The sequence below is a fragment of the Chanodichthys erythropterus genome, chromosome 10, assembly GCF_024489055.1.
Source record: "Chanodichthys erythropterus isolate Z2021 chromosome 10, ASM2448905v1, whole genome shotgun sequence".
NCBI lineage: Eukaryota > Metazoa > Chordata > Actinopteri > Cypriniformes > Xenocyprididae > Chanodichthys > Chanodichthys erythropterus.
The window spans coordinates 35,845,924-35,989,241 of NC_090230.1; the positions used below are offsets into that span (position 1 = coordinate 35,845,924).

At 36.9% G+C, this 143,318-nt stretch overlaps 10 protein-coding genes across 14 annotated transcripts in view; 6 read left to right on the plus strand and 4 right to left on the minus strand.

Annotated features, from left to right (window-relative positions):
• The first annotated feature begins 13,733 nt into the window (after positions 1-13,733).
• tcf7l1a (transcription factor 7 like 1a) lies at positions 13,734-43,503 on the plus strand. The gene is made up of 12 exons (XM_067399074.1): positions 13,734-14,409; positions 14,534-14,606; positions 14,700-14,827; positions 32,638-32,721; positions 38,439-38,574; positions 38,902-39,004; positions 39,176-39,259; positions 40,483-40,626; positions 40,717-40,876; positions 41,299-41,406; positions 41,538-41,589; positions 42,332-43,503. The coding sequence occupies exons 1-12, from the start codon at positions 14,224-14,226 to the stop codon at positions 42,796-42,798; spliced, it is 1,725 nt and encodes a 574-aa protein (XP_067255175.1). The 5' UTR covers positions 13,734-14,223; the 3' UTR covers positions 42,799-43,503.
• Positions 43,504-50,395: 6,892 nt separating this feature from the next.
• casp17 (caspase 17, apoptosis-related cysteine peptidase) lies at positions 50,396-53,016 on the minus strand. The gene is made up of 4 exons (XM_067399075.1): positions 52,738-53,016; positions 52,228-52,391; positions 51,469-51,601; positions 50,396-51,369 (listed from the first exon to the last, which is right to left on the minus strand). The coding sequence occupies exons 1-4, from the start codon at positions 52,955-52,957 to the stop codon at positions 51,053-51,055; spliced, it is 834 nt and encodes a 277-aa protein (XP_067255176.1). The 5' UTR covers positions 52,958-53,016; the 3' UTR covers positions 50,396-51,052.
• Positions 53,017-55,560: 2,544 nt separating this feature from the next.
• LOC137029464 (caspase-7-like) lies at positions 55,561-58,374 on the minus strand. Its single transcript, XM_067399076.1, has 4 exons — positions 58,077-58,374; positions 57,358-57,521; positions 56,796-56,928; positions 55,561-56,696 (listed from the first exon to the last, which is right to left on the minus strand). Exons 1-4 carry the CDS (start codon positions 58,294-58,296, stop codon positions 56,383-56,385), a joined length of 831 nt encoding a protein of 276 aa, XP_067255177.1. The 5' UTR covers positions 58,297-58,374; the 3' UTR covers positions 55,561-56,382.
• A 2,749-nt stretch (positions 58,375-61,123) lies between these two features.
• LOC137029466 (caspase-7-like) lies at positions 61,124-62,904 on the minus strand. Its single transcript, XM_067399077.1, has 4 exons — positions 62,620-62,904; positions 62,109-62,272; positions 61,855-61,987; positions 61,124-61,755 (listed from the first exon to the last, which is right to left on the minus strand). Exons 1-4 carry the CDS (start codon positions 62,837-62,839, stop codon positions 61,436-61,438), a joined length of 837 nt encoding a protein of 278 aa, XP_067255178.1. The 5' UTR covers positions 62,840-62,904; the 3' UTR covers positions 61,124-61,435.
• Positions 62,905-68,208: 5,304 nt separating this feature from the next.
• Positions 68,209-77,308, plus strand: dusp11 (dual specificity phosphatase 11 (RNA/RNP complex 1-interacting)). Its single transcript, XM_067399078.1, has 11 exons — positions 68,209-68,274; positions 68,604-68,671; positions 68,755-68,830; positions 68,909-69,040; positions 69,234-69,357; positions 69,761-69,821; positions 69,943-69,989; positions 70,062-70,137; positions 71,394-71,555; positions 74,984-75,136; positions 75,595-77,308. Exons 2-11 carry the CDS (start codon positions 68,607-68,609, stop codon positions 75,857-75,859), a joined length of 1,161 nt encoding a protein of 386 aa, XP_067255179.1. The 5' UTR covers positions 68,209-68,274; positions 68,604-68,606; the 3' UTR covers positions 75,860-77,308.
• A 371-nt stretch (positions 77,309-77,679) lies between these two features.
• stambpa (STAM binding protein a) lies at positions 77,680-83,846 on the plus strand. The gene is made up of 10 exons (XM_067399079.1): positions 77,680-77,815; positions 78,348-78,562; positions 79,656-79,731; positions 79,830-79,925; positions 80,020-80,383; positions 80,496-80,620; positions 81,780-81,917; positions 82,008-82,120; positions 82,202-82,301; positions 83,375-83,846. The coding sequence occupies exons 2-10, from the start codon at positions 78,360-78,362 to the stop codon at positions 83,429-83,431; spliced, it is 1,272 nt and encodes a 423-aa protein (XP_067255180.1). The 5' UTR covers positions 77,680-77,815; positions 78,348-78,359; the 3' UTR covers positions 83,432-83,846.
• A 3,960-nt stretch (positions 83,847-87,806) lies between these two features.
• ess2 (ess-2 splicing factor homolog) lies at positions 87,807-95,354 on the plus strand. The gene is made up of 10 exons (XM_067399081.1): positions 87,807-88,205; positions 88,523-88,691; positions 88,820-88,909; positions 90,924-91,093; positions 91,175-91,292; positions 91,573-91,703; positions 91,815-91,917; positions 93,503-93,612; positions 93,765-93,880; positions 94,700-95,354. The coding sequence occupies exons 1-10, from the start codon at positions 88,080-88,082 to the stop codon at positions 94,980-94,982; spliced, it is 1,416 nt and encodes a 471-aa protein (XP_067255182.1). The 5' UTR covers positions 87,807-88,079; the 3' UTR covers positions 94,983-95,354.
• A 1,284-nt stretch (positions 95,355-96,638) lies between these two features.
• Positions 96,639-114,625, plus strand: dgcr2 (DiGeorge syndrome critical region gene 2). Of its 2 annotated transcripts, XM_067397547.1 has the most exons (11): positions 96,639-96,973; positions 101,064-101,096; positions 101,347-101,469; positions 105,200-105,286; positions 106,150-106,360; positions 106,452-106,528; positions 108,577-108,759; positions 108,892-109,095; positions 109,563-109,715; positions 109,794-110,030; positions 112,760-114,625. In XM_067397547.1, exons 1-11 carry the CDS (start codon positions 96,898-96,900, stop codon positions 112,996-112,998), a joined length of 1,623 nt encoding a protein of 540 aa, XP_067253648.1. In that variant the 5' UTR covers positions 96,639-96,897; the 3' UTR covers positions 112,999-114,625. The 2 variants fall into 2 exon arrangements, with proteins under 2 accessions (XP_067253648.1, XP_067253649.1); XM_067397548.1 differs by lacking the exon at positions 101,347-101,469.
• A 4,904-nt stretch (positions 114,626-119,529) lies between these two features.
• Positions 119,530-124,741, plus strand: car15 (carbonic anhydrase 15). The gene is made up of 8 exons (XM_067399082.1): positions 119,530-119,587; positions 119,752-119,778; positions 119,885-120,061; positions 121,473-121,618; positions 121,705-121,797; positions 122,985-123,051; positions 123,134-123,294; positions 123,714-124,741. Exons 1-8 carry the CDS (start codon positions 119,530-119,532, stop codon positions 123,933-123,935), a joined length of 951 nt encoding a protein of 316 aa, XP_067255183.1. The 3' UTR covers positions 123,936-124,741.
• Positions 124,742-126,234: 1,493 nt separating this feature from the next.
• Positions 126,235-143,318, minus strand: part of setd1ba (SET domain containing 1B, histone lysine methyltransferase a) — a 25,723-nt gene continuing 8,639 nt past the window's right edge. For 2 of the 4 annotated variants that reach the window (XM_067397551.1, XM_067397549.1), the window contains 14 exons: positions 143,171-143,292; positions 140,199-141,245; positions 133,909-134,652; positions 133,018-133,197; positions 132,810-132,903; positions 132,524-132,726; positions 132,259-132,340; positions 131,777-132,160; positions 130,296-131,675; positions 129,431-129,606; positions 129,203-129,328; positions 129,002-129,121; positions 128,784-128,921; positions 126,235-128,693 (listed from right to left, as the gene is read on the minus strand). In XM_067397551.1, coding sequence (XP_067253652.1) covers positions 128,520-128,693; positions 128,784-128,921; positions 129,002-129,121; positions 129,203-129,328; positions 129,431-129,606; positions 130,296-131,675; positions 131,777-132,160; positions 132,259-132,340; positions 132,524-132,726; positions 132,810-132,903; positions 133,018-133,197; positions 133,909-134,652; positions 140,199-141,245; positions 143,171-143,292 — 4,970 coding nt within the window. In that variant the 3' untranslated portion in view covers positions 126,235-128,519. The remainder of the gene's footprint in view (positions 128,694-128,783; positions 128,922-129,001; positions 129,122-129,202; positions 129,329-129,430; positions 129,607-130,295; positions 131,676-131,776; positions 132,161-132,258; positions 132,341-132,523; positions 132,727-132,809; positions 132,904-133,017; positions 133,198-133,908; positions 134,653-140,198; positions 141,246-143,170; positions 143,293-143,318) is intronic. The other 2 variants (XM_067397552.1, XM_067397550.1) reach the window with 2 other exon arrangements.

Here is a 143,318-nt window from a genome sequence, read left to right on the forward strand (position 1 = left end):
TTATTTTTTTATTATTGCTTGGCCCTAATCCTCTTCCGTAGACTTCCGAATGAATGATTCTAATAAATCTGTTTTTTGTTTTTTTGTTTTTTTGTTTTTTTTTACTGAATCAAAAAACATACAATGCAACCAGTGTAGTCCAATTCCCGAATGACTCTAATGAATCGGTTATTTTTACTGAATCAAAAACATACAGCAAAACCAGTGTAGTTCAATTCCCAATTGAATTAAACCTTTTAGTGAATTAAGCACACACTAACTAATCAGTTTATTTACTGACTGATTATTTATACATATTTATATAATTAAATATAGAAATAGAAATTCTACCCTGGAGAAACAGAGAAAAATGTTCCTTTCAAACAATCAGCTGTCTTTTTGTTTCAACCAGAGAAGAACATTTCAAATTTATGTAGCATTTTTATATGTGTAATGTTTTACCAGCTAAAAATAAAACGGAGCGATGGAGTCTGAAGTCATGTTGTGCTGACTGTTTCTTCTCCGTCTCATTAGAGTTTTTACTAGTGCCTGTGCAGAAAGCTGAAATAATGTTCATGTCTGCTCCGTGCCCAGAAACGTGCTGCGGTGGTGTGCGCAGGAGGGGCCTTTTCATGGATGTTTAATGCAGATTGTTGCAATTTTATTTTTGTGCTCTTTATGAACTAGCACATGAAAATAATACCAGAATAGCCAAAATAACCTGGATTATTAGATTTCATTTTAATGCAATCTAATCTTTTTTTTTTTCTTAATTATGTAAAAAAAGATCTCATTAATTGTTCACAGTTATGCTAAACAGACCACCATCGTTTGAAAGCAGCCATATCAGCTGATCATGGTAATGGAAGTTAAAGGCAAACACATCTGTTGAATCAGGGCACCTACAGCGCTTCCCTCTTTGCTGGAAAATGTTTCTGTCTACGGCCCAGATGAGGAAAGTCTCCAAGCCACAACATGACATCCATCTCAGGATATTTAATGAGGATGTCTACCACTGGAGACGCTGGATTCATGTGAGGCCCACATCAGTGAGGACAAAGGGTGAATTCTTCCCCGGCCGCGCACGGCTAGAGGAAGTAGTGCAGATGCCAGTGGAGATAACTGAGTGTGGGTTCGAGTTTCCACCAGCTGGTCATGCATACTTCTACTGTGCACAGATCTGTGTGTAATTGAGAGTGGAGTGTGTGAACCAAAGGTATTACGCAATTGTATTTAATGGCTACAATGTCATTTAGAGAGAGAAATGCTTTAAAATTAAAAAGACAATGGTGGAAGAGAGTATTGTGTGTGTGTGTGTGTGTGTGTGTACAGTAGGAAAACGGACACCTTCACCCTTTATTCAAATATTATTAAGCATATTGTGCAGTTGTGCTTAAAGTCAATGGTTTTATTTGTAATAACGCAATGACATGACAAATTGTGTGGACATGATTTTTGGCAAGGCTCTCATACAAAGTCAGATATTTTTTATATATTTTTACAAGTGGGTGCAGGACACTATGTGACATATTATACCCAAAAATTCTTCATACAGTGGACTACCAGTAAAATTGATAAAAATATGGAAGCAAAAACTTTGACACTTTGACCTGACCACGTTTTGCTTAAGTGTTATCTGACATAATTAAGATGAATTATTTCGGACACACTTTAACTCTGAGATCTTTTATTACCATTTTTTAAAATTATAGTGAATAAACTGTATTAATGAATGAAATGTTCAAGGTGTCTAAATAGATTTTGGTTTGACTGTGTATAATAAATGTATATACTTATATATAATACACATATACATTCTATACTTTTTACATAAATAAATAAATAAATTTATTAAAATACATACATTTAAATTATATTTAAAATATTTCAATATATAATTTAATAGGAGCATATGAGGGGGTAATGTTATTCTAGTTCCTCTGAAAAGGTTTTAATCTACTTTTAGCAATCAGTTTGGACTTTACCCACCTCTGTACAAGCAGATTAAAGTGAAGCCATTGCAGTGCACTTTAACTGCTGACTAACATACCTAGCATACTTAAATAGTTTAAGCAACATGACAGTACTTTGGCCAACTAGCTTCACCATAAAAACCATACTGGTTGAACACTGTAAATTTTGGTTATATGCTGATTCACCTCCTGTAGACCAGGCATGGAAATGTTTCTTTTTTGTTTTGTTTTTTGGTGAATATCTATAAAGTCAGTAACAGTGACTGCCACCACGGGCAGTTAAAAAGGAACCACAAGGTACATGAGATTAGTAAAGAGCACTGAAGTGTAAAACAATCTGATATCATGCCTAATTGTTTTAATAAGGCTTAGAATTCCTTAAACATTTTAATCCAATTCAAAGTAGACCACATGAGAACGGGACCACTGTAAAATACATCTGTGTCTTTGAACTTTAATCCACAGATTCAGAAAATGTCTGTTCATTCTGAGGTTTTTCTTTTTTAGCATGATTTCCTGTAAAGCGTGTCCTATAGGTCAGAAGTGAGTGTGAAATTCGACAATCATTCCTGACCTTGTTTACTTCCTTAATGCACATTCCTGGTCTTATTGTGAATGATTCATCCGTGCACAATCTTTGTAACCTTTAATCGAAACGTTTTATCGCGTTCTTGCTCTGCAATGACTTCACTTTAACCACATGGACTATTAGATAATGTTAAAAGATTAGTTCACTTTAAAATGAAAATTACCCCAAGATTTACTCAACCTCAATCCATCCTAGGTGTATATGACTTTCTTCTTTCTGATGAACACAGTCAGAGTTTTATTAAAGGTGCCCTAGATTCAAAAATTGAATTTACCTCGGCATAGTCAAATAACAAGAGTTCAGTACATGGAAATGACATACAGTGAGTCTCAAACTCCATTGTTTCCTCCTTCTTATATAAATCTCATTTGTTTAAAAGACCTCCGAAGAACAGGCGAATCTCAACATAACACTGACTGTTATGTAACAGTCGGGATCGTTAATATGTACACCCCCAATATTTGCATATGCCAGCCCATGTTCAAGGCATTAGACAAGGGCAGCCAGTAGTAATGTCTGGATCTGTGCACAGCTGAATCATCAGACTAGGTAAGCAAGCAAGAACAACAGTGAAAAATGGCAGATGGAGCAATAATAACTGACATGATCCATGATTACATGATATTTTTAGTGATGTTTGTAAATTGTCTTTCTAAATGTTTCGTTAGCATGTTGCTAATGTGCTGTTAAATGTGGTTAAAGTTACCATCGTTTCTTACTGTATTCACGGATACAAGAGTCGTCGTTATTTTCATTTTTAAACACTTGCAGTCTGTATAATGCATAAACACAACTTCATTCTTTATAAATCTCTCCAACAGTGTAGCATTAGCCGTTAGCCACGGAGCACAATCAAACTCATTCAGAATCAAATGTAAATCCAAATAAACACTGTACTTACGCGATTAGACATGCTGCATGACGAACACTTTGTAAAGATCCATTTTGAGGGTTATATTAGCTGTTTGAACTTTTTTTATGTTGTTTAAGGCAATTGCGAGCTCTTGGGGCGTGGAGCACGAGAATTAAAGGGCCACACATTTCTAATTATGCCCCAAAATAGGCAGTTAAAAAAATGAATTTAAAAAAATCTATGGGGTATTTTGAGCTGAAACTTCACAGACACATTCAGGGGACACCTTAGACTTATATTATATCATCTTTTAAAAAAAAGTTCTAGGGCACCTTTAAGAATAAAGCTTGAAGCTGAAGAAAGTGCGTCCATCCATCATAAACATACTCCACACGGCTCCAGGGGGTTAATAAAGGCCTTCTGAAGTGAAGCAATGCGTTTGTGTAAGAAAAATATCCCTATTTAAAATGTTATAAAGTAAAATATCTAGCTTCTGCCAAACCGCCTTCATATTCAACTTACAATATGTGCGAGAGAGCCGCTCTGTTTACATTGAAGCTTCTGTTGGTTAATGAAGATTTTTTATGGACAAACTCGCGGCAGTTGACCCATCGCAAAGACCTGCCCCCCTTAGTTACTGTTGCTATGTCCGACATTCCCTGGCGCTGTCACACCACACAGAGTGAAAAATACATTGCGGAGCAAAGAGGACACTGACAACACGTCGACAGACAAGACAGAGCAGGTTACTTATGATATTAAACAAAGTTTCAGCTTTCAAACTGTGTCATTTTTTAAGAAATTCAAACAATTGTGGCTCTTTAATGGCTCTTTAATTACGCCTCAGCTCAAGCGGCTCGTGAACCGATCATCTCTTCCTACTAGTTCATTTATAGTATCAAATAAACATGAATGAACACGAGAAGGAATATTGTTTCAAACGCGGAAAGATGTAAGTACACACCATTTTTCAAGTTCAAGTTCACTGAGGTTAATCTTCTAACTCCTGACTGCTTTGTCAGACAAAATGGCGGATTTGGTGTTATGACTGGTTTGATCGCTTGTCAATCAAACTCCCGGCAAAGGGTCAATTGGACTCTTATCATGTCAAAACAAAAGTGATAAGACTTCATCTCTGATATTGCTCTATCCCTATCATCATGGTTACTGGTAAGAGAATACAGGCTTGACTCTTGTTGTACATTCATACAGATAGTACTCGAGATGCTACTGTAAGCTGCTGTGTGAATGGAACATTTCAAACTCCAACCGTAAGTAAATGCGATTGTCAGTCCAAAATATTGACAGTGTGAACGTAGCCTCATTTTTCCAATTAATATATCTGCTAAAAGGAGAATAAACAATGAATAAGAACACTGAAAAATAATAAAGAGAAAAACTCAATAAGTCATTTTTTTTAGTTTAACTATAATTATTTGTTGTTTTCTAATATGTAATAGACCCTACCCACTTTGTATGATCAATCGATTTGCAGTGGTTAAAATAAAGTTTTATTTCCTACATTTTTCCTTATTAAATATCCTGTTTTATTTTGAAATTGTCCCATTATGCGAACAAGTCCTATTGATTTTAACTCATCTACAATTTATTCGTTGACAATAGGAAAACACCACATCCATATTTTTGCAAGTGATTTACTGCCTCTAAACATCTCAAAATAGTGTTACCTGATTATGCAAACACCCACATCTTCCTTATGAAGTGGGAAAGTGTCCTAATTGTAAAATATTATACTGCAGTATCCACAGATGGTATGAATATTATTCCCTTTTGCATCCTAGCTGTTTTTTTTGTGTGTATTTTTTTATTATTTTATTTTTTTTTTACAGCTTTAACTTTTTATATCCTGTCCAGGTGAAACTGCACTCCATTATTTATGGCTCGTATAAAAATGTGCCTGTTCCCACGTGCTGTTGAAAGTTTTATTGTGTTAATTATACACTGGCCCGAGTCTGGAGGCCTGCTTAGAAAGTGAAGGTAATTATGTCAAAAGGGAGGTTCAACACGTGTGCAAACGCTTTAGAGCATATGCCCAGAGCATTTGCATCTTTTTTCCGCTGTCTTACAGTTGCATGGATTGTGCATGATGAAACATGTCTTGAGTGACGAACAGTTCTCATTGGCGGTATTGATGGCTGGTTAATGGGTACACAATGTCTCTATTTGAACTATCAGGTCTGTACTTTCAATAGAAGGAATCAATGGCCATTAACAGTAGAAAAGCTAAGTAGAATACAAAACAGCAATGTACAACAAAAGTGTGGCTTTACTGTGATCTACAGACACTGATTCACATTAATCAAACAATGAATCTGAGAGTTTTTCAGACTTACCTGATACAAAACCATTAAAAGTGGCTTATAAATAAAGATTAGAATTTCTGATTGCAGGAATGTCACACTAGGATAAATTTTTGCCTTCTATATCTTAATCTTGATTAATAGATTATGTTTTAAAGGGTCACATTTCAAGGTTTAATGCACCTAAAAAAATAAAAGCATTTTTACATTTTCTTTAGAACATTTTTTTTTTAAATCGTTGTCATGGTGTTTAAATATTTTAAATATAATTTAAATTTAAATTTATTTTTTAAAATCAGTATTTATAATATTATTTATTAATTTTGATAACATTTTTATATTTCAATATATATTTTAATAAATTAATTTATAATTTTTATATTATTACATATAGTATATACATAAGTATATAAATGTGTAAACTGAATTATATATTTAAATATAATGAATACATTTTTAAATGTATTATTTATAATGTTTATTATGTTTAATATGTTTATTACATATATAATAAAATATTAAAAATAATATGTATGTATGTGTAAAAACATATGTAAATATGTTTTGGTCAATATAAACCTATAATTAAATTTACACATTTATATATATATATATATATATATATATATATATATATATATATATATATATATATATATATATATATATATATATATATATATATATATATATGTATAATGTGTGTACATTTAATTATAGGTTTTAAAATGTATAATTTATAATATTATTTATTTTTTAAGATTTGTATTATGTTGTTGACTATTATGTGGATATATAATATGCTAAATATTTATGCTAAGTATTTTTAGAACTATGTTTTTGACAATATATATTTAAATATATAAATGAATAAATATAAGTAAAACTTATTTAAAATATTTATGTCCATATATTTTAATGTTGATATTGGCAATGTATTTTTGTGTCATTTTTATATATATGAAAATATTTTTTTTTTTTTTGCGTGATTTTTTAGTACTTGGAATTAGAGGTTTGTTCAAATCACTAACCCGTAGTATGAGCAATAGCATTGTCTTAGCATAATTATTCAACTGTATATCATGTGACAGTTGATAATGTATTGTTTGAGAATGACTTTCTCAGGACGGGTCACTGAAGATGAAAGCAGAAGAAGCCAGTGGTGAACCCAGGATTGACCTCTCAAATTTGCAGAATGAGGGAAAGCTTTGTTTCAGATTGTCTTAAAATAGGAACTAGTTCCTCATTTTTCTCTTGGATTATTCAAAATATAACAGTCAACATTTTGCTGGTGGGAAACAAATTTTGTCAGCCCTACAAAACCGAAAATCACCTCATGTCTTTGGTTGATTTAAAACAGTGCTGATTTGGCTCATCACTTCTCATTTTGCTTTGATTACACAACAAAAGGAAAGAAATACGTATTCAGGCAGAAGGTGTTAAAACATGAAAGCACCCGAATTTTGTGGCACAAAAAAGTAGGATAGGATGAGAAAGAGAAGAAATGGCAGGTAATGCAATATTCATGCGCACGAGGCAGATTTCCCTTTAGTTCTCATGATTAGAGGAGGGGAATCTTGGCCCAGCCCGTCGTCTTATAGTTCTCGGGGAAGAGGATGGATGCATTAATGGCAAATTGTTATTTTTTTTTTGTACTTTCAGAGAGGAGAGAAGATGTGGCTTAATCAAGGAGATGCACTTCTCCTTTCCCTGCTCTTTGATGTTGTGAAAAGATGTCCACGGTTAACCCTGAGTGTGCAGCCGCTGCGTACTTCTCTTTCAACCCTGAGATGATGAAAGTGATAGCTCCGTGGAGCCGTTGTATCAGGGGGTGTCCAGGTTCTCTTGAAAAAGAGATGTGACCCTGATTGAAATGAGGAACATATTTGATCTTGAAATGAAGTGCTTCTTTGCTTTGCACTAATGCACTCATCTTTGATCATCAAAAGTAATTGATATTACCACATTGCCTTTAAAGCTTATTGAACGACAACCAAGCATATTATCCGGAGAATATTGGTGTCATTGGCGGAAGGATGCTCACTTTGTAGGCCATTTCCAGATGAGATCAGCACCAGTATATGAAATAGACCAAATTGTGATGACAAATGCAATGTAATAAACAAAATAAAGTTTATTGGAGTATGTTTTAAAAGAAAATACTTTTTACTTCATGTTTAATTCAATGTGTTATTTGCCATTTCTTTGTAATTATTTGCCATTTCTCAGTGAAAATGGTTTCAAAGTAAATCCTACACCTATTTTTCCTATTTTTTCCCATGTGTGTGTATAAAATAATGGTAACACTACAAACTATTTGTTAACATTAGTTAACATAAACTAAGATTGAACAATACTTGCAGCATTTATTAATCTTAATGTTTATTTCTACATTTACTAATTTTAATTTTTAAAATCAAAATTTGTATCTGTTAATGTTAATGCAGATGAACAAACAATGAGCAGCTGTATTTTTATTAACCAAATAAAACTATACAGACTACAACATTGACTACAACATTGTGTCCTTGTGAAAACGACTAAAAACGCTGTATTATGCTTTCAGGCCAGTAGATGGCGATGTCACTTTGTAATGAAACACTACACGCTTATAGATGAACACGTAATACACATGAGCATGATGTCACCGTTTTCACAAATTCATGTTTTTGTAGTTTACACAATAACGATAGACGATAACAGGATTATTTTCAAAAACTTGAAAAAGTTTTGAAATTTTTTTGAAAAGTTTGCCTTTTCACACCGCCAAAACGCTGTTGTCGTGTAAATGAATGGCAAAACGCATAAAAAGTTTTCTGTTTTAGTTGAAAACGGTGTTGTGTAAATGGCCCATAACAGAGGTTAATAAATACTGTAAGAATATGGGGCCGCTTATATGACACCATTTTCAACTAAAAATGGAAAACTTTTTATGCATTTTGACCATTCGTTTACACGACAACACGTTTTGTGGGTCTTAATAGAGGTTTCAAAGAGCAAGTTTTTAAAAAAACGTCTCTAAACTACAAAAACATGAATTCGTGACATCATGTGCATGCATATTACGTGTTCAGCCTACAGGCGCATAGTGTTTCTTTACAAAGTGACATCGCCACCTACTGGCCTGGCATGAATAATAAAGCATTTTTAGTCATTTTCGCGGATCCGTGTGAACATGGATCGTTTTGACAACGTCGTTGTCTGTACGTGAAAAATTCAAAAGATAAACTTTTCCATTTTCGGTACATTGTTGTCATGTAAATATAGTAGTTCATGTTAAAGGTGCAGTGTGTAAATTTTAGCGGCATCTAGCAGTGAGGTTGCGAATTGTAATATAGAGAAGCTACGGTGGCCAACACAGGACAAATATGTCATCTAAGACAACAGAGAGTAGCTAGTCAAGCAAACGCGCTCTGAAGAGCAGTTTGTCCATTTAGGGCTACTGTAGAAACATGCCGGCGCAAAATGGTGACTTAACATGTAAGGGGACCTGCGGTGTATGCAGATAGAAATGGCTCATTCTAAGGTAATAAAAACATAACGGTTCATTATGTAAGGTCTTTATACACCACTGAAAACAGTATATTATGTTGCATTTTCTATCAATAGATCCTCCTTTGCATTGCACCTTTAACTAATGTTAACAATTGAGACCTTATTGTAAAGTGTTACCAAAATGAATTTATTTTATTTATTTTTTTTAGGTTGCTTGAGGTTATTCAGGAGCTGGTATATTAAATTCTGGAGTTCTGCCAGTCATTCAACTGTTTAACACGCACCTGTTCGCTGTGCTCGTTTTGATTAACCCCTGTCTGTTTTTTTTATTTGCTTTCAAATCTATTCAAATTTTTTGGTTGGATGCAGAGATCGGGCTGAAGATGTGTTATTTATCCTTGGTCAACAGAGAGGAAATCTGAGCGTGAAATTCCCATGTCGCTGCTAACCACAAAGTCAACATGTCAATAATTCATTGCTCATATGATTTAATATATCAGCATTTGAATTATTTATTCTCTTGGTTTCTCTCTCTCTCTCTACCTGACGATCTAGATCTGACTCTCCCAGTACTTTCATATTCATTTCAATCGGACTGCCGCTGAATGATTTATGGGTGGCTGACTTGGCCATGCACTACATGTAAAAGGCCATCCGTGTTGATGGAAAAAACAAACATGGACACAGTCCGGAGTATTTGAGCTGCTCTCACCGGCGGCCCCTGAAGAGGAGCTCTAGAGCCGATGAATACTCTGGACACGCAGGAGGATATAAAAAACCACAAGAGAGTGAAAATTTCATACAAGGCTAAACAGAGTTAAATCAGAGACAAACATGGAAAGATTGTGGATTGCATGCTTGCATGTTCAGATAAAGCAAGATTTAGCTCACAATATTGTCGCAAGCCACCTGTGGGAGACAAAACCCATGGAAGGTGATCTCAAATGGACCGACCAAAGGGGGGTCGATGTGTTCAGCTCTGACCTGAACATTATAAGAGAAAGACTGAGACCTTGCCCCCTCAAAACCGGAATAAAAGAGAAAGTTAAATAAGGACAGAATATGAACTCCTGTAAACCAACTCCTTTAAGTTTGACAGCCACTGAAGCATGTGCCGCTAAACAAAGTGGCTCGACCAGTTGCAAATCAGATCAAGCATTGCAAAACTGTATGTTTCTATATAAAGTTTTGTTGTGTATTTTAATCAACCACCTCCTCCCCTATTTATCTGCCAACATGGAAAATGTCCCGTATTGTAGCCTATACCCGCACAAAACAAGACGTGGGCTGAAGTGGCCTTTGAGTCCCTGCAACATCTGAACAGACTTCATCTTAGATCATCTCAAGATTAGAAATGTAATAAAATAATATACATTTCAACAGATGAAATATGATAATGATTAAGGTGTCTATCAATTGATACATGAGAGATCAGATTGATTTGTGTGTATACTCTAAAAAATGCTGGGTTAAACAACCCAAGTTGTTTTTAACCCAACATTTTTAGTGTATATAGTTGAAAAAAGTACATTTGTTTTATATATTATGTCATATTACTATTAGACATAGACACGGATGGATGGATGGATGGATGGATGGATGGATGGATGGATGGATGGATGGATGGATGACTTAAAAAATGGGGTAAAAAAGGACAAACCCAGCAATTGGGTTAAATCTTTGCCCAACATGCTGGGTAGTTTTTAACTCAACTATTAAAATGTACTATAAGGCTGGATTAAAATGAACCCAAAAATCAGACACATAATTACTAGAGGCAACAATAATAATCAAAAGGTGAACATTTATTAATAAGCAATTTAATAAATGTTTATTGTTTAATTATTATTCATTAAACTTATTAGTAAATGTTAATTTCCAACATGTTTTGGGTTCATTTCAAGCAATACAGTAATTGAATTTAAACAATAGTTGAGTTAAATATAACTACCCAGCAGTTTGGGCAAACATTTAACCCAACCACTGGGTTAAAACAAAAGAGTGATAGATAGATAGATAGATAGATAGATAGATAGATAGATAGATAGATAGATAGATAGATAGAGTTTGATTGATAGATAGAGTTTGATTGATAGATTAGAAAGAGAAATAGATAGATAGATAGATAGATAGATAGATAGATAGATAGATAGATAGATAGATAGATAGATAGATAGATAGATAGATAGATAGAGTTTGATTGATAGATAGAGTTTGATTGATAGATAGATTAGAAAGAGAAATAGATAGATAGATAGATAGATAGATAGATAGATGATAGATAGATAGATAGATAGATAGATAGATAGATAGATAGATAGAGTTTGATTGATAGATAGAGTTTGATTGATAGATAGATTAGAAAGAGAAATAGATAGATAGATAGATAGATAGATAGATAGATAGATAGATAGATAGATAGATAGATAGATAGATAGATAGATAGATAGATAGATAGATAGATAGATAGATAGAGTTTGATTGATAGATAGATAGATAGATAGATAGAGTTTGATAGATAGATAGAGTTTGATTGATAGATAGATAGATAGATAGATAGATAGATAGATAGATAGATAGATAGATAGATAATTATTGATAGATAGATAGATAGATAGATAGATAGATAGATAGATAGATAGATAGATAGATAGATAGATAGATAGATAGATAGATAGATAGAGTTTGACTGATAGATAGATAGATAGATAGATAGATAGATAGATAGATAGATAGATAGATAGATAGATAGATAGATAGATAGATAGATAGATAGATAGATAGAGTTTGATTGATAGATAGATTAGAAAGAGAAATAGATAGATAGATAGATAGATAGATAGATAGATAGATAGATAGATAGATAGATAGATAGATAGATAGATAGATAGATAGATAGATAGATAGAGTTTGATTGATAGATAGATAGATAGATAGATAGATAGATAGATAGATAGATAGATAGATAGATAGATAGATAGATAGATAGATAGAGTTTGATTGATAGATAGATAGATAGAGTTTGATTGATAGATAGATTAGAAAGAGAAATAGATAGATAGATAGATAGATAGATAGATAGATAGATAGATAGATAGATAGATAGATAGATAGATAGAGTTTGATTGATAGATAGATAGAGAGTTTGATAGATAGATAGATAGATAGATAGATAGATAGATAGATAGATAGATAGATAGATAGATAGATAGATAGATAGATAGATAGATAGATAGATAGATAGATAGATAGATAGATAGAGTTTGATTGATAGATAGATAGATAGATAGAGTTTGATTGATAGATAGATTAGAAAGAGAAATAGATAGATAGATAGATAGATAGATAGATAGATAGATAGATAGATAGATAGATAGATAGATAGATAGATAGATAGATAGATAGATAGATAGATAGATAGATAGATAGAGTTTGATTGATAGATAGATAGATAGATAGATAGATAGATAGATAGATAGATAGATAGATAGATAGATAGATAGATAGATAGATAGATAGATAGAGTTTGATTGATAGATAGATTATAAATAGATAGATAGATAGATAGATAGATAGATATATATATATATATATAGATAGATAGATAGATAGATAGATAGATAGATAGATAGATAGATAGATAGATAGATAGATAGAGTTTGATTGATAGATAGATTAGAAAGAGAAATAGATAGATAGATAGATAGATAGATAGATAGATAGATAGATAGAGTTTGATTGATAGATAGATAGATAGATAGATAGATAGATAGATAGATAGATAGATAGATAGATAGATAGATAGATAGATAGAGTTTGATTGATAGATAGATAGATAGATAGATAGATAGATAGAGTTTGATTGATAGATAGATAGATAGAGTTTGATTGATAGATAGATTAGAAAGAGAAATAGATAGATAGATAGATAGATAGATAGATAGATAGATAGATAGATAGATAGATAGATAGATAGATAGATAGAGTTTGATTGATATATAGATTAGAAAGAGAAATAGATAGATAGATAGATAGATAGATAGATAGATAGATAGATAGATAGATAGATAGATAGATAGATAGATAGATAGATAGATAGATAGAGTTTGATTGATAGATAGATAGATAGATAGATAGATAGATAGATAGATAGATAGAGTTTGATTGATAGATAGATTAGAAAGAGAAATAGATAGATAGATAGATAGATAGATAGATAGATAGATAGATAGATAGATAGATAGATAGATAGATAGATAGATAGATAGATAGATAGATAGATAGATAGAATTATTATTAGTAGTAGTATATAGTAGGAGGCTAGTGTGTAGTTGCTGCTGTTGTTGTTGTAATGAATCTTATTTGTTTCAATCCAGTAGGTCTTTCTTCCAGAAGTGTCGACTGTCTCTTTAAGAGGGTTTGTCTTGTGAACAGAGTGTCGGTTTACATCTCAGACTCCTCCTCCTCCGCTCTGATGAGGGTGTTTCTTCCTTCTACCCCAGTCCACTTCTATCATCCAGGGATACAAATGTTTCTTGATCCACATTCGAGTCTGTCATCGGAGCTGAATTATAAATATTAAACATACAGTCGGGAAGTTCGTGCGCCTTCAATCAAACCATGGGATTGACACACTGACACGGAAAGATTTGGAAGAGAAACTCTGAAGGAACTGGACTGGCTGAAACTTTGTTTCCACACCTTTGTCTCGCGAAACTTTTTTCGTGCATGACTTTTCGTCCTGTGCAGGAGTATCCGAAGATTCCAGACACGCGAATGGATATTAAATGATGGACTGTTTTCGGGGGTTATTTCAGTGTGGTTTAGTAGGAAGCAAACCCCAATCCCTAACCCTCAGGCTTCTGATCTGATCATGGGAAAACTGGGAATGTCTTGTTTTTTCTAGCCTCGGCACATTCGCGCTTCTAAGATTTGGGGTTAGTTCGGATTACAGGTCCTGCTAAGAGAAGAAAGTTTCGTTTTAACCAGACTTTTGGGTTTTTTAGTGCCAACATGCCTCAATTAAACGGAGGAGGAGGTGATGACCTGGGAGCAAACGATGAACTTATTTCCTTCAAAGATGAGGGCGAACAAGAGGAGAAAATATCAGAGAATGTGTCGTCGGAGAGAGATCTGGACGAGGTGAAATCTTCTCTAGTGAACGAGTCCGAGAACAACAGCAGCTCATCAGACTCCGAAGTAAGCAAAACACTTCTGTAGCTACTAGAATTTCAGTGCACTCTGCATCTAATGCATGCGTTTAAGTGTTAATTATTAGTAGTGCTAAAACTAATAAACCGATGCTTTATTTCCCAAATGCAAGCAAACAGACAGGCGTCCTCGACCCAGACCAGACCTAGAAAGTTATGAGAAACAGAGAGAACACTTTGCGGAAGGTAAAAACAGCTCGAGACGTATTCCTTGTGTTTTGTGTGAGTGATTTATGCACGGTAATAACCATTTAAATTCGTTCGCTGTCGCCCCTAAAGCTTTGAGACGACAACAAGATGGAGGATTTTTCAAGGGACCCCCATATGCTGGTTATCCATTTCTTATGATCCCAGATATTACGAATCCATACCTCTCCAACGGATCGCTATCTCCCAGCACACGAACGGTACGTGCCATTCCACTTTAAACGCAACTATCACCTTCATGACGTCACTCTGCACTATGTATTTTTTTTTCAGTTGCAAAACGCGCGTTCTAAAGTCGCCTTTAAGTGCGCCATATTCGCTTCAAGCAGTTCCTTTGTTTTTTGCTTTTTAGAATCCCTTTTAAGACTCCCCAACTAGTAAATACCCAAGCAAGCTTCGCGTTTCAAAAGTTTACCATAGTTTCCCCTCTGTTACCACTTGTTGAGTCTGGAGCATGCATGAATTAGGAGGCCATTCTGCTGCATTGCACAATAAGTCATTTACTTGGGCTCACCCGAGCACAAAAGAAGCCTTTATTTGCCGCCTCCAATGGCACGAAGATGGACTTTTCGCAGTGAGATGTCTGCACAATTAATTTTGTATTATCATAACAGGCGACAAACTGGAGGCAAGCCTAGGCAGATAGGATTCATCCAGCTTTTGGTGTCAGGAATGTGTCTTAACTCCCTTTGTTGTTGTGCGATAGGATGTTGCCGGGTTTGAGAGTTCGATTTACAACTGTGAGCATGGATATGGAAAGAGGGAAGATTTTCATTGCATGCTATTATGGCTTATGTCATAAAGACCTTTGAGTTCATTTGAGCCATATCAAGATTTTTTTTAGATAGCCGGCATAGGAGTACTTCCCCATCAGTGAAACTGTCTTTCAATTAGAGAGCAGTTAGGCGACTATTGTTATCATTAGTTACCGCTTGACGGCCCTGTCGGAGGTCTCTACTGGATGCCCATTATCTTAATGACATCTTCACCTAGGGGGGCGGTTTGGCTACCTGAGCAAGCAAGCCCCCACAGAGGCGTTTGAATCGCAGGCAAATTGCTGCATATGTTTGCCTTCCTCCATTTAGCTCCATTGAAGGATATCTGGAGTGGTTTTTTTGCGCAGCGTTTGCCTGTTGCTCACTAAAGCAGCCCATGTCAATGTATAAGTGATGAGGCATGCGAACGTAGGCTAACATGCCATTGTGGAAAAATTTCAGCGAGCCTGTGGCGATAAACATTCGTTCATTGTGTTCATTGTGCTGCTAACTCGTGAGAATGCTTGAATCTGTTGGTCATGCACTTGGATATTAGATGTGGCATTAGGTTTGCTTGTTTGCAGCACAATGGTTTTTTCAACTCGTCAAATAGCATTATAGCCAAAGAATGGCTGCTGTCGCACGAGAGGTTTGACTAAGGCAAACGGGTTACCTTTAACAGCTGTAACAAAGAGCGACTGTGATTCTAGTAGATAAGATGGATAATAACATCTGACTTCTGGCCTGCTCGTGTGTGTTTATGCGTGTGTGAGACCGAAGGCAACAGATTCAACCATGTCTTCCTCGGTGTACAATAGCAAGGTTGTGTATAGTTTTGGAGTACAAAAGTTAGTGAAGCGCCACTCTGTCTATGAGGGGGAAAAAAAACATGTAATGTTACTGAACCGAAGCTGAAAATTGTTTACAGTAACTGTTGGCACTGGATTTCGAACGTAAACACAACCTGCTATGCGTAGATTTTTCGAGGGAACTTTATTTTCTCTCAGCGTTTTTGTTTTAGTTTGTACGATGGAAAAACACTAAAAGGGTTTCTTGTAGAGGAGCTAGCTTCTCTCTTCTAGTTATAAAGGGCCTTTTATATAATTTTTCTTAACCGAGTTAGTAGGCTTTAACAAGGTTTACTTTGACCCCAGGTTGAAGTTGCTTAAGGTTTTATCTTCCACAATGTCCTCGTTTCATAAATGCTAATTCAGCACTTTTGTAGTTTTCAAAATCCTCATCAGTGTAACAGTATTGCTCTTTGTTTGCTAATTATCACTTCCTTATTAAATAATGTTTCTTAATTGATTTAATTATATTCTAGTGAGTGTAAACGGCAGGGTAAAAGTCCAGTGCTTTTGTGAGCAGATTAGTCAGTAAAGTGTTGTTAGCGCTGTGAAGCTAATCTTGTTTGATTCTGTTGTGACTGTAGTGTTTTGTTTGTTAATTTGGTGTGCTAAAGTTTGTTAGATACTAACATATTTTATGCTAGCTTAAATAAATACTCCTAGTGTAGCATGGGACAGTAGCTGACTTTGCAAAAACTAGCTTGACAAGGTTTCTTTACACCAAGAATGATAATAACTATCTTAGCATCCACACCAAGGCATGATAACATTCTGTTTGTTATAAAGCCCTGGGTATACTTTGTTTTTTGAGTGCACAGCCTTGCAAAACTTGACTCGTATGCATACACAGGCGTTCGACGCATGCGCAGTTTTGAGCAATTTCCCGCCACAAGTTACAACCCATCTAAATATATTCTTCCATGCTAGAGTTGTACAAATGAGGGTACTTTCTAACCTCTTTGCACAATCTGTCATCTGTGTAGGCCTCCGTTGTCGCTGTAGCTTGCATACTTTCTGGTCTGTTCTGTTTTAGGGCTGCACAACGATTAATCGCGATTAATCGTTTGCCAAATAAAAGTCTGTGTTTACGTAATAAATGTGTGTGTTCTGGGTATAATAATTATGTATATATAAATACACACACACATACATGTATAAATTTAAGAAATATATGCATGTATAAATAAATATATATTTAAATATATTTTATATTATATATATAAATATAAACTTTTTCTTAAATATACATATGTATGTGTGTGTATTTATATATACATAATTATTATACACAGAACACACACATTTATTACGTAAACAGACTTTTATTTTGCAAACGATTAACCGCTGTGCAGCCCTATTCTGTTTATGCAGGTTTTCTTCGACTACCTTGTGAATCGACGTGCCCAGGGCACTGTTGCCACCTTGTGGACAAACAAATTACTGCCCAAAAAATTAAAATGCGCATGTGTGACCAAATTCGGTGGTGTGCGTACTCTTCTGGTGAAATTTGCGTCGCGCGGACTGTACGCTGACCCTTGCGTATATGTAAAAAGTGAAGTAAACTTTGGGCTTAAGTGCACACTGCAGTTTTGTCGGACGGATTCTGATTGCCTCTCATTGTTTTATTGTTCATCATCTGGAAAAAAATAATTTCAGCAATATTGTTCTTCTGTACTGATATAGTTGTGGTGTGGACTCTGCTATTCTCAAAGAATTAGAATGATTATTAAAACTTCACAGTTGACAACAACAACAGAGAAAAGGGTGAACAAATGAACAATTTTAAAGCAAAAGCATTGTTTTGGAAGAACTTCCCACTTGTGTATCCACTTCTGTAGAGGGTTGAGCCACGCTAACCCACAATATTAATTAAACTAAAGTGCACTTATTTCACAAAGCAGTACTAGCGAGTAAGTGACAAGCCCTTGATCGCATAACTGCGCTGTCAGAGCACGTCAGAGCCCTTTTTGACTGGCATCCATCTTTCTTAAACTCTCTCCTCTACAATGGTATTTTAAGACCTAGAAGACAATATAAAGTAAACAGAGGAATTGTCCTGCGTACATGAGGGCCTCATTTTACATAAACAAACAGTGCTCAGGAGAGCGGCCCTGTCAACAGCCCAAGTCTTTTCCACACACTCAGCACTCAGAGACGGGGTGGGGGAAGATGGCGAGAGAGAAACCAGGCACCCCCCTCCAGCCCGTCCCACCTCCTCGTCTTCAGCTACAGAGGGGACATTGTCCAGGCCTTTAAGTTAAGACAGCATTCCTGTAGAGCAAGACGGTTCAGGAAACCTGAAAACCGGTGTACGAATGTTTGCACAAATGACCGAATAAACACAGATTTACAATTTTATCCCAAGTTAATGTGTTATAGGGTAGGATGTTTTTTTTTTTTCTCCTGTAAGGATAAACTAAACAAATCCAAATTAATTTAGAAATATTTCTGCCTCTCTTTTGCTGTTTAGAAGAAGTGTGCACTATGAATGCTGTGTCTTGTTAGGAGGCTCAGGAATTACACGAGACATAAACCAATTCTCCTTTTCCCCCTTTTTAACGTTACTGCTTTTTCAAGAGGCGACCATTTAAAAACGTTCCTGCCGTTGGACGCGTTCCACCGAAGACCCTCTCTGGTAACTTGATTATTGACTGGGATTAAAACCAGAAAGTTCCTTAAAGAAAGAAATTTCAAGCCAAACATTATTTTCCTCCTCTGGTTTTCCACACAAGCTTGGCGTCGCTCTAGACGTCGGATTTTTTTTTTTTTTTTTAAGAACGATGCAAAGTAAATATCTAATTTACAAACGTTCCCCCTGAAAGGAGAGTGGTTTATGAATCTGTTTGTGAGGGCAAACCACAGGGGCTGAAGAAATGCTACAGGAAGTAGATAAAGGAATGCAGGGAGCTGTTCCCAAGGCCGGAGTCGTAACGCAGATCTCTTTCCTGTTGATCATATCACGTCCTGCACCGGCCAAAAGGAATCATTCTGAAATTTGCTGCATTTTTGTGATCGCTTTATCTCTTTGGCCAATTATCTTCGTATGGCTCTGTGTTTATAATATACTGCGTAGATAGTGCCGTCGTTACACTGTGGTTTTAATCTGTTTATGTTTTTGTTGTAATGAAGCAGAACTGTAGCTCCATCTAATGCATCTGCGATTTATTATTTTTATTATTTTAACCAAAAAATTGCCTGTTACTAATATACAGTCCTGGAAAAAGCACATTTTATGAATAAATGATATAATTTTATAAGATATTATTAACACAAATATATTTAGTTGTTGCATAATTTAAACTGTTTACACTAATGTTTCGCTATTTCTTTTTATGCAGAGAAAACTATATGTAAGCTATTTGTAACACTGTGGCGGTATCAAAACATTGACTATTTGTTAAACATTTCTACCTGCCCGGCATAGCAACATTGTTTCAGCCAATGGCGTGAGTTTGGGGCAGGGCTATTTGTTTGTATGACCAATGGCGGCCTGGAGTAGTGAGAAATTACACACTTCACCTTTAAGAAACGGATTTTTTATTTTTATTTGTCTCAAAAAAGGAAGTATTATTGTAAAACTCAGAATAGTAGGCTTTATTTATTCATTCATACCTTGAAAGACCTTAATTTGATAAATAAATAAGCCTATTATTCAGATTTTTGGCATTATGCTGCTGTCTTTTTTACATATACAATTTGTTTGTAACTTTCACCTGGATTTTCAGGTGTGTGTTTACTTTTCGTCAATGTAAAGAAAAGCCATTACATTAATTTGTCCTTGTGGGACTTTAACTTTTCTGGAAACTGTGGGCCGTGAATCAAAATGATTACCAGTGTCCGGGAATCTAAAATGAATGCACTTTTATGGACGTGCTCTATTTGGAGCAATATAACAGCATTTTTTTTTTTTCTCAAGGCAGAGTGTATTGGAGCCTCGCTGGAGTTTCTGTGTTGGTTTAGTGAGTGTGTGTGAGCTGCTGACGTCATTCTCCATTGATAAGATTGTGCTGGCAGTGGTCAGCACTCATCAAAACCCACTTCATGTTCAGTTGCATGTCCTGCAGTGAATTTGGCCCCCCCACCTCCCTTTCAGTTGCAAAAAACAGCGAGCTCTCACTCAGAGCTGCGTACTGACTTCATGCATCACTCCATGCTAATAAAACTTGATTGTGCCGGGGATAAAGTTTAAGGGAGTGGGGGGCTTCAGGCTTCATCAGTCTGGTATTTTTAACAGCTGTTTTCAGTTATTACCTCGCAGTCAGAGCTTCCTGGGGCCTCGGGAGGGGGAGGGAGCGGGGTGCAGGGGGGTAGTTAGGGGTAAAGCATTATGGGGGAAAAAAACGAAGCAAGCTGTGGGTGCCAGGTGGGTGAGAAAGTGGGCATGCAGCCAGGAAGCTTGTATGTGTAAGTGTGTGTGCGTCCTGTTGGCTTGGTTGGAGCACGTGAACGCTGCGATAACTTATCTCATCACAGCCCTCTACAGTCTCACATGGCCTTGTTGTGCCCGCTGCTTCATGCCAGGCTGAAAAGGCCTAGGGGAGATCTGATATCAACAGCATCAGGATTTTCTTGTAGGGTGAGGTGTACTTTAAGATAATTCCTTGAGTGATCAGTTGCTTGTGATATGGTTACTGTGCACAGCACTTTTAATTACTGCTGTCTTTTTCCCCCTAATGTTACATTTAGTACAAAGAATCCATGTCGTCTGACATACAAAACCTGATAAAATAAACTGATTGGCTGATGAGTTTTTAAGGGCCAATTCCATCATTGTCATGTTTTTTCGAAATTCAGCTTGCGTATATCACATCATTATCTCATTTAGAATATGTTTCGAGCCTCATTCTATGCAATATTTATAATGCATAAAATTCCAGGGATACACAATATAATTTTGGTATTATATTGTCTATTATATTGTCTATCCAAAATATATTTAAATATATATCAGACATTTTATTAGACATATTTCATAGAACATATAATAAGACATATTGCATGGATATATATATATATAATTATTATTATTATTATTATTATTATTTTTGTTTTATTTATCAGCTGATAGTGGCTTTTATTTATCAGCTGATAGATATCGACCATTTATACTATTTGTACATTTCGATGACCATTACATCATCTAATGCTCACTTAAAATTTAATAATGGTTTTAAATGTAATCTTAAACAAATCTCAAAATTAATTTCCATTTTTAATACTGTACATAATAATATTGTGATTTTGTAAACTCAATTTAAATATTGATTTTAGTTTATTTAGTAACACCAGAACACTTTATTATGTTAAGATGTCTTATATAGTTTTGTAAATTGTATATCTTATATTATTATTATTATTATTACCTTATTGCTGACATGGCGTAAAAAGCCAATAAATAAACAAACATTTAATTTAATTTTAGACAAAATAGAATACGATTTTAATATCAGCCATGTATTGTTTATAGGCCATAATGTGTAAATAATTATTGTGTTATTAACGTTGGGCAATCAGTTCATCGCTATTATTATTCTTAGACAATTCTTGTTGGTAGTTAGACTTGATGCGAAATTGCTTAAATTTTAGGGATTTACTAGTATCGACTCCCTCTAAAAATGGTTTTAACCTCAGTATCTTCAAAACAACAATTAAGCTCACAAATAATTGTCTAAACATTGAAGGGCGTTGCTAGCATTAGTAATGAGTGTACGTATTATTGTAATGGTGTCAGCCGTAAGCTTCGCCCATATTGAGCGCCTTTCCTTGTCTTAAGGAGTCATCGGTGGAGAAGCTCTTTGTGGGCATGGGCTTGGGGGTGGGCAGGCAGCCCCGATTCTCGTGTGAAATGAGGGATGTTCTATAGTGACTCTTGGCCGAGGAGGCAGGGAGTGTATGGGAGCTTTTATGAATAGGGGCCTTTCAGTCGTTCAGTATGGCTCTGAAAGGCTGAACAAAAGCCTAGAGGGTGGCGACTGAGAGCTACACGGTAGATCCACAAAACACTTCACTTTGCAGCGGCGTAGTCGTAATCCCTAAGACATCAGCCATTCCAAATGCACGCATTCAAGAAATGTCACGTAAACAAAGTGGATGGCTGACAAATCTTCGAGAAGTTTAACGCCATAATTGGCGTTCAATTGACTAGGCTTATGGTTGTCAAAATGCTGGATTTGTTGTTGGTCTGGGAGTCTTATTCAAACACAACAGTTGCTGATGTTTTGTGGGAAGTCGTTTCCCTGTACACTACGTTGAATTGGGTCATTTTTCCATGCGTTTGACAGTGAGATACATCTCCATATTGTTTCAGTTAGGGGTGAGAGGTCAAAGTTCACAGCCTGTTGACGTGACTCACAGTTGAGTGGGCACCAAAGTTCCCAGATTCCATCAGGGGGGTCGTCGATGCGCTCCAGGGCTGGCAGCTTTCTCCCGCCTCCTTCCCTTCTAAACTCTCCATTTGGATTTGCTCGGAGCTGTCAGACAACATGTAGCGTAAAAAACAGCGGAGGCCTCACACACACCCTGCCGCTCACTTCCTCGCAAAAACGATGGTCCGTGGCGTGATGATTAATTAGAAAAGAAGAACAAAACAAAACCTTGCTTCAGTTCTTTTGGCTCCAGACATTCATTGGCCCTCCACAGTCTGGGTCATTCAGATTGGTGGAGTGGAAGTGACATAACCGCTGGCACAAAAGAGCAGCCATGTGATTGGAGGAGAATGCGCATTGTGCACCGTTGGGGGGTCCGCCACAGACGCGGCGCATCTACAGCTCTCACCCCGACCACAAGGTTGAGAGCGGCTCCATTGTCACATGACATGTTCACACCGGACCACAAGCTTTTGTGTGTGTGCGTGTTTTTTTGTTCGTACGTGAGAGTGTATGTCTTATCCAGCTGGGCCTTGTCGGTCAGGGCACGGCCCGCCCCTCCCCGCGCACAGCTGCAGTTTGGACCCAGAGGCGCAGTTGAGAGCTTGTGAAAACCCCTTGAGCCTTCCTCATTTCTCCAGATGAGTACCTCATTGTAATCGACTGAACAGGAGTGCAATGATTTTTCTTTTAAGTTCTGGACTTTTTACTCTTATAAACTTGTCTAACATCCTTTACCACTGTTGATGTTGTAGTCAACCAAAACTTGTGCACCATTTTAGGTTTCTTATAGACTTGCCAAAATGCTCACCTTTCCAAACATTCCTTGACTTTGCTGACATCTTTGTCAACCAAAAAAGGTTTCCGACATTGTTTCCCAACCCTTAACTTTTCCAATAGATACATCCCCTAACTTTAAATTCTATGGTCAAATAAAATTTTGAGTTTCTTATAGACTTGTCGAAAGAAGTAGCTATCTTTCCAACGGTCACGTCCTCCACCTTTGTTGACATTGAAATCAACCAATACTCCATTTATAAACTTCTTTGTTATAAACTTGTTTATGCAGTTTGAGTTGGGTAAAATGTTGGAAAAGTTAGAGGATGTATCTGTTAGAACTTTTCCAGCAGTTATGTTTTCTAAATTTGTTGACTATGTTGTCAACCAAAACTCATTAGGAGACGTAACCGTTGGAGCGTTAATCACTTTTGACAAGTTTATAAGAAACCCGAAATGGAGAATGAGTTTTTGTTGACTACAATGTCACCAGAGTTAGGGGATGTAACCGCTCGAAAGTTTATAGGATGAAACTGTGGAAAATGTTTCCAACAACTTTTTCCAACCCTTCACTTTTCCAACAGTTACGTCTCCTAGCTTTGTTGATGCTGCAATCAACCAAAATTTTTTACAACCTGTTAGGTTTCTTATTGATTTGTTGAAAGTGGTAACTTTTCTATCAGTTATGTCCTCTACGTTGAGTAATGTGAGATTAGTGATGTGGCGGTTGGAATGGTTACCAAGATTATCAAGTTTATAAGAAACGGACAGGGCACTAGACCAGAGGGGGGGCCCATGTGGCCACCCGAAGGAATGTGAAATTAACCGAGGGGAACACCCTAGGAACGTGATTTCAACCGAGGCAGGCCTTGCCCATTCTGTGCCCAGGGCACAGCCTTGTCATTAGCAATCCCTGGAAACAGAAGTATGGAGAATGAGTTTTGTTTATGTAAAATGTTGGAGAAGCTGGCGAACGTAACTCTGTTGACATTGTCGACATTGACACCAACTCTTCCTCCATTTGGTGACATTCACTTGCAGTTTGACGTTCATGATCAACATTCATGTTTTTAATTGTGCGACCCAGGCGCCAGTCAGCATGTTGTTTAGGTTTTATACCGTTTGCCTGCGATTGTAAACAATTCCTAGCATCGCATCTCGCTCTCTCTGAAACACTCCCACAGTTTGTCATGGCCAATGTCGTTGGTGCGCTCTTCTAGCCGCCCGGCTCCTAGACCCAACCTCGTGAAAAACCACACAAACACGCTGTGTGTACTTTAGAGCCAGTTACAGCTGCAAGCAGTGAAATCTGGATTGTGTTAGCCCATGCACTGTGATTTATAAATTGTTTCTCAGGCCATAAATTCCCACTATAATTGCACTCCAAGCCCCCTTCCACTCTCCTCACTCTTTCTCTCCCCCCTTCTTTCCCTCTCCGTCTTTCACTTCTTCGCCTCCTGCCCTCGCAGACACGCACACACGCTCCGGAGGTACGTGGTCCGGCACTAATTGTTTGCAGGAGGGAACTGGTTTGACAAGGCAGAAAGTTTTTGAAATTAGACAGGGCGGTCACCGTTGTGATTCAGGGCTGTATGTCGCAGGTATGTTGTGTCATGCCTCCATATCGCCCCCCCTGGACTAGTATTGCACAATAGCAGTTGTAAATGGTCTAAAGATAACGCTTCAGTCATTTAGTGCAATTTCGCAAAAATCTGCATGATTTCCTCTCCTGCATTTAATTGCAGTGGGATTTTTTTTTTTTTTTCTTTCTTTCTTTTTTTTCTTTTTTCCTGAATGTGAAATTCGCTCCCTCGGGCCTCTCTGTGGTAGATTCAAGTTTTATCCTTCACAGCCAACAGGTTATAAAAAATATCCCTGTTTATTTGTTGTGCCTCGAGTTAGGTCTCCATATGGAGGAAAGCTTCTCAATAAATCCGTTTTAAACGAACTGAACTGCAGTGGCTGCTTTGTAATTGTTTTCCAGTTCTGTTGCAGTCGGGTGACATGAGTTTTTTTTTTTTTTTTTTTTTTTTTTTTTTATTGTTTTTTGCAATTTTGACACTGGTTGGACTGGTTGTGGTTTAGCAGGAGGGTTATATTGGGGAAGGGGTGAAGATTGAGTTTGAGGTTGTGTGTGTGTGTGTGTGTGTGTGTGTGTGTGCTGGGGGAGGTAGTCTAGCAAGGGAACACAATAAGCTCTTTGTCTTCATTATGCACTTAGCATTTGAGGAAGACATGAAGGGTTCTCTATTTTACTTTATCTTCAACTGTCTTCAAGGCTAGTGTACCTCAATTTTAGTGGAAATATGTGTCATTTAGTCTTATTCAAATACACTCTGCATTGTTTCAGTCAAATTATTTATATTATTATTGTAAAATATAGTTATTATCATAAGTTGGATGCCTACAAAGTTGTAGATTATTATTCTAGCGAGCACTTTTGGGTTATAAAATGGCTTTGTTATCCCCCTTGGCTGCTTGTGAGTTAACAAGCTCAGACTGTTCATCGTAAACCTGGGTATAGTTTGGACTGCAGTGTTGTAACCAGATACCGAAATACTGGAAACCACATAACTGACTTGTAATTGACTTTAAGGAGGGTGGCTGCATTTTGCCTTTGCAGAAATGCTGAACTCCCAACAGACAGCTTATTACTTTCTCGTGGTCGTAATTATGTGTTGGGTTTTATTTGACCTACTGTTTTGTCTTGAGCCACAATAACACTGTTATTCCTTATGTTGTCAAGGTTTTTTGTGCTTTTCTGGTTAAATAATAGTAAAGATTAATGCATTACACATATTTGAAGTGTATTTCACATTTAAATTATGAAAAATTCGAGTTTAGCGTGTGCATCCTTACCGTGTTTTTTGTAATCAGAAACTGAAGGTATCTCCCAAAGGTAGTTCCTTTTTTCTTCTGCACTCGGACGGTTGATGAATGCAAACTTGGTCTCTGTTGCCGTCCCTAAATGGGCCACATTGCCATGGAAACCCCTGGTCTCCGGATGGCTGACCTCTGAACCAGTTCTTTAAGTAGGCAGTGAATGGAGGGAGTAGTGTTATCAGTGAGGTCACAATAGTATCCATGGGAACTCGGAGAGCAACTGTCAGTCATGAGTCTTTCCTGTCCAGTTCTGTGTGGAAGCCACTGGCTTGATGAAAAGAGGCACTTTAACGCAACTAATGTAGGCAGGTCAGCCAGCGCCACTGAACTACAGGAACAAACCGCAAACATGTGCTCTGTTGCATTAGGATGATTTGTGCTTGGATTTATAAGTGAAGTTTTTTTTTTATAAATAGTAGGGATGCACTGATTTTCGACATAGATTTTCACTGATACTATAAATAGTGTAGTAGAAAAATAGTGTACTTATTTAAACTGTGATCCTTATAGTGACTAATATTATAGATGTATATTGTGTTGTCAGTTTAAAAGTCACAATTTACAAGAGTATGTCAAATATTTTAGTAGTTTTGTAACCTAACTATACTGTCCAAGACTGATAATGTTTAAAAATATTTATTTTATTTTATTTCTTGAATTTCTTTTTTCCAGTTTAAACCAGATGTGCATCTATTATTTAAATTGGATATATATATATATATATATATATATATATATATATATATATATATATATATATATATATATATATATATATATTTATTATTATTATTATTATTATTATTATTATTATTATTATTTTTTTTTTTTTATATATATATTTAAAATACATATATTTAAAACAAATTTTTAATTTTAACATATACAAATATTTAATATATTTAAAATAATATTAATAATATTTTATATATATTTATTATATTATATATTATTATTTTTATTATATATATATATATATATATATATATATATATATATATATATATATATATATATATATATATATATATATATATATATATATATAAAATATATAAAATATGCTTCAAAAATTGGTCTAATCTTGGCCTATACCAAATTATATTATATTTCGCATCCCTAATAAATAAAAATGACTTTTGTGTTCAAAAATGACATTACAGATGATTTTGATCACAGGAAATTGTATTTAATTTGGGTTAAATTCATTTTATGCTTTGGCCATTTATAAGCACACAGTTTTGGATCCAATTCCTAAAACAAAATTAGCATCTGCTGAGCCCTTGAACCTGAAAGTTCCCAGAATCCTGTTGAATTACTTCCTAATGTAATTGGTGGATGAATAGTTGATTTGTTGGTTAAATTACTGCAGTCCAAACGATTATTGTTTCTGTAATAAGATAAGTCTGCTTTAATGAGCTTCTCCTCCTCCTCGGAGTTTAATCTCTGAAATCAGACTTCATAATTACATAATGTTTTGCTTTTTAACAACATTGTTTTTTATTGTTCAAAGTTTGTTTTTCTTCCCATCAGTGAAAAGGCTCAGATCTCTAATTCATGTTTAGAGGCGGTCAAGAATTCCTGTCCCTCCCCTGCAAATTAATTTCCAATTAGCACAGATAGGGGTGTCGTTTGCCTATGAATTGTTTACTTAATTATCGGAAACTCTTGCAGCTCTTAAACAAACAATAGGCCTGAATGCCAACCTGCGGTGAGGGAGGGCTGGAAACCGCTGCCTCTATTGTCTTTCCCTCTGTCAGCAGTGAAAAGAGCAGAAAGAGGTGTCGCTCGCATAAATAAATGAGTCAGGTGATGTCAGACCCCTCTGGCCGCATCAGGGCCTTGCCCTATAGGCATACATGGACGTAATCCAGAGCCTTTTGTCTGGCTTAACTGTTCCGATGCTGAGATGTAATGGATTCCTTTGTGCGCCACCAGCGTTGGTGTGTGGAATGGGTGGAAACATTGGGGAGAAATGTAGGCCATGCTTTAAATGATTGACATGACCTACTTGGCTCCGCCCCACTCAGGATTTGTTTTTCCCCCCTTTTCCAAGAACGTTGCGCTATTTTGTGGAAGCTCTTGCGGTTTGAGGTACAGCGTTTAAAATCCCCGGTATCCAAAACGAAGCCTGCGGTCACAGCAACACATGTTGAGGCTTCCAGATATCCCCTTAAAGGGGTGTCGTCTTCTCTGTTTTGACAGAAGGCTTCATTTCATCCAGCATATGACTGTCAAAAGTATATGTGTGAAGTTTTAAGTTGTCATAATCCTGTTAAAGATCCACATCATCTTTGCTCAGCGGGGCGGAAAGTATTTAAGCAGCATTTCAGTCTTTCTCGGTGACCTTTTGACATTAGGTAGACGGCTACAAACTCACTCCAGGTGTATTTATGAAATTAAACCACATGATCCTGGTTAAAAGTATGTCTTATCCTGCTTAGGGCAATGAGTGACATTTATTTTAAATAATTAACTTTTTTCATAATTCAGTATATTGTTAATATTCAGTATGTATGCTTCAGATTTTATTTTATTTTATTTTTATTTTATTTTATTTTATCAGATTATTCTGCAGATATTTGGTCATTTGGAGATGCATTTATAAATATTAACTAAATTTAAATATAGATAGAATTTAAAAATAATCTAATTTGCTTTAAATTAAATGGTGTCATATACATTATGTCAGCCACCTTGTTCTCTAATGAGCCTGTGTTTACCACAAAATTTTAGTTTTTCAGGTTTTCTTATATAGTATTTGTTTGTGTTGTTTTTCTTTGTGAGGCTTTGATTTATTATGTTGCTCAGCAGGTTGTTACTGCATTTGAAATGTATTTTCAGGGGTTCATATCCGTGTACCATTTCTTTTCTCTTCTCAACAAGAAGTGCATTTTGCATTCGCTAAGCATCTGCTCTTGGAGTTATGGCTTTCAAATACAAATCCCCAGACCCCATGATTGTTTACTTTGGCCGATCTCCCTTTGTGTCTCCAGAAAAGCAGGGCACAGGTCCCTGCAGCCCGGTAGTGTGTTTGTGTGGGAAGGCAAAACTGAGATTGTATTTCAAGATAGTATGTTAAGTTTTCAGTCAAGTGATGGCGGTTATGATGAGGAAGGTAGATTGTATTTTTTCAGTCATCCGTCCACTTTAACTGCAGCTGCAAATACCAGAAACATGGTAAGGCTCTGAGAAACATGTTTCTCAGAGTGGTTCCTCTCAAGAACCATTCACAGATGCCCTCTGGAAGCTGACCACACACTTAAAGGGATAGCTGACCTAAAAAGTAAATTCTGTCATAATTTACTTACCCTCATATTAAACATGCATGACTACTTTTCTTCTGTAGAACATGACAAAAAACAAAGACATGTTGCTTGGACCTCAACATTCTTAAAAATACCATCTTTTGTGTTCCACAGAAGAAAGTCAGTCATACAGGTTTGGAACAACATGAGGGTGAGTTCGTTTTTGGGTCAACTGTCCCTTTAAGGACATTAATTTCAACTGTCTGGCCAAATTAGATGTTGAACTTGCGGCTGTCGTTTATCAACTGTACTACAGACAATGGAAGGTGAAAGTGAACCCAACATCTTTAATAAACAGGCCACAAGGTCTCGATTCATCCTGCCAGCTGTAAGGAAACTGTACCAGTCCCTGCTCATAAAGTGCTTTTGCTTTCCGCACCACCTAACCCTGCAACTCCGTCCACCGGACCATAATGTCTTTTCCATTTTTAGCCCACATTCTTATCCAAACTTCCTCACAATAGTTCCATTTGTGATTACTGAAGTTTAAAGGCATATTAACCCCTAATGTACCATGATGGTTGGTAGTAGAACATGTTTGGGTTATATTAACTATGAGATCATGTTTTTTTTTTTTGTTTTTTGTTTTTTTTTAAAGGTTGCCTTGTTTAAATCTGGCTGGGGGACTACCGATGAAAATTAGCACTTTTGAGCTAACTCGGGTACATTTACATTGTTTTAATGTTTATTAATGTACATTGTCCCCTTTCAAATAAAGAAATAAACTAAACTAAACTAAAGGGTTAGTTCACCCAAAAATGAAAATTCTGTCATTAATAATTTACCCTCATGTCGTTCCTATCCAGAAAGACATCTTCGGAACACAAATTAAGATTGTTTATTTTTTTTTATGAAATGTGTGAGCTTTCTGGCCTCTGACCGCAACATTATTATAATAATAAACTTTATTTTCTATAGCGCCTTTCAAAGTAGCATCTCAAAGCGCTTCACAGAAGGAAAAAAGCATACAATTATACAAACATTACTTTTAAAAAAAAAAAAAAAAAAAGTGAGCTATAAAAAACCCCCACCCCAAATAAGAATATACTATCAAAATTATTATTATCTATTATTATATTAACTATTATTACCACTTTCAAGGCCCAGAAAGATAGTAAAGACATTAAAATAGTCCATGTGACTACAGTGGTTTAACGTTAATATTATAAAGCGACAAGAATACTTGTTGTGCACAAAAAACAAACCACAATAATAACTGTATTCAACAATTTCTTCTCTTCCATGTCAGTCTCCTATGCTATTCATGTAGTAAACACAGTGCGGTGCTTCCGGGTTCTACTTTTTTGCACACGAAAAGTCATCGCTTCATAACATTAAGGTTAAATCACTGTAGTCACATGTACTATGTCTTTACTACCTTTCTAGGCCTTGAAAGGGTTATAACTTTGCAGACTTGACCAGAAAGCTCATGGATTTAATCAAAAACGTCTATATTTGTGTTCCGAAGATGAACGTAGGTCTTACGGGTTTGGAGAGAACAGAATTTTCTGGACAGAATTTTCATTTTTGGGTGAACTAACCCTTTAACGGTTGAATCTGCAGAAGTTTTGGTATCGCAATGTTGCAAAATATTCATCAAATGCTTACGTGAGGGTTTACACAGTTTAGGGATTGCTATTTAGTATTGGTTATTGACTTGAACTTTTGTGAAGCAGTTGTTGCCAAGTGTAATTATGGTACTTGTGAAAAACCAAATTTACTGGAGTATTCAAACGTTAGCATGACTGCATGGTTATTTAATATATAAACTATTTTATTCATTGCATTTCAGGCAAAAATAACTGTATTTTGATATTCAGTTTCTGTGATGTGAGATTTTAACCATATAGCCCACCCGTAGTATATATGCTTGGACATCGATGTATAAGGATTTGCCTACATTTATGGTGTCCCTTAAGTAGAACTATAAATTTGAAAGAGTTCTTGAGGTATATATGATCAGTATAAACCCAGATGCTTTCAGCTCCTAGACTCAAGAGCTTAGATACGGGAACGATGACTCCACGGGAACATCTGATACGGTTTGACTTCTACACAAACCAGATGACTGAGCCAGGCGGGGAAGCTCCATGAAGGGATGAAAAACTCAATTTTATAAATTGCTCCTGAAAATCATAAGCACTGGATGCGAGGGGCCCCAGAAAAGCTGAAAGGCATCAAACTTTGACACGCGCACTGAGCAGTGAGGGCTTTCACAATAAATGTCTCCCTCTGTATAGGAAGTCCAGTCATTCATCACTGTGTGTCTCCTCCCTGCTCCTTCTCTCATTCCATACCACACTCACCCTAACAGCATCGCTTTTGCATTCTCCATATGCTCTCATTGATTTATAGAGGGGTAAAATTAGAGAAAGGCAGATCTCCATTTCTGCTCCATGCATTCTGTAAGGCCCCTTCCTATTCTCCCAGTGCGTTATGGGACTTCCTCCCAGCTGTTCCTCATACTAACATACACACATATTATCCATCCAGCTGGGCATTTACTATGCTGGGACCTGCAGTCCAAATCATATTTAACTTTCACGTTTCACCCCCTCCCCTGGGCAGGACTGCTCTCGTCTCAGCCCCCTAAACTATTCCAGCTAATGCTCCCAGGTGCTAAACAGCACTCGAAGTTCATCTCCACAGCTTTCAAATGAATTAAGACAAAGAACAGCTGGATTTCTGGAATCCGCTGATGACTCAGAGGTCCATTTAATTGATTTCTTCCATTGGATCTTCTTAGCAGACTAATTCAATTTTAAAGGAGTATTCCAGGTTAAATACAGATCTGCGTTTGTGTATTGAAATATGAGTCTGTACTACACTTAATAGTCAACATTTTTAGCTTTGTGGACTTTTCATCCAAGGGGCAAGACTGAATTCCCCCCCCCCCCGTTAAAGATGGAAACTTGGATGTGGTTTTGGCAACTTTTTTTTTTTTTTATCAAGACAGGCATTCTACAACATCATTACATCCATTTGAAGTAAAATTAGTATTTTTGGTTATGCAATGACATGTGGACCACCTGTCAAATGTGTTAATGATTGTCTTTTTCTTTTGTCCTCTGCAGTATCTACAAATGAAATGGCCTCTACTTGACGTTCCTGGCACAGCAGCCCTCAAAGACTCCAGATCACCAACACCAGGGCACTTAGTAAGTCCACCAGCAACTTCATGTTTTGTATAGTTCTCAGTGCAATCAAAAAGGTCTTAAGATAAGTTGGGTATAGACTAACCTTTTTGAAAATAGTCCATTCTTATGTTGTGCTCTTGAATGATATGCGTGCTTGGGGAAACAAATGCTTTGAAAGGCAACATTTTGATCTGAAACCATTAAATGAACGGTAAAATATTGTAATATACTGATATTCAGTTGACCAGGTTGGTTTAACTAGGTTTAAGAGCAAAGGTACATTGGTGACTTCTGTCGCAATGAACAACCTGAAATAAGTTTGCCCACACAAGCACGACTAGCTTTTAGCCGAAGCCTGGCTTAGGCCAAGGGCTTAAGCTTGTCGTTCTAAGTGTCAACAAGCAACTTATTTCCCTGCCATTCCACCCCCTCCGGCTACTCATGCGACCCAACTTTTGACCTGCTTCACCTTTTCCAGACACCACGGCGGAGAACCTCAGGAATGCTCGCTCCAAATGGCAGCTAATCCATTCCGGAGACACGTTTTTTTCACCCTCCAAACATGGAGTTAGTCAGCTCAGAACGAATAAGGTTATGCCATGGTGACAAAGTGATCACTGACTGTGGTCCGAACTGGAAGATTAGAGCGTTTGCCCAAGAGATTCCCAAACAGACCTTTGGGTCCGTTCTGTCTAAATGAGAATCCAATTTAAAGTTCTCAGGCCAAAGTTTACGATGACCTGATAATAGGAACGGTACACTGGGCCTGTTGTGTCTGCCATCTTGTCTTTATTTACTTAGCATGTGTTTCATAAAGCACCTATTATCATGTTTGGGGACTCCAGACAGACTGCAAATATGCAGCAAGGGAATTTCAATCCAATTATACAGAGATGAGTTGACCATTGAAACCTGTTGATGCTGACTTTGCTTTAACACTCAGTATTGTGTTGACCTTACAGAACATAGAAACACTGAATGCTACTGTTCTCCCTCCAGGAAAACGGGCTTCACTTCCTTATTAGATGCTGGCATTGGGGATTAATTTCTGGCATGTAGATCTGGGGCAATCTCTTGTGATTGGAGGATTAATTAGAGTCAGTAAATAATTAGGTGACGTGCAAGAGGGTTTATTGTGTTTCTAATGAATGGCAGGGGCTGCTGAATTCACACCAAGCTGCCAAGAGGGTATGAGTGACCTGTGGAAACCGTTTCTGTGGCTGCACAGATTGGGTCCAGAAGGCACACATGCTAATAGGGTGAGCCAGAGTAGTCCGAAAGGCTCAATTATTCAGGAACCAGGTTTGTTTAGCATTCCATTGGCATCCCTCTGAGTGTGTGTGAGTTTGATATTGCAGCACCAAGCCCACCTCTTCACATTGCCTTCCATACAATGCATCTGGACCCAGGCCACATGAATAATACATCAAACTGAAACAGAGGGGCAGGTGATGTGTGAGGCATTGTGGGAACTTCAGCCTTGTCAACTCCTCTGTAAGCTGTGTGTGAGATTTGTATTGTGTGTATGGTCAAAATCATACTAAAAATCCTGTGGTATTACCATGGGTCATGTATCAAACGGTAATACAATAGTACTTTGAAGTATACCATGGTACAATGTGATAAGCATATTCATATATACCAAAAAATAGCATGACAGTGTCCAAAAACCATGATATTAGCATAATGTTTGCACATGGTTTCTTTTATAATAATACCATGGTACTTTTCTGAACTGAAGGACTAACGTTAAAAGTGTCTTTTTGAAAGCCCATACACTTTACAAACTGAAAATGAGCTTGATCTCCAAATAGTTTAACTGAATGTCCCTTTAGCATTCACATAACTTCACAGAAAATAACATAAATCAAGTTGTAAGCTCATAGTTTTGTATCTGATATGAAGTTCTCAAATATTATCTTTAATCTTAATTTTTTCTTAAGAAATAAATGACAGGCTTTTGTGTTATTTGATTGAGAGGCGGGTATTGCTGAAGACCGCTGAGTCATGGTAAGCGCAGATTTTAGTTGTGACAGGCTTGACGGGAGTTTTTTAATGCGCTGTGTCAAGTTAAAATACTCTAGTGATCACTCTTTTCATGATGGATCGGTGTCACTTCAGAGTACTTGTCCACATTCCTGGTACTAGTAGGTTTTTGGGAAAACAAAATATTCTTGTCTCTTTTCTTAAGTTAGAATATAAGAAATTGGCAGTTAAGAAGAATCTTATTCTTAAGAATGTTTCGTGAATCCCCTTGTTCATAAAACACACATTCAGTCACTGTGTTTAGAAAACACCTACATTAGCAACAGCCAACACAGCAATGGCAATTGGCTAGCCCCCACCTTAGCTGTTGTCTGTCTCAAAGGCATGCACGCACATTAGGCCTAGTCAAGAAATTATGGTTTAAATAATTTATTATAAACTAATAAAGTTTATTAGTCATGAGTCCACCAGCCATTTTCAAATTGTTTTCAAAAATCGGATTACAAATGGAAATTCCATTTAAATTGCCTCCTAATGACATTGACAATTGATGTGAATTGATGACATAGGCATGATGTTTTTGCTGATGGGAAACCAGATGGGTGCGTCATATGATCATATTTTAGTTTCCCCCAATAAAGCTGTTGTGGCCTCATTGTACAATGTCTGGTAAAGTATGAGTATGTAAACCTATGTGAAACAAGATCGCTAAAATCCAGAAAACAGTTCTTAAAGGAAATTCTTAAATGTAACTCAAAGCCATGTGTACCCCTTAGGCTCTAGATGGTGATTATTGTAAATTGTGCCCCATTGTTAGGGATCATACTGTTTGGCTTATACTGCTAGTTTTGGCTTGTCCTCTCCTCTGCACTATTTTATTATCCTTCATTTGAATCTGTGTTTAGCCTCTCATTCTTCCAGCGCTAAAGCGGTTCATTGTGTCTTGATCCCTCTTGCTCAAACGCCTGTTTGCTCAGTAACTCAAGTCAGAGATGGAGGAGGTGTAGCCAAAAGAGAAAAAAAAACAGGCCACATTTGCTTCTTACGCCACAATGTGCTTGTTTTAGCAGAGCTCCAGTTTTAACAGCTCCATGTGGTGGCACCAGAAGTCGTCTTTGGGCGGGTTCCTTCGCTAGCAGGCGGAGAAGAGCAACAGATTAATCAGCAGGTGTAGAGCGCTGACCCTGCACTTTGTTTCGTACAGTTGTGACTTTTGTCATTTTCAAATGGCTGCAACACCTTGTGGAGAGTCACTCCAAATAACTCTTAAGAAAACATGGTACATCATTGAATGGTTTCGCTAACATTGTTTTAACTTTAGTTCTAAGCATGGCCTAAGCGTTAAATAAGAGACTGATCTAGCACAATTGGTAAATATGTGCTTGAGAACTCTAGAGTCAATGTAATTTAACTGTGTGATACAAAAGGTGGAACAATGTTTACACAATGACTCACTTTTTCTGTTTGGAGAGGTGTTTTGTCAGCTGTTTTTCACTGTTTTGCTGGTCAGGCGTCTTCTCCTCCTACAGACCAACTTACAAAAGTGGATTTAGAGAGATTTATCAGGCTTCGCCCTTGATGAACTGCAGGACTTGTTTGAACAAAAGGTAAAAGGTACCTGTTGACAGACCTCAATTGAAGAAGAACCCAATCCTGCCATCTAAAGGTGGATTCCTGCATATTGCAACTAGAATGGTTTGCTGAGAAAGTGCTATTTTTGCTGTTTCATTGTCCTTATGTTACCAAACCCAGTGACTCAGCTTGCATATGTTTCCAGTGCTCACCATACTGTGGTCGTACTGTTTTCCCCCAGTCCTTAAATTAAGACTTAAATTGTGTTAATCTGGTGGACACTTCCATTCCATTAGCTGTAAAGCACCCACTTAAACAACAAATATGAGTACTCTGACCAGGTGTTGATATGGATCCTTGGGATGCTTGGGAGTCAGCCAGTCCCATCCAGTCCATTTGTAAGGGAGGCGAGGGGCCCAGTCTGGCGGCACTCTATGCTTGGGATGGTGGTGTCGGAGGCAAAACGGCTGGCGTGTTGACACAGCAGGGATTCTTGGCAGTAGGATAGTGAGAAAGAGAGACCATTAGCCTCAACAGCTAATATCATAGTGCAGTGGTCAAACACCATCTTACAGGATCAGTGCAAGTTGTCCTCTTCCTTTCTTTCTCAATCAACCTACTGACAGATCTTTAAAACAATCTTTTGATGGACCTTGCAGGGTTTCCAGAAGTCAGGCTCAGCCCGTCTCTGCAAATGCAATGCTAAATTATGTACAAACACAGAAACAGACAGTCAGACAGATAGATGGAATCAGTAAGGCGAGGGATAGAGAGGCAACCCAGAGATCTGGATGTGTTTGGACTGTGGGAAATGAGAGCCAGCCTTGTCTCAATGCAAGCCTTGTTCATGTTCGCAGAGTGCTGGTTGGAGCAGAGGTCAAACCCACTGCCTACATAGAGGTGGGGGGAAGGTTAGCATGGAGGAAACAAGACGGCATTCTCCACTCTCGCTCCCTTGTGACGTCCTGAGCCAACAAGTACCCTATTCAGTCTACAGCTCACCACCTTGCGTTGGCTTGTGTACACATCACAGCAGTGCTGCTTCTGATATTATTATAGTTCTGCTATATTTATGTAGTTGGGGTTTTGCTAGTAAATTATATTCTAATATAAGTTCCTCGGTATTCGGGAGGGGGTGGGTGATAGATTTACCTATAATTGACTTTGTACTTAAAATTGATGGGTTATCATTCCAGCAGCTAGCTATAAACAAGTCGAACTAACTACTTTGCTCAGCAAGATTCTCTTCAAACTGTTAGTATGCCATGACATTAGTTAACCTGAAAGAGAAAACTGACTAGACAGTTTATGCTATTGCAGCAAGCATTAGCATAGCGAACCCCTTGCTGGAACTCTTAGAATGTGAAACATGAAATTGAGCTTGCTTAGCTAGGCATTTCCAAGGCTTAACATATGGGTATGTGTAATAAAAAGCTGAAATAGTCTTTATGGTTGGTTTTGGCCAGAATATAGGGAACATTTTTAGCAACACTCCTCGGAAAGTCATTAGGTTTTAACTCAAAGGTAACATGTCCCTTTAGCAAGCACATTAGTCTAGCACAGGGATACCTTCCAGTTGCATTCTTGCTCCAACATACCTGCCTCTTAATCCTGAAGACCCTGATTAGCTGCTTACGGTGTATTTGATTAGGTTTTGCTACCCCTGGCCTAGCAGTTTCCAACATTGTGCCTTTTAACACTCTAAAATGTAGTCCTGATCTGTTTAACTTTTGCCACCTTGCCAAGAGAACCATTGAAGGATTTGTTACAACAGGTGCCTCTTGATCCCTAAGAGTGTAGTGACTGCCACTTCCCTTCAAATGCCAGGCCTGTCCTAGAGTCAGTTATGGCGAGTGGCAGCTGGAATCATCTCTCTTGTCGCTAGTGTGCTAAACGAGAGAAACGCTGCCTGCTAGGGGTGTAAGGTGTGATTTCTCCCACCCTCCATACAGCCGGTCAAATGCCCAACTGGTGTTTATTTTCCTTAAGTAGGAGAAGTAGGAAAAAGTAAACCCTGCTGTCGAGACCCATTGTTCTTTAAAACACTCTGGCGCCGTTCACAAGTAATGAGGTCTAATGGCTATTTTCTTCTTTCGCTTGCTTTTTTGGTTGCTTAAACATGCACACTCATCTCATTCCCCCCTCCCTCACCTCTTTCGCTTTCTCATTTTGTTTTTCAGTCCAATAAGGTGCCGGTGGTCCAACACCCCCATCACGTTCATCCCCTCACACCGCTGATCACCTACAGCAATGAACACTTCTCCCCGGGGACGCCTCCCTCTCACCTCTCACCGGAGATTCTCGACCCAAAGACAGGTAAGCGCCACCAACAGTTCAACAATCTGAGATGCAAAGCTTTGAGTGAAGTAATTACTTTTTTTGATTGAGTTTATTGCAAGTATGTGGGGATAGAAGTAGTTACAGGTGAAGTGTCATTTTGGTGCCACTAGTGGCACTAAACGGAATTGCAACTAGACCAGTGGTGTGAATTTAATTTTTATTAATTTTTTCTTCCTCTGAAGACAGTCACTATATTTGCAATTCATTTAGGTGCAGACAGCAGACAGAAATTAAACACTTCACCCTTAAATTGACTTGTTGATATTTGTCTTCAGTTTTCGTAATCTGCAATTATTTCTTCAGGTATACCAAGGACCCCTCACCCTTCAGAGCTGTCCCCATATTACCCTCTCTCTCCTGGGGCAGTTGGACAGATCCCTCACCCTCTAGGATGGCTGGTTCCTCAGTAAGTTTGAACTCTGTGGCCTTAAAATACATAACATCAACCTTATTTTACCCACGCAGATGGCATAATCAAGTTTGTAGCTATTTTTAAAAGTTCTCCTAGGAAAGGAGCAGCTGTTTGTCCTTGATTTTGCTTTAGCAAGTTGTTTGAGTGCTGTTCTTCTGTCTTCAGGCAAGGCCAGCATATGTACTCCATCCCTCCTGGGGGCTTCAGACACCCCTACCCTGCACTCGCCATGAACGCCTCCATGTCTAGGTATGTAAAAGAAGGCAGAACCTTCTTTTCTGCACCAACATGTTGATTTGAAGTTAAACTCACATCTATTATTAGACATGAGAAAGCAGACAGCACGATTCCTCCCTGAAGGCTCACAAAATAGATAGTACAGGAAACTGCTGATGTATTTTTTGCTCGATAATGGTGCCTTAGTCCCTCTTTCAACCCTGTGCAATGCTTTTGAATGCAGCACAATTTGGTTTTATTTCACTCAGATAAAAGTAACACTTAATTGCTAATGCTCCAATAAAATTACATTTTTTTTTTTTCTTTGAAATTAAATTTAGATATCACTGAAATGTTTTTAGCATGGCATTTTTAAATATACCATGGTGACAAATGATTGTAATATTTGCATATTTATAAGGTTTAAAAATACCATAAAAATACCACTGATAAACATGGAACTTTTTGAATCTGATGAAGAATAATTGTAATATTATGCAAATGTTACATGGAAAAACTTCCAACCAAGAGAATCTGAGCAAACGTATTTTAGTTAGATAAAACCTGTACGCACATAGAGTTATTGCTGCAGAAACTCAAGGGTGTAAATTATTTCACTTTCTACCATATTCCTGTAGATATGCCAGCCATTATATAAAAGTAGCACATTCTGAAACTCTTGCTGAATAGAAACTTCTCTAATGCATGATTTTATCATATTCTTTCCATTCATATAATGCTAAAATTTCCTTAGAATGCTGGATGAGTTCAGTTGTCGCACATCAGCCTGAAATCTCGATGTCTTTTAATCTCCCGCTATTGCTTTCATGGTTGTCTTATGACTGTGCACCTTTTGTTGGTCTGTAGCAAGAGAGAAATCGTTTTCTGCTTGCGTTCATTTTGTGGCACAGTGAAGTGCTGAAGTCCAGTGGAAATATGTGTTTAACAAGAGTGTGCAAATCACAGATTGGACCAGTTTTTTTTTTTCTTTTTCCTCATCTGTGAAAATGACAATGCTGCTATTGTATTAGCTGTTATGAATTTGGAAGCCCAGAGTACAGTTTTCCAGATGCAGCTGCTAGGATAGGTGCTCCTGGTGTGATGTCTGTCTATCCATCCATCTGTCTATCGTTCTGTCTGTCATTTTGTCTATCTGTCTGTCTCTGTCATTTTGTCCATCCATCCATCCAATACCTTGTTATATCTGTCTGTTTATTACTGTCTATTGCTGACGAGGAGTCTTTCTATCTCTCTAGCCTGGTATCCAGTCGTTTCTCTCCTCACATGGTGCCTCATCCTTCTCACGGCCTGCACCAGACGGGCATCCCTCACCCTGCCATTGTGTCGCCTGCCATCAAACAGGAGCCCAATGGTGACAACGGCAGCAACTCGACACACGGGTGAGTCTCTGTCCTCCATTACTCTCTCACAGTCGTTCCTCTGCTCTTCTCTGACTGACATCATCTTTGCATTCATCTGTGTCCGTACAGAAAGCCCTCTGTGCCTGTGAAGAAAGAGGAAGAGAAGAAGCCTCACATCAAGAAGCCTCTAAATGCCTTCATGCTATACATGAAGGAAATGAGGGCCAAAGTAGTGGCCGAATGCACCCTGAAAGAGAGCGCAGCCATCAACCAGATCCTGGGCAGGAGGGTGAGTGCTTACGACTCCCATTACGAGAGAAGCTAAGATGCATTAGTGTGTTTCTCTTCATCTTGTCTTAAAGGAACGGATCGTATAAAAATGAAAATTGACATTATTTACTCACACTCATGTCATTCCAAACCCGTATGAAGCACAAAAGGAGATATTCTGAAGATTGTGTTGGTCGCTCCATTCCGTGCAATTACAAGCTTCAAAACGTCATAAAAGGACACAAAAACATCATAAAAGTGGTCCGTGTGACTTGTATGCTTCTGAAATTTCTTCTTTTGTGCACAAGAAATAAACTCATATGGGTTTGGAATGACATGAGGGTGAGTAAATAATCAAATTGTACATTTCTCTGTGAAGCATCCCTTTTAAGAAATGAAAAAAAGGAGGCAAATTTAACCATATGTTCTTTTATTCCGCAGTGGCACTCTCTTTCACGTGAGGAACAGGCCAAATATTACGAACTCGCCAGGAAAGAACGGCAGCTGCACTCTCAGCTTTATCCGGGCTGGTCTGCGCGAGACAACTATGTAAGTGAGCCCAGAATGCAAAGTTTAGCACAAATCATGTGGGGTTCGGATTCCTCCGTTGTTTTTGGCAGCCAGGGGAGTTTTGCTTAATCAAACACATCTAATTTGCTCCAAATCATGTCTCTCCACAGGGAAAGAGGAAGAAACGGAAGAGAGACAATAAACCTGATTCCCCACCAGAGAGTAAGTGTCACTGGCCATCTGTATTTCTTTCTCAGATTCTGTACGTGTAGTCTTTGCCTGAACTAGAGCGGAATCTTTTTCCCAGCATCCCTGTTGGTCCGATCACTCAACTCACAGATCATGTTCAGTTCAATTTTGACATTAGAAGCTAGATGATGAACGTTTTGGGTTTTTTTTTCCTTTGTGCATTGGATTTTTCATTTATTCACATTGAAACCCATATGTTTTAAACCCATATGACTTTCTTCTGAACAAAACATGACATTTAGTTTTTTTTTTTTTTGGGATTAATTTAGGAGCAATTGGGAGTAATTTGTAGCAGTTTTATATTTTTATGAAAATTATGCTTTAAATTTATTCACTATTTTTTCATATCATAATCATTAATTTTGGTCATTTTTTTAAATAAAATGTCATCTAAATGTATTTGATTAAAAATTATTTTCTAAAAAAATGCAAAAATTGATTTAAATTTAAAAATAAAATATTAAATATTCAAACTTTTTTATATATTATAGTATTATTTATTAGTAACTTTTATTTTTTATTTTTATACTTTCAGTTCAGTTCCAGCTATTTTGCTATGTGCTTTTGCCATCGTTATGACTTGTCATAACAGTATGTTTTACTAGTTTAATTATCATCATAATGGCCATTTTTCATCTCGTTTGCATTATTGTGAAAAACATTTCGGTTAACACATTTTGGGAGTATATTTAACCCTTTTTCCCCTCATCTGCAGGTAGCTTCTCGCCCCAGCCCAAGAAGCAGTGCATCCCGTACCTGCCGTCCGAGAAAATGTGTGATAGCCCTACCTCCTCGCACGGTAGCATGCTGGACTCCCCCGCCACGCCGTCGGCCGCACTGGCATCACCAGCGGCCCCTGCGGCCACTCACTCGGAGCAGGCGCAGCCCCTGTCCCTCACCACCAAACCGGAGGGAAGAGTCCACCACCCACACTTCCCCCTGCCAGGGAAAGCCTCGGGCTCCAGCTCCACATCCTCTTCCTCGTCCACCTCCACCACCTCCCATCCGAGCATCTCTCTCCACAGCCAGTCGGCGACCCTCCTTTCCCGCCCCATCCCGTTCACCACCCTGCCTCACTCCCTACTCTCCCCATCCTCACCTTTCCACCAGGCAGCCCTACATTCCCATCATGCCTTGCTGCAGACACAACCTCTCTCCCTGGTCACCAAATCAGTGGAGTAAAAAAAAAAAAGAAAAAAAAAAACTTTTTACACCTGTATATTGCTTTGTTTTTACATTTTTATAGATATTAGACCAAGTTTTTAAGATAGAATGAAAAGGAATAATTATTGGTCAATATTTGACCACCCCTCTATTTTGCTTTTCTCTTTTAAACAAAAATGTATTTTTTGTAAATTGCCTTTTCCAATGTGATTCTCCAATGTTGCTACTTGTATAAAAGACAAATGTATAAAGGTTTCTCCTTTTTTTTTTTTTTTTTTTTTTTTTAAAGCCGTACTTGACAAAATACAATTTGTAGTTTTAGTTCAATTCAATCTAATGGTAGTTAGGAGTTTAATTTTTTTTTTTTTTTTTTATTACTGCTTTCTTTTCTTCTCTCTTGTTTTTATTTTTATTATTTCTCGACTTCTTTCTTTTGGTACCACCTCACCCTGTTCCTAACCCTGTTTGTGTGACTCTCCTAAGACTCCATAGCTAATAAACCTCAAGTTATTTCTAAAGGCTGCATTGTGTTTTTGCTGTGTGAGGACACTGCATGTGATGACTGGCTGAATAATACGACATAGATCTTCTGAATAGAGCCAGTATCACACACGCTGACAGTGTTCATTTATCTAATTAGGGCTCATGAAGTGGTGTGTGTGAAATCCTGGCACTCATGATGTGCGCAAACTAAATTATATAACTCGTTGTTGCGTAAAAGACAGCCTAGTAAAGGAAAAAGTAGACTGTGTTGTTTAAAAACACTGACATTATCCTCCTGGTAAAAGTTCTCTGGGAGAGTAGTTTAACCAAAAATAGACATTTAAGGCCCGTTCACACCAAGAACGATAGCTATATTTGCGTCCACACCAACGAACGATAACCGTCTGTTTATTCACCATCTTCATTGACTTTGTGTTGCGTGAGGCTGCCTCCTTGTCATTTCTGACTTGTAACAAAAAACAGAACAATGCCTTAAAGTTGCTGTGTGACAAGGTGTACAGCAAACAAGCTAAAAAACCCAGAACCAGGTTTTTATAAGCTACCGAACCGTAAAAGCCAGCTTTTAAGGAGACAAAAGTGTATAGGGGCAATAAGACGTGAAGCATCAGCAGGAAGAATGGGTAAATTTTGGGATCCTGACACTCAGTATGCCTCATTAAAGGTGCTAAAGAGGATGTTTTGTTTTATACATTTTTGCAATATTACTTGAAACTGTCTTTACTAACTGATAAAATACTATTTATAAGGTGCACTGAAAGGAATAATATTAATATGCATCATCTGTGCACGAGGTAGGGCCTTAAAAACATCAGCCAATCGTTTACGCCATCATCGCGTAAACGATTGGCCCTCTGGCTTGTCAATCACTGCCATGATGTTCCTTGTGAGAGATGTGCGCGGCTGCGCGCTCCAGTAACTTCCCACACTCCACAGGCGCCGCATGCAATGTTTTTGTCAGGAGACAGGAGTAACAACTGCAGATTATGAGTTACCTGCGGTGAGTCCGACATAATGAATCCACTAACACGACACAGCGAATGCCGGTGGTAAACACTCCTGTTCCAATACTCGTGCATGATTTTTGGGAGGCGTTCCTTTGAAATTATCTGTGAAGGAGGGGGGTTGTTCTTACGCATGCGCTCATTTCAAAAACTCACTAACAGTCTTTGGTTTCTGAGTCGACGAAAAAATCCACTCTATCACCTTTAAGCCTACATGTGCAGTAAACATTTAGTCACTGTTAAGTCAAATATCCAAATGTCAGTTTTATATATTATATTTCCTGTCACTGATTACGTTCCCCTCCAGTGGGCGTAGTTCTCATAGTAATATGACATGTCACGCTCTGTCTCAATCGCCTGTATCCACTTTTTAGTCCTTAAACGCTCATTTTTTGGGGTTGACAGCTTATAAAAACTTCTGGGTTTTTGGTTCTGTTTTTTTTTTAGCTTGTTTGCTGCACACCATGTCACATAGCAGCTTTTAGACATTGTTCTGTTTTTTGTTATAAGTCAGAAATGACAAGGAGGCAGCCCGGTGGACGTGGTTTTCAGATTATGAATTTTGAATTGTCAAACTGTGGTGTCTTTTTCTGGACATCGGCGATTAACTTCTCGGCAATGTCGTTCGCCGTTTTAAATGCGCGATCCCTTAGATTAGAATGGATTCTGATTGGCTGTCAGTGTTTTAACGGTCAACATGTGGGAAAAAGTCTTTCTGAAAGTGATTCCAACGATATCGTTTCTTGTGGTGTGGACAATGCTATTCTTTTATATTTAAAAGAAGAACATCTCTTTATCATTATCTTTATCGTTATCGTTATCGTTTTTGGCATGAACGGGCCTTAATGTGACCTCAAAATTTAAGTTATTTACTTTCTTAACCCTATAAAGCTTACTATATCATATTTGATATACAAATTTCTATAACCTCTAAATGATGATCAAAACTGCAGAAAAACCTGTTACACACAATCTCACCTTATTGATAGTTTATACTTTTTAGTAAGTGCAATGCCTTATAATGCTAGTACAGCATTATATGCTGTGAAGTCTTTACTGATTTTTATAAAGTAAATGTAAGAATAACTAATTTTATATGTCAAGATGAACACATACTGGACTGAAGCAACTTAGGTTTATTTGACATCATTTTTAAAAAAAAAAACCCAAAAAAAACATGGTAAAATGTGAGTATCAAATATGATACATCAGTCTTTTGAGGAATGTTTCTCTCTTAAAGGGTTAGTTCACCCAAAAATGAAAATTCTGTCATTTATTACTCACCCTCATGCCGTTCCACACCCATAAGACCTTTGTTAATCTTCAGAACACAAGATGTTTTAGTTGAAATCCGATGGCTCCGTGAGGCCTGCATAGCCAGCAATGACATTTCCTCTCTCAAGATCCATAAAGATACTAAAAACATATTTAAATCAGTTCATGTGAGTACAGTGGTTCAATATTAATATTATAAAGCGACGAGAATATTTTTGGGTGTCCAAAAAAAAAACAAATAACGACTTATTTAGTGATGGCCGATTTCAAAACGCTGCTTCAGGAAGCTTCGGAGCATAATGAATCAGCGTGTCGAATCATGAGTCGGATCACTTTTCAAACAGCCAAACGGCTGAAATCACATGACTTTGGTGCTCCGAACAGCTGATTCGACACACTGATTCATTATGCTCCGAATCTTCCTAAAGCAGTGTTTTGAAATCAGCCATCATTATATAAGTGGGTTTTTTTGGCACATCAAAAATATTCTCGTCGCTTTATAATATTAATATTGAACCACTGTACTCACATGAACTGATTTAAATATGCTTTTAGTACATTAATGGATCTTGAGAGAGGAAATGTCATTGCTCCCTATGCAGGCCTCACGGAGCCATCGGATTTCAACTAAAATATCTTAATTTGTGTTCTGAAGATTAACGAAGGTCTTACGGATGTGAAACGACACAAGGGTGAGTAATTAATGACAGAATTTTAATTTTTGGTTGAACTAACCCTTTAATCATTGTATTGCGTTGCATTATAAATGCATATATTGCTTTATTATAAAATGCAAGACAATTTTTTCAAAAACTTCAGAGCTTTGATTATTAAATGAAAGTATTTGAATATCATCTTACTAAGACTGGTTGATTGGAGAGGTGAACATGATTTCACAAAGTACAACATGCTCCTGGATCAACATCTTTGATCCTAGAAACAACATTCCAAACAACCAGTCAGATTTGAGGGATAGGTTTACGGTTTATGCCAAGTTTAGGCTTAAAACCAGGGTTAGGTGCTTCTATAAGTGTTATTCACATATCATTTCCCTCTGATTTAGGGATAAGTTATGGGTAGGAGTAGGACTACATTTTCAGACAGGAATGTTGTTTCAGGATCAACAAAATATGTTGATCCAGGAACATATCTTACTTGGCAAAACACTGTGTTATTGGGAGATTATTGTGCAGTAAGTAGTATGTGGGATATTATTATGATTATGACTGTTTTCTCATAAATTTCGGAATAGTTTATGAATGTGGCTTTTCTTTCTGAAATGTATACTGTCGGTTATGTTTATCTGAACAAACATTATTTGATTTCATTGTGTGGTTTATTTTATTGACAGGCTTGTGAGGTAAAAGTAACCAAAGTCCCTATAAAGTGAGCTTTGTGTGATGATGAGGACGCAGGAACATATTGTTTTCAGGCAGCTGTAAATTAGCAAGATTGCATACTCGGTCACAAGGCTAAAAGCTGTGTCCAGAATTAAAATATTTCCACACGTTTACAGCACTATTATACATGTTTTGACATACTGCCACTTTTTTTAACGAAGAGGCTTGGAAAGTCTGTCCTCTGAGATCTCATTAGCTATTTCAATTAGCAAACGGCATGGAAGGTAGGTTACGGGATTCTGTGGCCCCTGGGATGCCGATGGCTGCCAGGAAGGAGCAATTAGGTCTCACGGAGGAGACGGAGTGACCACACTTCACAGACATATGCTTTACAGAGACGGCAAATGTGAAGAAACGGATATCAGTGTGTGCTAACGTCACTTTCCACCATCCTGATATCTGGAAACCAGTTTGCAGAATCTTCTCAATTCCTCCTCAAATGTTAGGTCTTAAAGTGTGGCTAGCAAGGTAACATGTGAGATTGAGAATATTCTGTATCTTAATGTTCTTTGATGAAATCAACTTATCTGGTCATCCTCAGCTTAACAAGTAGACATTCTGATGTCCTATATTGATATGACCTTGTCGTCTCTAGTGACAAATTTACAGATTAAATGTGGCACATAAGCGCCTTTGAAGTGGCAATTAGGTGTCTCTACACTGATGCTACTCAGATCTGGCATAAATGCTTTTACACAGCAATTTTAAATGGATACTTTATGCTGCAGAACATCTATATAGTAAATTTTAAGCAGGTGCAGAGCAGCCTTAACTCAAAAGATGCCTTCACATTGTTCTTTTTGGTCTGCTCTCAAGGAAAGTGCTGAAGCAGTCGCACTCGAACCCATAATTACGAGATGACCTGGACAGTTCATTTGTGGTGTTGTGGTGAGTAAAAATGACACATTCCAGACTAAAGGGACAGTCGACCAGGAAACATTTAAGGTGCTAAGAATGGCTTTAAGCAGAATTCAGTCACTTTTGTGAAAAGTGTTGTAATGAAATTGGCTCTGTGATTTTGTTTTGTGGGTATAAGATTAATCTTTAGAAATTTTGATACAGTCACCAGATGGTAAAAACATGGCATTTTGATAGCCTAATGATATGCACCATGATGTTTATGTGTTTACTTCCAAAAGACATGGCAGTATCCCAGTACTTTTTGATATTTTGTAACAAAAAAAAAGTGAAATGTCTATTAATTTATTATTTTATGAATGTAAGCTCAGATTCTGCAAAAAATAATGTAACCTAATAGCCCAGAACTTAAAGGGTTAGTTCACCCAAAAATGAAAATAATGTCATTTATTACTCACCCTCATGTCGTTCTACGCCTGTAAGGCCTTTATTCATTTTCGGAACACAAATTAAGATATTTTTTATTAAATCCGATGGCTCAGTGAGGCCTGCATTCAAAGCAATGACATTTCCTCTCTCACGATCCATATTTAAAACAGTTCATGTGAGAACAGTGGTTCTACCTTAATATTATAAAGCGACGAGCATACTTTTTGTGCGCCAAAAAAACAAAATAACGACTTTTCAAAAATGTAGTGATGGGCCGATTTCAAAACACTGCTTCGGAGCTTTCCGAATCGAATCAGTGACTCGGATCTCCTATCAAACGGCTAAACTGCTGAAATCACGTGACTGTGATTCGATTCGCAAAGCTCCGAAGCAGTGTTTTGAAATCGGCCCAAACACCATATTTTTGAAAAGTCGTTACTTTTTGCCGCACAAAAAGTATTCTCGTCGCTTTATAATATTAAGGTAGAACTACTGAACTGTTTTAAAAATGTTTTTAGTACCTTTATGGATCTTGAGAGAGGAAATGTCATTGCTTTGAATGCAGGCCTCACTGAGCCATCGGATTTAATCAGAAATATCTTAATTTGTGTTCCGAATATGATCGAATTCAGGGTGTGGAACGACATGAGGGTGAGTAATAAATGACATAATTTTAATTTTTGGGTGAACTAACCCTTTAAAGTGTGTCAGATATGTGTTTCCAGGAAAATATGTGAGGACTGAACATTTTTTATTGTAATTTTTCAAAATATCATAAAACTACAAAAGATATAGGTCTACAAGTGAAAACTTTGAAAACCACTGACCTGAGCGATGAATTATTGGTGTGCTACGAGATTGCGGTTTAGTGAATAAACAAATCAATCAATCAATTAATCAATCAATAAATCTTTTAGGTATTTCAACAAGAAAGTTATAAGTTTGTACAATGTGATTTTGTAACATGAGGCAAAAATGAATAGCCCTTTGTTGTTATGAGACCACATCTAGTAGGAAATAAATATTATTTATTTAACCCTGCCAGAACATTTTTAACAATGTAGACTTGTAACATGAGAAATTAATATTTGTGTGCTACGACACCGCCCTCTACTTGCAGACATAAATATCATATTGGTGTATGTCAGTAGAATTATCGGCCTTCCGCCAGCAGATGGCGATGTTGTCTTGAGATGTCTGTGGAAGACCGGGGCTAGTTGTCACACGCTAGCAAAAATTTGTTTTGCCAATGTCACTATATGAGGTAAATCCGGCCCTGCTCACGGTAAATTTCTGTTGTGAATTTCAATTTCTGTACAGATACTTTATTGTCTGCACAAAAAGCTGTTGAACATTTCCATCGTTGCCCAAAACAAAAGACACGGTTCACTGAACACACTTTTTGACGTTTTGTAACAGTAGCGTGTTGTAATGAGGTCAATTATCGCAATGGGCAGTCAGTTCAAGTTTATGTTGTGTACATTTATCATGAAAAGATTGTGGCATAATATATTTAAACTTGATTTTTGTTTCAATAATCATAACTTAAATAAAAAAAAAAAATAAAAAAAAAACATATAGCATAAAATTTGATCTTGTTCATTCAAATGAAAATAAACCTCTCTTGAGTGAAGTATTTTCAGATGAATCCTGGCATCAGTTTCTTGATCAACAGGCCGTGAGGAAATCCTGCTTGTCTGGATCTCCTGTCACTTTACTTTCATTCGTGTGCAATGACCTGTACAGTCAATATACCAGGGTCAAAGTGTGATTACTATGATTACTTAATCTGAGTCACAGACAGCTGAACATTTGTTTCAGCCAGAATATGTTAGAAATGATCACATTCATTTTCGGTAATTCTGTAAAATGCCCTTTGGTCTGCTGCATCGGAGCTCATGTAAACTTGTTTCTGAAACCAAATAAAATAGCTTGATGTTATTATTTAGATCAGTTATGCCTAGCAAGTTATTACACTTCCATATTTTGCCATATTTAAAAAATAGAAATATATATATATATATATATATATATATATATATTCATACAGATTTTTTTACCCAAAAGTATTCTAAAAATGTTTAACACTAGCATAACTTTGTCAATAATACACTTAAAATCTTAAATTACACTTTAATTACTCTTTATTTGGGGTCAGTACAATAAGGACATTTATAATATTACAAAATATTTCTGTTTCAAATAAAAAGTGTTCTTTTGAACTTTCTATTTATCAAAGAATCCTGAAAAAAAAAATATCACCGTTTCCACAAAAATATTAAGCAGCACACATTAATAACAATAAGAAATCTTTATTGAGCAGCAAATCAGCACATTAGAATGATTTCTGCAGGATCATGTGACACTGAAGACTGGAGTAATGATGCTGAAAATTCAGCTTTGCATCAGAGGAATAATATTTCATGATATTACTATTTTTACTGTATTTTTGATAAAATAAATGCAGCCTTGGTGAACACAGGACACTTCTTTCAAAAACATTAAAACATCTTACTAACCCCAAAAGTTTAAATGGTATTGTATATGCATAATAAATAGAATATATAGGCTACATGAGTAGGTTGCAAAAACTCATGATACACAAATTGAGCACTATGAAAGCACAGGTCACATCTGGTAACTTTCCCAACCACTCACTTCCTTCTGAAACTTTACGTGACATGACGTCACTGGCTTCATTATCAGTCTCCGGTGAGATACTTTGAGAGATGTTATAGAAAAGTTTATCTGAGATAAAGATTTCCCTCATCAGATTCTTCACAGTCAGTCTCTGTTAAATGATCTTCAGCTGATGGAGCTCTTCCGGGACCTTCTGGGTTCATCGATGAGTTTTGTGGCTGCAAAGCTCAAGCTCAAATCTTCTGCTGCCGTCCTGGTGTCCATGAACGGGAAAACTTCTCTGGTAAAGCGGGTCACAAAGCACGGCATCTGCTTTTTGCCACCCAACTTTTCCCCTCTCGATTGGAAGTTGTAGGCCACCTGGTGGTTTAGTCGAGTCAGAAGTTTTGTGATCTCCAGATCTGGACCTCCTTCCTTTTCCAGCAAATCACAGAGAGTCTGAATCAACGGCGAGCCCAGAGGATGCATGAACGCACCGTAACCTTCAAAACAAATGCAACACATGAACGTGAGTGAGGAAATGAAGCGATTGTGACTTTATGATCTATGCAAAACAATGTTCTGGAGATAATAAATCGTACCTGGTGATGTGGCGTACATAACTGCAGTGTCATTAGGAATGGAAAAAAGCTCAGACAAGCCGTCCTCTTCCTCTGAGGATGAAGAGTCTGTCTCCACCTCCACACCTCCATCTAACTCATGTCCTCGACAAGCCTGCACAGCAGAAAATCACGATAGTAAATATCCATTGAAAATCTTTAACAAGTCACAAGCTTTAAGTATAATATCAAACTCAAAATCAATACTTCAGTGTGACGTTTTTAAAGACTGTTTAGCCTTTCTGAATTATGTCCACAATTTTTTTGTAACCACATAGCAAGTGCCACAAAAGTCACAAGTTTTGTACAATTCTACGAAGCCCTGCACATGACATCAGGACAAACACACACACCTCTTGCATTGCAAAAATTGATGCACCTCTTGATGAAAATAACATCAAAACATTTATTTCCATCGAGAGGTGCATACATTTTTGGTCAAGATCTTGCTCTTAAGCAAATCCAAACATCACTCTTTTGTTTTTTTTGTTTTTTTGGCCAGTCAGTTTAAATATATATATATCCTGCATGTCATGCGTAGAGGTCTGCACAATTATGATTTAAGTAAAAAAAAAAGTTAAAAAAAATCAAAACACTAAAAACAGAAGGTAAAGGGTGAAGGAATTCAAAACTTGAATGTAATGACAACAGCCATCAATACTTGCTGAAGCACAGGCTCTTTCGCAAGAACATGACAGTCACAAGACTTTCACAAGTGAGTACATTTTTCACAAATTGTACCTGGATCAGGAAGAGTTTGCTCTTGTCCGCCATTGAATTGCCTCCAAAGTAGCTGTAGATCTCGGCCAGTTTCACGGCACATCCGTCAGCACCAAACACAACACCCTCCTCACCATGAGTGGATATGATGCCCACAAAACAGTCTTTGACCGTCTTCTCGCTCTCTGAGGATGGAGGACGGAGAATTAGTTAAAAAGAAAGTGATGTATAACTAAACAAAAGGAACAGATTCTGCATGTGTTCTTTTTTTGAGCTTATTTGTTCCCATTGAAAGTATTATTTATTTTCAGGCAATATCCATAAGATGTCAATGTTTACAAGGTTAAAGATTTACGATGACAAAATCTCTTCTAATCAAATTGCATATCATATATGTTCAGCTTTCAGTCTGCATGATTTTTATTCATCAACTAGTAGGTTTGTTGCTCATATGATTCATTCATTCATTCATTTCTGATTGATACCAATATCAAATTGTCATTCAAATTAATTATTAGACAATATAATTACCTGCTTTAAATGCTTCATAGATCTCTTCTGCTTCAGTGTCTATTCTGATTTCCACAGAGAAGCCGAGTTTGGTGAGGATTTTGTGAAGTCTCCGAGAGTCTCTCTTCACACCGTTCCTCTTGTTCAGACCTGCATCTGGATAGAAGTTCTCCACAGACACTATTAACGCCCTGTTCTTCATTCTCTTGTTTTCTGTGAAAGGAAATCTACAAAAAGACATGGTTCTCTCTTCTGTCAGACTCTGAGGTATAATGCAGTCAAAAACTGTGTGAGAATAAGGAGAGTCTGTCCCTGTGTCAACATCATATAACAGGTGAGTCCAGCCTTAAGGCTCATTTGCAGTCTGTCATGCCATATTTGGAGTGTTTCCTCCAGACATTAATTGCAACACTGGAACTTTTCCAGACAAGTCACAAGGTTTAGCTCATAAAAAGGTGATTTACTAGCTTTGTAGGTGCTTGCATTTATCTTCCAATTTACCAACAGTGTTTTTTTGGTAACTGAGGATGTAAGGAAGGTGCATTGCAACAAAATTAATAGTAGAAAAATTGAAAAGAAAGAAAACAGATTTTCATTCACTCAAGAATGAGCACACCTTTATTTGTGCTGAGGAAGGGTGGATATGAACACCTTAGACAGGCAGCATGATTTACAACTCAACACTGTCAGCAATGTTCTGTATGTCAGCAGGTATAAACACAAACAGCCAATAATAAGAAAGCGTAAAGGACACAGTGCAAATTAGCAAAAAAAACATGCTTTTCTTATTTTGTTTTTACTTTTTATCAATTGCTATTCAGGTTTCTCTGTGTCAATATTCAAATATGAATTAAGTAGCACATAAACTGTGTTGTCACGTAATACCTGTTTTGTTACTCAGCACCCGAATTTGGCTATTTTACTCATTTAGCATAAAACCTGATCATCTGTGTTCATTCAAATGAGCAAAAACCTCTCATTGCTCTTGAGTGAAGTATTTTCAGATGAATCCTGACATCAGTATTCTTGATGTACAGGCCGTGTGCACTGATGAAATCTTGCATGTCTGGATCTGCTGTCACGTACATTCATTTGTGTGCAAAAACCTGTACAGCAAATGTATCGGGTAAAGTGTGACCATGATTACTTAATATGAGTCACAGACAGCTGAACATTTGTTTCGGTTTTATTTTGACCTCAGATAGAATATGATCGAAATTATCATCACATTCGTTTTTGGTAATTCTGTAAAATGCCCTTTGGTCTGTTGCATCGGAGCTCATGTAAATTTATGTTTCTGAAACCAAATAAAATTGCTTGATGTTATTATTTAGATCAGTTATGCCTAGCAAGTTATTACACTTCCATATTTTGCCATATTTAAAAAATAGAAACATTTTATTATCATGGATTTTTTTTTACACAAAAGTATTCTAAAAATGTTTAATACAAGCGAAACTTTGTCAATAATAAATGATTCTTAAATTATACTACGGAGCTGATGAATGCTTGAATCTGATTGGTTGACAAATGTTCTAAAGTGTGCAATTATTTTCAGGGAAACACACGTCTAAAGTAGTTCTAGGAGGTTTTGACCGCATTACAGTTCCATATCACTTCGCCAAATGATTTCACTTATTTCAAAAGGTCCTTACAGCCTACAATTGCAAAAGAAACAAAACCCACAACGACACCGACCAAGCAAATAAATATAGTAAACAACAGGAGAAAAACAACAAAATATTGTCATGGTTTTTTGCCACAATTATTATGTCCTGAAAGTGCATACTCTCTCCCGTTCTCTCTCTCTCACTCAAACGCACACGCATACAATACGGACACACACTTGCACAGAAATGTGTTGTCCACGCTGCTCTGATGAATTAATCAGTAAAATAGTTTAGGCACTTAAAGGTGGGGTATCCATTTTTTCAACTACACTGGGGTGTGTTTCCCAAAAGCATCGTTAGCCAAGTAACATTGCAAGTACTGCCGTTACTTACGTAGTTCAACGAGTTGGTGTTTCCCGAATCCATCGTTCAAACGAACATTCGCAAACTGCATCGCAAACTTGTGTGGTTGGAACGACAGCTCTCGAGCTGTGGTTAGAAGCATAGTTTCCTGTTTTTATGACATGTGGACTTAATAAATCGTTATCTTGAGCAAAATAAGCAAGCTGACATTAATGTATATCTTTTATTTATCTGTTACTAGTTCTGAAATGATGTTTTGGAATTAGCAAATAGGGAGGCATGGGATGAGATGCAAAAGAAATTAGTCCTACACACAAGAGTGTTTTATGGACAAAAACCTGACAAATGTCTTAAAAATTCAACATCTGAACAGCGTCTTGAGGTGTGGTAGCTGTAGTATAAGCAAAATAATTGACTACAGGCCATTGAATTATTAGACAATAATGCACACCTGAGGTAAAGCGGCATTACCACCTCGGGTGTGCATTATTTTTTAATAATTCAGTGGTATTCTTAAAATGTTTAACACTAGCAAAACTTTGTCAATAATAAATGATTCTTAAATTATACTATGGAGCTGTTGAATGCTCGAATCTGATTGGTTGACGAACATTCTAAGGTGTGCAATTTTCAAAATTCAACATCTGAACAGTGTCTTGAAGTGTGGTAACCATAGTATAAGCAAAATAATTGACTCCAGGCTGTTGAATTATTAGAAAATAATGCACACTTGAGGTGTAATGGCATTACCACCTCGGGTGTGCATTATTTTCTAATAATTCAACAGCCCATCGTCAATTATTCTGTACTTGCACTTTAATTACTCTTTTATAATGTTACAAAAGATTTTGTCACAAGATGAAGATGGGCTACAAATGTCAACATGTTTTATTTAAACAAAAGGGTAGACAGTAACAGTGTGCAGAAAAACACTATAGCAAACATGAACATCACTGACCAGCACAGTGTGAACGTGAGGAACTAATGCTGCGTTCACGCCACCTCGTATTTACTGGAATCTTGAGACGTGACATTATATTCGGAGCTGTTCACGTCTTCGGAGTGGGAATTATGTGTTTCTATGGCACCACTATCAACACCTAAATGAATCTACAGCAGTCAGGTGGTACAGCGGCCATACTACAAGCTGTAGCTTTTTACAAGCTAGAATCTTGAAATTACGAGGTGGTGTGAACGCAACTTATATACACAGTGATAATGAGGAGATGATGAACAGCTGTGATGGTCTGATGTGTGTCCATGGGAACTGATGACTGGCAGGAAAAACACATGACTGATGAAAACAAAACTGAAAATCCATGAGAACGAAACTAAAGGTGAATGAGTCCAGATAACTGACAGATTTCCTTTTGAAATAAAAGCTTTCTATTTATCAACGAATCCTGAAAAAAAATGTAGCACCATTTCCACACCGTTTTTTATTGAGCACCATATATACATTAGGAGGTTGTAAAAACTCATGACACATGAATGGACACTAAGAAAGCACAGGTCAGATCTGTCAACTTTCCCAGCCACTCACTTCTTGCAGAAGATTAAACTTTACGTGACATGACGTCACTGGCTTCATTATCAGTCTCCGGTGAGATACTTTGAGAGATGTTATAGAAAAGTTTATCTATAAAGATTTCCCTCATCAGATTCTTCACAGTCAGTCTCTGTTAAAAGATCTTCAGCTGATGGAGCTCTTCCGGGACCTTCTGGGTTCACTGATGAGTTTTGTGGCTGCAAAGCTCAAATCTTCTGCTGCTGCCGTCCTGGTGTCCATGAACGGGAAAACTTCTCTAGTAAAGCGGGTCACAAAGCACGGCATCTGCTTTTTGCCACCCAACTTTTCCCCTCTCGATTGGAAGTTGTAGGCCACCTGGTGGTTTAGTCGAGTCAGAAGTTTTGTGATCTCCAGATCTGGACCTCCTTCCTTTTCCAGCAAATCACAGAGAGTCTGAATCAACGGCGAGCCCAGAGGATGCATGAACGCACCGTAACCTTCAAAACAAATGCAACACATGAACGTGAGTGAGGAAATGAAGCGATTGTGACTTTATGATCTATGAAAAACAATGTTCTGGAGATAATAAATCGTACCTGGTGATGTGGCGTACATAACTGCAGTGTCATTAGGAATGGAAAAAAGCTCAGACAAGCCGTCCTCTTCCTCTGAGGATGAAGAGTCTGTCTCCACCTCCACACCTCCATCTAACTCATGTCCTCGACAAGCCTGCACAGCAAAAAGTCACAATAATAAATATTCAATTAAAATCTGTAACAAGCTGCAAGCTTTAAGAATAATATCCAACTCAAAATCAATATTTCATGTATACATATTTTATTTGGTGAACATCCATGCCATAAGCTTTGCACTATGGCAGTAATTTTTGACTGTGAACAATACAAGTGTGACTTTTTAAAAGACTTTTAAGCCTTTTCTAATTCATGTCCACATTTTTTGTTTGTCCCGCATGTCATGTGTAGTAATTCCGCTTCAAGTAAAAATGTAAAAATTTTCAAAATGCTAAAAATGAAAAGTATAGGGTGAAGGAATTCAAAACTGGAACAGCCATCGATACTTGCTGAAGCACAGGCTCTTTCGCAAGAACATGACAGTCACAAGACTTTCACAAGTGAGTACATTTTTCACAAATTGTACCTGGATCAGGAAGAGTTTGCTCTTGTCCGCCATTGAATTGCCTCCAAAGTAGCTGTAGATCTCGGCCAGTTTCACGGCACATCCGTCAGCACCAAACACAACACCCTCCTCACCATGAGTGGATATGATGCCCACAAAACAGTCTTTGACCGTCTTCTCGCTCTCTGAGGATGGAGGACGGAGAATTAGTTAAAAACCCAGTGATGTATAACTAAACAAGGAAAAAAAGGAACAGATTCTCTTTATGTGTGTTTTTTTTTTTTTGAGCTTATTTGTTCCCATTGAAAGTATTATCTATCTTCAGGCAATATCCATAAGCTGTCTATGTTTACAAGGTTAAAGACTGATTTACGATGACAAAATCTCTTACAATCAAATCGCATCAAGTATGCGTGTCTTTTAGTCATTGACTAGGTGTGTTGCTCATATGATTCATTCATTCATTTCTGATTGATAGCAATACCAAATTGTCATTCAACGGTGCCAAACCCAAGAAGAAACTTAATTTCTTTGCATATTAAAGCAAATTGATTTCAACAAAAAATGTACAAGTTAAAACAGAGTTTGTGCCAATCTGTACTTGCTAGGCCTATTATTAACAGACATGGACTTTGGCTCCAATAAATTACCTTATGTAACACAAAAGCAAACATAGCAGATATGAAACATGAATTTTGCTTGGGAGAAAAAATACTTATTAGACTAAACAATATAATTACCTGCTTTAAATGCTTCATAGATCTCTTCTGCTTCAGTGTCTATTCTGATTTCCACAGAGAAGCCGAGTTTGGTGAGGATTTTGTGAAGTCTCCGAGAGTCTCTCTTCACACCGTTCCTCTTTCTCAGACCTGCATCTGGATAGAAGTTCCCAACAGACACTATTAACGCCCTGTTCTTCATTCTCTTGTTTTCTGTGAAAGGAAATCTACAAAAAGACATCTCTCTTTTGTCAAACTCTGAGGTATAATGCAGTCAAAAACTGTTTGAGAATAAGGAGAGTCTGTCTCAACATCATATAACAAGTGAGTCCAGCCTTAATGAGACTCATTTGTCATGCTATATATGGAGTGTTTCCTCCAGACATTAACCGTGTCAACAGTCTACGCAACACTGGCACTTGCAGGCAAATCAGAAGCTTTAGCTCATAAAAAGTTGTTTTACTAGCTTTGTAGGTGCTTATATTTATCTTCCAATTTACCAGCAATGTTTTGTTGGTAACTGAGGATGTAAGAAAATTGCAACAAAATTAATAGTAGAAAAATAGAAAAGAAAGAAAACTTCCAGTCATAAGCTCAAATCTTTAAAATTAAAATTATACTACATTTATGTTATATATTAAATTATAATAAATGCCTAGTTCTGTCATAAAACTCTAGATGGTGGAGGATGATGGGTCCTTAACGCAAACTGATGATATTCTCAACGTTAACTACTTGGCACAAGCTGATTGATTCAAATCACATTTGCAGCCAATGAGCTTGCTGCTCACATTTAAATGGCTTTTTAGCATTCACTGTTGTAGTTTGCAGAACACTTTCAGAGTTCATCTGAAAGGCCTCCACCTTCCCCAGCTCCACCTGTATAGATCTGCTATTTGTGCAGCAATAGTATAGTACGCACAGCAGTGTATCAGCCTAAGTATTTGGCAGCGGCAAGTTTCTGTACTTGCTCTGCAGCAGCAACAGCAATAATCTACGACTACTGCAATAATCAATAGCAGCAGCAGCGTAGCAGATCTATTCTGCCAAGAACAAATACATTAACATTGCCATGTCCATTACCGTGTAAAAAACTTCAGAGAGTTGTCATGATAGAAATACATCAGTTTTTATGTGCTTTACATATTATAATAAATCACAAAAGCTTTTGCGGTGACAGCACACCTTTATTTGTGCTGAGGAAGTAGTTCTAGTCTAAATGTGAACATGCATTTACTCATCTCACTTGCACGAAAACATTCAGTATTTCTCAAAATGAATAAAAACAGTGAAATGCAATCTTGGAATTTTACGCAAACCTGTTATAATTAACTATATTAAATTACACAAATATACTTTATGCATTTAATCTCACTTTATTAACCAGTGTCTTTACTGCTGACCTTCAATGATCAATTAAACTATACTAAAGAGCAAAAATTACTTTAGATTATATTCAGAAATAAGAACTTCTCCTGTATCCTATTCTTCTTTAATCCGGAATGGCAACACATCTGAAAGGTTTGTTTGAACTGCGCCCTCTACTGTACAGGAGTAAATATGCATTTCCTTCAGCCTGAAGCTTATTCATTTCACTTTTGGTGTTAAAGGGCCTTATCATTTGCTGAAAATATAACTTTTTTTGTTGTTAATAAAAAACAAATAAGCAAGCTCAGCACAGGTGAGAAAAAGTAACGCAAAAGTAATGTAACGCATTACTTTTCTTAGAAAGTAACTAAGTAACACAGTTACTTTTTAGGGAGTAACACAATATTGTAAAGCATTACATTTAAAAGTAACTTTCCTCAACACCGGTGTTTACTTTGTATCAATTGCTTTTCAAGTTTCTCTGTGTCAATAAACAGCGCTGTCACGTACGCTACGTATTACGTTTCTCAGCACCTGAATTTGGCTACTTTAAATCATTTTAGTAATTGCAGACTTTCCAGAAACGAGTATGTATTTTAGCACGCCTTTGAGCGTGTCTTTGTTTATCTGTTTCATGGTTTTGTCCGCTGCCTCTTTTCTTGATTTCCCTGTTTACCCAAGTTTCCTGCCTGGTGTTTGTTTTGGATGAATTTGCATGTGTTTTGACCTCTTGCCTGTTTTGGATTACGTCCTTTTATTACAAAGGATCCTCAACCTTCACACCTCAGCAGTTCATGACAGCTATATAGAACATACTTCTTAAAGTAAGTACTTGTTCAAAAAGAGTAACAGCTCAACAGAGTATGCGATTTCAGATTATTATTATGCTTCAAATCCATAAAAGTGGATAATTTGTGAAGATTATCATTATGAACTGAATATGTAAGAATCAGAAACTTTTGCTGGTCACAGAGCTTATTTTCTACAATAATCCAAAAGCGCACTGTAAAAAGTCTGTCTGGGTTTTGTTGAGGGAACTAGGGTGATGTGAACTTCCAGGTTTTCACTTTTTTTGAGGAATTAATTTTTTCTCATATTTGTAAAAAAATATAATAATAAATATTTATTTATTTATAGACCTATTTTTTAGCTATCATCAATAATTGATAAGTTTATGACACAATAAAACTAATGTCTGCTTAACTGTGTGAGCCTTTAGGTGTCTATCAGTACCTGCTTTTAAATTATGGCTGTAAAAGTTAGTTTCTTGCGGATTGCATGTTGTCATTGACGTCTGTTTCTCTTGATAAAGTAATCTTGGTACAGTGTGTTCCAATCTTTCTATTCAAGAAGTACTACAACTCATGATGATGCTCATGTCTCAGATGCTAATAGATAAATGACAGTGTCATCTGGAAGTTCCAGTAAGTATAGAATTTAGAAATGTTAGTCATCACTCTACATACAGTTAAATGGAACCTGGCATTAGTGTTTGTGACCAACGGGCCATGAAAGTCTGGATTGGCTGTCAACTCACATCACATGAGCAATTGAAACTAGTACAGTGTGCAATAAATGGTTCACACCTTGAAGCACAGTAAATAATGACTATGTATGACTATGACATAACTGGGCGTAATGTTTGTTTCCAACACGTTCAGTGTTTCTCAGAATTAGTATTTGATTAAAATGCTGTTGCACAGCTTCAAAAGCTGTCTCAAATGTAGGTTTTATTTGCATATCACATATAATAGATAAACACTTTCAAGATTTACATATATAGTAACACAAAATAAATAAAGAATATTCATATTATTGTTTTACTTTAGAACAATAAATAAAAGTAGCAGCAAATTCCCTAAGACTTCAAAGGAACACTATAAAATAGGACACATCCTGCACGTTTCCCAACAGTTCACTTCCTGCTGTGGCGTTATGTTATCTCATCAAAAGAGATAATATAGATGACTAAAAAATCGTATTCTTTACAGTCAGTCTCTGTTAAATGATCTTCAGCTGATGGAGCTCTTCCGGGACCTTCTGGGTTCATCGATGAGTTTTGTGGCTGCAAAGCTCAAGCTCAAATCTTCTGCTGCTGCCGTCCTGGTGTCCATGAACGGGAAAACTTCTCTAGTAAAGCGGGTCACAAAGCACGGCATCTGCTTTTTGCCACCCAACTTTTCCCCTCTCGATTGGAAGTTGTAGGCCACCTGGTGGTTTAGTCGAGTCAGAAGTTTTGTGATCTCCAGATCTGGACCTCCTTCCTTTTCCAGCAAATCACAGAGAGTCTGAATCAACGGCGAGCCCAGAGGATGCATGAACGCACCGTAACCTTCAAAACAAATGTGACACATGAACGTGAGTGAGGAAATGAAGCGATTGTGACTTTATGATCTATGAAAAACAATGTTCTGGAGATAATAAATCGTACCTGGTGATGTGGCGTACATAACTGCAGTGTCATTAGGAATGGAAAAAAGCTCAGACAAGCCGTCCTCTTCCTCTGAGGATAAAGAGTCTGTCTCCACCTCCACACCTCCATCTAACTCATGTCCTCGACAAGCCTGCACAGCAGAAAGTCACGAACAAACATTCAATTAAAATCTGTAACAACCCATCGATACTTAGAGCACAGACTTGCAGGAATATGAAAGGTAACAAGAGTTCATTTTTTAGACATTGTACCTGGATCAGGAAGAGTTTGCTCTTGTCCGCCATTGAATTGCCTCCAAAGTAGCTGTAGATCTCGGCCAGTTTCACGGCACATCCGTCAGCACCAAACACAACACCCTCCTCACCATGAGTGGATATGATGCCCACAAAACAGTCTTTGACCGTCTTCTCGCTCTCTGAGGATGGAGGACAAAGTTAGTGAGCATCTGGAATGGATGGTGCAAGTTTTATTTTTAAGCTTATTATTAAAAAGTCTACTACTGTGATTATCTGCAATCAAATTGGACTGATTCATAATGGCATCCAAACCACAATATTGCTTCTTCTTATAAATAGAAGAATCTAATTTACAGAATTTACAACAACAAAAGGGGTGTAAAAACAAGTTGCATCTGCAAATGCATCTACTGTTAAACACTGACTTAAATATGTTTTTGGATCATCACATAACATGAAAAAGAACATTGCAGTTATAAAACATAAATTTAAGTAATCATCAATACATTATGATGGCTCACATTACCTGCTTTAAATGCTTCATAGATCTCTTCTGCTTCAGTGTCTATTCTGATTTCCACAGAGAAGCCGAGTTTGGTGAGGATTTTGTGAAGTCTCCGAGAGTCTCTCTTCACACCGTTCCTCTTGCTCAGACCTGCATCTGGATAGAAGTTCTCCACAGACACTATTAACGCCCTGTTCTTCATTCTCTTGTTTTCTGTGAAAGGAAATCTACAAAAAGACATCTCTCTTTTGTCAAACGCTGATTTTCAATGCAATCAAATTGTGTCCGAATAAGCTGGCTTAGTTCTCTAAGTTATCTGCCTGTATTTATAGTATGAGAGCCCTGCCCTTATTTCAGAAGTCTTGTCATTTATGGCTTTCCAAGGCATACCTTTGTGTGTCATCACTCATGATTGCACAACTTCGTCAGGTGCATGTAGGTGCTTTTTAGGTATTTACACAGGAAGCAGCAATTTGACTAAAGTCAGGGACAGAAAATAAGGGGAGATCCAATTAATATTTCTAGATAGTTTATAATTATTGTTGAAAGTTAATCTTTCTGTACAGGCACACTGTAAAAAAAAAAAAAAAAAAAGTGAAATTAAACTGATTGAGTACAAGAAGAAAATACTATTTCAGTCTTTCTACTTCAAAATTGTGTTTAATTCAAAAATATTTTAAAACAAAAAAGTTTAATTGAACATGTACTATTTCTTTGCAATTATTTGGAAACTTACAAGCAATTCGATTTTGTGAACATTGTTTCAGAGTGAATCCCAAACCAAATTTCATTCAGTGTAACGTGGAAACAAACAAACTGAGTTCATTTAATACACATTGACAGAAGCACAGTGTCATATTACATGGAAACTGTCACAATGGGAACCTGCATAAAATACCCAATAATGGGTTTTTCAACTAATTTAAATATTGCAGTAAAACAACACTTTTTTTTTGCCAACATGAAGAATATACAATAACAACATAAGACACTAAGATGTTGCAGCAGATCCTTTAAGTCCTGCAAGTTGCGAGGTGGAGCCTCCATGGATCGCACTTGTTTGTTCAGCACGTCACACAAATGCTGGATCGGATTGAGATCTGGGAAATTTGGAGGCCAAGTCAACATTTCAAACTCGTTGTTGTGCTCCTCAAACAATTCCTGAACCATTTTCATCCTGCTGAAAGAGGCCACAGCCACCAGGAAATATCATTTTGGGTGTACATGGTCTGCAACAATGCTTAGGTAGGTGGTGCGTGTCAAAGTAACATCCACATGGATGGCAGGACCCAAGGTTTCCCAGCAGAACATTGCCCAAAGCATCACACTGCCTCTGCCGGCTTGCCTTCTTCCCATAATGCATCCTGGTGCCATGTGTTCCCCAGGTAAGTGATGCACACGCACACGCCCATCCACGTGATGTAAAAGAAACATGATTCATTACACCAGGCAACCTTCTTCCATTGCTCCATGGTCCAGTTCTGATGCTCACGTGTCACTGTTGGCTCTTTCGGCGGGGGACAGGGGTCAGCATGGGCACCCTGACTGATCTGCAGCTATACACAACAAAATGAAACTGTGCATTCTGACACCTTTCTATCAGAACCAGCATTAACTTCTTGAGCAATCTGAGCTACAGTAGCTCGTCTGTTGGATCGGACCACACGGGCCATCCTTCGCTCCCCACGTGCATCAGTGAGTCTTGGCCGCCCATGACCCTGTCGCCGGTTCACCACTGTTCCTTGGACCACTTTTGATAGAAACTGACCACTACAGACCAGGAACACCCCACAAGAGCTGCAGTTTTGGAGATGCTCTGAACCAGTCATCTAGCCAACACAATTTGGCCCTTGTCAAACTCGCTCAAATCCTTTTCCTGCTTCTAACACATCAACTTTGAGAACAAAATGTTCACTTACAGCCTAACACGTCCCACTCACTAACAGGTGCTGTGATGAAGAGATAATCAGTGTTATTCACTTCACCTGTCAGTGCTCATAATGTTATGCCTGATTGGTAAAATGTGACTGAAAAACCGTAACAGATGACAAAAATATGTTCAAACTTGAGATTGGAGAGAATTGACACACAGCTTTCTAATTTAAGGCAACCAACATTCAACATGGTGCAAACAAGAATTTGTGTCAAAATGACATGTTTTTTAACAAAGGAATGTGGATGGATGAGAATAAAAATTCTATTTAATTTAAAGACAGTTCACAGCTAGAATACGTGTTGTACGGTGGCATTCCTGTCTCCAGAGGAACATTGCGTGATTAGTTTCACACTGCATTCCTCTCGTCTCTCACGCTTCCTTCAAAGGTGTAATTTTCTGTCTACCCGAATCTTTCCTGGTATATTTCCCATTTTCATTATCTTTAGCATCCACACAGTAGGTATTCAAAATAATGTTCAGAACAATTTACCTTCTTTGTATTCAACATTTTTTGTAAAAGTTAACATACAAAAATAACAAAGCATTATTACAGATATTATAATGAATGAAGAGGATTGTTCAAAACGATCAAATGATTTAAAACCAAAGTCAAATTGGACTTTGGATTTAAAAACTCATATTTACATAGCCCTTCCTTGTGGGACAACTAGTCTCCACTATTTCTTTTTTAAGCAAAGAAAATGAATAGCCTATAATGTAGAATAGGCCTAATTTAGATGAGAAATACATGTTTTATATTATTTTGTTTTATTACATTTTTTTTATATTATATTCTGCAGGCACATTGTGACTCATTGTGCAGTTCACACAGTTCACAGGTGGAATGCACAGCTCAAGAGAAGCATTCCTTTTCGTTACGTTTTACATCACAGCTTTCCCTCGTCTGCCAGACTTCCTTAAAAAGTAACTGTGTACTTTTATGTCTGTCTACCTAAGAAGCTACCCAACTGTTTCCTGCTACTGTATATGAAAGTTTAATTCCTGATTCTTCTGCAATATAGAATTCAATAAATAGTAGCTACATTAAAGTTAGCTTATGTTCAGATCCATTTACCCCATCTTTATTCATGTTAGCTCTCTAAAACCCGTGAGAGGAAATTTAGTTGACTAAAAACAAAGATTAAATGCGCAAACTTCCATAAATATGAATTCTTTATTCCACGAATTAAAGTGTCCAACAGTCCAAAATTTAATTTTTTTAGCTTTCAGTATGAATATGTTAGCCTTAAGGTTATGAATAAGCTGGTGTGTTCCAAAACAATGACAAAATTCGCATTTAGGAGATATAAGCATTCAAAACTTAGTCTCTCACTTCCGCTAAAATGGATCATGGATTTTCAATGACATCACATCGCACTTCAGCTTCTCATCAAATCTTCGGATCAATCAAATGCTCTCTAGAATCTGAAGTCCCGCCTCCTCCTACACTATCAACAGACACTGAAGCTGCTCCTAATCGGTCATTTGTTCACACATTTATTAGTTTCTACGTGGTAATTGGCACATAGTGCACTGAACAGGGAATGATTCAAACAGTGTAAATATGAGCTAAAAAACTTAAATTTTGAAAAAAAAAAAAAAAAAAAACATGTTTACAGCCTGGTACAAATTGTGGTTTTGGTCTATACTGCTAATTTTGCCCTTCATAACAACTCTGATGGGGGTGAATTTTTTTATAACTCATCCGTTTAAATTACATTAAGCCTTAAAGTTCTGCATAATTAAGGGTGTGGTCACTTGAGTGACAGGTGGATCACGCTGCTGTCTGTGAGCCGTCATGTTACCTCAGCTAATTCCAGCCGCTGAATTTGGCATCTCTGCCATGTTTGTGCTTTTTTCTGGATTATTTTATGCAATTGTAAAATAATAACACAATTATAAAATAATATGGCTTGCATTAAAGGGCATTTATGTAATAATGACACCCAGTGTTCAAAGCAACCAGTTGCCAGCAACAATAGGGAGCGCAATGGACTATATGCACGGAGCGTTCTTTAGAACTTCCGCATTAATATAAGCCAGCTCGAAAACTTCCGGTGAGATGTCATTTGCTGGAGTGTTGAGCTTCAGTAGTGTAATACTTAGTTTATTATCAGATTATAGTCACTTAAATAGACAGGCATAGCATTAATTTAGTTATTCAAACGTAACACGCATAAAAAATAAATAAATAAAGAAGTAGGCTACCTCAGTGTTCCTCCTCGGCTAAATTCAATTCGACTATCAGTTTTCACACTTCAATGTGAAAAAAAGCTTCAAAAATTAAATATTTATTGTGCACTTTAGTTAGATTCATTGAATAAAATGAGTGTTTTTATAAGATCTTGCGCTGCATTGAGCTGCTGTGATTAAAAGGTAAAAGTGCAGTACTAATTTTCTGTTTAATTCACTATAAAAGTTATTGTTTTTCTTAAGATTTTGTAAGTATTTCATACTTCACATTGACAAAATGTATTTGTAAACCTAGTTATTTTATAATGTTTCATATTTAGTCGAAAAACGATTAGAGGAAAATGGATCACAAATGCGCAAATACATGCTACTTTGCCGCCACCTGCTGGTTAAAGTGGTAATGTCTTTTTTATTTTTAAATAAGTGTTTTCTATCAAATTATGAATTTATTACATTTTTAAACGATCGGTTTTACAATGGGGAGAATCTCAGAAGGATGAACAAGTAATGTTTGTGGTCACCACATTAAAAATAACATTTGAAGTGCTGAGGAAAAAATGTGTGTGTCTCTAATTACAGACACAGCGTTTTTAAACGGTCTGAATAGCTTCGTCTTTATTGCAATCAAAACAACTGGTTTATTGGCAAATTAGGTAAATGTGATAACTGCATTAAAATATGAATACAACATTAAAAAGTCAACCATTGATGGTTTTGTGTCGATGTACAGTAACTACAGAATGAACAGCTAACAGTTCACCGGAAATGCCGGAGCTGGCTTAACGATCAACCAGGAAGTAACCGTGCATATAGTCCATTCACAAAGAAAGCTGAGGAGACTTATTGCACACTGTAAGCTGATGAGTTGATTTATCTGTTTTAATATGCTGTTGTTCATAGAGATATTTAGATGGATGCAGAAGCTTTTAGGTCAGGTAGAATCTGCGATTCTCTTCCATGGTTGCATTACGCGCTGTTTTCCGCCAACTGGCAACCCGTGATGTCGAAATACCATGCGAAATACTATTGGATAAACTGGCAGCACATGTTTCACACAGACCAAAACAAAAGACATTCCGACACGGAATGCATATTTTCAAAGTAGAATATCTGGCTGCAGCATTGTTTTTCTGAGTAACAAGTAGGTGAACTTAGCATGTTTTTCCTAAATATCTGCAAACATATCGGGGTATTTTTATTTTTATAAGTAAAAATCTTACATAGAGCCCCTTTAATGGTCAAGACAGATGTGCGAGGCAAAGGAAATAAAATAAAATAAATTAATTAATTAAAATAAATAAAATAATAACCGGTTCCTAAGACAACGGTAATTTTAAACAGTTAACGGTTGTTATTCAAAAATATCTGACTGGAGAATCAAGTGTTGTTTCGGATGTTTCTGTTGGCTCAGTTGTGGTTGGGTTGCAGTTCACCTCCCGGCCTGAGAGCGGCGACAGCTCCTGCAGTTCTCCAGCAGATGAATTACGTCATAAGAATTGGGCACGCGACTCTCTGTAACGTGGAAGTCTGAGAAGAGTATCACAGAGGTAATCGGCTACTTTTCAGTAAAATGATTTAATTCTTTATTGTGTTTAAGTATAAAATTTGTCCTGACGGAATACAGCGCTCGAACACAACACTTAGTAGTTTAAAAAGACTGTTTAGGCCTGAACATTAAATGAAGTTTCTTTTAGTAAGAGCTGAAAGTGAAACCTGTGTCTTGATTCTGATGTTTTTAAGTCTTGTATCTTACACATTTAATCTAACTAATTTATTAAAAGTTCAGGATTTAGTGTTCAGTAGAGGTATATGTTTTGCTTACTGTAAATAATATCATGTGTGGGATGTAATCAAACATATCTGTGTTTTGCAAAAGTGTATGGCATTATACAGCAGCTGCTGTGAAGACATGCCTTCAAATAAGAAAAATGGCGTCCCTGACAGGTTAGTTTTTAGTTTGACTTTTTTTTTTTTAACTGAAGTAAACCTTTTAAGGGTGTTTTTTACTAAAGCAATCTCCTCTTTAGATGGACAGACTATACTGCAGTGGGCAAACGGATCCCTGGATCACGCTTCATCGCCTTCAAAGTTCCTTTAAAACAGGTTTGAAGACATGAACAAATCCTTCTCCTTGAAATGATCATGTGAACTTGGGTTTAATTCCAGTGCTGCCTGTTGTAGTCTTTCAGGTATCATTTAAAACAATCAGAAGTATTTGGACCGTTTGATCTTGTGTGTATGTTGGAGAAGGAAGGACAAGAACTGGGTCTCATCATCGATCTGACCTTCACAACTCGTTACTATAAAGTAGAGGTAGGAATTAAAGTCAGTGTTTTTGATGATGAATAAATGGCTTATCATATTTTTTCCTCATTAAACATAAACATATCTCCTCCCTGCTGAAGAATCCAGCTTGACCAGATTGGAACAAAAACCAGTTTAGTTTTTTCATGGTGGAGGGAAGGTGCACTGATTGTCTGTAAATGTGTGATTGTGTTTGTGTCAGGATTTGCCAAACACACTTTACCACCTGAAGATCTTCACAGCAGGGCATGAAGTGCCAAACGATGCCACGATTCTCAGCTTCAAGAAGGCTGTTAGACATTTTCTGCATGAAAATGAAAACAACGGTATGCTACAGTTAATTAAATCAATGTGAAAACAAAAATGACCCTATTATATAATTAAAACTGTTATATTATATAAACTGTTTTTATTGTAGAATGTTTAAAAATAATTGATGCAAAGCTGAATTTTCAGCATCATTACTCCAGTCTTTCGTGTCACATGATCCTTCAGAAATCATTATAATGTGATGAATTGCTGCTCAAGAAACATTTCTTATTATTATCAATGTTGAAAACAGTTTTGCTGCTTAATATTTTTTATGGAAACCTTTTTTTCGCGATCCTTTGATGAATAGAACGTTCAAAAGAACAACATTTATTTGAAATAGAAATCTTTTGTAACATTATAAATGTCTTTACTGTCACTGGAGTCTGTTTAACAATAAAAATACTGGCATTTTTTTAGATAAGCTGATTGGTGTTCATTGCACACATGGTTTGAATCGCACCGGCTATCTTATTTGTCGGTAAGTGTCATATTCTTTATGAACGTTTGCAAATGTGCTGGCCATATTTGTGATCCATCAACTTTGTCTTTAGATGAGATAATGCATCCAGCCGTTGTCACTGTTAAATATTGTATCATAGATACCTAATCGATGTTGATGGGATGCAGCCCCAAAAAGCAATTAATTGTAAGTTTACTCACTCACACTTATGTATTTGCATGCTTTTTGGTATTATCTAAATGGTGTGATTCCTTGCAGTGTTCAATGCTTCAAGAGGACACTCGATTGAGAGGCAGAACTATCTAGATGACCTGAGGACAGGGCCCAAGAGAAGGTGAGCTCTTCTACACATGCATATGTACAGTACGCTCGCGTGACACAATAAATACTATATAGCAAATCTTGACTGTGTGATTGTTTGTCATTGCAAAATGTAAGCTATTATCGCACAGTTGTAAAGTTGGTTATATATCATGCATATGTACAGAACACTCACATAAAATGATATATACTACACATCATATCTCAATTGCTTGATTCATTGCAAAATGTAAACAAAATTATCGCACAGCTCTAATCTTCTAAATGCGACTGGAAGGCATGAAGAGATTATAAACATTAAAGGCACAATATGTAATTTTTCGCCACTAGAGGTCGCTTATTCAAAACAAAGGCGTAGCTTGATGACGCCTTGATTTCGCAGAATCATGGGAGGTGTTGTCTGCACGTATACAGCCAGTGGAAAAGGATCGGAATGGGACTCGGGCAGAAATCATGTTCATGGATGAGATTATTAACGCTACTGTAGTATGAAGCAGAGCAGAGTCGAGTGTTGTGGGAGCTGAATGAGGCCGCTGGAGTGATTTCTAATGAGAGACAAGCGCAAGCGCGACACATGACACGGCTCGACAGCAGCGGAACTTTTGTTTAGTGTGGGGTATGTGGGGTAACGCAGCGCTGTTTTATTATATTAGATACATTTGCATGTTGAAAGTTGTTATAATGCTACTATAATGCGTTCGCTCGGCGGCTGCTATGAGACACTTGTTGCACACTGCAGTAAACTAGATCGATATTAGTCATGGTAATACATGGTACTTGTAAATCAAATTATTCGTTTTCTGGCGATGAATGTATGTCAATGTATCCAAACAGTTGCTCACCTGTCTAATAAAACACATAATATATTAAAGTGTCTTTGGTGTTTCCATGGTTTCTACAAAATATAACCGGAAACTGAGGGTAATGCGGGTTTGATGTCATTGATAGGCGATGCACGGACACAGTCCATGTCGGTTAAAATTGCTTATTTCTCTAGATTTAAACATTCTTGGAAACATTTGGGATAATTTAAGTACACAAGTCAGCAAAATATATAACATTGTTCTAGTGTTTTTGGATATTTAAATCCAAAAATCTTACATATTGTGCCTTTAACATCATGATTTTATGTAAGGCCTGCTACAACATTCTGAACATCTATTCTGAAAAGGAATATACAAATACATTTGGACTTGATTTGATGCCATTAAAGCTCTTGTTCGGTGAAGTGTACTGTTGCTTTTAATTTTTTTTTTATCTCACACACAGTAACGTAGGAATGGAGGAACCAGACCAAGAACCCTCCCGGGGACTTGCAAATGAGACACAACATGAGGCTCCTCATCATCAAAGAGAACAGCATAACCATAATCCTCATTTCAATGGACAAGGACCTCACCAGTGGCACAGGGGGCCCCAGCATAAATTTCTGTAAGCTCCTACTGTGCTTTTTTTTTTAAGAAGGTTTGTGATTTATGTGAACATCTAAAGCCTTGTTCAGTCCAAATCCCTTTTCTTTTTCTTTTCTTTTTTTGCATGTCTCACTTGAATCTGAGTATGAACGGCAAAAAAATAAAAATCAGATTTTTACAAATCTGTTTCATTAGACGTAGTCCAGTGCCACAGCTACACATTTTCATATTGTAAGACTACATTGCAAACCCTGTCATGTTGTTGATGTTTGCCATAGAAAACATTGAAACCAATGCAGATATTTCAGAAAACAAAAAAGAGCCACGAGATTTTTAGGTTACGATATCATAGACTGTAAAAAAAAAAAATATATATATAAGGACCTCACCCGTAGATTTCTGAAGAACATTTTTGAAGTGAAAATGTGGCCGTTGCCATCTTGGCAGCGTGTCATTGCACGTCACTCCCGGATAACTGACAATGGGCAAAGAGACGTGGTTGGAACTGAGGTGCCTGGTTTCTGAAACCTCGGCTGCCTAGCATTACGTGATCATGTTATCAGGCTAAGGAGCTATCTATCTATAATATTAATAAAGATAACAAGTTTATTTCATTAGAAAGTTCTAAAGGTTTACAGTCAATCTAGGGTGTCTTTTTTTTTATTACATGAGCGCTCTTTTATCATACTGTTGCTTTTAATTTTATTTCATCTCACACACAGTACCAGTAATATTGTAATTTGTGTTTGGTGTGCAATTGACAACACGCAAAATCAAAACGGGACTCCATACCTTTATAATGAAATGGCGATCGTGAGATGAATTCAATCCGTCGCACTTGGGTAAAATCCATGAAATATTGATATATTGTCCATTGTTTGCATCGCATTTCTTCTAAATGATCTGCTGTCCATCATCGTTCAAAAATTATGCAATCTGAGTAGCATTTATGTTGTAAAACCGTATACGATTGTATACAGTAGACTCTCACAAAATAATAAGCCCATGTCCAAAGTATAATTTTTCAAAATAGTGCAGCATTTTTAGCTATAATATCCACAGCAGTGCTGCTGTTTCTTGAGAGGCATATTCTCCAGCCATTGCCATTGTAGTAAATCTGGTGGACAAAACTTTTAGCCAATGCCAAGACGATCCAACAACATGTTCTGTTCATCTTCTGCATGTGTGCACAGGTACACAGACGTACATCTCGACCATAAGCACAGTAAGCCATATTATTTGATAATTGTATGAAATAATCCCTAAAAAAGCACAAACATGGCAGAGATGCCAGGTTCAGCGGCTGGAATTAGCTGAGGTGACGGCTCGCAGACAGCAGCCCAATTCACCTGTCACTCAAGTGGCCACGCCCTTAATTATGTTGTCATGAAGGGCAAAATTAACTATATACAGGGAGTGCAGAATTATTAGGCAAGTTGATTTTCTGATCATATTTTTTTTCCAAGCACATTTTACCAATTCCAATCCACATCAATCTTAATAACTACTATTAATATTGTTTTTAATCATTTATAAATGATATATAATTGTTCATGAAGGCTGGAAATGAAAAATGCCCTATATTCAGGTGTGCAGAATAATTAGGCAGGTTTTCTTTTACAGATAAAATGAGCCAAAAAAGAGATTTAACTCAGACATAAAAGTCAAAAATTATTAAATACTCATGAGAAGGACTCAATACTAATGTAATACTAGAAATTGCAAAGTTAAAGCATGACCATTGGACAGTGAAATGCTCATTGGGTCAGCGGGGTCATACAAAAACAGCTGGAGAAGAAAAGAGACGTTAACTGCAAAATAATTAAGAATTAAGGTGAAGAATTAAGTGTGAAACCATCAGGAACCCTTTAGTCTCCAGCGCCACCATTTCCCAGTACTGAAACCTACCTGGAGTCTTCAGAAGTGTGAGGTGTCAGGATCTCAGAGACTTAGGTTAGGTGAAGAATCCTAAAAAATGACCCTCTCTTAATAAGAATCACAAGCTGAAGTGTTATAAAGTACATGAAGACTGGGTTTTTATAGGCCTTATAGACAGACAGCTAGAGAGTGACTCCTGAAGGACCAGCACCACATCCTCTTGTACCACTTTGTGAAGAATTTATCTTCCAGAATCTGGCAGTAAGTTTTGGAAGATCATTTAGTCCATCTCTGCAAGATGGACATTTCAGGATAAGAGATGGACTAAAAGTGAACTCCCGCACCTTACTGCCAGATTCTGGAAGATAAATTCTTCAAACAGTGGTACAAGAGGATGTGGTGCTGGTCCTTCAGGAGTCACTCTCAAGCTGTCTGTCTATAAGGCCTATAAAAACCCAGTCTTCATGTACTTTATAACACTTCAGCTTGTGATTCTTATTAAGAGCAGGTCGCTTTTTAGGATTCTTCACCTAACCTAAGTCTCTGAGATCCTGACACCTCACACTTCTGAAGACTCCAGGTAGGTTTCAGTACTGGGAAATGGTGGCGCTGGAGACTAAAGGGTTCCTGATGGTTTCACACTTAATTCTTCACTTTAATTCTTAATTATTTTGCAGTTAACGTCTCTTTTCTTCTCCAGCTGTTTTTGTATGACCCCGCTGACCCAATGAGCATTTCACTGTCCAATGGTCATGCTTTAACTTTGCAATTTCTAGTATTACATTAGTATTGCGTCCTTCTCATGAGTATTTAATAATTTTTGACTTTTCAGTCTGAGTTAAATCTCTTTTTTGGTTCATTTTATCTGTAAAAGAAAACCTGCCTAATAATTCTGCACACCTGAATATAGGGCATTCTTCATTTCCAGCCTTCATGAACAATTATATATCACTTATAAATGATTAAAAACAATATTAATAGTAGTTAAGATTGATGTGGATTGGAATTGGTAAAATGTGCTTGGAAAAAAAATATGATCAGAAAATCAACTTGCCTAATAATTCTGCACTCCCTGTAGACCAAAACCACAGTTTGTACCAGGCTGTAAACATGTTTTTTCTGCTGTAAATTTAGGCATTCTAACACATCAATGAGATTCTGCTCTCGTTTGGAGCCTGTCCCTAGCGGCCAGTCGATGAATTGCAGTTTAATTCACTTCTGCATTGGCTTCAAGAGAAACTGGGGGAGGTAGCCGCTTGTATGATACACAGTCAATCATTTAGATCAGATTACAATCGGATTTGGACTGACAGTGTGAACAGCGTGATATTCCCCCCCCAAAATCAGTGCAGCCAAATTCATTGGGAAAGGTAAGGATGTAGGGTAGCATTAATGAGGCATGAAGATATTACGATATAATAGACATTAACATCATGATTGTATGTAAGGCCTGCTTTATAACAACATCTGTTACGAATCGGACTATACAAATACATTTGACTTGATTTGATTACATGAGAGCTCTTTTATCATACTGTTGCTTTTAATTTTATTTTATCTCACACACAGTAACGAGGGAATGGAGGAACCAGATCAAGAACCCTCCCAGGGACTTGCAAACTTCCAAACTCCTCGTCATCGAAGAGAACAGCATAACCATGATCCTCGTTTCAATGGACAAAGACCTCATCAATGGCACAGGGAACCTCAGCATAAATTTTTGTAAGCTTCTTCTGTGCTTTTTTAAGACTTTGAAGAAGGTTTGTGATTTGTGTGAACATCTAAAGCTTTGTTCAGACTGTCAGTCCAAATCCTATTTTTGTTGGAACAGCAAAAAAAGTTTGCCACAGCTACTACACAGCTACTGCAAACCCTGTCATGTTGTTGACGTCATTGCCATAGAAAACATTGAAACCAATACAGATATTTCAGAAAACAAAAGAGGGCAATCATTGTGATTCATCGTACAGCCCTATGTTGTAGCGTTGTGTAGGCATCAGACTGTGATTTGACATGACTAATGAAGTCTTTAGAATAGGATTCGCACTGAACTGGTTTTGGGGGAAAAGAAATCACGCTTCTGAACAAGGCTTTAATCGTCATCAACATTGTCTTATTGTGCATGATTCAGCAGGTTTGATGAACGCTGTTCCTTACTCATTCTCACAATTTCTCCTCAGCCCTTCTCGACAGACGAACAACATGACATGGTCCAGACCCCCTCAGCCACAGTCCTATCGTCCGCCTCTGTTTCCTCATCCACCCCAGAGACCAACGAGTGCCAGAGGATTCTACTTCAGTCCTTCAACCCCATATACGCCTCCACTTCATGAGCCACGCCACAACCCACATGCCTCTCCAGAGGGATCAACGAGACCTCCCGGGCCTCACCGAAAACCGCGAAATAAACATTGGAAAGCACAGAGAGATAGGACTCCTCGCTGAAACGGAGGAGACTTCATCTGGTCAACCTAATCTGCTGGACTGTGCTGTCACTAAACGCAATCTGCGAGTCCTCTTGTTAAATCGTTCTCTCTGTGAAGGATCTGTGCTTATTTGGAGTAAATGAATGTGGTCTCTTGAGCTAGCTAACAATACTATAAGTTTTGAGATTATCAGGTCATTTTATTTAGCAAATCTGTTAAATAAATTGATTTAACAATCTTTAACTGCTCCATATCTGAAATGCCTTTCCACACACCCCTGTTTTCACTTGTATTTATACTCTCAGAAGTAAACCTTTTGTTTTTAGCGTGAAATGGGCTGGTTTTTTACTTTTTAATTGTTTGATTGTGTGCTTGGCGTTTGACTCCTTTGGCTACGATTGGACATCGGCACCATTTCTTATAGTTTTAAATGAAGTGACATATTAAACACCATTGCAAGTGCAATTACAGTTGTTTTATGATCTCCTTATATTTTGCATATTTTATAAAGTTTTTTTATCAGTTAAAATATTCTAGCTGATATATGGTCCATTATTTTGGCTACAGGTGTACTGGTCACATGATCCCTTTTTGAGGTCAAATTAATAAAAGGTTTATCTGTTCAATCACTTGTAATTATATAACTTTTTTTGTGGTTTTGGAAAAATGAGATAAGTAGCAGATATTTGGTCCTCACTGTGAAGGGGAAAATTATATATAAATAAATATATATAATATATACACAAACTGCTGTTTTATTGTATTTTACAAGGGGAGACACTACAGGCAAAAACTGTTTTTTCATGTACCTGACAATTTTGAGATTTTGCACTTTTTGGCTTTTCATAAAGTGTATTTCTGGACTGGCAGAAAGAAAAGATCCAAAATACACTTTTAAGTGTATATTTTATAGCACATGTATTTGCATCTGTAGATTTCAGTTACAGTAAATATCTGTAAAGGCTGTTTTCTCAAAATGAGTTTTTTCTCTTGCTCTGAGTCAGAAATCTCCACTTCAGTAGAACTTACATACATACATTTTATTCCTTTTTTTTTTTGTTGTTTTTGTTTTTTTGGCTGTTGTATTTTCTGATTTATGGAGTTATAATAGATATCCAATATTCCCTCTGTAAAAACCTTTAAATGTAATATGTCAAAAAAATTAAACAAGAATTTTGAACTTGACTTCATCCAATATTCTAATTAATGCAAATTATCACATATTTAGCCTCATTTACATATTTAAACATAACATTTCAGAAATGTTTGCAATTCTTAATGTAATCAATCAGCTGGGGAAGTATGGTGATATCTATTAGTTCATTTTTTTACCCTATTCACCTGGTGTGTCTCTCTTAAAACTTAATTTATAGAATGATTTACTGACATAAAAAGTGGTATATAATTGGTATATTGGTAAAAAAAAAAATTCTCAAAAGATTATTATTATTGCTGCATTCTATCATGCATCCAATACCAAATAAAAGTTGATAGTGTCATTGGAAACAATACATTTATTTTTTATTATTATTTAAAGATCTAAAGAATTGTATTTTTATTATGATACACAATTAAGCTCTCACAATAAAAAGATTAACAATAGTACATTTAATGCATTGTTTGATTTCAAAAATTAAACAATTATGCCTTTAGGTATCATTAAGTATAATTAAAAGTAACGGTACATAAATTAGAATTTTTCTTTCTTTCTCTTTTTTCATTACAGAAAGTACAATCATCATAGTGATAGAAGCCAGGAGCTCTAAAAATATTGTGGAAGTCTTTCGCGATTGGTCAGTGTGAAGCATTACTTCACCATCAGCTGACTGAAGTGGGCGGGGTCTTTCCATACGATGCAGGAAGTGTTATGATACACACCAAGCTTTGTATTCCACGATGTCTAAATATGACGAATATATTTGAGATAATTACATCAAAGCGTCTTTGAGAGCGTCAAGGAGTGCGGTGAAATCAGGTAGGAGAGTTATTTTACATCCACGCGAGACTAATCTTGCTCTCATTGTTTTGAGCTGGTTGGCCTGTCATATGGGTGCCACCACACTCATTTAAGTCAAAGTTAAAGTTTAAAGTCGTATTTCATGAAGTCTCGCAGCTTATTTTCATATAATGCAAATGAATGTACAGCTGTATGTATATATATTTACATATAGAGGCCCCAAAATGTATTTAGACATGTATTTACCAACACCTAAAATGTATAAAAATATTAATAAAAAATCAAAACAAATGACATTTTATGTTAAAACAACAACACCTGTACCAGTTCTGAGAAAAGACCCTAAAGAACACTTAATTTCATATTTTGATATCCAATGCAATGACCTTCAGACATTATAAAGTGTCCAAATACTTTTTGAAACCTCTGTCTTAGAGTTTAAACTGCCTTAGAGTAAAACCATTAACCTTTCAATACAAATAACTCCTCCCAAAGAAAGGAGCTTTATAAACTCAGTGCAGTGTGTTGAGAGTGTGTTATTGATCTGCAGGCAGGAGACAGCATGTCTGAGCACAGTGACTGCAGTCTGTCGTCTGAGGAGAGGGTCCGTGCGCTCACCAAGATGGGCAGCTCTGTGGACGTGAGTGAGGACGTGCCGCCCCGCCGATACTTCCGCTCAGGGATGGAAATCATCCGAATGGCCAACATCTATGCAGACGAGGGGAATGTCGAGCATGCTTTTATTCTTTACAATAAGTACATCACGTAAGTGCAGCATGAACAGGCTGAATGTGCCTGGCAGTTTGTTTATTGATTGCACATATCAGATTCATACTGTTCTCCTAATGAACAAAAGGAGGAAAAAAGGTGCACAAAATAGGACCTGAAACTCTTAAATTCAATTTTTAAACTAATGGTAAGTAAAAAGAGGTGCTTAACCATCATAAAATATTGATTGTTAACCCCAGGAGGTCAAAGTATATTTTATATGAGCTGACTTTTAATTTTTATTTTGAATTTGGTTTTATTTTTCTATTTACTTTATTTGAGATTTGCAGTTTTTGCAACCATTTTCTAAATATAGAATGTCTAAATACAGTTTAAATCCCTGACTTGAGTGATTTTGTTATTTACTACAAATAAATGTCTTCATATACTACAAATAAATATTCAATAAACATCAAAATTAAATAGATTAAAAATAATATTAATAAAATAATAATTATTATATATAAAAAATTATATAATATATATATATATATATATATAAAATATTATTAAAAAATATTTAAATTATATTTTGAAGATATACAATAATGTTCATGCTTTTTACATCCCTTTAAGATGTTTACAAAATTAAATAGATTAAAAATAATATTAATATAAATAATAATTATTATATATTAAAAATTATTTTATATATATATATATATATATATATATATATATATAAAAAATAATTTTTAATATATAATAATTATTTTTAAAAAAAGTTTAAAAAAAATAATTATTTAAAAAATATTTTGAAGATTTTTTTACATCCCTTTAAGATGTTTACTGAAAAGCCTGAAATATAAAAAGACAATTTTCTTGAGAAGAGAGGAACAAAATTTAGGATATCATCTAAATACAGTTTAAAATCCTGATTTGAGGGATTTTGTTATTTATTAGAAATACATTTCTTCATATACTATAAATAAATTGATAAACATCAAAATTAAATAGATTAAAAATAATATTAATAAAAACAATGAATATTATATATTATAATATACTACATATAAATAATAAAATATGTTTTTAAATAATAAAACAATATATTTTAAAAAGAACGTTTATACATTTTACTTCCTTTTAGGTTGTTTATTGAAAAACTTCCTAGACATCGGGAATATAAAACAGCCAACATTCCTGAGAAGAAAGAAACGATGAGGGTAAGATTTGATTCTCCTCTTTCTGGGGAAAGTTTTTTAAAATTTTCATGTGAGAGAATTTCCCAAGCTAACTAACATCCCTTATTTTCCTTCCACAGAAATTAAAGGAAATCGCCTTCCCAAAAGCTGAGGAACTGAAAAAGTTGCTTCTCAAGCAGTACGAAAAGGAACATGCTGAATATCTTGTCCGAAAGGTGGGATCATTACAGTTACAGTAACACTTAGGGGCAGATTACACCTACAAACTAATTCAAATGTGTGTATTGACGAGTGTGTGAACCCTGGCAGAGAGCAGAGGATGAGGCCCAGGCTCGGGAAGCGGCCAAGCAGCGGGAGCTGGAGGCCGAGCGACAGAGACTGGCCGAGCTGCAGGAGCGTCAGCGCGAGCAGCAGCAGCTCAGCGCCTTTGAGGAGATGATCCGCAGACAGGAGCTGGAGAAGGAGCGCCAGCGCATCGTGCAGGAGTTCAGCGTCCCGGCGACACCTGCCTCTCCCCGAGACATCCTGGTGCCTGACGTACAAGGACCTCCACAGGCCTCATTTTCACCACTGACGCCCCCTTGGGGAACCCCAAACCACGTCTCTCCAACTCCAGGCCTCCCAGCGTTTGACCGCTCGCTGAAGCCTAGTGCTCCAGTCAGTGCAGGACACAGTGAGAGCACTTCCTTATTCATCACTGATTGTTTGACACAGACTTGCGTGGCATTGCTATTACTTTATTGTCCTGTCATTATGTTGAGATTATATGGTGTGTGTTGTTTTAGGTGCGTTGATAAACGGCTTGCGGCAGCTTTCTGTCCCCGCCGAGCTGTGCCAAAGGTTTTTAAAACTAGCAGATGCCAACACAGCACGGGCGGTGGAGACCTGTGGGATTCTCTGTGGAAAGCTGGTACGTGCAAAACATTTTCAGACACAAACACAGACAAAATAATGATATATATACATATATTAGCTATCATGAGAAGCATGCCTGGCTTATATTTCACCCCAAAACTAAAGAAAATGTTTTTATCTTGAATAAGGAAAATAAATGTCATTATGATATATATATATATATATATATATATATATATATATATATATATATATATATATATATATATATATATATATATATATAATATATCATAATATATATCACACACACAGTATAAGCAGATTTTACCCCAAATTCTCCTTTTTTTTAATGCCTCTGGATGTTTTATGTTTTAATCAGGATATTCTTTACATTAGTTAACATGAACTAAGAATGAACAATACTTTTACATCATTTATTAATGTTAGTTAATGTTAATCTCAACATTTACTACTACATTTTTAGTTTTATCTGTTAACATTATTTTAGTTTATGCACTGTGAACTAAGATGAACATGAATATTTTTATTAACTAACATTAAGAAATGTTAAAAATGCTGTAAAAAAATTGTTAGTTTGTTAGTTAAAGCATTAACTAATGTTAACAAATGATTGTTGTTACCTTTTTAATAGATTAAAACATTGCTATAACACAATAATTTTTAATTAACAACATAAATTAGAGATAATACTGCCACAATGTTTTAATAATTTATTATCATTTAAATAATATACTTTAAAATTATTATTATTATTATTATATTTAATATTATATTATTATATTTTAAGGTAGTATTTGTCTTTAATTTATCACTTAATTTAAATAATTATATATATTTAATAAAAAAAAATATATATATTAAGTTTGAAAACAGTTTTGCTGCTAAAAAACATTTTTTTTTTCAGGATTCTTTCATAAATAGAAATTTCAAAAGAACAGCATTTATTTGCAATATAAATATTTTGTAACATTACAAATATCTTTACTGTCACTCAATTTAATGCATTCTTGCTGAATAAAATTAAATTCTTTAAAAAAAAAAAATTCTTACTGACAGCAAACTTTTAAACGGTGGTGTACATAAATCTCACTTAATATTTCTTGAATATAATTTAATAAACTTAATAAACATACCTGAAGAAATCTGTTGTATTATGAATAAAGCACAAAACAGTTTGCTTGTGTTGGCAGATGAAGAACGCCTTCACGGTGACACACGTGATCGTGCCCAAGCAGTGTGGAGGACCTGATTACTGTGACACAGAGAACGAGGAGGAACTGTTCCTGATCCAGGATCAGAATGATCTCATCACACTGGGCTGGATTCATGTAAGGTGTTTTCTGTACAGAAAACATGACTTATAATAAGACAATTATGTAGCTTGTCAATAATCAATCTCTCTTTTTCTTTTCTGTAAGACCCATCCGACCCAGACGGCCTTTTTATCCAGTGTGGACATGCACACACATTGCTCTTATCAAATGATGCTTCCAGAGTCTATAGCCATTGTGTGCTCACCTAAATTTAACGAGTATGTATGTTGTACTAATAAGTTTGTGAGCTAGTTAGCAGATAAAATGGAACAATAACAGTCTGATAACGTATGCTCCAGGACGGGCTACTTTCGTCTGACAGACTGTGGGATGGATGAGATCTCTTCCTGCAAACAAAGAGGATTTCACCCGCATCCAAAGGAGCCGCCCCTGTTCTCCGTGAGTGATGCCTTATTAGTGATTTAACCCCAAACTCTGGTCTGGGGATTGCTAGGGGAAACGTCTAAAGAAAAACAATGTAAAAATAAATAAATAATAAATAATAAGATTAAACTAAATAAATAATAAGATAAAAAAAAAAAACAAAGATTCAAATAAATAAATTGTTTAAAAAATTATTTAAAAAAATTAAATAAAACATCTAAATAAATAATACAGCAATAATATAGTGAGTAGAAAAAAAACAATAATGTAACATAATACAAACCAAAATATTTTTCAAATACTGTTTTATGGATATTTATAATATTAATTTTCTCTGTAAAAATTTGGTCTTAATATAAGAAAATATATAGCTGCCTTTTAAATTTTAGGATGGAGGGTCATCACACCAGTTATTGTTAGCTAAAACTATTAAAAACATTTCTGTTAATTGAAATAAAGCTGAAATAAAATACAATATAAATATTAGTTGAATAAATTAGAAATGTTGCCTTGGAAATAAACTGAAATAAGGTTAAGTTGAAGCACTAAAATGATTACATGAAATTTAAAAAAACTAACTAAAATTAAAACTGAAATAAATGTATTAATTAATGAATAATAATAATAATAATGAATCTTATTTTAATATTTTAGAAATTAAAAAAAAATTAAAAATGACTAAAACGAAATTACTCAAAATTAAACTAAAATTAATAAGAAAATAAAAATAAAGCTATTTCAAAATATGAATAAAACTAAACTAGCACTGCCTTGCACATACATCAATGTGAGAAGAGCAACCTAAAATTATTTAAAGTATAATTGGATTTTTTTAGTCCCATTTGATTACATGGAGAGGGCGGGGTTTATGACCTATACTGCAGCCAGCCACCAGGGGGCGATCAAAATGTTTTGGCTTCACTTTTCAGGACCTATGTGGTATATTTGGGTCCATGCCATCTAAAAGATTGGAAACTCCTGATTTTAACAAACTACTAAATGTTTAACTTCACCACTTAATTCAATTTGAATGATGTACTGTGTCCTTGCACCATATAGAAGGTTTTGTGTCTGTGTCTTGTGTTCAGGCTAGTCAACACGTCACCATCACAGACGGAAGTGTGACCGTGCTGGATTTGCGGTGATGTCATTGCTGCTGCTTCGAAATATGTGCCTTTGCTCTTGACCTCACAGCGACAGACCAAGGAGCTTCTAATGGGTCAAAAAAGTCAGCGCCGATCATTGCTACACTTGACCTCTATTATCGTGTCTGAGCAGTCTGTATTTATTGGGTTAATTCTGAAAAATAATATCCAAATGTGACCAATAAAAGCTTACATTTGAGGTGTGTCATTTGTAGAACCAGCAGCATCAAACGAATTTGCATAAATAAAGGTAAGATCTCAAGAAAGCATAACAGAAAAATAGAAATGCATGGCTTCTGTGAGCTTCCATTTATTTAAAAACAAATAATTCTGTTTGATGTTGTAGAAATTAAACACTTCACCTAAAAGCAAACATTATGGTTTCACTGCAAAAAAGATTTTCCAGTACAAATATCTAAACATTAATTAATCTATAATCTAATTAAATTAGGTGTTTTCTAAAACATTTATCAAAGTTAATTGAGTTTATGCTATATATATATATATATATATATATATATATATATATATATATATAATATATATAATATATATATATATATTATATATATGCATATATAGCATAAACTCAATTAACTTTGATATATATATATATATATATGCATATATATATATGTGTGTGTGTATATATATATATATATATATATATATATATATTATATATATTAATATATAGCATAAACTCAATTAACTTTGATATATATATATATGTATATGTGTGTGTTTGTCTTATTCCACTGATATATTTTTCTTGTTTTAAGCATAAACTCACTTAATTTTGATACATTTTTCAGAAAACAACACTTAATATCTTTAATTATTTTCCTTCACAAATAAATGTATATTGATTTATGAATTAATGTATATTTGTAGAGGAAAACCAGACAAAAATACCAAGTAATAAAATCATTTTTTGCAGTGATGTCCATTTTGTAGCTTTTTAAAAGACTAAAGGCTTATTGATATGGCTCATGTGCAGGATCACTTATGCCATTCACTTAATAGTGTACTACTGTTATATTTGATTTAAATATGCCGTTGTTTTAGCTCTGCCTCTGGTCATACTGGAAACGTTTCAGATCTTGATTAAAAGATCCTCATATGCTATCGCAACCAGTTTCAGGCACACTGACTTCTGTATTTACCTTAACACGTGACAGTGAATCAGCTGATTCTTGAAGTCTGACTGTGATTTTGACTTATGCTACTTTAATGTTTCAGACTGTTAACATGATGGCAGATGATCATAGGGAGCAAAAGCATATTCGTTTTCATGTTCTTTCAGACAAAATATTCTCTGTTGCATTCCATATCATTTTGCTGTTAGACTTGAATGCTTATTTTGTATGTGATTTCCTGTAGTCACGAGGTTCATCTGAAGGTACTGAAGCTTTGTATCTTTTATTAATACATAGTTAAATGCAAATATACCTTCACTTTAAATATCTATTTAGGCAAGACACTACAGGGCACTTTCCAGTTTTTCAGTCTTCTGAATGTTTTTAACATAGCATTTGCTTGATTTTGTATGTTTTTTTATTATTTATTCTGGCTGTTTACAGTATTTTCTGATTTATGAAGGTATAAAAAGAGATATCCTAACTCCCTTCTGTAAAAGCCAGATTTCTGTTCTGGAAATGTATGCAGATATGTGCATATTTAATTATACAATGGCTCGTTTGCATATTTAAGCGTAACATTTCAGAAACACAAAACCGTTGTTTTAATGTACTGTGATTAATCAACTATGATGATATCTATTAGTTAAAATATTTACCCTTTCACGTCACCTGTGGTGTTTTGCCTTAAGTTATATTAAAGGCTTTGAAAACTAACTTTCTTTTTATTGCACTTATGGACTGAAAATAAACTATATGTTTATTGCTTAACAAAGTTCACTGTGGGGATGTGTTTATATGTGTTTAAATATGGATATTTTTCTTACAAAACCACATTATTTCACTTCAGAAGGCCTTTAATAACCCCCTGAAGTCGAATGTGTATGGCTGTCACGCCGGAAGCTCGTTATTTTACTTTATAAAGTTTTAAATAAGGATACTTGTCTTACACAAATGCATCGATTCACTTCAGAAGGTCTTTATTAACCCCCTGGAGTCGAATGAATTTTTTTTTTTTTTTTTTTTTTTTTTTTTTTTTATGAATGGGTGCATTTTTTGTCTTCAAAATTTGGGCAACCATTATAAACCTTGGAGGACTAAGGATAGGCCTATTTTTAAATACAGTACAGTCCAAAAGTTTGGAACCACTACTAAGATTTGTAATGTTTTTAAAAGAAGTTTCGTCTGCTCACCAAGGCTACATTTATTTAATTAAAAATACAGTAAAAAACAGTAATATTGTGAAATATTATTACAATTTAAAATAACTGTGTACGATTTAAATATATTTGACAAAGTAATTTATTCCTGTGATCAAAGCTGAATTTTCAGCATCATTACTCCAGTCTTCAGTGTCACATGATCCTTCAGAAATCATTCTAATATGATGATTTGCTGCTCAAGAAACATTTATGATTATTTTCAATGTTGAAAACAGTTGTACTTTTTTTTCAGGATTCCTTGATGAATAGAAAGTTCAAAAGAACAGCATTTATCTGAAATACAAAGCTTCTGTAGCATTATACACTACCGTTCAAAAGTTTGGGGTCAGTAAGAATTTTTATTTTTTTGAAAAGAAATTAAAGAAATTAATACTTTTATTCAGCAAGGATGCATTAAATCAATCAAAAGTGGCAGTAAAGACATTTATAATGTTACAAAAGATTAGATTTCAGATAAACACTGTTCTTTTGAACTTTGTATTCATCAAATAATCCTGAAAAAAATATTGTACACAAATATTTTGTACAATTGTACACATAAAATGTTTCTTGAGCAGCAGATCAGCATATTAGAATGATTTCTGAAGGATCATGTGACACTGAAGACTGGAGTAATGGTGCTGAAAATTCAGCTTTGATCACAGGAATAAATTACTTTGTCAAATATATTCAAATAGAAAACAGTTATTTTAAATTGTAATAATATTTCACAATATTACTGTTTTTACTGTATATTTAATTAAATAAAAAATGTAGCCTTGGTGAGCAGACGAAACTTCTTTTAAAAACATTAAAAATCTTTGTGGTTCCAAACTTTTGGACTGTACTATATATATTTGATTGTGTTCGTCTGAAAGAAGACCTAGGATTGTTTTGGGGTGAGTAAATCATGGAATTATTTTCAGTTTTGGGTGAACTAACCCTTCAAAAGGATAGTTCACCCAAAAATGAAAATTTGATGTTTATCTACTTACCCCCAGGGCATCCAAGATGTAGGTGACGGAAGTGACAACGGCAGTGATGTCTCGCACTCATTGACGTTCTATGTGTGAGACATCACTTCCGGCATTAGAACGCATTTTCAGACCTCACTAACCGGATGCTCAAGGCAGTTGGACATAGTGGTGTTTTAGAGGTAAAAAATGATATAAATACTGTTCGGTTTCTCAAAACCGATTGTTTTGTGTCTTAGGACATCAATGTGTCGTCACGAGCCGTAGGGTTTAATTTGGATTTGTCTGTGCATGTTTTTTTTTACTCTTATAGATGGAGTTCCCATTGACATGCATTATAAGACTGACAGATGGCAACGGTTGGAGTTAAAAATCATCATTTGTGTTCTACTGAAGAAACAAAGTCACCTACATCTTGGATGCCCTGGGGGTAAGTAGATAAACATCAAATTTTCATTTTTGTGCCAAAAAACAAAACAAAATAACGACTTATTTAGTGATGGCCGATTTCAAAACACTGCTTCAGGAAGCTTCGGAGCATAAATAAATCAGCGTATCGAATCGGATCGCGTGTCAAAACGCCAAACTCATGAAATCACGTGACTTTGGCGCTCCGAACAGCAGATTCGACACACTGATTCATAACGCTCCGAATCTTCCTGAAGCAGTGTTTTGAAATCGGCCATCACTAAATAAGTCGTTATTTTGTTTTTTTGGCGCACCAAAAATATTCTCGTCGCTTTATACTATTAATATTGAACCACTGTACTCACATGAACTGATTCAAATATGTTTTTAGTACATTAATGGATCTTGAGAGAGGATATTGCTCCCTATGCAGGCCTCACGGAGCCATCAGATTTCATCAAAAATATCTTAATTTGCGTTCCGAAGATTAACAAAGGTCTTACGGGTGTGAAACGGCATGAGAGTAAGTAATAAATGACAGCATTTTAATTTTTGGATAACTAACTTTAAGTATATCAAAGTTCATGCAAATGCGGTCTCTAGTGAATAGGTGGCGATAGAGAGTCACTCTGGTTCATTGTTCAGTGGAAATAATGCGATGAAGAAGACACTGTTCCTGCGTGCGATGTGACGACGTTCAGTTGTTATTAAATGGATTTTCGTTCTTATTCTTGATTAACTGATTGCAATCACTAAAATTTTGCGCGAACTATCGGTATAATAGGCGAAATCCGTTTTAAAGACATCCCAAATGGCTTTAAATTAGATAAAAAGAATACTTAGTAGAGGCTAACGTAAACAACGTCTTGCGCAATTGGGCTTTAACGCACTGTAAAATAACAGTTTCACCTTTTAAAATAGAAATATGGAAGAGTCCAAAGAGAAAGCTTTGTGTCTGAAGTCTGGTGTTACAACAGTCGCTGTGAGGAATCCTGTGGAAGAGACTAAGAGACCGAAGAGGAAGATTCTCGATGAAGATCAATATATAGAGGTAAGACAATGTTATATATATACTGTCATCATATACAACGCATGCCCTGACATAGTTCATAGTATTATACTTAACCATTCAGTAATTCATTAAATTACACTTGGTTTTGAAATGTGTTCTTTGAACAGTTTTAGATCAGTTTTTTTTATTATTGAAAAAGACAGTGATCATCAACACCACACAGTTTACACAAAATACCAAACCTCCAACAACAGCAGACTGAGTTCCCATGTGTCACCTGTAAACAACACACTTACATCTGCATAGATTTTTTAATTTGCTAATGACACGTATATCTGTCACAATTTCTCTTGAAGAGTTTGGAGAAGATCATCCAGAGGGACTTTTTCCCAGATGTCTCCAAACTTCAAGCGCAGAAGGATTATCTGGAAGCGGAGGAGAATGGAGATCTGGAGCGGATGAGAGAGATAGCCATCAAATACGGGTCTGCAATGGCTAAATACACCCCGCGCACCTATGTGCCCCGTGAGTGACTTTCCTTACTGTGTGTGCATGGTTGATTATTAATTATAATCACTAATGTGTTTTGCACATCATCGATTACCTGCTGACACATTTGAAAACCTTTTTCAAATCTTTTTGTTCCCAATTAGAAGTGACACCTTCAACATTTGAGACCCCAGATGGCCGAAATGCATCTCCCTCATCCACACGGAGCAAACACAGAGCAGCGAAAGAGGATGGTAAGTGACTGCAGCAGAACTTTTTAAGACCTTAAAGGGATAGTTCACACAAAAATTAAAATTCTATCGTCATTTCCTCACCCTCAAGTTGTTCCAAACCTGTATGAAATTATTTCTTCTGTTGAACACAAAAGAAGATATTTTGAACAGTTGACAGCAGCATAACAAGGTGCAAAATAAAGTCAATGGGGTCATCAACTGTTTGGTTTCCCACATTCTTCATAACATCTTATTCTGTGTTCAGCAGAATAAAGAAATTCATACATGTTTGGAACAACATGAAGGTGAGTAAATGATGACAGAATTTTCATTTTTTGGGTGAACTATCCCTTTAAAACAACATTTTAAGTAATAGATATCACCATACTTCCACAGTTGATTAGTCACAGTACATTAAAACAATTGCTAAGTTTTCTTGTTTAAATATGCAAACGTGGCATTATCAAATATTCACATGTTTACATACGTTTCCATAACAGACATCTGAAAATTGGAGAAAGCCTGGTTCAAATTTGTTCTTTCATTTTGTTGATATATTAAAAGGAATTTGGATATCTCTTTTTATCACTCCATAATTTAGAAAATTCAGTCAACAGCCAGAAACTAATACATTTTCACCATGTTTTTTGGATATAGGGGTGTAACGATACCCTTATGCCACAATTCGATACAAATCATCAGGGCTTGACATTAAATGCTGGTAGATTTCAGCTGTGGCAGGTAAGACAGCCACTTCCACTAGCCACTTTGGCAGGTTGAATATAATTTCAGCCTACAGCCAAATGAAAGGTAGTCAAGCTTGTCGTATCGTAAAATTACAATTCAATCACAATTCTGTATTGATTAACTTGCTGTTAGTGAAGGCGAGATATGCAGAATCTCGCTGAATGACACAACACAGAAGCGTTCTCTGTCGCGCGCATGATCAGATCTCCTTGCGCCTGAATAGTCAAATACATTCACACACAGATGTCAAAATGGCCATCGTGTGGAGTATCTTGCGTGAATACAGTCGGTTATGGCTTAAGTGTACGTAAACAGGTGGGTAAGAACTGGATATGTGTCATTATATTACGTACATGCATTCAGCAGCCCCCAAATAAATACCTGTCTGTCATTAATGTTCATCAAACAACAAAAGATGTTAAATAAATGTATACATGTTAAATAAACCTATGTATCTGAAAAAAGATTTTTAAAAATGTACTATCTCTAATTTGCTTCTTTGTATTGTTTATATAGCCTAACAAAAATAAATGTACATACCAGCTGATATACAATGTAGTCTTGATTTGGGTGGTCAATCTGCATTTGTAAGTTTGAAAGGGTTTTAAATCTTGTAAATCAAGTAAAATGACTCAAAATCAAGTAATTTTAGGATGCCAAAGTCAACTTTAATCATATAAAATGTAATTTCCCAACAGCAAAATTGTGGCCAGTAAAAATGCTGAGTGGCTAGTAACTTTGGAAAACCACAAGCCACTGTGGCTGGTGAGCAAAAAAGATAATGTCAAGTCCTGCATATCACGTTACTGAACTCATGATACAATATTATTACGATACTCGAAGTCATATGACAAAAGGTTAACAAAAAATGAACTGTTGATTAAAATGCTAAATTTGGTACTACTTTGGGAGTGGAAATGAATAGGCTGAATAGGTTTGGACTTTGTTCTGGTAAACCAATGCACAGGACAATGGTGACACACCAGAATAAAAATATTCTTGATTCTAACACTGAGAAACAGATTGGTATTAGATGAATATGTTTGCACTCTGTCACTGTCTAAATAGATTTAAAATAATGTAGGCCATTTTACTGGTAACATAAATTTGTGGGTCCTCCTGATAGCCCATCTCAAAAGTGACAAAAACAATAGTTTCTCTGTTTTTCTTGAACGAAATCTGGTAAAAATGGTCACAGAAGATGCCTAGTGAGATTTCAAAAAGGCTTATTTTTGGTAATTTAAAGCCAAATGAGACATGCTTATAGGTGTTCTATGTTACGTTTCAGGAAAAGATGGTGAAAAAGCAGGGGAAAAGGACCTTCCGTCCCTGGACCGCTTTCTGGCTAAAAACACGAGTGAGGACAACGAATCCTTTGAGCAGATAATGGAGCTTGCGGAGGACAAGAATAAGCTGAGGCATGCATGGCTCTATGAGGCAGAGAATGAGTTCAGAGAGGTACGACATATCATTGAGTTTTGTGTTGGTGAGGTTTGTGTCTTGAATTCTAATGATGATTATTGTTCTGTTGTTTTAAAGAGGCACGAGCAGAACCTTGCTCTACCATCCTCAGAGCAGCAGGCGCTTGAGTGCACCAAGGCAGGATTGGAAACATGGCAGTACAAGGCCAAAAATGCCCTCATGTACTATCCTGAAGGTAAAGTTTCCCATTGAGGAGTCCTATTAGTGTGTCGTTGCATTTTATGAACTAACAAGATTTGATGAATAGAGCGTTCAAAAGAGCAGCGTTTTATTTGGAATAGATATCTTTTGTAACATTTTAAATGGCTTTACTGTCATTTACTTGCTGTATAAAAAAATCATTTAGTTCTAAATATAAAATATTCACCCCAAAAATAAATATATAACTTTTAAATTAAGTTAATAGGCAAAGAGCCATACAGTAAAATGCATATATTTCTTTTGTTCCCCAAAAGGTGAAAGGGACGACACGCTGTTCAAGAAACCACGGGAGGTCCTGTACAAGAACACACGGTTTGATATCGACCCATTCTCTAAAGCCCTGAACAAATCCCAAATCCAGCAAGCTGCTGCACTCAATGCACAGGTAACACTGACTTCTGCATCTCATTGGTCAGCTTCAGATCATAAAACTCTTTCACAAAAAATGACTAAACTAATTGCGTTTTTCTCTTCTCTGCCTTTCTTGTCTGTCTAGTTTAAACAAGGCAAGGTTGGTCCGGACGGCAAAGATCTCCTGGCTCATGAATCCCCCAAAGTAAATGGTTACGGATTTGAGGGAGAACCGTCCCCTGCTCCTGGTGAGTTAAGAGAGAGGGCCACTATTTTTATTTGTTAATTGATTGATATAAGTTGATAAAAAAAAAAATATTTTTAGTTTTCTAAAGAAATTCATAATCTATTACTAGGGTTGTCAAACATACAGGTACTACCGGTACCAGTCGGTACTGGGGAAAAAAAAAAAAGCTGTATTCGGTAACCACTGATAGTTGCTGCTTTCAAACGCTCTCATTTGTGTTTGAGCACTTGCTGAATATCAAGTTTCTATTTACAGTGTGTTTTTCAAAGCATTGAGGATTGTATCCAATCACAATCATATCTGTTGAGCGCGTGAATGCAGTGGCCAGTCAGAGGTGCTAGTCAGTAAGTTAGTCAGAATTTCGCTTAACACCGCTGACAACACACAAGGTTTTGTTTTGCTCGCGAACGCTTTCATTATAACAAACAAAGTGTAAACACAATGTAAATAAGAGAATAATTTGTACAATTAAGGCATCTTTTTTTTATGAACTTGCGCTTTAGAGATTGACAGCCTTAGTGATTATAAAGGAAAAATCCTCCAGCTGCTGCAGATTCATCAGTTTTCAAGCATTTTTGCATATTTGAACCCTTTCCAGCAGTGACTGTATGATTTTGAGATCTGTGTTTTCATACTGAGGACAACTGAGACTCAAACTCAACTATTAAAAAGGTTCAAACATTCACTGATGCTCCAGAAGGAAAAACGATGCATTAAGAGTCGGGAGGTGAAAACTTTTGAATTCAAATATCAAGGTAAATTGTACTTAATTTTTCTGCCGGGAAACATGCAAGTATCTTCTGTTGATTCCGAAGGGCAGTACTAAGTGGAAAACATCATGTTTAAACAAAATAAGAAAAATTGTGACATCTTCATCCTGTTCAAAAGTTTTCACCTCCTGACTCTTAATGCATTGTGTTTCCTTCTGGAGCATCAGTGAATGTTTGAACCTTTTTTAATAGTGGAGTTTGAGTCCCTCAGTTGTCATCAGTATGAAAACACAGATCTCAAAATCATACAGCCACTGCTGGAAAGGGTTCAAATATGCAAAAATGCTTGAAAACTGATGAATCTGCAGGAGCTGGAGGATTTTTCTGAAGAACAGAGCTCAGTTTAACTGCTCAGGACAAACAAGAGACTCATGAACAACCATCACAAAACGTAAAAAACAGTCATGGATCATCAGGTGACCACACACAGTATTGAGAATCAATGCTTCACATACCTATGAATGGGGTTATTTTAATAAATTCAGCTATTGTTTTGTCTTGTGAACTAAATGCAAACATCTTTTATGTAAAATTTCTTACTCAGGACAGTACTAAACAAAAAATAGCATGCATTTTTTATTATCCCTCTTATTTTATTAAAATAATTCTCATTTTCACAGATTCTGCAAGGGGTTCACATACTTCTTCATGCCACTGTATATTATATATATATATAATAAAAGAAAAAAAAATGATTATGATTAAAGCAAAAGCCTTTACATCAAAATGTCTTCAAATTCTTCTGAAACAGAAGGGTTTTTGAACACTTACAAGTACACGTGTCATGTTTTTCTGAATGGCTTGTTTGTTCTTAAGGTGTTGCAGAGTCTCCTCTGATGACATGGGGTGAGATCGAAAGCACCCCGTTTCGTCTGGACGGCTCAGAAACACCCCTTGTGGAGAGAAGTCACGGCCCATCCTTCAAGGTCCAGTTCAGTTTTCATGCACTCATGTACTGTAGATAAACACAATATTTCAGTTTTATTGATCCACAATTTTAAAAAAAAAATCCTTACAATGTATTGTCCAACATTTTTAATAAAATAATAAATTCTTATTTGTATGGATGTTTTTTTAGATTCCAGAGCCTGGGAGAAGAGAGCGTTTGGGACTGAAAATGGCCAATGAGGCTGCAGCAAAAAACAGAGCTAAGAAACAGGAGGCGCTGCGAAAAGTCACTGAAAACCTCGCAAGGTGAAGAGAAAGTATTGAGGCATACAGACTGAGACTGTAAAAAAAAAAATTATATTTTGCCTTTTTTTCTAGTTTAATCAGCATTTTTTTATTACAAATTATTAGTATAAAAATTTGAGTGAAAAGATGAATGAAAAATTAACAAGAATTCTTTAATGACCGCAACACTCAAAATATAGTCATATTTTAATATCTTAGATATTTTGTATCATTTCAGTCTTTCATTTTCTTTATTTTATTTTCAAAACCCCAAAGCTTTATTTTAACATTTCAAGATTCCAGATTTTTATCATGGTTTTTGGCTTTGGCTGTATTTTTGCTCTAATATACTGTTCAGACAGACATTCCCCCATTATGCTTTTTCGGATATTACCTTTAATGCAGTGTGTAATATAGCTGTTTCTGAATGTAAAAAGTTTGCAAACTTTCAAAGGTTAAAGTGCTCGATAAATTATGAGTTTATATTTCACAATTGCAAGAAAAGTCAGAATTGCAAGTTTATAAATGGCAATTCTGACTTTATAACTCATTGTGAGTTTATAACACGCAATATTGTGAAAAAGTCCCAAACGAAAGTACCAATTCTAAACTGCTGAAACAAGTCATCAGTAATTCCAGTTTTACTTCTTGCATAAACCTATGTAGGTTTGTAACAAAAATTGCATAATGCCAGTTGGCTATGGTCTTCATTGGCTGCACACAAACATCTACTTTTGCCCCAGCCTCACACACTGTATTTGTAGCTGAGGCCTGGAAGAGTTTGGTTCGTGTTGTTGACATGTTTTTTTCAAATCATTTGTACACATTGCTCTTTCACAGCCTAACTCCGAAGGGACTGAGCCCCGCAGCACTGTCTCCCGCCCTTCAGCGTCTAGTAAACAGATCGTCCAGTAAATACACAGATAAAGCCCTGAGGGCGAGCTACACCCCATCACCTGCACACAGAAGCCTCGGCTCGAAGACTCCTCTCGGAGGCCTGGCCACTCCCTCCAGCACACCGACACCCGGGAAAGCCATAACACCGGCCACCCAGGACCCAGCCTCCATTACAGACAACCTCCTACAGCTGCCCAAACGGAGGAAAGCCGCAGATTACTTCTGAAACTAAAGACTAAAACATGGGCAGGGTCAAATATTTATTCTTCTTTTTTTTTTAATTACTTATGTTTTATAAAACTGTGAATCTGAATTAATCATCAGCATTTCAGATTTTCATTTTTTGGACTTCTAAAAAAATGTCTGCAACTTTAAACATGTACAGTTTGTAAGATTTTTTTTAATATTTTTAATTTAGCTAGCATATGTTTTCAGCATCATCCACATCAAGTGATTCATGTGTGAATCAGACTTTCATTTGATCCACAAGTACTCCAGAACTTTACTACTCTTAATTTGTTTTGAACAAATTTGATTGAGTGCTCCTGAATTTTGTGCATCTTTTCAAGATTTCAGGGGCACAATAAAAAACGAGTTCTACAGATTTGTGTGTCTTTGTTTCATTTCACCGTCTATATTTTACATGATCCATTTGTTGAATCCATCTTTAGGTTGGAGGCTGGACTCATACACTTTATATCCAGACAAACACCCTTTATGAAGTTACTCTCTGTGATTGCAGTATTTGACAAGGAAGGAAATCATGTGTTTTTGCACATATCCTTTCACAGTAAATAATGCTGGCAACGCAACATTTTATTAGCAGAAGCTTCTGATTTGTCAGGAAACTGCCAGTGTTGCTTATATCAGACTGATGACACAGATAATGCCTGGAGGAAACACTCCAAATATGGCATTAAAGATATGCAAATGAGTCTCATTAAGTCTGGACTCACCTGTTCTATGATTTTGAGACACACTCCTTATTCTCAAACACTTTTTGACAGACGAGATAAAGATGTCTTTTTGTAGATATCCTTTCACAAAAAACAAGACTGAAGAACTATCCAGATTCAGATCTGAACCAGAGGAACGGTAACGTGAAGAGAGATTCTCACAAAATCCTCACCACACTCAGCTTCTCTGTGGAAATCAAAATAGACATTAAAGCAGAAGAAATCTTTGAAGCATTTAAAGCAGGTAATGCAAGATTATGTTTTTAATAATTTTATACATTGCATTGTGCCATATCAAGCTAAATTAATTCATTTGGTCCAAAAACTAACCCTAATGAAAATATATTTTTTAATAATGCTCTTATGCTCACCAAGACTGCATTTATTTGATCAAAAATACAGTTATATTTTGAAATATGATTACAATTTAAAATAACTGTTTTCTATTTGAATAAATGTATTTTATCCCTGTGATGCAAAGCTGAATTTTCAGCATCATTACTCCAGTCTTCAGTGTCACATGATCCTTCAGAAATCATTTGCTGCTCAAAAAAACATTTATCTCTATCATCAGTGTTGTGCTGTTTAATATTTTTGTGGAAACCATAAAGCATTTTTTAATACAGGATTCTCTGATGAATGGAAAGTTCTAAGAACATTTATTTGAAATAGAATTTTTTTTTAAACAATAATAAATATATTTACTATCACTTTTAATAAATTGAATGCATCTTTGCTGAATCAAAGTTTTATTTGATTATTTTTAAGCTCTTACTGACCCCAAAACTAATATATATATTCAAAAGTTAAAAATTCCATGAAAAATCATTTTGAAAGGTCATGCATGTGTTAAAATTAAGCGCCTCCTCCTCCCGGCTGTGGGCTGGAGAACATGGTTGGGATTGTTTTGATGGGACGGTGGCGGAGCCATCTTGTTTCATATCCGTCCTAAGCCCGTTTACCGAGCCAGAGGAAACAGCCATGGAATATGACACTATATCCCGACCATAGCCAACTGAAATAAACACAATCGAGTATCGAAGCTCCTTTCTTATCGACGGAATTCACACAGCAAGCAGAATCAGTTGCTCGTTGTGATTAATTTGTCAACATCGGGGCTGCTGCTTTAAGTGCATTTTCTCTCGCACATTTTCTCTGGTGTAAGATACTATGAATGGAGGATAAATGTTGCCGAAAGCTGACAGCGGTGGTTTTGTGCTTCTCCTCTTCATTCTGACAATAACAGATCCGCCACGGACAGGTAAAGGTGTTGCTTTAATCAGTTCATTTGGTGAAATGGTGTTTGGTGCAGTCCGGCTGGTAAAGGCTTGCAGCTCTGCTTATATTCGATCCTGATGATCAGGCGTTGAGCTGCAAAGGCCGTCAGGGCCTTTAACTTACTATTTTGTTATAATTTATTCTTATGAGTCTTATTAAGCTTTACACCTTTTTATTGCATAACTGCTTTAACATTATTCCTTAAAACGACACAGTATCTATTTATGCTACTAGCTTTAAGCCTTTTTATTGCATACCATGTGGCAAGCTGTATTGACATTTATTTCCTAAAACTGCGTCTGTTTACTAGTGTAACTACGCACTCCATTAGTGATTGTTTTAGTTTCACTAGTGACTGTTTATTAGATTCATTATACTACTAAATGCATGCTAGTATATATTCAATGTGTCGCTAGTGATTAATTTTTCACATATTCACTCGCTTCTAGTCGCTATACCAACAGTGACATTTAACTATTCCATTGTTACTGGCAATAGCATGGCAAAATGTTGCTAATTATTTACTTATGATTAGTATTCCAGTTATACCACTGCTAGTACTTCTGCTTTACTGATATCTATTCCAATAGAGTGCAACATTCCGTTTATGGAAGTAAAAATCCCATTCTTTTCTCTGTAGGGGAATTGATTTTGTTTTAACAATAACACTTTGTTATACAATAAGTCTTTGAAAACAAACCTATTGTGAGCTGCAAGGTTGATAATCAATGGAATATGCTTTTGTTAAAGCCATCATCAGCTCATAATATTTCAGCATATTTTTAAAGGTGCCCTAGAATGTTTTTTTCACAAGATATAAGTCTAAAGTGTCCCCTGAATGTGTCTGTGAAGTTTCAGCTCAAAATACCCCATAGATTTTTTTAAATTATTATTTTTTTAACTGCCTGTTTTGGGGCTTCATTAACTATGCACCGATTCACGCTGCGGCCCCTTTAAATCCTTGCGCTCCCCACCCCTGCCCCCGAGCTCTCGACTATAAAATAGTGCATAAACAAAGTTCACACAGCTAATATAACCCTCAAATTGATCTTTACAAAATGTTCGTCATGCATACTGCATGCATGTGTCGGATCATGTATGGAGAGATTTATAAAAAATGAAGATGAAAAATACAGACTGCAAGTGTTTAATAATGAAAATAACGACGGCTCTTGACTCTGTGAATACAGTAATAAACGATGGAAACTTTAACCACATTTAACAGTACATTAGCAACATGCTAACGAAACATTTATAAAGACAATTTACAAACATCACTAAAAATATCACGATATCATGGATCATGTCAGTTATTTTTGCTCCATCTTCCATTTTTCACTATTGTTCTTGCTTGCTTACCTAGTCTGATGATTCAGCTGTGCACAGATCCAGACGTCCTGCCCTTGTGAAATGCCTTGAACATGGGCTGGCATATGCAAATATTGGGGGCGTACATATTAATGATCCCGACTGTTACATAACAGTCGGTGTTATGTTGAGATTCGCCTGTTCTTTGGAGGTCTTTTAAACAAATGAGATTTATATAAGAAGGAGGAAACAATGGAGTTTGAGACTCACTGTATGTCATTTCCATGTACTGAACTCTAGTTATTCAAGTATGGCAAGGTAAATTCAATTTTCAATTCTAGGGCGAGGGCGTAACCGCCATAGATATTGAGGGGGAGCCTCTATTATGGACTCCATTAAATCCCCCCAAATAATTAGAAATGGCCAAATTGTCCCCCCCATTATTTGATATTCTTGATTCTTGTTGTTCGAAGGGTTGTCAAAAGTACTTCGGTACCAAGTGGATATTTAAATTTGGTGACGGTACCAGCATTTTCGCCATACCGGTACCTGATAAGTGCACACCACAAAATTTCAGGAGTGACAACTGTATTGAAATGCAGGACTGAATTTGAAATTGCAACGTTTGACATTTGATAGCCTTGGTAATGGACAGGACAATTCCAGGTTGTACTAGAAACAATTTAATCTTACTACAATAATAATTTAACAATAAAGTAGCCATTCTGACTAGTCAGTATGACAAGAGGAATAAGTGTTACTAGTTATAGTAACATTAGTAAAATAGGTTCTAGTGTCTAGTAAAACTGGAATAGGTATTTGTAACTATTGGAATACTAGTTGGAAGTGAATATATGATATCTGGACCACATGTCCCCACATAATTCAGTGGCAAAATTAGCTATTCATTACTAATGGCAATTGAATAGTTACAGGGTATTGAAAAAAAGCACTAGAATGTAATAAATGTTTTTTGCTAAAATTGATAGAAAAATATTGTCTGCAATGTCACTATTGAATTGCTAGCAATTAAAGAAAATACTAGTAACATCAAAATAGATGCTTGTAGGTTTTAAGGAATAAGCATTCAAGCAACTTGCCACAAATGCCAACCAGTTGCTGACAGTCAATCTGTGATACAGAAGCAGACAGATCGTGCAGAATTCATCGGATGGGTGAAGTGATGGTGTGTCTGATCTGATGTTCCTTTGTTAGATGAAAGGTTTATTAATTCTACTGATATAAGGTGATGCATGGAAACTCAGTGGATCAAATAAATAGGGCAGTATTTAGGTTAATGGCCTGTGATGTGCTTTTCTGCATTTAATTTCCATGGGGAAGCCCAGGTTATGTACTCAGTCTGCACTTGTTTCGTTATGGTGGTCTGGCATAGAGTAAACCCACAGCTTTATTGCTAAATAAACTCAAATTGACGCATGCAGGTTTTCAGTTGCGTCACATGTTAAAAATACTCAAAGTAGAACAGTGAGCCTTGTATATTCCTTCGTACAAAGTAACAAATGCATATATTTAAACTCAATCTTGATACTGAAAACTTCTTATCTATTTCAACTAAATGGATTATTCATAATATTTATGTGGTCAGTGGAACTTATAGACTTGGGAACAGGTGAACAGCTGTTCGACAGGTAAAAACTACCCAAGGTTCTTACTGTCTACAGCAGTTACTGTGGTGCAGATCTGGCCCTGGTAATCCATAGGAAAGAGCACACTGGTTGGCTGAAGACCTCTCAATGTCAGTGTGTTTGTTTTGGGATAAACTTAGACTCAAGGGTTGGACAGGTGATTGACTGAACATCTGAATGTCTGGAACTCCTAAGAAGCTCTTTTTAAAAATGTAATAATTAGTTTGTCTATTGTATCTCAAGAGATCATTTAACGGATTGGAGGATCTGGTTAATTGGGTGTTTGCTAACATCAGATAACAGAAATTATTTTATTAAAATAATGTTCTCAAATTAGACGACTGCATTTTAAGTGTATAAAATAATTATTCATTCAATTTATATTACAATAATTAGTGCTGTCAAAAGATTAATATAGATTTTAATAAGATTTTTTTATATATATATATATATATATATAAAATGTGTGTATATACATGCATAATAAATATAGACAGTACACACATTATGTAAACAAACTTATTTTGGATTTGATTAATCGTTTGACAGCACTATTAATAATATATATTAAATATATTTAAAATATAATTAATTGTATATTTATAAATATACATTAAGTTATATGTGTGTATTCTTTTATACATTTTATTTATATATACACACACAATATGCTATTATTATTATTAAATTAGTATACATTTAATTTTGGCCATGTATATATGGGTATTATTTATACATGTAAAAGAATATAATATTTATAATATATTTATTATTTTTATATTATTTATTTCTTATTATATATTTATAGTTTTTATTATTATTTGCCAAACAATAAAAAGAAGTTGTGCTTGTCTAAAATTGGCTTTGCTTTCTTGATGCAAGATATATAATTACATTTTTTGGGGCCTTTGCAAGTTCACAACAATAAATGCGTAAGAGATACCTTGCCACTTATATTGACTTTTGTTTGCAAATGCAGATGTATCTGTACTATCTATTGTTATTTATACCCTGATAAGCAAGAGACAGACTGTCTCTTGAGGCTTTAAGTGATTAGGTGATGTTATATTGCTGAAATCAGCCCCTTTAAATCACTAAATCTGCCTCTCCCCCCTGCAGGTCCACGGCTCACTCTGGCCAGACTGCTGTCAGGTAAGCTGCAATCTATCTTGAAGGTTTTCTACTGTTTTGCTTTGACACTTTGACCCTCTTTGAGTCTCATTTGGCTAAGCCTTTGAAGTTCTCGTCATCTATGTGGCTTTGAAAACAGCACTGAAGAGACTTTTCCTGTTGCATAATAAATCATGTTCATTTTTAATCACACATAATGGAGGCTCTGCTGCAGGTTTTCTCTTTGTTGGGTAGTTTTGTTGAGAGTATTGTCTGACCCGCTGTATTTCAGACCTGCGCTGCAGTCCTGGCCAGTTTGCCTGCCAGAGCGGAAAACTGCAGTGCATTCCCCTGTCCTGGCAGTGCGATGGTTGGACGGCCTGTGAGGACAAAAGCGATGAAATAGATTGCCCTAGTAAGTACACACTCACATAGTCACATTCTATGCAATCCATTTTAAAAACATGCTCATGCTTATGTCGCAAGAGGAACGGATTCACTTCCGAAATTCATTTTTGTCCTGTCACTTTGCCAACGCTTGACACCCCGGATTTTCGTTCGTTTCGCCTGTGCAAGGTGTGCTGTCATTTCTGTGTCTTAAACCCGGAGTGAGACGCAGTGCTTAGTAAATCCGCTCTGTAATTCCTGTTATCCCATCCAGGAATCAGACTCTGAGCATGTGATCTGCGTCTCGTAGCTCCTTCAAGCACTGCTGATCAGAATCACACCCAGAGCACATGAATACAAGAGAACATAACCCTTAACCACTGAAGATGATATGCTTAGTATTGATGGCATTGTAAATCTTAAACTGGGATATTCTGAGGTTATTAATTGATTTAATCTTCCTGGATTGATTGGTCTCTCTTCCCTGATTTATTATGTTCTTTGAAGTCTCGTAAACTTCTCAGTGACACTTTCAGAAGAAAGAGATAAGATAACTAACTCTGTTTTGGCAAGGCACCATTTCACATCTATGGTGACCAGTAGGGCTGGGTGATGTGTTGAATATTTGTGCATGGGGATTTTGCTTGTGATATAAAAATTAAACCACATTGCAATGATTTTATTGCTTATATTTAGGCATTAAGCCATAGGGGCTTTCACAACCGGAGGAACCTTTTCATAGTTCCTAGAACTATTAGCTGAAGTACCCAGATTTTGCTGTGTTTGCACCGCAGGAACTAGGAATGATTTTAGTTCTAGGAACTCCTTTTGGGGGAACTAAATTAGCTCCTACTTCAGAGTAGAGTCTAAAGCTGCACTATAGGAACTATCAGTGATGTAAGTGAATGTTGATTGGTCAAACACCAGCTCCCGGCTTTTTTAAAAAGCTGTGTAAACATATTTACTTCACGAATGTGGAAAACAGCAATAACGGTATTTGCCTGTTGTCTGCAGGGTTGTGTTCTTTTCTCCACATTGATGATATGCAATATTGAAAGTTATCATAGGAGATTTCGTCTCTTAGCCCCAATTTTTGCTCTTTCAGTTGTGTGAATTATGCGTTTACATTCCATTTCTGTTATCACGAAACCCACGACACACAACAAACACAGCTCCGTTCATGGCATCTTCCATCCACTGGTTTTTAGCGTTTATAAATGCCACGCTTAAAGACGCCGCTGTCGGCCGCTTCAGAGTTCCTATTACCGGTGCGAATGCAACCAGGAACATGGCCTGCGGGAGAAATTAGTTCTCAGGCAACTATCCTAGTGGCTAATTCCTATAACTGAGTTCCAAGAACTGTTCAGTGTGGAAGCCACTCATGTCGTGCATTGAGATGTTTTTAATAGTGTCACTGTTGTGAACTTCTGTTAAGTAGCAAAAAGCACCATATTTTGAGTCATATCTATGAAGCAGTTCAAACTGTAAGATAACATATATCATTAAAAACACTAAATAATATTAAACTATTAATAAAAAATAATAGTAATAATAACTTGTTGTTGTTGAAAATATAATAGTAATTTATTGGAAGTAGTAGTAGTATTGTAAACTTCAGTAGCAAATAAATTATATATGTATATGTATATGTATATACAGTGGCATGAAAAAGTATGTGAACCCCTTGCAGAATCTGTGAAAATGAGAATTATTTTAATAAAATAAGAGGGGTAATAAAAAATGCATGTTATTTTTTGTTTAGTAATGAGAATTTTAGTACTGTCCTGAGTAAGATATTTTACATAAAATATGTTTGCATTTAGTTCACAAGACAAAACAATAGCTGAATTTATTAAAATAACCCCATTCATAAGTATGTGAACCATTGATTCTCAATACTGTGTGTGGTCACCTGATGATCCACGACTGCTTTTATGTTTTGTGATGGTTGTTCATGAGTCTCTTGTTTGGGGTTCAAATATGCAATGGGTTCAAATATGCAAAAATGCTTGAAAACTGATGAATCTGCAGGAGCTGGAGGATTTTTCTGAAGAACAGAGCTCAGTTTAACTGCTCAGGACAAACAAGAGACTCATGAACAACCATCACAAAACATAAAAACAGTCGTGGATCATCAGGTGACCACACACAGTATTGAGAATCAATGGTTCACATACTTATGAATGGGGTTATTTTAATAAATTCAACTATTGTTTTGTCTTGTGAACTAAATACAAACATCTTCTATGTAAAATATCTTACTCAGGACAGTACTAAACTTTAACAGTACTAAAATTCTCATTTTCACAGATTCTGCAAGGGGTTCACATACATTTTCATGTCACTGTGCATATATAATAAAACCAATATTAAATAAATTATTATTAATATTAACCAATATTATTATTATTAAAACAAACCAAAATTTATTCAGACACCTTGAACATTGCATTTAATACAGTTTATTCACTATAATTAAAAAAAATGGTAATAAAATATGACAAGATCTCAGAGTTAAACTATGTCAGAAAAAAATTAATCTTAATTATGTCAGATAACACTTAAGCAAAACATGGTCAGGTCAAAGTGTCTGAATAAATTTTGACTGTCATGGTAGCCGAGAAAATCCACCATCATTTTTGCATATACTACACTTGTTGTACCACAAACTGTAGTTTTAAGTGTGTTTTTAGTGCTTTTAGAATGTAGTTGTTTAGACCTGAAATATGTGACTCATATTTAATCATAGTGCCCATTTTACAATTTGTTTAGACCTGGAGCTCGCAGCTTCATCTCGGCCAGTGCTTCGGTGGATTTGCTGCTGTCTTATAGTAGTTAAACATGAGATATAATATCACATTTTTAAGGCTTTTGAACAAATACATACGTTTTGAGAATAAATATATCATAAAAAGTAAACATTTTTATAAAGATTTTTAACCTAGAACCTCTGTATGGTGAAGTCTTGTCTAACCCCTGGCTTGTACACTGAAGTTAATCATTAGTGGACAGAAAACACTGCAGGGTTTCATACTCCTCTTATGCTTGTAATTACACTGCCCTTTTCTGACATTGCTGTAATCAAGCTGATATTCTCAGGAGTTGTTGGCTCAAGGCCTGAATGATTTACAGCCTTTAATTCCTGTTTGGATGTCAGATTTGTTCTGCTTCTTTTTTTTTTTTTAAAGCAAGCAGGATGTAGTTTAATTGGCAGGCTGTGTGTATTAATGTCTCTGAGATTCTGCCACTCCGTTTCCCTTCCGTTTGCTGTGGATTAGGGATTTAACGTCATGAATTCCTTGAAAGTACATTGTTTGACTTGTACTCAGATGTGGATAAAGTACCAAAACTGTTTATCAAGTAAAAGTTTTTAGTTATAATTGAAATTTTGTATTTAATTGTATAATTTATAATATTACCATGAACTTCATAGGCTTAAACAACATGACATGGATGATTGTTTTTTTTTTTTTTGTAAATGCATAAAAACATTTCATTTACCCAAGAGCCTCGCATTTAACTTTCATCATTTTGTTCATAGTATTTAAGGATGAGGGCGTTGATTTTGAATATTCAGACCGGTTTTGTAAAGTGGATCGGTTGATTTATTGAAAAGATCTGATGACCTGCCCTGTAGCTTCTTGTTGAACCTTATTGTTCATTTTCACAGATGATTTATGCTTCAGCCTTATATTGAGGCCATATACAAGTTCTCCAGAAAGCATTCTAATGATATTCCATGTTTTAAACTTTTACAGCAGTAAAGGAGGAACGGTATCGTTACAGTAACGGTTTCGAGCCGGTGGAGGACGTCATGGGTGTTGCTCAGCCAGTGCGCTTCAACAGTAAGATCCTTCCTGATCACTTTAAAACACTCATACTGCAGTTCACATCTGAATCATACTTTATATGCTGTGAAGACATGCCGTTATTGCTTTATTTTGTCCAACGTTTCCATTATAAATCACATAAAATGCTGCAACCTTAAAATCGACAGGATTTTGTGCAGGATTAAAAAAAGTCATACAGAATCACATGTACAAATCTTACACACACAGTAAAAACTTAACCTGTCCAGAAGGAGGGCATATAATATTGATAAATTATCACATAAATATTGAACGGCTCAACTGTTTTCAGAATTGATAATAATAATAAATGTTTCTTGAGCAGCAAATCATCATATTAGAATGATTTCTCAAGGATCATGTGACTTAAAACTGGAGTAATGATGCTGAAAATTCAGCTTTGATCACAGGAATATATTATATTTGAATGTATATTCAAATAAAAATTTGTATTTTAAATTCTAATAATATTTCACAATTTTACTGTTTTTTTTTTATAACAAATGCAAATTTCTTTAAAAAAAAAAAAAAAAAAAAAAAAATTACCAATCCCAATATTTTTAACATCTATCTATCTATCTATCTATCTATCTATCTATCTATCTATCTATCTATCTATCTATCTATCTATCTATCTATCTATCTATCTATCTATCTATCTATCTATCTATCTATCTATCTATCTATCTATCTATCTATCTATCTATCTATCTATCTAATCTATCTGCACAATTATAGGGTTATGGTAAAAAAATCTCATTCAGAATCTGTCAAGTCATATCTCTGAAAGGAAAACTTCAATGAGATGTTCATTTTATGATTCAGTTATGTTCCTAATATAATCCTTCCTCCAAACACAGAGAAGTGTCCGAGTGGCTGGCACCACTACGAAAAAACAGCTAGCTGTTACAAAGTCTACCTGAGGAGTGAGAACTACTGGCAGGCGGTGGAAACGTGCCAGAAGGTCAACGGCTCCCTCGCAACGTTCGGCACCAACGAAGAGCTGCAGTTTATCCTCAAGATAGAGGTTGACTTCGACGAGAAAGTGTGCGAGCGAAAGGACCAGTGCAAGTGAGTGTGAAGAAGCTGTTTTCTGAGGAAGTGATGAGGTGTTTAACAGTTTTGAGTTCTCAACGCTGTGGATGTACTTTTGTTGTCGCAGGTTCTGGGTGGGATATCAGTATGTGATTACTAACCAGAATCATTCGCTGGAGGGCCGTTGGGAAGTGGCATATAAAGGTTGGTTTATTGAAGAATAAATCACCTGAAACGAAGAAAACTCACCCTCATATCATTCCTCTGAGGATAAATATATTTGACACTGTTTTAATTGTAATGAAAGTAAATAAGGACTGGAGCTGTCACGCTACAGAATTACCAAAAACAGCACTATAAAAGTGGTCCTAATGACCAATGTACTCTTCTGAAGTTTTATGAATAACAACTAAAATTTCAGTCTGTTTTTCACACTGAAAATTGTCACTGTTGATTGTGTGACTGGATAAATGAATCAGTGAATTCAATTTAAAGGTGCCCTAGAATCAAAAATTGAATTTACCTCTGCATAGTTGAATAACAAGAGTTCAGTACATGGAAATGACGTACAGTGAGTCTCAAACTCCATTGCTTCCTCCTCCTTATATAAATCTCATTTGTTTAAAAGACCTTCAAAGAACAGGCGAATCTCAACATAACACCGACTGTTACGTAACAGTCGGGATCATTAATATGTACGCCCCCATTATTTGCATATGCCAGCTCATGTTCAAGGCATTAGACAAGGGCAGCCAGTATTAACGTCTGGATCTGTGCACAGCTGAATCATCAGACTAGGTAAGCAAGCAAGGACAATAGCGAAAAATGGCAGATGGATCAATAATAACTGACATGATCCATGATAACATGATATTTTTAGTGATATTTGTAAATTGTCTTTCTAAATGTTTTGTTAGCATGTTGCTAATGTACTGTTAAATGTAGTTAAAGTTACCATTGTTTCTTACTGTATTCACGGAGACAAGAGAGCCGTCGCTATTTTCATTTTCAAACACTTGCAGTCTGTATAATTCATAAACACAACTTCATTCTTTATAAATCTCTCCAACAGTGTAGCATTAGCTGTTAGCCACAGAGTAATATCAAACTCATTCATAACCAAATGTAAACATTCAAATAAACACTGTACTTACACGATTAGACATGCTGCATGACAAACACTTTGTAAAGATCCATTTTGAGGGTTATATTAGCTGTGTGAACTTTGTTTATGCTGTTTAAGGCAAGCGCGAGCTCCGGGGGCGGAGAGCACGAGAATTTAAAAGGGCCGCAGCCTGAATCGGTGCATATTTAATGATGCCTCAAAATAGGCAGTTAAAAAAATTAATTAAAAAAAATCTATGGGGTATTTTGAGCTGAAACTTCACAGACACATTCAGGTCAGGGGACACCTTAGACTTATATTACATCTTTTTAAAAGACGTTCTACGGCACCTTTAAGAACTCTGATTTGTTGATTCATTGAAAAGATCTGGCTCAAATGATCAAACATTGCTATTTCTCTACTGAACTCTCATGATTTTGTTAAATAATTATGGTTTTTGTTATTTATTTTTGGTTATTTTAGTATATATTTTATAATTGTATTATAGTATTTATTAATAATTTGAATTGCCTTTTTATTTTAGATATGCTGTCTTTTTCATTTTAGTAATTTAGTTCTTTTTTTCACTTGTTTTAGTTTTTTTATTAGTTTTTCATATTTCTATTTAGCTTTGTTTATTTTAGTTTTAGTAATATTGTTTTATTGCAGGCAACATTTCTACTGTCTAGTAAAGTTTTGTCATTTTAAGTTTTTCATCTATTTATATTTTATAATGTTTTTTATAAAATTGTTTTTTGTCGTTTTAAGTTTTTCATCAAATATTTATATTTCATATGTTTCATTACATTATTTTTTTAAATTATTTAATAGTTTTAGTTCAAATTTTTGTCATTTAAAATTTTTCCATCAAATATTTATATTGTGTATACATTTTTATAAAATTATTTTTTTAGTGTCATTTTAAGCTTTTCATCAAATATTTATATATTTTTGAATATAATAGTTTTAGTTCTTATTTAAGTTAAAAATATCAACACTGGCTTTGAATGATGTATGGGTTAGTAAATAATGGTCGAATTTTTATAAAATTAAAATGGGAACTTTTTTTTTTTTTTTTTTTTTTTTTTATATATATATATTTTAGTAGTTTAAATGGGACTCCCATCCATCTGCCTGTTCCTCACAGGGTCCATGCAGGTGTTTTTGCCTCCGGAGGGTCTGGCTAACTTCGGCGAGGCGAACCCTACCCAAGATAACGTGTTCTGTGCCCAGCTGCAGCGCTTTCAGATCAAGAGCATGAACGAGCGGGGCTTGCACAGCTGGCATGCGGAAAACTGCTACAAAAAATTCCCCTTCCTCTGCAAGAGAAGTACGTCTGGTGGCGTTCAGACAGATGAGCCCTGTTTGATGGCATTAAAACTTAAAGAGAGCCATTCTGGTATTTATTTTTTTTCCCCCCATGCTAGTACTTATATATAATATAAACCGGTTTCTTCAACAGGACAAACTTGTGTGGATATCAAAGACAACGTGGTGAATGAGGGCACTTACTTCACGCCTAAAGGGGATGACCCGTGTCTGAGCTGCACATGCCACGACGGCGAGCCAGAGATGTGTGTGGCCGCCCTGTGTGAGCGTCCACAAGGCTGCCAGCATTTCCGCAAGGACCCGAAAGAGTGTTGCAAGTTCACCTGTTTGGATCCTGGTACTTTTATAATTTTTACCCAATCACATTTTATGTGCTTTAATTTAATCCCTGTATTACAGGTAAAGTTTATTACAGGCAGACACGTATTAAAATGAAGATAGATCTTTAAATGTGCACCATGTGTGATTTCTCAGCCATTTTTGTGAAGTGAAGTTCTCAAGTCTCACCACTAGGTGGAGCTACTCTGCCTTTTTATTGTATACCTCTAATCACATGGTATGTTTAGAATGGCAAACTACCATTATTTTATTAGACGGCTAAAATGAAGACGTTTTTATAAAAAAAAACTAATAATAATGTTTATTTCTTGTATATGAATTTAATGGGCAACGTAGTACTGTCCTGTTATAGCAATGTAGCATACATTGTTTTGTGGTTGAGAAAGTGGAGAATGGTATACTAGTAGTCTGTTTCACACATTCACACAAGTAAATCTCAGTTGCGTTGTTTCTGATTGTTTTCAGATGGCAGCAGTCTGTTCGACTCTATGGCCAGCGGCATGCGGCTCATTGTGAGCTGCATCTCGTCCTTCCTCATCCTCTCTCTGTTGCTCTTCATGGTGCACAGACTGAGGCAGCGGCGGCGAGAGCGCATCGAAACCCTCATTGGAGGAAACCGTAAGGCCCTGTTTGATCAGCTGATTATATGCACATCTTAAAACACTGTTTTTCTGAATCATTGTTGTTTTTTCACAGTCCATCATTTTAATCTGGGTCGGAGAGTCCCTGGCTTTGACTACGTGCCGGATGCCTTCGGAACGGGCCTGACGCCTTTGCACCTCTCTGATGATGGTGAAGGTGGAGCGTTCCACTTCCAGGAGCCCCCGCCCCCTTATGCTGCCTACAAATACCCAGATATCCACCACCCCGATGACCCTCCTCCTCCATATGAGGCCTCAATCAACCCAGACAGCATCCTCTACATGGACCTTGGTATGTCTTTACATCATTTTTCATTCTTTATATAGAACTTCTTCTTCATTTATCATTCATTTAAAGTCTTTATAGATCACACTGTGAGCTCTGATCATATACCTAGTAAGCTGCCAAGCTAGACAACTTTTTTTTAGGTGCCGCAGTTCACACACTCGCCCAGAATCAAGATTAACAAAAACGTGATACAAAACACAACCCATGTACCTTCTTCTATGATGTGAATATATCTGTTGTGTTTGTGATAACAGTTATCACCTTAACATCCTGCAGCTATCATTCTGACTGTCACCAGACAAACGAGTTCTGGTCTGGAGATATTTAACTTAAGTACACAGATGCATTTTTTGGGGATTTCTAGGCATTATTTTTCGTGTTGCGCTTTTGTTAATCTTGATTTCTCACAACTTGTGTGCTTTTTCTGGGCGAGTCGGAGTAAAGTTGTGGTGCTCACAGAGTTACACGAATGCACAGCCGTGCACAGAAGATCAATGGCCAAGGTCAGGATTTTCGTTAAATAATACAGTAAATTTCATATCGTATACCCCCAGAACACAATATATGACACATGTGGCATGGGATCATTCTGTGATTCTTTTGTGTCATTTTTTTTTAAAAAGCTTGATTCTGGTTGCTATTTACTACTATTATGGACGAGCGTGAGTGGGACGTTTTTAAAATTGTCCTTTTGTGGTCCATGAAAGTAAGAAGGGCATACAGCATTAGAACATCACCAGGGAAAGTAATGTAATTTCAGGGTGAACATATCGCTTTAAACGTACCTTCATAATACCCGCAGAAACTCTGAAATGAGACCAAACAAACATTAAAATAAGTGAAAACAACTCAAATCAAGATATTTATAAGATAACAGAATACATCTTTCTAGTTATGCCAAGCTCTAAAATATTTTATTGGTTAGAAAGTGTGAGTGTGGAGGGGCCTTCAAATATTGCTGTGGACAATGGAGTCAAAAAGGTTTTGGTTTTGGAAAAAAAATTTCAGTTAGTATGCTGTTATTTTATTATTTAATTTTATATATTTGTATTATTTATGTACTATTATAGTATTTATTAATATTTCGAATAAATGAACTAAAATAAAAAGAAAAATGTAATTCTAAAAATAAAAGTTAAACTTTTAGGGGCTGTTTACTCGACACCATTTTCAATTAACCCAAAAAACTTATGAGTTCAGGTCGTTCATTTACATGACAACAGCGTTTTGGGAACTTGAACACACAAACCTTTGAAAACTGGTTTCAAAGTGCAAGTTTTTGAAAACGTTACCTTTATTTTCTCAATGTAAACAACCAAAACGCAAATCCTTGAAACGGTGACATCATGTGCATGCGTATTACGTGTTCAGTCTCTAGGCGTGTAGTGTTTTTTTTACAAAGTGACATCGCCATCTACTGGCCTGGCAGCAGAATACAGCATTTTTAGTCATTTCGTGAATCTGTGTGAACTGGGAACGTTTTGACAATGTTGTCGTCTGTATATGGAAAAATGCAAAGAGAAAATTCCGCTTTTAATTTTTCGCGTCCCTGTCATGTAAATGTACCTTTACTTCAATTTTTTTTATTATTCCAGTTATTTACAATGTTTCTAATTTTCATTTTAGCTTACATTTTTCATACTTATTTTATTTTATTTTGGCTGTATTTCAATGAACAAAAACTATTTTTAATAGTTTTGGTTTTACTTAAAGGTGCCCTAGAATTAAACATTGAATTTACCTCGGCATAGTTAAATAACAAGAGTTGTACATGGAAATGGGAATGAAATACAGTGAGTCTCAAACACCATTGTTTCCTCTTTCTTATATAAATCTCATTTGGTTAAAAGATCTCCGAAGAACAGGCGAATCTCAACATAACACCGACTGTTACGTAACAGTTGGGATCATTAATATGTACGCCCCCATTATTTGCATATGCCAGCTCATGTTCAAGGCATTACACAAGAGCAAAACGTCTGGATGTGCACAGCTGAATCATCAGACTAGGTAAGCAAGCAAGAACAACAGCGAAAAATGGCAGACGGAGCAATAATAACTGACATGATCCATGATTACGTGATATTTTTAGTGATATTTGTAAATTGTCTTTCTAAATGTTTCGTTAGCATGTTGCTAATGTACTGTTAAATGTGGTTAAAGTTACCATCGTTTCTTATTGTATTCACGGAGACAAGAGCCGTCGCTATTTTCATTATTAAACACTTGCAGTCTGTATAATACATAAACACAACTTCATTCTTTATAAACAGTGTAGCATTAGCCGTTAGCCACGGAGCACAGCGTCAAATTCATTCAGAATCAAATGTAAACATCCAAATAAATACAATACTCACATAATCCGACGCATGCATGCAGTATGCATGACAAACACTTTGTAAAGATCCATTTTGAGGGTTATATTAGCTGTGTGAACTGTTTATGCACTGTTTAAGGCAAGCGCGAGCTCGGAGGGCGGAGAGCGCGTGATTTAAAGGGGCCGCAACCTGAATCGTCGCATTTCTAATTATGCCCCAAAATAGGCAGTTAAAAAAATGAAGTATTTTGAGCTGAAACTTCACAGACACATTCAAGGGACACTTTAGACTTATATTACATCTTGTAAAAAAAAAACATTTGATGGCACCTTTAACAATAGCAACACTGGACAGCAATGCAGCTGACTAAGTTTTAGAAGAAGAGCTTTCGTTCACTTCCTTTTCTCTTTGCAGGGCGGTCCGGGGTTCCGCTCGCGACTGGTCATATGAGCAGCGTGGTCGACTCTCTCCAGAGGGATTTTCCCGGGCCGGCACTCCCTGCCCCACCACCGCCCCTGGAGGAGCGCGAGGACTCCATCGATAGCAGCACCCTACTGGTATCTCCAGACACCCCCAGCGAATCAGAGACCAGCATCACGCAGAGCTCCACCGCAGACTGCAGCAGCGGCCCCTCGCTGAGCACCGTGGTGTAGGGAAGGAGAGAGAGAGATCATAGGGTATGTGTCCAGACTGATCGCTGAAGGTGCTGGAGGCTGTAGAACTTGGTCTCCTTCCTGTTCAAAGCAGAGACTTCAGACATGAAAGAAAAGACGCTTGTTTCAGGTTTTTATTCAGCGTTTTTTCAGCTTGAGTCACATGTAAATACTTCCGTCGGCCATCGATTGAGTCTCTTGATAATGGGGAGGGCCGATAGACCACCTCTGAGGTTTACACTGGCATGTGTCAATCACCACACTTTGAGCGAATGAACCGGTTGATGAAAAGACATTTTAGGCCTTAGTGGTGTAATTAAGTCAACCTGACGTTCTCTCACTGGAATCGTGTCCTGCACACTGACTCTTTCCTGGCACAAAGAAGCAATTTTTCCTTGATTCATTTCTGCTCTGTCCAACTGGCCCTTCCGAACCCTTTCTTTGGTGGTCATCCACCGGCGTTCCTAACACCTGTCCATATCTACGGGAAGGATCTGTTTGGATGTGAGCAATACCGTGTTCTTATTCTGTGATGATGTCTGGTTTTTACTTTTCTGTCTGTCGGATCAGTAGCACAAACTCAAATATGAAGAAAAAAAAAAAAGATTTATTCTTTTAGATCAAGGTACGAATTTGTTTCAGCCACTTTTAGGTATGCTGCTGTGACGTGGTGATGTAAGTCCATTGCCTCGTATTTGGAAATGAATGTCATCACCAACCTAGAAGCGTTTGGGATTCTTTTGGGAGATGAACTTCAAAACTCGGGAGTTTGTGTCATCTCACCAATCAATATCGGAAGGGTGAATTTTAAAAGGGTTCGTTTTTTTGCAAAATGTAACTTTTTAAGAAAATAAATTAAAAAAATTCTGGTGAAATTAATCAATCTTACAAAAGCTGTCAAGAAATTTCCTGTTTTCACCCACAACCGAAAAGGAAAAAAATAAGAAAATATACTTTGCATAGAAGCTTATTGAACCATTTATTTTTAGTGGCCCACAATATTTCAAGAAATCTCTCATTATTCTTATTATTTTTGTTATCATTTCTTCATAAGATTTGGCCAAAAAGTTTGGCACTAATATACATTTTGAATTTAGAATATTAAAAAAAAAAAAAAAAAAACTCAATGTTTACCTAGGTAATAAATATTCTCACTCATTTTTGCCTCTGAAGCTGATCTCAAACAGTGTGCTGAAACAAATCAAAGTTTCTGAAATAGTTTCTTGAAATGGTTTCTTGTTAGGATTCTGAGTTTAGATTTGTGTTTAGACTTGGCTACGATGAATTTGAGTTTTGCTTTCATGGTCTGTGTGTGTGTGTGTGTGTGTGTGTGTGTGTGTGTGTGTGTGTGTGTGTGTGTGTGTGTGTGTGTGTGTGTGTGTGTGTGTGTGTGTGTGTGTGTGTGTGTGTGTGTGTGTGTGTGTGTTTTTCATTTTCAGCACCTGTAAGTCAAGTGCTTTCCTCTCAATCTCGTTTTGATGTAAATCACAAAGAATTAAACCGTTCGTTACTTGACACTAAGTAAATGTGAGCGTATATTTGCACACACGAGCGCATAAATGTACGTATGTAAGAGCAAAACTTTTTTTTTTTTTTTTTTTTTTTTTTTTTTTCATTTATCAATTTACAGACTACTTAAATGCCATTTGGACATTTCCAGTGAATGAGTTATGTATTTAATGAAATACATAAGTTATGAGCATGAGGGATAGATTTAGATTCGGTCAGTAATGTTGCTGACTGAAGTGAACACTCCTTTTACGAAGTTGTTATTCCAATTCCTGGATTTTGTAAATGGGAACATATAATTATTATTTTATTATTATGTTTTTTTTTCTGACTGGAAATGCAACGAAAAGCCCGAACTAAATGACAATCAGGCATTTTGTACAAAGATAAAGATGTTTTTGCACAACAAAAGCACACAGGCCTGCTGTGTTGGGCTGAATGAAATACAAAGACAAAAAAATTAATGTGAAGTTTGCAGGCAGATCCCTATTTCTTTATTGAAGATCCATCACCAGCACCAAAATAATTGAGTATTTGACATTATAAAGATGTTTCTATCATCCAGGCAAATGTTCTTTCACTGTTTAGTCTTTGTTTTGCATTTAATTCCAGGGTTTCATCAGCACAGACAATCCTGTGAACATTAGTTTGCTTTTTATTTTATGCGTGCTTGTTAAATGTATGTATAAGCGTGTGGATTGGTCGTGTGTAATGTAAAAGTTGGCATGAATGTTTTACAGACCTACGGTTGCATGTTTTACTCTTTTGCGCATGCAGAGAGGACGTCTCTTCTGCTGTTGTACTCTTTATTTCTGCTATGCTTACAGACACTCGTCTGCAAACTGAGGTTCGAGACATCTGATTCCCCCTTTCCCACATACCATTTGCAAACGTTTTTTTTTTTTTTTTTAATTAAAAAGTAGATCATTTTTTTCTAGATAGACTTTGTGGTGCAACAAGGGAAAAAAAGCATCATGAAATGTTTTATGTAGAATGCAACAGTTGGTGAATTTGTCGATTCTTGAATTTTTTTTTCTTTCTTTTTTTATGTCATGTACTGCTTTTTTTTTCTCTGAAGTAGATGTACATCTAATCAAATGCCAAATAAATTGTACCATGAAGGACAGCAGTGTTTGGGTTCCTTTTGTCAGACTTGATAAGATAAATACACGTTTCAAAAGGGCTGTAAGAACTTTTTTTCATTGCCAATCTACGAACAGCTTGTAGGGTACGTTTACACGACAACGATATGTGTAAAACGGAGAAGTTTTTCCTTTTTGAGTTTTCCGCGTACAGACGTCACCGCTGTCAAAACGATTCACATTCATACTAGGGCTGCACAACGATTAATCATGATTAATCGTTTGCAAAATAAAAGTCTGTGTTTACGTAATAAATGTGTGCGTTCTGTGTATAATAATTATGTATATATAAAAAAAACACACATACATGCATATATTTCTTAAATTTATAGATGTTTAAATAATTAAATATATATATATATATATATATATATATATATATATATATATATATTAACTATAAATATTTTATATATAAATATAACATTCTTCTTAAATATATGTATGTGTGTGTATTTATATATACATAATTATTATACACAGAACACACATGTATTACGTAAACACAGACTTTTATTTTGCAAACGATTAATCGTTGTGCAGCCTTAATTCATACGAAATTACGAATCCGTGAAAATGACTAAAAACGCTATTCTGCTGGCAGGCCATTAGATGGCGATGAAATGTAATGCGCATGTGCATGAAGTCATCGTTTTCACAGATGCGCTTTGAAACCCGTTTGCATTTTCAGGCCACCAAAACGCCATTGTCATGTAAATGAATGGCCAAACATATAAACTTTTCTGTTTTTAGTTGAAAACGGTGTCGTGAAAACAGCCCCTTAAAAACAAGACTATTTGTTCGTTTTTGCGATGATTTAGATTTTAGCTAGCAATTTGATGCTATAAAAACAGGGCGTGTCATCATGATTCGAAGTTGATTGACAGCTTGTCTGAGGACTGTCGGAACTAACTATTAATTTTCGATTTCTTTGTTATTTAACACCAACAAAATGAGCTGTTCAGCAGTAAACTGTCCTAACCGACCTACAGGATCTGACGGATCACTGAACCTTTTTCTGTAACATTAAATATGGGTCTTATAAGCTAATTATTAAATGTTATTAGTTAAGATAACACACCTAATGTTAACCATGTCGGGAAAAAGCTGGTGATCATTATCTGGCAGTTAATTATTATTTTTATGGGTATAAAATAATAATTAGCAGGGCAAAACTAATGATAGCTTACTCTAATTACAGCAATCGATCTCCTGTAACGTTAGTTTAGCCCTTTATTTAAAATGGCAGGACCGTTTCTGACGATTTAGTTGTTTCTAGTGGCATATTATATTGAGTTTATCTACTGAATTTGCTGTTTCAAAAATATTATTGCTCTAGAAACAGAATAGCCTATTATTTTATAGGTAGAATTTTAAATTGTATATAATTTTTATAGTCTATTTAAAATACATGAATGATGACGCAGTCGTCTGGGCGGAAGTTTGATACCGCGACTCCGCCTCCGGGCTCCACTGACGATTCCTTCTGCGCATGCCCAGGCTCCAAACTTTTTTTTTTTTTGACGTATTGCGTAACGTGTCAGCGCCCATTCATCAGCCAATTTTGGCTTCAGTTCAATACTATGGAAGGAAGCGGCGTCGCGTCGTCCATCTTTTTTTTACAGTCTATGTATCAAACATGAAAAACGGTGTTAGTGCCTCATTTTTTTTTCAACCACAACTTCATTTTGTACTTTAAAGCGGCTATCCAGGGCTGCGTTCCAGTTCGGTTTTAGACACGCACTCGCGAACTTCCCTAAACACTTCCCTTCGGGGGAATCCCTGCCGCCATTTTGAAGTGCGTTCCACTTCGTGAAGTGGACGAGGGAAGTTTATATGGACAGACCCTCGCTCCTTCGATTTTGACCGAGGGAGCGAGTCTACTTCATATGTACACTTCAGGCAGCTCCATAACCCACAATGCAACACGATTGTGACGTCACCGCATATTGCGTTTAATTTACCCTACCACAAACAACTCTATGATATTCTAATTATTTTTTAAACATTTAAAACACACATATATACATATAGAATGTTGTATTAAACAATTTTGTAAGGGGAAAAAAATAAATAATAAATCAGCTCCATTGCGGTTTCCAAGTGATCAAGGGCTTAGGACGTTCCAGTTCAGCCCATACAAAGGTTCCGCCAGAAGTGGGCACTCGTGCAACGTAAGCAATGACAACGAGACTGAGTGAAGTTAGCGAGGGAAGGGCATTTAAAAACCGAACTGGAACGCAGCCCAGATCAGAGACGCGCTCCACGCGAGTGAAGGCGGAGCTTCGGCGCACACCTCCTGTTACGTTATCGTAACTGACCAATGGTAGTACGAAGGTGTTTTGCAGCTGAAGCGAACTGTTCCCCAAAGTTCGCTTTGGCAAGCCGTTTCGAACTTCCAAAAAGAACACAAAATGAACTTCGTTTTGGCCTGATTTTGTTCGAAATGACGTCACATCAGTTCGTTCTTCGATTTCGTTTGAAGTATACCGGAGCCTTTAAATGATGAGAGAATTTTCATTTTTGGGTGAACTCTTCCTTTAATGTTAATACATTTATTATTGTTATCTTCCTACAGGTCCATCTGAACTGTTCATTTTATGCAATTATTTAAGTATTTAATTTAATATTGTCCATTTTGTACATTTACATTTAGATTTTATACAAGAAGATACTGTTTATCATAAGTTATTTTAACCGAAGGGCCCCCAAATAAAATTTTACTTTGGGCCCCATAAAAGCTTGTGTGAGCACAAGCAATAATTTGCTGGCTGCTGTTCACTTAACAGCCTTAATAATAGCCCCTTTAAGATCTCATAACGTGTGTTATTTGATTCTTTTGTGTGCGATGACTCTAATCCAGAATGACCCCTCTGAACATTTTAAAGCCTTTTCAGAGGTTTCCCTGTCCTTCCTGAAAATCGATCACTCTTAAATGTCATGTGAGCCAACGGGGGGATCCCAAATGTAAGGAAGCACTCAGTTCCCTGATGTAAAAGCTGTTCCTCAAGCTTCCTGGGAATTCTCGCTCCTCGAGAGATTAGACATCAGTGACATAGTTGTGACATTCCCAAATAAAGGATTTACTGTTTTACAATTGTGATGAGATAAGGACTATGTTTTATGTACAGTGGCCCCAAAAAGTAGACTCTTTAAGATGTCTAAATGTCACTGAATTCAGTACAAAATATCAAGTGGCGAAATTAAGTCATTCATGTACACTAGTGTTCAAAGGTTTAGGGTTGATTTTGGAAAAGTTGGGGAAAAGATAAGTCTCTTATGCTCACAAAGGCTACATTAATCGAATCAAAAATACAGTAAAAAACGTAATATCGTGAAATAATATGATTACAACATTTTTTCCAGGATTCTTTCATGAATAGAAAGTTCAGAAGAACAGCATTTTTTTAAATAGGTTTTTTTTTTGTAACATTACAAATGTCTTTACTGTTACTTTTGATCAATTGACCACTGTAAACTAGTATTTAATATTTTTGAAAAAATATTGATTGATTGAAAAAAGATTTGATGTTTTAATCTGTTTTGCTAGATTCATTCCCCATTTAGGATTGATTATCTTGGTAAAACTTTCTATCTGCATTATTTTGGATATAAAATGAAACTTTGGGTTTAAAACTTCACTGTTTTGTTCATTGCATATAGTCAGTATTCACTTGTCTGTCTCCTCGTTCAACAAATGTTATTTGTCTGAGACGAGCGCAGTGGCAGCGACACGCTCAAATGAGCACAGTCAGTGGAAAAAAGACCCTGACATCCTACCTCCATTCAAGAAGATCACTATATAAACCCCCGTTTTCTGTGCGTTTTGTATTTTTTGGGGTGCGAGACCGGTGGGAACATATTTATTCATTTTAAGGGCATGATGTTACTTCTGATGCTGATGCTGTCCGTGGTTTTATTAGCACACAGTGACGATGGTGAGTGACAGGAGATTCATTGATAAATTTCTTTTCTGTTGCTGTTGGCAAAACGTAGGTTACTATATTGCACTTTTAGTTTTAAGGAATTAGATTTAATGCCTTTGACTGAAAGAAAAGTGATTTTATAAACTCTAATAAAGATTTTAATTGTTTTCTCTCAGATTTCTGTTATGATGAGGAGCACTGTGGTGAGTTTTTTGAGCTATATATGTGTAATCAGAAGGAAAAAAAGTACTCATTTTGGCAATACTAGTAATGTCATGATATGAAACAAGATTAAATTGTTCTTGGTAGATCCATATGCATGGGGAGACAACTACCCCTCTTGCCACCCTCTTCTGGACAGCCATCACTCTCCGATCAACCTGGACCATCAGCTGATGAAGAACGATTCTTTAGACTCTCTGAATCTGGAGGGTTTTAATTTGACCCATAAAGGCCAGTGGTGGCTGACAAACCAGGGTCACTCTGGTAAGTGATTTTATAGAGTGCATTAGTTCCACTTTTTCAGCTGGTTCTGGAAGAATTTTGTCCATTTTTTTATAGGGATTTAAAAAAAAAAAAACTTGTGGTACAAGTAATGAACCAAACCAACCAGCTATGAGGTGAATCACCACATTACAAACTTTTTGAAGCAAAAAAGTATTTGAAAATCAGATAAAAAGGTACAAGCCTGTGTACTTAAAGGATTAGTCCACTTTTAAATAAAATTTTCTTGATAATTTACTCACCCCCATGTCATCCAAGTTGTTCATGTCTTTCTTTCATCAGTCGAAAAGAAATGAAGGTTTTTGATGAAAACATTCCAGGATTATTCTCCTTATAGTGGACTTCAATGGACACCAGACGGTTGAAGGTCAAAATTACAGTTTCAGTGCAGCTTCAAAGGGCTTTAAACGATACCAGATGAGGAATAAGTGTCTTATCTAGAGAAACCATCAGTCATTTTCAACAAAAAAAAAAAATATATACAACTGTATATGCTTTATAAACACATATTATCAACTGCACAATGCTTCCGCTTTCCGCATTATTTTCCGCATTGTTTTCATAAAAAACCTTGATTTCTTCTCGACTGAAGAAAGAAAGACATGGACATCTTGGATGACATGTGGGTGAGTAAATTATCAAGAAAATTTTATTTAAAAGTGGACTAATCCTTTAATGACTTTGGTGAGGGAAAGAACTACAATCCCATGATGCATTGCAAATTACAAAAACGATGGAGAAATATAAAACTATTCATTTAAAGTTAATTTTATCTATAGAAACAATATATTTTAAGTTTATTTACATGTGTATATATATATATATATATATATATATATATATATATATATATATATATATATATATATATATATTATATATAAAAGAAATTAAGGTTTAAGGTTTAAATATATATATATACACACACACACACACACACACACACACACACAAATAATTAAGTATTTTGACAACATCGAAGGATAAACTCAATTATGTCATTTGAGGTGCTTTGTAGGAGTGGGTGTTCCCTGTAATCTCTTTTGGCATGATTTGCCAGATTTGCTCTCTTCCGTAGAGCATTATGGGTAATGTAGTTTTCACCGAAAAACAGATTAATTAAAAAAAAATGACCTAAACAAAAGCATATACCATCGATTAACAACCTTGGAATTCCAATATACTTCTGAGTTTAAAGGTTTGTAAGTTAGTGTAAAAAAATCAGTTATCCTTTGTATTTTTACTGGAAACTGACATTTGCAGTCGATTGAGCTTTAGAAAGATGTTTGTATGCTTTTATCCCAAACATCTTCAAGGTGCATTATTATATTATTGGAATGTTCCCTGGGAATGAAAAGTTGAAGCTCAGTCTGAAACGTGTCTTTGTGTGTAGTTGTGCTGGAGGTCGGTAACGGTATGCAGGTGAGTGGCGGAGGGCTTCCTGGAACTTACCGCACAATCCAGCTGCATTTCCATTGGGGAAGTGTCTCTTCAAATGGATCAGAACACACTCTGGACCACCTGAGGTTTCCTATGGAGGTTTGGGCCTTCCGTTGTCTTTATCTCACTAAGCAGTTGTTCACTTTACATTTTTTTTAATGTTTGTCCGTGTTGTTTATCCGTAGATGCACATTGTCAACATCAAATCCACACATCCAAACTTGACCTCTGCACTTGAAGACCCAACTGGCATTGCTGTGCTTGGAATCTTTGTTGATGTAAGATCTAGTTTTATCTGAAGTAGTGTAATCGGTCCTACTTGACCTGCTCCAAGCGGGATTTGAACTGGCATCTCCGGCATTGGAGACAGACGTGCTAACAAGGACTGCAGTCTCTAGCATGTCTCTTGTCTTGAGGCCAGGGGAGTGAGGTTTACATGCACAGCTCTTACTGGCTTGCTTCCGTTACACTTGCTCCCATAAACCTCACTCCCATCCGGGTCACGGCACCAAAATGTAACCGGTCCCCACTCTACCTGCTCCGAGCAGGACTCGAACCGGCATTGGAGGAGCATGCGCTAACAAGGACTCTTAAAGGAACACTCCACTTTTTTTGAAAATAGGCTAATTTTCCAACTCCCCTAGAGTTAAACAGTTGAGTTTTACCGTTTTCGAATCTATTCAGCCGATCTCCGGTTCTGGCGGTACCACTTTTAGCATAGCTTAGCATAGTTCATTGAATCTGATTAGACCGTTAGCATCGCGCTTAAAAATGACCAAAGAGTTTTGATATTTTTCCTATTTAAAACTTGACTCTTCTGTAGTTACATCGTGTACTAAGACCGGCGGAAAATGAAAAGTTGCGATTTTCTAGGCTGATATGGCTAGGAACTATACTCTCATTCCAGCTGTGTAATATCATTGCACTGCTGCAGCCATGGAACGGCAGCAAAGTTCCTTGATTATTACGCCTGAATGAGAGTATAGTTCCCAGCCATATCAGCCTAGAAAATCACAACTTTTTATTTTCCGTCGGTCTTAGTACACAATGTAACTACAGAGAGTAGTTACAGTTGACAAGAGTCAAGTTTTAAATAGGAAAAATATCAAAACTCTTTGGTCATTTTTAAGCGCGATGCTAACGGTCTAATCAGATTCAATGAACTATGCTAAGCTATGCTAAAAGTGGTACCGCCAGAACCGGAGATCGGCTGAATGGATTCGAAAATGGTAAAACTCAACTGTTTAACTTTAGGGAAGTTGGAAAATTAGCCTATTTTCAAAAAAAGTGGAGTGTTCCTTTAAGACAACAGTCTATATTGTCAGTCTCTAGCGTGCCTCTTGAGGCCAGGGGAGTGAGGTTTACAGTCACAGCTCTTCTTAGCTTGCTTCTGTTAGAGTATCATCAATGCATAATAAACATTATCACCAATGATTTGTGTTTTATCTTTAATACTCTACCACAGGTGACATATTTGCATAATGAAAACTTCCAGTCCATCTCAAGTGCACTTCCCTCTGTTGCCTACAAAGGTTTGTTGAGACTAAACTTTTTCAAATAAAAAAATAGAGTATGTGCAGAAGTCTAAACTAAATATTTTGATTTTCTTTCTAGGACAAACAAAATCGATAAGACCATTTCCTTTGGTGAATCTGTTACCTCAGAACAACCTAACACAGTATTACCGTTATCATGGCAGTCTCACGACGCCGCCCTGTTCACAGGTGGTGTTGTGGACCGTGTATGAAGTGCCTGTCTATATCTCATGGGCTCAGGTAAGAAAAATATACCCTACGTAAATATGATCAAAAATGCTTCTAAATATGCAAGCTCAATTTTTTACTCTTCATAATGCAACACTAGTGCTCGGTTGCATTTTCAGTCTTGCCACAAGGGGTGCTATACTAATCTTGTTTCCACCACTGAATAAAAAATAAAAAAGTCAATTGCAACTTTTTTTTTCTCAGAATTGTGAGTTTATATCTCTCAATTCTGACTTAATAACTCACAATTCTGAGAATTCTCATAATTGCGAGATATAAACAATCAATATTGCAACTATATATTTTTATGATTTAATTATTAATTTTTCATTTATTCCATTTGGGAAAACTAGCACTAGCCAGTTCACAATTGCATATCTGTTTAGAGAGAAAAGTTTAAGAGATTTCTAATATTAGCTTTCTTTTGTCAGTTTGAGCAGTTTGTAAGCGGGATATATTCCACGGAGGAAGAAGCTGCTAACCATGTTCTCCTGCATGACAACTACAGGCACATCCACCCAACCTATGGTCGGTCCGTGTACGCTTCCAAAGACGCCAAGCTGCTCACCAATGGAGTTTCTTCTTTTGCTCTTCTCAATCTTTTAAATGTTCTTTTACTTTTGATTTTTAAACATTTAGCATTTTGCATATAGCAGAACGGCAGCATTAAAGTACTTGGACTATTCATGACACTTAAAATACTGTGGGAAAAGCAGCTGGGAAAGCCAGTATCCAGTCTAAAGGCATGTTCACACCAAGAACGATAACTAAAAAGAATGCACAATAACTGAGCTGAAGTTTTGGGCTTTTTTGCCTGCCCGCTTTAAATGCCCAAGCTCTTTACATTTTGATGGATTCTGTTTGACTGTCAATCTTTTTATTGTTCAGCTGGGAAAAAAAACGTTCTGAAAGTGATTCTAATATCGTTTCTCTGTTGTCATCGTTATAGCCAGTGTTGGGGATAACACAAAGTAACGCGAGTTACGTAATCGGATTACTTTTTAAGTAACGCATTACTTTTAAATGTACAACAAAATATGAGTAACGTAACTTTTTTAAAGCTGCAGTCCGCAACTTTTTTTGTGTTCAAAATTTACAAAAATTATATAATGAGAATATACAACATGAATCTATTTTCCAAACCGTGTTTTTGTCTTATCCTGAATCATTATGGTACACTTATAATAAGTGTTTATATTTGGACTATTTTAGACCAGACTGGTAGGATTTGCCGCAGAGTATCACAGTAACTGCGTGACTCGCCATAGACATACACAGAGAAAAGTAGCCCCGGCTACAATGTTCCTCCGCAAGACGCGTGCAGTTCTGTTTATTAACCGCTAGAGCGCCAAAAATCGCGGACAATAAGTAATGCAAGTTACTTTTTTTTATTTATTGACTTACAGCTCTCCTGTCCCCATGTTGAAAGTTAGTGCAGTGATGTTGTGTGCACTGTGTAAACAAGATGGTTATTGAAGTTCTAGACTACAATAATGGTTTCCCCAACACTGGTTATACCTGTGGTGTGGACTTCTCTATTCTCATAGACTTGGAATGATTATAAAAAAACTTTATAGTTGTTGTCCTTGGTGTGAATGGACCTTAAATGTACTTGTATTCCTCATAATTCATCAAGTACGATTGTGTGAATTATGTCTGCATAGAAACAAATTGTAGTTGCATAAGTTATATCACACATCTACAACAGCCCCATCTATGGTCAGTATTCCCATGTACGTATTTCCCCGCATTCATTCTTACTGAACTTGATCACTCAAAGCCTTTTCCTTGGGAGAATTTCCCCAGTCGTACATAAAGGGCACTTTCAAATGATACCTTACAGTAGAAAGATAAAGTTTCAGTATTCAGTTCACTGCATAGGCTTCACATTCACTAGCTTTACGTGGAGATGGTGGACGCATAAATGTATGTACACCTATGTAGATACACCACACTTGATAAACCAATGGTGTTATCATTCTGTGAAAATACAAACTTACCTCAGGAGGCAAACTATTTGATGTATACAATAGTAGAGCTAGCAATAGTTTGACTCAAGTGCAGTGTTCATTTACAAATAATAAAGTGTTGAAATAAAAATGACTGTGTTTTGTCTATTTTGACTGGCTCTCACACACAAGCGTGTTGTTGTAGTGGTCATACCCTTCTCGTTCCTGTTACTGACACTGGGGGCACTGCTCACTCACACAAAGAGCCCTTGTTTCTGCCCCTTTCGAGGTTACTAGGTTTGCTAATCTGGCCAGAGAGGTCACTCCCTGGCATTCACTGACAGTACAAAACAGTCACTATTTCAGTCTGAAGATGTGAAGTGGACCTCATCAACGATTACTAGCCTATACATTTTTGTACTTAAATGGTAATAACACTAGAAATTGATAATAATAATTGGATAATAATTGGGAAGGGAGTCAAAATTTGACAACAGCGGCTTTCCATGTTTTCACTGTTAAATGGTGGGTGGGGGGCTATTACGAAACTTCTGAAAGTGTACTGAATCTCTGGATCAAAATCCAGGGGGGAAAAGGGAGTAGAAACATGCGATAAAAAGATTGCTTATGCACATTGTAGTCTGTAAAAAAAAAAAGCTATTTTCTCAGCAAGTAGAAACTAAATACATTACAAACACTAGCTGAATCCTTTTAAATGCCTCTCTGGGGCTTTTAGAAAGGGTAAACCTATGAATAGAGCTATGAAGCAAGGCAATATGAAGGACAGATGGTGAGACCAGAGTGTGCCGAGACCTCCTACTGACAAAAACATGTTAAGTTATTAATTCTAATTAAACTCACATTTGAAATCCTGTTCCTGCTAACTCTGTACACAGGAACTGACCCTGAGAAAACATCTAACATTATATAACAGTGACACATGATTAAGAGATTAACAACAAGACAAGGCAGCTGAAAAAAAAATCCTTTATTTTTTCCATGATCTTTTTTCCATACATTTGTGGTATAATAAATAGACAGGGGATAAAGGCCAATTTCACCGATGTCCCTTGCCGTATCTGAACGATAATGCTTTTCCCCCACACTGCAAACAGATTTTCATAGAATTTACAACCAAAAATAAAAATTAAAGCTTGACACAAGCTGAAAATACTGCCACCAGCTCTCTGCACTCACTGTCAAATAGACCTTTCTGAGCCGTGACACTGTAGCAAATCCTCAGGAACAAAAATATATATATATTTATATTTATATATTCACAGTTAAAGTATTTACACATAAGAATCCAAAGGAAAATGGGCAGAAAAAAAGACGTTTCTACAAGAAACAATCTTTCAAAAGGAAGTACAAATCTGTGTTATGTACAAGATGCATCATTGTCTTTAAATTAGCTATTCAACCCCTTTTTTTATAATGATCCCTGAAAAATATTCATTTTAAATACTCCATTTGTCGCTCATAAAAGCAGAACGATGCATCATCACTCCCCATCGAGATAAAAAAGCCCCATTCCTTTATACAAACCATCATATCCTGTACAATATAAACATATTTAAAAAGAAAAATAACAAAAAAGCTGGGAGACCTTACCCTGTGAGTGATCTAACGTGAAGGACGCGTTTCATAGCTTGGTCTTGTGAGTGCCATTTGGCTTGACGGGGGGTTGGAAGCCTCTAGTGCATTTATTAACATAACCAAATCACAAAGATAAGCACAGTCTCCATGCTGCCTCGCAGATCAGAGAGTCTTCTGCTTTCAAAGGGAAATTTGGCTGAATGAAGCTGTAATAGCAGTTTAAACATTACGATGGTTAAATACTGAGCAGAAGGGTCATCCGAAGTACCAGTGAGCTTAGGTCATTCGTACAAACACACACATACACACACAGACAAGTGGAAAAAGGTTTGCCTTGAAGTACACATTTGGCACTGTATTCGACTTCGTACTTGATTTTCTGTTTCCACTGCAGACATTTCCAGGTTGACGGACCTAATACTCCAGGGTCTGCTATCTTAAACACCAGTGACACTACTTAGATTAGATCAATTGGTGTCTGGGCAACCTCTTTGAAAAGCATCAGTGCTGTGCGACTGTTACCGCACTCACAGAGAACTAATACTATGAAAACCCATGCTAACTGACCTAAAACCAGTGCAGGTGGATTTTGTCATCTTAAAGTGAACAAAAAAAAGGGATACACATTTGCAGAATAGCAGCATCATATTGGCGAGATAATAGAAAATCCGAGCACCAGTGCCTGAAGCCAATTGGATCTCTGCATGTTTATCTGGTGAAATAGTGAGCTGACATGACAAATACATAGTTAATACTAAGCTGTACAGCTTGAGAGTGGAATCTGAATCGAGACGAGCAGCTTTCTGCCGTTACACCTTACAGAAGATAGGGGGCAGCAGACACACTCAAATGAGCAGATTACAGATCTGGTTGTAAAAAAAATGGCTTGAATAAAAGAAAGAATTAAGTGTAGTGTATTGTTTGATTTGCTTTTGATCCTTTAAAAAAGGTCCAGTCCGTAGGTGTCATATGCAGCGCTGGCTGAAATATTGTAGGAGCGTTTCACTTTGTGTAAATTTGCCTGAGCTGTGGCCCTTTTTCTACTGATTTGCTTTGTGGCCGGCACAGGTGTGCTTTTGTTGAATGTTCTGCAAAGTGAAGACAATTCCCCCGACATTGGTTAGTGTCATGCTGAATGCTAAATCTTCTGGGTTGTTACAGTGAGGTCTGACAACACACTAAACTTCATACTGAATGAATCTTGTTGGGCTTGGAGGACAAGGACAAAAAAAAAAAAAACTGACAGAAGAATTTTGTGCGTGTGGGACAGATATGAGCAGCTTAAAGTGTTCGGGGTCAGAGTTCAAGGGACGGGGAGGTCTCTCCAAACCAAACCGCAGAGGAAAAAGGGACTGACGAGGAGCAGGAGCTCCACAGCAAAGACAAACTGTGCCAAATGGGCAGACAACAAACTTGATGCCCAAAGGTTTTGGGAAAAAATATGTCCATTACCATAGAGGTCAATGGAAGAGTGGTAGAAAACTCTTTTTTATGCTTGATAGAGCACCTGTAATTCGTAAACAATCATGAAAAAGTACAAAAAACAAGTCCCAGACACTTAGCTGCACAATATATCCAGTGGATGTGTTGGATTTCACCCACTATTTCTTCTGTAGCTTCAGAAGACGAGGTGTCTGGTCTTGTTGTGGGGCAGTGCATGTTTTTAACAAAGTTCTCACCTATCCGTTGGGGTTAGTTTAAGGTTCCCCTGCAGTTCTCTGCGCCACAGAGGCACGGGATTTTCTCATCCTCAATGGGGAACTTGTAGTCGTAGGTGATCTCCTCGTTAACATTTATTGGCTGCCGGGAGTAGATGACGATCTTTTTCTGCGATTCCACAGTGATGACCTTGGCATAACAGTTCGGCTGGGAGACACAAAGGAGGAAATGATCAATATGGTTTTCAATTAAAAAAAAAAAAAAAAATGTACAAGCACATACAAGCACAAAACTCACATTGCAACTATGATTGATGAAGCGGGCAAAGTTGCCACATTTGGTTGCATCTATAATGGTATCGTGATCCACACGGAACATGTAGCTACTGCCGATGCCCTCATCCTCATAGCGCTTCTCTCGCATATCTGCAATAACCTGCAAATGGGGACGAGACAGTTATGAACAGACCACACAAAAAGCAACCATGCTGAAAGTTTGGTTGACTTTACCCTTACCTGTCGGATATTCTGGCCGACATATTCGATAACCATCTCATCAGCAGCAATAGGTTCCATGGCAAACAATCCCCAGTCATGAATGTGACTTTTACAGAACCGGATCTTCTTTTTACGGAACTGTGGAAACAGTGCGAGTCATTGGATGTTGCCTTGGCTAATATTTTCAAGATATAAATAGGTGGATTTTGCTTGTCCTACCTTGAGCTGGTTGAACTTGAGGAGGTCACTGTCGCAACTGAAGGACGACAGCAGGCGGCGCTGTTCAGACCGCCGTTCTGAACCTGCCCTAGTGGACACTTGGGGCTGTGCTGGAATACTCTTCCCCTGAAATCACACACACAAACAAGCATGTCAGGGCCTTCAGCAAACCAGCTTAATGAAGTATTGATTGGGAGTAAACTTCAGTATTTTATCACTGCAGCTTACCTGAGTGTCCACATCAGGCTCTTCGGACTGCAGGCGTGAGCTGTCCAGGTATTTCAGTTTGTCTTTCTTGTCGATTTTATAGTAGCCCTCGCTGCGGGCGCAGCCGGTGACATGGTCTCGTAGACCATCCTCTTTCCGCTTCTTCTTCACCCCTGATGCACTGCCCATGTTGGTAGGTTCAGAGGAGTCAAGGAAATACAGCTTTCTTTTCAGGAATAGATAGGTCTCCACATAACAGTTTTGCAAATACTAGTAAATAACATTAAAAAATAGGTCATTATTTTGTTATTTGAATACTGTACTCAATACTTTCAATACTTTCTCAACATCAACTTAAGAAAAGCAATTCAATTCTGCTACTCTGTTTAGTGCCACTATGGTTGTAGAATTTGTGCCCCTAGTGATTTTGCAACAGGTTCAAGTTGGTCCCGCAAATTCACTGCGCTGACCAACAGAAAGGTGCTTGGTTTGAAATGATGTTTCAAGTTTGGGAGGAGCATGTACAAATAATCTATCCAATCCAATCAACTTCATCAGCAATTACCACTTCTATTAGCATGAGAGGAAACGTATACACAGTCAACTCACCTACATTCCTCAACAGTTTTAAGCATCCCTCCATTGGGTGGAGAGAGTACTCTGGGTTCAGGCCAAATACCGGGCCCGGAGCCCTCTCCTCAGACAGCACACCAAATACACTTACCATTTACTCTGACTTATTTGTAAGTGTGAACTCGTGAAAGTGACTTCTGTGTGAGCTGTGCTTCATACATCGCTACGCTACTGTAATAGACAGTGGACCTTTATTTGTCTGTTAAATTTCGCTAATGCGACCACACCTTAAAACTGAAGCAGTAAAGGATATGAGGATGGTGGACCCAGAGGGTGTCATTGAGCCAGTCGTTGCCATTGTCCTGCTGAAGCATCTTGTCGTAAGTGATCTTAAGGTATCGGATGTCCTCCTCGTCAATGCCATCATTCCAGATGTCATACAAGATGGTCATCTCCTCAAATTCTGAACGGGGCAAGAAGCTGGGGCGGCGCGGTGATGTCACAGGGGAGTGCATGGACAACAACAACTCCTGCCAGCCCCGCCTCTGTCGGCGCGTCTTCTGAACAGGTTCCTCAACGTAATTCACCCTGTCTTCCACCTCAGGTACGACTGTCTGGGATTGGTTTTCCTCTTCCTCCATGGCTGTGGAATCACCATCTTCACCTTTGAAGGTCTCTGAAGGGTGGTCTGGGTACATGTCATTTACTGGTAGGTCTGGAGGTAAAGAGGCCACCACTGGAGCTGGAGGCTCTTCAGAGTCTTGAGGGGCCTCAATAGCCTCCTTTTTAGCCTTGGGACGTCCCGGTTTTCTCTTGGTTGGAGTAGCATCTAAGGGCACAGGAACATCTATCATTGGCACAGGTAGATCTTTTGGAGCAGCAGGAGAGGAAATCTCTACAGAAGTGGGAGAGGAGCCTTGGGGAGGCAGAGCTGGCTCCTGAAGTGAAGCAGCAGGAAGGGGAGGACCAGGGAATGGGGAAGAAGCTGCATTGTTAGGTAGGCTGGCCTGGGGAGAGGCACTGAGTTGAGGCTCTTTAAAGACAGACTTCTCCTCCAAGCTCTCAGACGAGGCCTTCCTGTGAATGGGAAGGCCTGCAGATAAAGCAGCAGAGTCAGGGAAAGCTGGGGTGAAAGTAAGGTCTCTACCCGGAGTCCGAGGGATACCAGCGCTGAGGACAGGGGATTGAGCAGGGTAAGAGAAAGGGCTGCCGGGAATATGCGGCGAGCTCAAGCTGTTACCTGTTAGTGGAGCGTCACTACCTGGTGTGACAGGAACCGTATCAGTGCTCTGAGACTTGCCCAAACCCCGGGGTCTGTCCATAAGGTCTCTCCCCGGTGTGCGTGGGATGTCCTCTTCCGTAGGCAACCGCCCACGGACAGGCATATCCGGCAAAGCTTCACGGGGTGGCAGAAGGGATCGTGCTTCAAGGGCATGATTGGGGGGAAGTGGAAGGTGCATGGAAGGTGTAGGAAGAGACCGAGGGATTGCGGCCTCTGACTCTAGGGGAACTGGGCCATCACGACCAGGGGTTCTGGGGATGTCTTCTGCAGGGATCTTTGGTCGGGTGTCCTGATCACCATCTGCAAACGAACCTGTTGGAGTGGGTGGCCGCAAGCTACCGACATCATCCAGGTTGGCTTCAGCTTTGGGCACTGGAATACTGACCTCCAAATCAATGTCAGGTTCATCAACTGAAAGAGATAACAACCAATTATGATCTGACCTCATCAACACACACACAATTCTCAACTGCTATAGGAACATCAAGCTAAAAAACAGTCGAGAGTCTGACCTGGCAATCCTTTGGGTGATGGGGGCCGCAGGTCATTAATTCCAGGCTTGATTGAGCTCACCATACTATGTTTGTTATCAATCTCTGCCTTTTCTAATGCCTCCAGTCTGCTCAAGTCGCTTGGTTCATCTTCTGGTGGTGGTCCTATGGGGGTACTGGGGGATTTTACATCAACATCCTCTTCTTCATTAGAGGACGATGATGAGGAAGACGAAGATGACGATGAGGTTTGTGCGTCATCTTCATCTTCATCCTCTATTCCCACTGCCTGCTCTTCTTCTTCCTCTTCTTCCTCTTCCACCTCCGAACTCGATTCGTAGTCAGACGAGCTGTCACTCCCAGAGGAATCGGAATCAGATTTAGAGGACGATGAGCTAGAAGCTTCTGAGGGAGGAAAAATAGTGAAGGTCATTAACTCAGGCCCATTACAGTGTCCACAAGGGCACAATATTCATCAACCTCTCGCCATTAATAGTCATTACCGTCATCTGATGAGTCAGATGATTCACTCTCGCTGGAGTCTGATTTGCTCTTCTTTTCGTCATCTTCCTCATCTTCCATATCCTATGAAGGCAAGGTTTTTTTGTGTAATGTTAGGCTCAAATAAAAACTACACCTGATTTATTACTTAAAGCTATCACAGATGCCAATTACGTTGGTCAAATTTTCAATTATCAGTCCTTTTATAAACTGTTAAAATAGTACTATTACTTCCCCCTTTTTGAAGTACTATGGATTGGTGCTCACCTTGCCAGAGGACAACCTCTCAGAGGCATCTTCCACGGGCTCCTCTTCATGGTCTGAAAGTGATGACTCCTCTTTCCCGGAGGTTTCCTCCTCTTCCTCGCCTTCGCTGTCCAGCTCCAGAGGCCTGGCTGGCCTACGCTTGGCAGAAGAACCACTGCCATCCGTTCTGGATCCATCCATGCGAAGATCTGTTCTTTCCGACTCTGAGAACCGGCCTTACCGAGTTAGTTTATAGAAATGGCATGAAACAACTTAAAGCATTTGAAGATCAAATATCTGCACACACCTTCATCTTCCAGCTCATCATCGACAGGTGTCGATGGTCGCACCCTCTTGTTGTCATTGGTGGATGCCGGCTCAGGGGGTTGTTTCCTCTTAACCTGCAAAAAAAATGAGTAGCAATTGATAATGAGCAACTTAAAAGTACAATAGCCCCAAAACACCCCACCCCCCCCCCCCCCCCCCAAAAAAAAAACAGGATGGTAGTTTGGTACCTTGAAGGACGGTAACCGAATGGCACCACGCAGTCCGATGCTGAGACCCATTCCCTCGAAGCCCAGACTCTCAACCTTGTTCCAGTTTTCCAGTAGGCTAGAGGATATAGTCTCTTTGGGTTTGGCCCGTTCTTTCTCCTCTTCTTTGCCCTCACCTGTCTTCACAGGTGTAAGTGTAGCCTGCAGATACAGAAACATGATAACATCAGATAATTCTGCTAGTATAATAACATGTCCTCAGGTTAAGCAGTTCCATAATTTGAAAACTTAACAAGCAATGATTTTCCTTTTGACTAATTGTTCCAAAACAGTTCTAATCATATTAAAGCCAGATTAAAAGAAAATCATATTTTTAATAGTTCCCTAAGTTTGTCTACTACTATCTGCCTCAAAGGAAAAAAAAATTTGCTTGTCAAAATAAACAAAAAAAGCAAAAACTGAGTATATTTATGATTTTAAATAAAACCTTAAATAATATTTCTTGGAACAGCATTCTTATTGCATGCTACTATAATCTACTGCATACACAAATAATTGATACAGGTCAAAAACATTACTTTGTTGACACTAATAACATTCTTGCTACCAATCAGAGATGGGTTTGTCACATTTTGTTCTGATATATCATTGCAGTTCAAAAACATTTAGGCTGAACGTACAATGATCCAACACTCTAAATGACTTCTTGTCCAACACTCCAAATAAAGGGAAACAATACTTATGAAAGTTACTTATCAACTTGACAGTGATTTTGTACCTGGCATGACTTAAATAGCTTGAAAAACAAATTTGCTGAATTTGTTATGATTCATTTACAAATGTATTTACATTTCCGGCAACGTGTATCATGTAACATTTAAAACAGGACTGAGTTTGTGGAATGGCGCTTACCTTAGCCGATCGCTCCTGTTTGTCCCACCACTCATCAAACGCCCTGAAGGCCACCACCTCCACCATCTTACGGTTGAGATCTCTTTTCATGATGGCCTTCAGCTCTTTGACAATAACCATAAGCACTCCATCCACTGTGGCTTTGTGTGGGTCTTCCTTTTGGGGCTCATAGCCGGGAGGGGGAACAGCAGGGTTGAACTTGGGCATGTTGGGTAGGGGCCAGGGTTGCCCATGCCCCACAGTGCCTGTAGGGGCACCAACCATAGACAGAGGTGGATATGGGCCCCCAAACTGCATGGCGGCAGCAGCAGCTTCACTGATGAAGTGAGGGTAAGGGTACGGTCGCTGGCTCTGTGCCATGCGACTTAGCATCTGAGTCTGCATCTGAAAGGACATGTGAACGCTGCCCCACTGTGGTAAGGAGCTCATCAGGTCCACCTGCATAATAGGCATCATGCCAGGGGGGTAATGGGCCAACGGGTGTAGCATCGGATGGGGACCCACTCCAGGAGGGCCAGCCATGTGCGGAACGGATGAATGGGGTGGAAGAGGAGGCGGCGGCAGAGGGAAGCCTGCTTGTGGAGGGGGCAGTGGGGGGAACCCTGGTGGAGGCATGGGAATTGTCTGCATTGGAGACACCGCAGAGTTGACCACAATGCTTTTGGAACAGTCCCCGCTAGTGATCGGTGTGCCAGGCATCTCATCATCAGAAATCTCCATGTCTTCACCTGATGACTGATGGCCCTATGTAAAAAAAAAAAATCTCTTGTTAAGCCCTGGGTATACTTTGAAAGCTGTGCGTTCGACTGTATATGCGTAAAAAAAACAAAGTATACTTCATTTGACTCGTGTACGTACAGAAGCATTCGACGCATGCGCAGTTTTGAGCAATCTCTTGACACAAGATACAACCCCTGTAAACATCTTTGAATTGTTTCATGCTAGAGTTGGGTAATGAGGGTACTTTCTAACCTCTTTGCACAATCTCGTCTATGTAGGTCTCCATCCTTGCTGTAGCTTGCATGCGTTCCAGTCTGTTCTGTTTATGCAGTCTTTCTTTGACTACCTTGCGAATGGACGGCCCCAGGGCACGGTTGCCACCTTGTGGATAAACTAATTACTGCCAAAAAAATTAAATGCGCATGTGTAACCTGCACGTACAAGTATGCGCAGTTACAAAAATCCAGTGGTGCGCATATAGTATGTACTCTTTTGATGAAGAAGTGAAGTATACTTTGGGCTTTAGAGCACAAACTAGACACGTACAACGCAAAAAGGGAGATAAACACAATCTATTGTCTATATTACCTTTGGTTTGACAACTATTGCACATCTATGAACAGATCCTGAATTCTTAACTTTCTTCCCTTATTTAACTTGATCTGGAAATAAAATTACAATAAAGTTCTCTTGATATTTGTGAACATAATATTGTGTATATGACAAATTAAAGGGATAGTTCACCCCAAAATGAAAATTTTATCATCATTCACTCACTATCAAGTTGTTCTAAGCCTGTATAAATTTCTTTCTTCTGCTGAACATAAAAGATGATATTTTGAAGATAGTCGGTAACCAAACAGTTTATGAGCCCCATTGACTTCCATAGTATTTTTTAGTTCAATGGGGCTCAACTTTTTTTAGTTAGCTGCAGCTTCATTTCAATTACCGAAAATGATTTTTTTAATACTTGCATTTAACAATTAAAGCTATGAAAAGCAAAAGTAATAATATTGTCTTGAAACACTTGATTACAGGAAATTTGAATGTAGGAACCCAAACACTTTCAAATATGACATAATCTGACCTGCCAACCTTGGAAAATTTTATGAGTACCACTGTGGGACGGGACACGGGTTTTTTTTTTTTTTGACAATGCAATACACAAGCCACACTCACATACTCACACAGGTTTGTTTTTGTGAATTGTAGGGACATTCCATAGGCGTAATGGTTTTTATACTGTACAAACCGTATTTTCTATCACCCTACATCAACCCTACCCCTAAACCTAACCATCACAGGAAACTGCACATTTTTACTTCCTAAAAAAACTTCTGTATGATTTATAAGCCTTTTGAAAAATGGGGACATGGGGTAATGTCCTCATAAGTCGCCCTCTCCTTGTAATGCCTATGTCATACCCATGCCATTATACAAATTTGTGTCCTGATATGTCACAAAAACACGTGCACACACACATCTATCTTCGCAAATCTAATTTTGACTGTAAATTTTTTTTGAATTTGACCCAATTCAAAAATTTCACACCTGCTCAAAAGCATTTTTTAAATTCATGATTAATATTGCTTTGCATAACGTGTGCTTATACAAGTGAATCGCATTCAATTATTTAATATGAACTAAAATAATTTTTTGTTTGCAATTTCAAGTAGGCTATATTTACATACTATGACTAACCTGACAGTCGTTTATATAGGTTTTGTAATGAAAACTGGTATAAAATTAAGAAACCCTTAGAAAACAGTAAAAACACTAAGTTTACATACGATTCATTTAAAATACTTAATTATTCAAATATCCTAATATGATACTAAATCCCACAGGGAAAAGGGCTTCTATTTGTGACGTGCTGTCTTTGCGTTTGAACATTGCACATTTTAAACAGGACACTCATTAACTGAATAAATGTTAGCCAATACAAACATATTTATAGAAAACAGTTGACAATGAATAGACAGGACCCATAAGAGCGAATCGAGTATTAAAGAATATCAAGTAGAAGTTAGTCCGACATATAACGGGGGGTTGTGTTAACTAAAGCGTCCATCATTTAACGAATTTTAAAAACACGGATGGATAATACAAAATGCTTTCCAACAAAAAATTAACAAGCAAGAACAAAATTTAAACTTAGCCCGTCAATTTTTCATTTTACAATTATCTTGTCTCTCTGTGTGTGCGCGCGTCCGTGTTTGTGAGAGAGAGAGCTCGCGCAGCACTGATACAACGGTAGCCTACTTTTTAATCCATAAGTAACGAACGCGCTAGTTTTCATACTCAATGAGTAGGCTATGTAACATAATTAGGTACTTTAGTTATTATTAACACAGTAACGCAACACACGTAGGTTATACGTTTCTCAACACTGAGATTAAATACATAAACGCCGTTTCCCCAGACTCGCTCTTGTCAGTTGTTCACAAATCACTGCACTTTCATAATCACTAAAGCCGCAGTCACACTAGACTTTGAATGTGCGAAATTTATTTGGATGCTGTAACGGTCGTGAAATGACATCTCTGTCTACAGCGTCTTTTTTATAAACATTAATTCAACATACAACTTAAAGTAATACATTCAAAATGTAAAAATATAGAACCTATTCGACTTTACTGCAAAAATCTCATTCTTTTAATTCAGCTAAGAGGTCATGCCATGACGAATCGATCTTCTACTGGTCGCATGTCTTCATGTGATGCGAATTCGCAGGTCAGAGTTCACCAAACTTGAACTTTGGAAAGCAGCAAAATGCTACATTTTTCACACAAGCTTGTGTTTCCGGTCTGACGCATTCTAATGCGTTTTGAAGTCAATGGAACGAAAAGTGCAGTGTGACCGCACCTTAAGCCATATAGTGATTTCCATTTTATTTCGATTTGTTGTTAAACATTACTTGAGCATTTTATACCCGTTTAGCTTAAGGAGTTAAAAGTGCGTGACTACAGTACTGTCCTCGCTTGAGAATTCAGTCACTGAGACGGCGGAGGGAGATCGAGCGGGATTTTGTGTTGCTGTAGACTTGCAGTCCCTTTTAAATGATAGGCCTTACGCATTTGTCAATCATCCCTTCTTGCTATTTGGGGAAATGAACCCAGAGCTATGATTGGTCAAACTCTTTTTCTTTTGGTTGATTTGAAGTACTACCATAGACACGTGCACAGAGCCAGGTTTTTGTGTAGTTTAGAGTGACAAATCGTACCAGCGTACTTTTGAGTTCAAAATGCGTACCCACTACACAAAATGCGTACATGTTGGCAGGTCTACAAATCGTACCAGCGTACTTTGAGGTCAAAATGCGTACCCACTACGCAAAATGCGTACATGTTGGCTGGTCTACAAATCATACCAGCGTACTTTGAGGTCAAAATTCGTACCTGCTATGCAAAATGTGTACATGTTGGCCGGTCTGCATATTTCTTGTTGAACAGTGGTTTCGGAGATTTAATAAGAACAGCACTATCCTGATGTTCCAGCTTTTAAGCAGGAAGTAAATCACAAAAGTGAGCTAACGGCTGTGCATTGTTTCTCATGTTGTACTATGTGTAAGAGGAAGTGAAAGTGTGTTGCACATGAGCGGCATCCACAGTAGGATCATATTTCATGGGTTTGCTGTACAGAGCTGGGGGCTGTAATGCAAACAAGTTAATTTACAAAACAGAGTCCGTTTACGTCCTTACTGCAGACGGCCAAGATTCTCAGATTTTTCCATGGCATGCAATGCTTCTTAGACTATTTGGTAGAGATTAACATGTAGGACTTAAACTGTGCCAGGCTAAACTTTCTATTTTTCAGCATGCTGCTGATATGTCACAAACAGTTGAATTGCAAAATCTCAAGCAAACAGTGATGCCAAGAAGTCTTTCGCCTAGACCTATAAGCACCACAAAACATTGCACACTGGAATCTAAATTAAACTGAAATGAAGAAGAAGAAAAAACATATGACATCTTTGAGATTTCAAAGCAAATAGAAAAGAAAAAGAGGATACAAAAACTTGTTTTTGCAGCCAGATTGCACAATTTCTTCTTTTGCTAAAATGTGAAACAAAAGGGAAAGTAAAGAGCCTCTTTAAAGGAAGATGAGTACGGTTCCTCCTACATTTCTCCTGGGTCCTGAAACCCTCCATACAGCAATTCATAATATTATATTTATCAACACATCAAAAGCCTTCAAGCAGTTAGCTACACTACAAACTATTGGCAAACAGTAGCTAACTACACTGAACCCATTTAGGGGCAATATCTTTAAAAAAAAATATCACGGTATATGTAAATACTATAGTAAATATATCAGATTACATTTTTGAAATCTGCCACAAAAGTCAAAAACAGCACTAAACAGCAGCATTTAACTTAATATTTTACTAGAAATGTGTCAAATAAAACGGTTTAAAAAACAAATAACTGATTTATTGCAACTTATGAATCAGTTCATTGTTTTTCAACCTGTCTGAGCAAACTAATTCAATAAAACTTTATTACTTGAAAAAGGGAACATTTCAGGAGAGTGCACTTGAAAACGGCTGTTAATGCAGCCGTAAAGCTATGTGCAATACAAAGTGCTAAAAAAGCATTTTGTTGCTACTCGCTGAAAAATGCTGAAAAACTGTCACACCATCAAAAGATGTAGTTAGGTTAGAAGCATCGCTACTTAGTTACAATTTGAACTAAATTGAATCAACACTAAACTGATTTGAGCTAAATAATAACACTATTATCTTCTGTAGAGCTGCTTTTTAGTTGAATTTGCTTCATGACTAACGAACTAACACTGAACTGAACTGAGCTCAATAATGACATCTTTTTTTATAGCTGTTGTACATTGCCTGTGTCCAAACTGAAGAACATTAAAGGATTTGTTCACTTCAGAATTAAAATTTCCTGATAATTTACTCACCCCCATGTCATCCAAGATGTTCAAGTCTTTCTTTCTTCGGTCGAAAATAAATGAAGGTTTTTAAGGAAAACATTCCAGGATTTTTCTCCATATATTGGACTTCAACAGTTACCAACAGTTTGAGGTCCAAACTGCAGTTTCAATGCAGCTTCAAAGAGTTCTACACGATCCCAGTTGAGGAATACGTCACGCGTGATCTTTCCAACATGATTATGTAATGCGTGGCGCATCGCAGAGCAGTGCAAGATGAGCATTTGTGGATAAAAAGTATATAATATTCATTTTTTTTTAGAAAATGACAGATTGTTTTTCTACATAAGACCCTTATTCCACGTTTGGGATCGTGTAGAGCCCTTTGAAGCTGCACTGAAACTGTAATTTGGACCTTCATCCCATTGGTAACTGTTGAAGTCCATTATGGAGAAAAATCCTGGAATGTTCTCCTCAAAAACCTCAATTTCTTGGATCTTGGATGGCATGGGGTGAGTAAATTATCAGGAAATTTTAATTCTGAAATGAACTAATCCTTTAATATTGTGAAGCTGCTTTGAAACAATCTGTATTTTATAAAGTGCTACATAAATAAATGTGATTTGACTTAACAGTACAGTTCAGATAAAAGTAAAGATAGAGTGCATCCCAGGTCTTACCGTGTCCATTTTGTCCATGGGCGTCCGTGGTTCTCCCACACTGCTTTTACTGTGCATGTTGCAGGGCGACATGGCCCTTGAGTTAGTCAACAGGGAAGTAGTACCAGGGATAGGTTCGTCATCATCGGAATCAGGAAGCGGGGTAGGGCTGATGTCCTCCAGGCCGGTGCTTGAAGGCCGCGAGAGCCGCTGGGGCGGGATGGGGGAAAGCTGCGAGGACGATGAGGAGATCGGGCTTCCGTCCATGCGCACCTCAGCGTCCGAGTCTCCACGCTCGTTCAGGAAGGGCTTAAGGAGCATTTCTATGCGGGAGTCCAGGCTGTTGCGTTCGGAATCTTGGGTGGGGGAGCCCAGCGACGGACAGGGCTCTGGCGTGGAGGGAGGAGGCGTAGCTGGTTGGGTCTCTGGGGCAGGGGGAGGCTCGGGGATTGGCGGCGTTGAAGGCCTGTCTCTGACGGGCATGAAGTCGGTACTTGGGGGAGGCGGGGCTTGAGGCGGTCTCCTATAATCCACTTCCCGCTGAACAGGCTGGTGGAAGGAGGGCTCCGTGTGAGGGTAAACTGGGGGCATTGGCGGCTGATAAGGAGAGAAAGCAGTTTTGAAATTCGCACTCGCTGGTGGCGGTGTCGTGTGCGCAAAAACAGGCGACGGAGGCTCAGGTGGCTGATGTTGCTTAAAACTGGGCGCTTGCTCTGCATTGCCACGGTGCGCCCCTCCTGTGCCGTGGACATAGTGTCTTTCCGGTCTGCGATTATAGGCGTCCTGGAATTTGGTTTCATGTCTCCTTGCCTTGTAGCCTCCCGAGGATTCCGCACGGTTCGGCTGGAACGCTGGCGTGCCCTGCCTGCTGGAGTAGCTGGAGTCCTGAGAGAATGGGGTGCCTGATGGGCGCGGGGTGTGCGGGGTTCCCTGGGACTGTGGCGTATCCTGCCTTAGGCTGGAGTAGGCCGTATCCAGGGACAAGGGTGTGTTGGTGCCACCCGGCGTGGCTGTGCCCGTGACTGCAGAAGAACTGCCTTCGAGCAGTCTTCGCGAGGGCTCGCATGCCTGTGGACACAAAAGCGCGATGAGACTAACTTAAACATGTTTGTTTCTGACTTTCACAGTGCAAACTTTCTGCAAACAAAAGCACAGGCCAGTTCTACTGGCATTAACAATTAACACGCTAATCAAATACATTGTATAAACATAAGTTAATGGCAATCTCTGTTTTCATATGGCCCCACTGTGTGATAATGGCCAAAACTGAGGGGGATCCGTTCAAAGTGCAATAACAGTCTGCAGCTCTCTGCTGGTAGCAGTTATTAGGTGCATTTCAGTTGGTGTCCATTTAACCACCTGCTGAACTGATAAACTGGATTAGAGATAAAGACTTTCTGTTGAAGAGGGACTCAAAGCATGTTATACAGTGTGCTGGTGTAAAATACCATTTGTTTTAAAATTCTGTGTGTCATGACGAGCATTCATTTTTTATCTGTTAGTTAACAAAGGATAATATTTAAGAAAAATCTCAAAACTCCACATTATAAAAGCTGTATTATTATTATTATTATTATTATTATTAGGATACATTATTAATCACATTAGCTATTAAATGATGAAGACAAATACAGAAAAAGGAACTACAGTAAACATTTTGAATGTGAAGATTTCTTCTGTTCTAACTGACAAGAAATTCTACATTGCATCTCAAATGGTTTTAAATTTGAAATCATTCAATTGGTCTATAGAGTATTAAACTATGATATATGTATGTACACTACCTTTCAAAAGTTTGGGATCGGTAAGATTTTTAATGTTTTCAAAATAAGTTTTGTCTGCTCACCAAGGCTGCATTTATTTAATTAAAAATACAGTAAAAACAGTTATATTGTGAAATATTATTACAGTTTAAAATAACTTTTTATTTGAAAATATTTTAAAATGTAATTTTTTCTTGTGTTGGCAAAGCTGAATTTTCAGCATCATTACTCCAGTCTTCAGTGTCCCATGATCCTTCAGAAAATATTTGTTTACAATATTTTTTTTTTTCCAGGATTCGTTGATGAATAGAAAGTTCAAAAGAACTTGAAATATAATCTTTTGAAACATTATAAATGTCTTTACTGTCACTTTTGATCGATTTAATGCATTCTTGTAGAATGAAACTATTCATTTCTTTTCAAAAAAATACAAATAAAAATTCTTACTGACCCCAAACTTTTGAATGGTAGTGTATAATGTTACAAAAGCTTTGTATTTCAGATAAATGCTGTTCTTCTGAACTTTCTATTCATCAAGGAATCCTGAAAAAAAGAAGTACACAACTGTTTTCAACATTGAAAATAATCATAAATGTTTCTTGAGCAGCAGATCGGCATATTAGAATGATTTCTGAAGGATCATGTGACACTGAAGACTGGAGTAATGATGCTGAAAATTCAGCTTTGATCACAGGAATAAATTACTTTGTAAAATATATTCAAATAGAAAACAGTTATTTTATATTGTAATAATATCTCACAATATTACTGTTTTTACTGTATTTTTAATTAAATAAATGTAGCCTTGGTGAGCAGACGAAACTTCTTTTAAAAACATTAAAAATCTTACCGATCCCAAACTTTTGAAAGGTAGTGTACATACATATATACACACATGTATACATAAACATTATTTTATATATATATATATATAGAGAGAGAGAGAGAGAGAGAGAGAGAGAAAGAAAGTTTAACTTTTTTGTAATAAACTGAACCAGTTAATTGATTTTGAACTGTTTGAACAAAACATTTCAATTAAATTAATCTGGCTGCCTAAAGCTACTTGTAAGGGGTTACATTTCAGGACAGCACATTCATTGAGGCTCTGTTCGTGCATAAAAAAAAAACCTTAAATACTATCTTTATCTTTGTTTTGAATTTTAACATTTAACTGTTCCAATATTTTCTATAAATAAAGTCACATGTAATGGTATAATGTTTGGTTTTTACCAGCAGGGCTTCTGCCAAGCTGCGTGGAGAAACTTCACAGGCTTCTTCACCACCAACTGGAAGAGTGAGTGGAGTATAACTTCCATTGATCAGACGCTGTAAGTATCTTTGGCGATTTTCACCTAAACAGATGGGTGAGAATGCACAT

What these genes read in the sequence shown, in the direction of transcription:
- tcf7l1a (XM_067399074.1), top strand. Translation starts at nt 14,224, where the DNA reads ATGCCTCAATTAAACGGAGGAGGAGGTGATGACCTGGGAGCAAACGAT. An exon ending in GCAGCTCATCAGACTCCGAA is followed by an intron (nt 14,410 to 14,533) that starts GTAAGCAAAACA and finishes CCCAAATGCAAG; the next exon opens with CAAACAGACAGGCGTCCTCG. An exon ending in GAGAGAACACTTTGCGGAAG is followed by an intron (nt 14,607 to 14,699) that starts GTAAAAACAGCT and finishes TCGCCCCTAAAG; the next exon opens with CTTTGAGACGACAACAAGAT.
- casp17 (XM_067399075.1), bottom strand. Translation starts at nt 52,957, where the DNA reads ATGTCTTTTTGTAGATTTCCTTTCACAGAAAACAAGAGAATGAAGAAC. An exon ending in CTATGAAGCATTTAAAGCAG is followed by an intron (nt 52,392 to 52,737) that starts GTAATTATATTG and finishes CTCCATCCTCAG; the next exon opens with AGAGCGAGAAGACGGTCAAA. An exon ending in GCAAACTCTTCCTGATCCAG is followed by an intron (nt 51,602 to 52,227) that starts GTACAATTTGTG and finishes TCTGCTGTGCAG; the next exon opens with GCTTGTCGAGGACATGAGTT.
- LOC137029464 (XM_067399076.1), bottom strand. Translation starts at nt 58,296, where the DNA reads ATGTCTTTTTGTAGATTTCCTTTCACAGAAAACAAGAGAATGAAGAAC. An exon ending in GCAAACTCTTCCTGATCCAG is followed by an intron (nt 56,929 to 57,357) that starts GTACAATTTGTG and finishes TTTGCTGTGCAG; the next exon opens with GCTTGTCGAGGACATGAGTT. An exon ending in TATGTACGCCACATCACCAG is followed by an intron (nt 56,697 to 56,795) that starts GTACGATTTATT and finishes TTTGTTTTGAAG; the next exon opens with GTTACGGTGCGTTCATGCAT.
- LOC137029466 (XM_067399077.1), bottom strand. Translation starts at nt 62,839, where the DNA reads ATGTCTTTTTGTAGATTTCCTTTCACAGAAAACAAGAGAATGAAGAAC. An exon ending in CTATGAAGCATTTAAAGCAG is followed by an intron (nt 62,273 to 62,619) that starts GTAATGTGAGCC and finishes CTCCATCCTCAG; the next exon opens with AGAGCGAGAAGACGGTCAAA. An exon ending in TATGTACGCCACATCACCAG is followed by an intron (nt 61,756 to 61,854) that starts GTACGATTTATT and finishes TTTGTTTTGAAG; the next exon opens with GTTACGGTGCGTTCATGCAT.
- dusp11 (XM_067399078.1), top strand. Translation starts at nt 68,607, where the DNA reads ATGGCATTATACAGCAGCTGCTGTGAAGACATGCCTTCAAATAAGAAA. An exon ending in ACCGGCTATCTTATTTGTCG is followed by an intron (nt 69,822 to 69,942) that starts GTAAGTGTCATA and finishes ATTGTATCATAG; the next exon opens with ATACCTAATCGATGTTGATG. An exon ending in GCCCCAAAAAGCAATTAATT is followed by an intron (nt 69,990 to 70,061) that starts GTAAGTTTACTC and finishes GATTCCTTGCAG; the next exon opens with TGTTCAATGCTTCAAGAGGA.
- stambpa (XM_067399079.1), top strand. Translation starts at nt 78,360, where the DNA reads ATGTCTGAGCACAGTGACTGCAGTCTGTCGTCTGAGGAGAGGGTCCGT. An exon ending in AGAAGAAAGAAACGATGAGG is followed by an intron (nt 79,732 to 79,829) that starts GTAAGATTTGAT and finishes TTCCTTCCACAG; the next exon opens with AAATTAAAGGAAATCGCCTT. An exon ending in CTGAATATCTTGTCCGAAAG is followed by an intron (nt 79,926 to 80,019) that starts GTGGGATCATTA and finishes GAACCCTGGCAG; the next exon opens with AGAGCAGAGGATGAGGCCCA.
- ess2 (XM_067399081.1), top strand. Translation starts at nt 88,080, where the DNA reads ATGGAAGAGTCCAAAGAGAAAGCTTTGTGTCTGAAGTCTGGTGTTACA. An exon ending in CTGCTGCACTCAATGCACAG is followed by an intron (nt 91,704 to 91,814) that starts GTAACACTGACT and finishes TTGTCTGTCTAG; the next exon opens with TTTAAACAAGGCAAGGTTGG. An exon ending in AGAACCGTCCCCTGCTCCTG is followed by an intron (nt 91,918 to 93,502) that starts GTGAGTTAAGAG and finishes TTTGTTCTTAAG; the next exon opens with GTGTTGCAGAGTCTCCTCTG.
- dgcr2 (XM_067397547.1), top strand. Translation starts at nt 96,898, where the DNA reads ATGTTGCCGAAAGCTGACAGCGGTGGTTTTGTGCTTCTCCTCTTCATT. An exon ending in TCAGCCAGTGCGCTTCAACA is followed by an intron (nt 105,287 to 106,149) that starts GTAAGATCCTTC and finishes CTCCAAACACAG; the next exon opens with AGAAGTGTCCGAGTGGCTGG. An exon ending in AACCCTCATTGGAGGAAACC is followed by an intron (nt 109,716 to 109,793) that starts GTAAGGCCCTGT and finishes GTTTTTTCACAG; the next exon opens with TCCATCATTTTAATCTGGGT.
- car15 (XM_067399082.1), top strand. Translation starts at nt 119,530, where the DNA reads ATGATGTTACTTCTGATGCTGATGCTGTCCGTGGTTTTATTAGCACAC. An exon ending in TTATGATGAGGAGCACTGTG is followed by an intron (nt 119,779 to 119,884) that starts GTGAGTTTTTTG and finishes TGTTCTTGGTAG; the next exon opens with ATCCATATGCATGGGGAGAC. An exon ending in TGCTTGGAATCTTTGTTGAT is followed by an intron (nt 121,798 to 122,984) that starts GTAAGATCTAGT and finishes ACTCTACCACAG; the next exon opens with GTGACATATTTGCATAATGA.